Source organism: Dendrobates tinctorius, unplaced genomic scaffold (genome assembly GCF_039654945.1).
Source record: "Dendrobates tinctorius isolate UK_male_01 unplaced genomic scaffold, ASM3965494v1 ptg000164l, whole genome shotgun sequence".
Taxonomy (NCBI): Eukaryota; Metazoa; Chordata; class Amphibia; order Anura; family Dendrobatidae; genus Dendrobates; species Dendrobates tinctorius.
The window spans coordinates 12,180,316-12,324,494 of record NW_027361831.1 but is presented as its reverse complement, the minus strand read 5'-3'; the positions used below and the strand labels follow the sequence as shown (position 1 = coordinate 12,324,494).

The following is a 144,179-nucleotide window of genomic DNA, read 5'->3' as shown; positions in this document are numbered from 1 at the left end:
TCTGATGTCCACCTTTGGAATGTTCCAGTGTATGGTGGGCCCCATCTATCATTCTCCAGAGTATAGTGCTCCCCAAAAATTGCTGTCCCAACATTGAAAACAATGAAATCAGTCTCCTCACTATGGAATCCCTGTACTAGTCAGGACTCCTCGGCGTCCCCATCTTCCATCTCACTGCACTTGGCTGTTTAGGCAGAGGGCATACAGACGTGATGTCATTGCGCTCTCTGATCAGAATATCAGTGTCAGGAAACGCGGAAGACGTCATGGCGGTGGAGCAGGGAGAGGGAAGTATTTCAACCTTGCAAGTGCTGTGATCCTGAGCAAGCAGGGGGGGCCCACTCGTTGGCGACAGCACTGGCACAGGGCCCCTGATAGTACGGCGGTGTGTCTGACGGCAGGTGGGCCGCACCTGCACTTTCATCTGCAGTTTCCTCTTTGTCACCGTGTGAGATGGAACATTATATGGGAAGGGTAACCTGAGTTTCATCAGGGTCAGATTCAGGCTGTGTAGAGTGCGAGGGGAATGTAGTGGTCTGGGTCAATGTAACAGCAGAATCATCGAGCAGTGGCTGGGCATCAGTGCACTTGTGGCGCCCCCAGGAGTATGGTCGCCACAGTGGCATTACCTTCCTCCTAGGGAGTGTGATGTCATGCTTGGGAGCAACGAAGCATCTCTCTAGCAGGTTAACTGATTGGGCGGCGTTATTCCCACGACTCACGACCCTCCAAACAGCGTCCATGAAGGCAAAATTTTTGTCTGATGTGGGCAGTATGGTTGCAAAGCTGAACCTTAAAGGAATGTCCAGAAAGGCACCACCAGGAGTGGAGCCTGCGGCGTAATTGGACTCAACACGGGCAACCTCAACCATCCAGCAACCGAAAAGATGCACACATTGCAAGCTTAATTCCGTTAACGAACAAGACTCCGTCCTGCCCCCGCGGTCTGCGTCCAGCTTACTAGAGGGACACGCAAGGATCTGGCACGCGAGATTGGCCAATAACTGGTGTGTCAAGGCCTTACATGTCCGTGGCTGCATGCGCGCTACACCGAAAGGGCCAGGGTGTGTTGCTTACAGGTGCAGATAACCCGCTGAACACCGTTAGTGATGGGGATCTGGGATTACAATTATTACCCGCGAACGATGATTTCCCAGTAAGTGCAGGTCAACCGCTGTTCCGGAATTAGGCCTAACCTAACCTTCCTGAAAAAAGGAACAACTTATGTGTGCAAACCACAGGTGCTGTAGCTTGCATAACAGCTCGCCAGCCATTCTCAGGCCCAGTATGGATTACACGTGATTGCACAAAGGTGAGAAAGGGTACCGTATCACCGGATAACATGTATGGATAGCATAGTTTACACATTAAAAATATATGTCTATAGATCAGGAGGCAGGCTCAGACGGTATCAGGCCCAGTATGGATTTGACAGCCCAGACTACACAGTGGAGGAGCAGGGAGAGGTAAAGATTGCAAATGCTGGGGCCCTGGCCAAGCACGGGTGGCCCAGTCGTGGGCGTCGGTACTGGCACTGGGCCCCTCATAGTATGGCGATGTGTCTGACGGTGGGTGTGCACCACCACCATCAGAGACACTTGATTGCACTATGAGGGACCCTGTGCCAGTGCCCGCGCCCAAGAGTCGGCCTACCCACCTGTCCAGGGCAACGGCACTCGCACGGTTGCGTGCGCCAGCTGGTGAACCCGACCATGGGGGGGGGCAGCCCAGTTAGGGAGGTTTACAAAGTGGCATATGTTGATGTTGGACATTCAGCTGATGCAAAAGGCGAAATTGGTCAAGTCCCTGGAAGAGGAGGACCAAAGCAAGCCATTTTTCTGTCAACCTATGTGTCATCAGGGGAAGGTGGGACAAAATCCTTGGAAACCCATGCATGGTTCATTTTAATGAAGGTTAGATCATCCACATTTTGGGTCGACAGACGGGTCCTTTCTTCTGTCAGGATTGATCCAGCAGCACTGAAGACTCTTTCCGATAGCACACTTGCAGCTGGGCAAGCGAGCTCCTGTAACGCATATTGTGCCAATTCAGGCCAGGTGTCCAGTTTAGCGGCCCAATAGTCAAAGGGGAATGACCTGTGAGGGAGAACATCGACCTGGGAGGAAAAGTAGTTTGTAACCATAGTTGACAAGTGCTGTCTCCTGTCACTTTCCATCGATGCAGTATTACCAGTCGTTTGAGCGGGACTTGAAAAATCACTCCACAACATGGTCATGAAACCCCTTTCTCCAATGCCACTTCTGATGTGTGCACCACGAACACCTCTTCCAAGCTGCCCCCGGCCCCTATGGCTCGTGTGACAAACATCACCGCTGCTGTGTGCTGGGAATCCCTCAACCAACCTGTTTACCAGAGTTGCTTGTTTGTTAGCCAATATTAGGTCAAGGTTCTCCTGTGGTATGAGGTTTTGGAATTTGCCTTTATAGCGTGGATCCAGGATGCTGGCCAACCAGTAGTCATCATCGTTCATCATTTTGGCAATGCGGGGGTCCCTTTTTAGGATCTGCAAGGCATAATCTGACATGTGGGCCAATGTTCCCGGTGTCAATGATGCAGTGCAACTGCTGGGTGGAGGAGCACTTTCTGGCAAATCCACATCCCTCCAGTCACGCACAAACCCTGTACCAGCCCTTGCCACGCCATCATTTTCTCTGGACACACGAGAAGCATCCTCCTCCCCTAAATAATCATCCCCATCATCACCCTCCTCCTCCTCTTCCTCTTCTTCCTCCACCTCATCCAGGAGAGGTCCCGGAGCAGACAATGGCTGACTGTCAGCAAGGATTCCCTCCTCCTCTTCCTCCTCGTCAGCCTCGGCTGCAGACGCCTGCTCCTTAATGTGCGTCAAAGTTTGCATGAGCAGACGCATAAGTGGGATGCTCATGCTTATGATGGCGTTGTCTGCGCTTACCAGCCGTGTGCATTCCTCAAAACACTGAAGGACTTTACAGAGGTCTTTCAGCTTTGACCACTGCACACCTGTCAACTCCATGTCTGCCCTCAAAGTGCCTGTCCGGGTATCCTCCCACAAATGCATTACAGCCTGCCTCTGTTCGCACAGCCGCTCAACCATGTGCAGGGTGGAGTTCCACCTTGTTGTAACGTCGATAATTAGCCGGTGCTTTGGAAGGTGTAGCAGTCGCTGCAGCTTCTGCATACGACTGGAGTGTACGGGCGAACGGCGGATGTGCGAGCACAGTTTTCGAACATTCAGGAGCAGGCCGGTTAACTCTGGATAATTATAGAGGAAGCACTGCACCACCAGGTTCAAGGTGTGAGCCAAGCAAGGTATGTGTCTGAGTTTTGAAAGGGCTATGGCAGCCACAAAATTACGCCCGTTATCACTAACTACCTTGCCTGCCTCAAGATGTACACTGCCCAGCCATGACTCAGTTTGTTGCTGAAAGTAGTCGGCCAGTACCTCCGTGGTGTGTCTGTCGCTCAAACACATCATCTTCAACACAGCCTGCTGACGCTTTCCACTAGCTGATCTATAGGGGGACACCTCGTGTGCAACACTGGCAGCTGCGGATGGAGTGCTGCTGCGACTGCGCTCTGGGGACGAGCTTTCACTTCTGGAGGAGTAGGAGGAGGAGGGTCGAACGCCTACAGCCAACTGTTTCCTATTCCGTGGGCTAGGCAGCACTGTCCCACCACCGCTGTCCCCTGTGGACCCTGCATCCACCACATTAACCCAGTGCGCTGTGATGGACACGTAACGGCCCTGGCCATGCCTACTGGACCATGCATCAGTTGTGAGGTGCACCTTTCCACTCACTGATTGCTTGAGTGCATGGACAATGCAGTCCTTCACATGAAGGTGGAGGGCTGGGATGGCTTTGCGAGAAAAGAAGTGGCGACTGGGTAGTTCATAGCGTGGTACTGCGTAGGCCATGAGTTCGCGGAAAGCTGCGCTTTCCACCAACCGATAGGGCATCATCTCTAACGAGATTAGTTTGGCTATGTGGGCGTTCAAACCCAGTGTACGCGGATGAGAGGATGAGTACTTTCTTGTCCTACTCATAGTCTCTGGCAGGGTGAGCTGTACTTGAGAGCTGCCTATGGTGGAACTAGCGGTGGACAGGGTGGACTGAGAGAGGGTTGATGATGGTGATGGAGTTGGTGTTGTTTCTGATGGCCTAGATTCAGTCTTTCGTTGATATAACATTGTGATTCCCTGACAGCTTTGGCCTTGCAACGACACCTCAACATTTGCTGCTGTGCTAACCGGTGGTCTTACAGTGGGGGAAACAATGGAGCATTGCTGACTACCTTCTTTGGGAGCATTTTCACATGTGGTACTCGAGGTTTGGTGTTCCGTCCACGCGTGCAAGTGCATGGTGGTTAAATGTCTAAGCATGCAACTGGTATTCAAATCTTTAAGATTTTTCCCTTGGCTAAAGGTCTTTGCGCACTTCTTACAGATAACCTTGGCCTGATCATTAGGATTTTGTTCAAAAAACTGCCACACTGCACTCTTCCTACTATGGAAGACATTTGGCGTCCTTGCACGCTGTGCTATTTTGACCGTCTGGCCAATCAGTCCAGCAACTTTTTGTCTTTTTGTAACCCGGTTTTGGACTGCTCTGTGCCTGCCAGATAACAGCTGTTGCGATGTCGATGCCTGCTGCGGATGCTCCTCCTCCTCTTCTGAGCTATTGGCAGAGGCACCCTCTTCCCCCAATGGATGCCAAACTGGGTCAACAACTGGGTCATCCATCACCTCCTCTTCAATGTCATGTGCACCTTCCTCTGTGTCACCGTGTACGGTGGTATAGTATACGGGAAGGGGCACCTGAGTTTCATCAGGGTCAGAATCTGGCTCAGTACACTGCGAGGACAATGTCGTGCTCTGAGTGAATGTAGCAGCAGAATCATCTATCAGTGGCTGTGCATCAGTGCACTCCATGTCAGATTCATCTTGGCCTGGGTAATTCACCATTTCACTTGATAACCCAGGCATGGTTTGTGAAAACAGCTCCATGGAGTAATCTGTAGTGTGGCCTGCAGCATCCTTCAATTTGGGTTGGGGTGAAGGACACAAAGAAAGGTGTGGTTCATGACCCTGAGCCTCCAAAGACGACTCAGTGCTTGTATTTTTTAAAAGTTCAGAAGAGGAGGCGATAGAGCTGGAGGCCGAGTCAGCAATGTAGGCCAAAACTTTTTCCTGAAGCTCCGGCTTCAAAAGCGGTTTACCTACTCCCAGAAAAGGGAGCCTTCGAGGCCTTGTGGAGCCAGACAATGACGAAGGCTCAACACCTCCTGCATTAGGTGTTATTTGGCTTTTGCCACTACCAGCAGAGCCAACACCAACACCATCATTACCAGCTGGCAGCCGCCGCCCACTAACACGGCCTCTTACACCACACTTCCTCATTTTTTTTACAAATGTACCCACAATTCCACCAACGATATGGAACTGTAAAACAAGGTACAAGATGTATATAGGACAGGGTAGAATTTAATTCTCCAACCACTTCTGGACACTGATGTATTGTGTGAGGCCCAGTGTATATCACACCGCTGTATCATAGCCTGAATTTCGCTGTTGTGACAAATGTTAGATAGGACGGAAGAAATGGAATGTCCTTACACCCTTCTGGACACTGATGTATTGTGTGAGGCCCAGTCTATATCACACCGCTGTATCACAGCCTGAATTTCACTGTTGTGACAAATATTAGATAGGACGGAAGAAATGGAATGTCCTTACACCCTTCTGGACACTGATGTATTGTATGAGGCCCAGTCTATATCAGACCGCTGTATCACAGCCTGAATTTCGCTGTTGTGACAAATGTTAGATAGGACGGAAGAAATGGAATGTCCTTACACCATTCTGGACACTGATGTATTGTGTGAGGCCCAGTGTATATCACACCGCTGTATCACAGCCAGAATTTCGCTGGTGTGAAAAATGTTACGTAGGACAGGGCAGGATTGGAATCTCCCTAGAGTGTAGGTCTGTAAGAATGGACAAACTCCTCGGCTTTTCCTTACAGAGTGACACCCGTATATAGGTTCAATTTGGCCGTGATAACAGCCGTTACACGGTACTGAGAGAGGAGCGTGCACGTACACCGCGGTACGGTGTATGTAAAATTGTCAAGCTCTGTGTTTTTGGATACGGACTGATGCACGCTGTCTCTCTCTAGTTTTGAATGTAATCAAACAGCAAATCAACTATACTGTTTGAAAACCGGACAAAACTATAAGGTGTAGGTCTGTAAGAATGGACAAACTCCTCGGCTTTTCCTTACAGAGTGACACCCGTATATAGGTTCAATTTGGCCGTGATAACAGCCGTTACACGGTACTGAGAGAGGAGCGTGCACGTACACCGCGGTACGGTGTGTGTAAAATTGTCAAGCTCCGTGTTTTTGGATACGGACTGACGCATGCTGTCTCTCTAGTTTTGAATGTAATCAAACAGCAAATCAACTATACTGTTTGAAAACCAGACAAAACTATAAGGTGTAGGTCTGTAAGAATGGACAAACTCCTCGGCTTTTCCTTACAGAGTGACACCCGTATATAGGTTCAATTTGGCCGTGATAACAGCCGTTACACGGTACTGAGAGAGGAGCGTGCACGTACACTGTGGTACGGTGTATGTAAAATTGTCAAGCTCCGTGTTTTTGGATACGGACTGACGCACGCTGTCTCTCTCTAGTTTTGAATGTAATCAAACAGCAAATCAACTATACTGTTTGAAAACCGGACAAAACTATAAGGTGTAGGTCTGTAAGAATGGACAAACTCCTCGGCTTTTCCTTACAGAGTGACACCCGTATATAGGTTCAATTTGGCCGTGATAACAGCCGTTACACGGTACTGAGAGAGGAGCGTGCACGTACACCGCGGTTCGGTGTATGTAAAATTGTCAAGCTCCGTGTTTTTGGATACGGAATGACTCACGCTGTCTCTCTCTAGTTTTGAATGTAATCAAATGGCAAATCAACTATACTGTTTGAAAACCGGACAAAACTATAAGGTGTAGGTCTGTAAGAATGGACAAACTCCTCGGCTTTTCCTTACAGAGTGACATCCGTATATAGGTTCAATTTGGCCGTGATAACAGCCGTTACACGGTACTGTGTGAGGAGCGTACACCGCTGTACAGTGTGTGAAAAATGAACGCTCAGTAACTCACAAGGACAAAACAATAAAATCTGGATTGCTTTGAAAAAAGCAGTTTGCTCAGCAGTGTGCACACAGCAATGCAGCTACCAGGTAGCCTTAAAAGGCAGCCTAATAACCAACAGAGCTGATGCACCAAAATATAGCCTCCCCTTGCACTGCACAGTGACTGGTGTGTTGTACAGGCAAAATCGCTAGCAGCAGAACCGGTTTTCTGTATCTTCTGCCCTGCCTAACGCTCTCCCTACAGAATCAGCAGCAGCAGCTCTCCCTACTCTGAGATCAGCATGAGTAACATGGCGGTCGGCGTCCTTGCCCTTTTATACCCCCTGTGACGCCCCACAAAGCAAGCCAATCACTTGCATGCCCTTCTCCAAGCTGCCTATGTCATCACGTTGCCCACAGTGTCCGTTCTTCCTGATTTGCTGCAAAAAGGGCGCTCAAGCATCATGTGAAACGCGACTTTGGCGCTAAAGTCGCCAACCTCGTGGCTGACCTCACGCTTGGGTCGGGTTTCGTTTTATGAAACCCGGCTTTGGCGAAAGTCGGCGACTTTTGAATTTTTTTGACCGGTTTCGCTCAACTCTAGTGTTAATAATTACCGTCCTGTTTATGATAAAACTAATATGTCCAATTGATTTTGATCCCCTGAAATTAGGAGGCTTTGTAGAAGAATGGCTGCATTCCTAAATGTTTCACAGGAGATTTTTGTTAAACTCCTTTAACCCCTATACCCCTAAGGGTGGTTTGCATGTTAATGACCGGGCCATTCTTTACAATTCTGACCATTGTCCCTTTCTAAGGTAATAACTCTGGAATGCTTCCATGGATCCCTGTGATTCTGACATTGTTTTCTCTTGACTTATTGTACTTCATGATGATGGGCAGATATACCACATGTGCAGCCTGTGCGTCTGCACCGGGGCCCGGAGGTGGAGTGGGGCCCCTACAGGGTGGCTAATAATGAGAGCAATGTGGCCCCTGGCCAGATTGCCCTCATGTGCGGCAGGCAGGGAGAGATCCCTGCAGCTCCGCTGCCTACAAGAGAAAATAGCAGCGGAGCTGCAGTGATCTGTCCTGCTTCCTGCCCATGCTTCCTCTCATGCAGACAGCAGCACCGCTGGATGACATCATCATTCAGCGTCCGGCTGTGTCAGAGAGAGGAAGGCGATGGTGATGCTGCGGCAGAGCATGCGGAGAGGTGAGAGGTGCTGTGTGTGTGTACATGTGTTGTGTGTGTGCGTGCATGCTTGTGTAGCGCTGCGGTGGAATGTGCAGAGAGGTGAATGGTGCTGTGTTTGTGTAGGGGAGGAAAGAGCAATGATGGGCTGATGGGGAGAAGGCAATGATGGAGTGATGGAGAGGGCAGTGATGGGGATGGTGGGGGAGGAGGAAATGATGGAAGTGTTGGAATGGGCATGAATGGGGATGTGGGGGAGGAGGAAAGAATGGATGTGGTGGAAAGGGCAATGATGGAGGTGGAGGATGGAGGAAATGACAATGATGGCAGTGGAAAGGTCAATGATGGTGGTAGCAGGATAGGCAATGATGGAGGTGGGGGAGAAAGAAATGATGGAGGTGGTGGAATAGGCAATGATGGTGGTGGGGGGAGAATGCAATGATGGAGGTGGGGGAGAAGGTAATGATGGTAGTGGAAAAGACAATGATGGGAGTAGTGGGGAAGGAGCCAATGATGGGGTGGTGGAGGAGAAGGCTGTGACTGAGGTGGTAGAAATAGCAATGATGGGGTGGTGGGGGATAATGCAATGATGGTGGTGGAATGGGCAATAACGTGGGTGGTGGGGAGGAGGAAATGATGGAGGTGGTGGAAAGGGTAATGATGGGGTGTGGGGAAAAAGCAATGAAGGAGGTGGTGGGGGAGGAGGAATTAATGGTGGTGGTGGAAAAGGCAATAATGGGGGTCGTGGGTAGGAGGAAATGATGGAGGTGGTGGAATGGGCAACGATATAGGGTGGCAGGGGAGAAAGCAATGATAGTGGTGGAGAAGGCAATTATGGAGACTGTGAAAAGGGCAATAATGGGGTGGGGGAGAGGACAATAATGGGATGTGGGGGGAGGAGGACAATGAGGGGTGTGGGGGATTGGGATGGGAGGAAGGGGGACTTACAATAGACGTAGGAACAGGGGCACAGGGGAAATGGAGGAAGACATTATTATCACTTATTGTGTGTATCATAGTCCCTTAGAATAGAGTGTATGTACTTATTATGTATAACACAGTCCCTTAGCATATAGTGTACTCACTAATTCTGTAAAACACCATCCTTAGTTACATAGTTTGCTCTTTTATTATGTATAACATCGTCCCTTTTTACATACCATCCTCTCTAGTTATATATGGTGCCATCCTTATTATATAGGTTCCTCTGTTGTTATGTACAGTACTGTCTCTACCCTCTCCTACTGTATCCTCACCCATCCCTGTAGACTGTGAGCCCTCGCAGGCAGGGTCCCCTCTCCTTATGTACTTGTGTGTCCCTTGTCCTACACATGTTTATTATACTTGTCTATATTTTCCCCTTTTCACATGTAAAGCGCTATAGAATAAATGGCGCTATATAAATGCATAATAATAATAATAATAATAATAATAATAATAATAATAGTGTATTCTTGTTAATTTTGTTATTCACAGTGCCCTCTTTTATTACATAGTCCCCTCTCTTTATAAAATGACTGCTGATGGAGGATCCGGTGACCAGACGACCAGTCCATCAGCTCTTCTATTAGAAAAGAAGCTTTCCTATGCTCCATCAGCCATCATTGCATTATACAGCTAACAAGACAGAATGCTATGTAATAAAAAACAGGGCCCTATATAATTCAATATTTAAGGGACAGTACTGTACATAACAAGAGGGGGCACTGTATAATAAAACATGGTAATATACATAATAAAGGAGACTATGTAATATACTGTATATACATGTATGTCTGTGTGGCTATGGATATATACAGTATATATATATATACTGTATAAATAGCTTTGCTGCCATAAAAGGAGGGGGCCCAGACACATTTCTTCCACAGAGGCCCCAAACTGTCAGTGTCCCCACCTGTTCATGATAGTGGTAAAATTTCTTTGATACGACTTGCATTTATTTTTGAAACCAAAACAGAAATTTGGCAAACATTTTGAAGATTTCTCAATTTTCCGACTTTGAATTTTCATGCCCTTAAATCACAGAGATATTTCACACAAAATACTTAATAAGTAACATTTCCCACATGTCTACTTTACATCAGCACAATTTTGGAACCAAAATTTTTTTTCATTCAGAAGTTATAAGGGTTAAAAGTTGACCAGCAATTTCTCATTTTTACAACACCATTATTACTTAGGGACCACATCACATTTGAAGTCATTTTGAGGGGTCTATATCATAGAAAATACCCAAAAGTGACACCTTTCTAAAAACTGCACCCCTCAAGATGCTCAAAACCACATTCAAGAAGTTTATTAACCCTTCAGGTGCTTCACAGGAAATGTTGTAATGTTAAAAAAATGAACGTTTAACTTTTCTTCACAAAAAATTTACTTTAGATCCAATTTATTTTATAACAAGGGTAACAGGAGAAATTGGATCCCGAAAGTTGTTGTACAATTTGTCCTGAGTACGCTAATACCCCAGATATGCAGGTAAACCACTGTTTGGACGCATGGCAGAGCTCGGAAGGGAAGGAGTGCTGTTATGATTGGGTCACTGAGGAGGAAAATAAGACCAAGCTAAGCCACAGAAAACCAGAGAGGTTGGTAACTAAGCGGATGCAGACCCCTGAATGATTGAATGTTTTACTGTAAAGTATTTGATAATATGTTTTATAAGAGTATTAGTAATTGAGAAATGGCTTTTACAAAGAATTAGGAATGTTTTGATAGAGAATTAAGAATAAAGATTTGAACATGACAGGTGACGGACCAGGTACTTGCGGTCAGTGTCTTGCATCTAGAAAAGAGAAAAATGATAAAGAAACGTGTACTAGAGAAGGAAAGCTGAATTATACTGAATTGCACTTTTCTACTTGAAATTTCGATAGTTAAATAAGAATTGTTTGTAACGTTCAAGAATAAGAACCTCCTATACTAGGAAGCTTAGAATAAGAATTGTTTATGCAGCATTATAAAATTTTGTATGTTCCTGTACTGTCAACTTTGTTGTCTTGCAGCCCGCGGACGTGCTGTGTTTAACGGGGGTATGTGGCACCCCTGAGGCTCGGTCGCCACAGAAGTACTGCACCTTCTCCTAAGGTGTAGTGCCCCACCATCCAGGTAAGGTGGGAACTCCTTTCCACACTTCAACACTCGCACCCCACACAACAGGGTAGTTCTGCACAACCACATTGCGGCTCAGCGCTTAGAGAGTAGCATAGCACCTCTGGTGGTTCCCTGCTTGGAACACTGGATGTGCTGGGAGGTGGGTGGAGTTGAGATATATAAAAGAGTGGGAAAGTGTAGGATTAGGGGTTCAGTCTGACAGAGGGTCAGTGAGGAAGGAAGCCACTCATGAGGAGTGGGGATCCCTGGAAGGAGGGATGGAGGAAGGAGTGCTGCAGCTGCCTCAGTGATCTGAGCCAGCTGGCACGGGAAAGGTAAAGAAGGAGAAAGATGTAGAACTGCAACCTAAGCTTCCATATGAGAGAGAGGGATCGGTACGGAACAAAGGAGTAGGAGAACAGAGAGGAGACATGGGTTGGAAGAGGAACCCTGCCTATAGGTTCTCAGCGCAAGGCCGGGGCCCGGTCCCCGAGGTTGTATGGACACTTAAGGTTCTGCAGCAGACACCGGTGGAGGAGTTGGCTGTAAATGCACTACTCCCAACTAAGACTTGGGGCACAGCAGCAACACGGATAGAGAGCCGGGACTCGGGAGAAGGGAGTCCCCGAAGCAGGCTACAGCTGTCTGCCATACGAGTAGAGTTCTTGGGAACATCTGACAGGAGGAACTCCAGAGTACCACGGTACTGGAGATCTTCACACTTTAAGGTGCAATAGAGGAGTCGCTCAGGAAAGGTACATGTTGGCAGAGTGTTGGTGAGGAGCTTTCCATCTGGCCTGGAGGTTGGCTGAGTCTCTGACCCAGAGGACACGGCCCGGAGGCAGGCACCCTTGTGTACCGCAGACTGTGAGTAAAGCTTTGGAACTGCAAGCCTTGGTGTCCTCCATTCATTCTTGCGCCAACCCACTCAGCACCGCTACATCTGGGTAGCATCTTTTACACTGCCTGCCCCTTTCCACAACCATGACAACTACGCTGTCCTGGGACATCAGCCCTGCCTGTGGAGGGCTACACCATCACTGCTGCACCACACCATCTGTCCCAGAGGATCTGTCTGCAGTGTCGGCTTAAGAACTCCCTTGCCGAGCACCACAGGTGGCGTCATGAACTATTCCATTCCATTAAATACATTTCCCCCATTACTTGGGCGCCCAGGGCCACGGACCGGGTCACCGCTGCTGTGACACATTCCCCTGACACCGGCCCGGTACCGAGTACCCCACAGCCCTGGGAGGGTGACCCACACCATCATTCCATGTAGTAAGGATGGCCCACTTTCGGAATTTTTGACAGTATAACTCTGCAAAATCCTGACCCTGGTTCAATGCCAATCGGGTTTTCTCAGCTTGATCAATAGCATTAGGTTCATTATACAACAACCCCAAGGCTTGAAAAAATGCGTCCACATTAGTCAGAATAGGATTTTCAGGTGTCAGAGAAAAAGCCCAATCCTGGGGATCGCCGTGCAGCAGGGAGATAACAATTTTATCCTGCTGCACAGAGCTCCCCGATGAGTTAGGCTTCAAGGCAAGAAATAATTTACAATTATTCTTAAAATTCAAAAATTTAGACGGATCCCCAGAAAACACATCAGGAGTAGGGATTTTTGGTTCAACAGCATGTGATTGAGCGAGATAGGCGGAAATTCCCCGCACTTCAGCAGCGAGCTGCTCAACACGATCAGACAATTGCTTAATCTCCATTAAAGAAGAAATCCTCCCACGGCCCCAGAGAAAAAGAGGAAAGAACACATATATATAAAAAAAAATTCTGACACTTTTTTTTACAATTCTTTCCTGCTTTTGATTACCCTAGAATCTGCGGTTTTGGCTGGTGATTCTGTTATGATTGGGTCACCGAGGAGGAAAACAAGACCAAGCTAAGCAACAGAAAATCAGAGAGGTTGGTAACTAAGCGGATGCAGACCCCTGATCCTATCCACACAACTAGCAGTAGCCATGGAGCATACCTACGATGATTCTAGACGCCTCGACACAGCCGGAGGACTAAATAAGCCTAAAGCAAGAAAAGGGGAAATCTAAACTGCCCCAGAGCAGACCACAAAGGAATAGATAGCCCCCAAACATATATTGTCGGTGAGACAAGATGAAAACACAAACACAGGTAGGAAAATAGGCTGAGCAAATGATGGGGCACACACTTACTAGAAAGGACAGGAAAGGAATGATACTGTCTGCAATCACGCCAAAAAACCCTGCAAAAATGTCCAACACTTCTGATAGCAAAAAAACCCTGAAGTCACTAGACTTCACCCACTATATCAGCACTCTGGCACATTCTGAAAACAGAGCAAAAAGAGGCAAATCTAATAAGGGACAAAAAGCAAACTGGCACAAACAGTAACATAAGGATGGAAATTCAGCATAGCCCCAGCCGGGGCTGGCTGACAACACAAAACTGAATAGACAAAACCAAATCAAATGTCAACAATAGCAAGGAACACTTTTCTTGAGAATGCAGGGACTGAACTGGAACTGGAACTGGAAAATAAGACCTCAGGAGGCAGGAAAAATCATCAGCAGGGATAGAGGGAGTCGGCTGTCTTAAATCCAGTCAGAGACTCCAGATGTCCAATCGTCATCCTCATTATCAGGTGGCAGGTCTCTGCTAATTAGATCAGCTTCATTACCTCCTGCAACCACCAGAGGGAGCCCGGAAAGAGAACTCACGACTCCTCTGTCAATACAACCAGCTCCACCACCCTCACCAGCAACCAGAGATAGACCAGAAAGTAAATCCACAACAGAGTGCCATTTGACTTTTCAATGCAAAATTGGCTGCATTGAGATAGGACTCCATGTCGCATGTGGAGAGCCCCTGATGTGCCTAAACAGTGGAAACCCCCACAAGTAACACCATTTTGGAAAGTAGACCCCCTAAGGAACTTATCTAGATTTGTGGTGAGCACTTTGAATCCCCAAATGCTTCACAGACGTTTATAATGTAGAGCCATAAAAATAAAAAATCATATATTTTTTTTAAAAATGATCTTTTCGCCCCCAATTTTTTATTTTCCAGAAGGTTAACAGGAGAAATTAGACCACAAAATTTGTTCTGCAATTTGTCCTGAGTATGCTGATACCCCACATGTGGGGGTAAACCAGAGCTCGGAAGGGAAGTAGCACGGGATGACTTTTTCAATGCAGAATTGGCTGGAATTGAGATCAGAGGCCATGTCACGTTTGGAGAGCCCATGATGTGTCTAAACAGTGGAAACCCCCCAATTCTAACTCCAACCCTAACCCCAACACACCCCTAACTCTAATCCCAACCCAACCATAACCCTAACCACAAACCTAACCTTAACACACGCCTAACCCTAATCCCAACCATAAATCTAATCTCAACTTTAACCGTAAACCTAACTTTAGCCCCAACCCTAACACTAATGGGAAAATGGAAATAAATACATTTTTTTATTTTATTATTTTTCCCTAACTAAGGGAGTGATAAAGGGGGATTTGATATATCGGGTTTTTATAGCGGGTTTTTATGTTTGGCAGCTGTCATACACTGAAAGACGCTTTTTATTGCAGAAAATAGTTTTTGCATCACCACATTTGAGACCTATATTTTTTCCATATTTTGGCCCACAGAGTCGTGTGAGGTTTTGTTTTTTGTGGGACGATCTGAAGTTTTTATTAGTACCATTTTTGGGCACATGACATTTTTCAATCACTTTTTATTCCGATTTTTGGGAGGCAGAATGATCAATAACCAGCAAGTCATGAATTTCTTTTTGGGGAGTGGCGTTTATACCATTCCACGTGTGGCAAAATTGATAAAGCAGTTTTATTCTTTGGGTCAATACGATGACAACGATATGTAATTTATATCTTTTTTATTTTTTGGTGGTTTTATACAATTAAAACTGTTTTATATAAAATATAATTATTTTTGCATCGCTTTATTCTGAGAGCTATAACTTTTTTATTTTTCTGGTGATGGAGCTATATGGTAGCTTGTTTTTGTCGGACAAGATGACTTTTTCAGCGGTGCCACGTTTATTTATATTGGTCTTTTTGATCGCGTGTTGTTCCACTTTATGTTCGACAGTATGATGATAAAGCATTTTTTTATGCTTTGTTTTTTTTTAATGGTGTTCACTAAAGGGGTTAACTAGTGGGAAATTTTTATAGGTCAGGTTGTTACGGACGCGGTGATACTAATATGTGTACTGTTAGGCTAAGTGCACACGTAGCAGAAAATTTCTGCTCAAAAACCTGACTCCCTTCCCAAAAACCGCGCGTTTTTTGTCTGCGCGTTTTCATCGTGGTTTTTGCACGGTTCTTGCGCAGTTTTGATGCGTTTTTTTCTGGCGCGTTTTCAAAACGCATAGAACTAGCCAGAAACGCAGAAAAATCCGCAAAATTAATGAGCATGCTGCGTTTTTACCACAATGCGGTTTTTTCGCGGTAAAAAACATGAATATGCACGAAAAGTGCAAAATGCATAGAAATTAATGGGAAGCTTATTTTTAGCGGTTTTATTAGCAAAACCACTAAAAATACCGCTAAAAAAACGCTGTGTATGAACACAGCCTTATTGTTTAGATTTTTATTAAATCAAAAATTTATTTATTGATGGAATAAATATTGATTTTTTTTATTATTATTTTTTTAAAATGTATTTACAATTATTTAAAAACAAATTTTTATTTCTTTACTTTTACACTTTGTCCCACTATGGGACACTCATTTTGTGCAGGCTGATCACTTCTATAGCGTGCAGATCTGCATGCTATAGAAGCTGTCAGCGCTGCATGCATTTTACACCAACCGGAGAGACTTCCTGGTCATGACGACATCGGGTCTCCATGGCAGCGATCGGGACCCCGCGTCATGCCACGGGTCTTCAATCCAAAGGCAGAGGGGCTGTCAGCAGTGGTCGCAGTTAGAGATGAGCGACTTTGCCTTTTGTCGGGTCGAGTCGGGTTTCGTGTAACCCGACTTTCGCAAAAGTCGGGTCGAACGAAATTTGCCAATTATCGTGAAAAGTCGAAAGCGGACGGAAACACGAAACCCAATGCAAGTTAATGGGGGAGCAAAGTCAGCAGGGAGTGGAGGACAGGAAACACACCTACAGTGCACTTTTGAATGCCAAAAACATCAATTCTTATTACTGAAGTATTTCAACCTTAATTTAATTCATAATACTAGTTACGCACTGAAAAATGGGGGTTATTTGGCTAAATTTGTGGCGGGGTAGGGCTGGCTCCAGGTTTTCATGTGCCCTGGGCCAAAGAGCGCCCCTTTAATACATAGCACAACTCATGATGCTCCGATACGGCAGAGAAATAGCGGTATAGTACAATGAAAAATACTTCATTTTTTACATCTCATGACTGATATCCATTTTAAATTCTCCAATAGCTCCAAAAACGGACAGTATATTACTCCATACAGTATTATGGCCAACGCATAGTGCACTATACAGAGTAATGAGGCCCATATATTTCTCCATACAGAATCATTGGTCCCATATAATGTTTGAAACAGTATATGATGAGCTCCACATAATGCTACAGTATATGTTTGTCCCCATGGATGAAGCTGCGCTGTCTGATGGGCCCAAATAATGCTCCATATATAATGGGCCCCATTTCTAATGCTCTAGTGTATAATGGGCCCTGTAAATGCTGCTCCAGTGTCTGATGTCCACCTTTGGAATGCTCCAGTGTATGGTGGGCCCCATATATCATTCTCCAGAGTATAGTGCTCCCCAAAAATTGCTGTCCCAACATTGAAAACAATTAAATAAGTCTCCTCAAATAAGTCTCCTCGCTAGGGAATCCCTGTACTAGTCTGGGCGTACAGATGTGATGTCATTGCGCTCTCTGATCAGAATATCACTGTCAGGAAACACGGAAGGCGTCATGGCAGTGGAGCAGGGAGAGGTAAGTATTTCAATTTTGCAAGTGCTGTGATCCTGAGCAAGCAGGGGGGGCCCACTCGTTGGCGACGGCACTGGCACAGGGCCCCTCATAGTACGGCGGTGTGTCTGATGGCAGGTGGGCCGAACCTGCACTTTCATCTGCACCTTCCTTTTTGTCTCCGTGTAAGGTGGTACAGTATATGGGAAGGGTAACCTGAGTTTCATCAGGGTCATATTCTGGCTGTGTAGAGTGCGAGGGGAATGTAGTGGTCTGGGTCAATGTACCAGCAGAATCATCTAGCAGTGGCTGGGCATCAGCGCACTTGTGGCGCACCCAGGAGTACGGTCGCCACAGTGGCATTACCTTCCTCTTAGGGAGTGTGATGTCATGCTTGGAAGCAACGAAGGATGTCTCTAGCAGTTAAACCAACACACAACACATTTCCCACTCCAGGCCAGCAGGGAGACCTCTGAACCTGACTGCTCAGGAGCTGCTCTCTCTGGTTGGGAGGAGGTAAGTTAAGGCAGTCTGTGAAGGGAAGGGGAAGTGTGTGGACGTGAGAAGGGGAGCTGGAGGATGAGCAGAGTTAAGGCTCACTCCTAGCTGGAGCGCATGGTCCAGATTCCGGTCTCCGAATTTGTAGGGACACTGACGTTCCTGCAGCCGAAACCGGAGGAAGTAGCAGTTGTAAATGCTCTGTACACAACTAAGGCTCGGAGGCCCCAGCAGCAACGTGTGGGAGCCAGAAGGAAAAGGCTACGGCCGCCTGCCATACGAGAAAGATCCAAATGAGAGTCAACAGGGGGAACTTCATTGAATTCAGCACTGCGAGTACCTCAGATAAGCGCTAGAACGGAGGCCACACTACCTATCTGCAGAGAGAGAATTCCAAATTGGCTTCCAGGCTGACCAACTCCTCCATCTGTACTCTGGGTCCTGGACGGCACTTACCAAGTACAGGTAAAGGAACTGCACGACTGTGTCTGTCGTCTTTCTCCTGCGCCTGGCACACGGCTCTGCTACATCCTGCACTGCACACCATCTACCAACTCTTTCATATGCCCTGCGACTACGGCCCTACCTGTGCAGGGCTTCTACATCTTAGCTGCACCACATCTGTCCCAGAGAAGCGACACTGCAGCGCTGGTCAATCTAATCAGAAACCACAGGTGGCGTCACGTATCATTCACCTATAAACGTAATTCACCCCTTTGCATGGATGCCCAGGGCCACGGAACGGGTCACCACCACCGTGACACATCCCTGTGAGACACCAGCCCGGTACCGATTAACCTCACTGCCCTGGCTGGCCACGCACACTCCATGTCAGATTCATCTTGGACTGGGGAATTCACGATTTGACTTGATAACCCAGGCATAATATGATAGAAAGAGCTACATGGACTAATGTGAAGTGTGGCCTGCTGCATCATTGACTTTGGGTGGGGGTGCAGAACACAAGGAAAGGGGCTCTTCCTGACCAGGAGCCAGCACTTGATGACTCAGTGCTTGCATTTTTTGAAACTTCAGAAGAGGAGGGCATATTTGCTGGAGTCTGTTTCGGCAATGTAAGCCAAAACCAGTTCCTCATGCTCCGGCTTTAAAAGCGGTTAACCTACTCCCAGAAAAGGTAGCCTTCCAGGCGTTCCGGAGTCAGACCATGATGCAGGCTCAACACCTCCTGCCTTAGCTGCTATTGTGCTTTTGCCACTACCAGCAGATGCACCACCACCATCAGCACCAGCTGGCCCCACCACGCCCACGTCCGTGGCCTCTTCCACCAAACTTCAAAATTTAGCACAAAGTAGACACAAAATAATATCAGATATATGGCACTGTATCAGAAGCGTACATCTCTATTCAGTCAAAGGATAATTGTCAATCTCTATAAATATTCCAGCAGTCACACAGAGACGCTCACAGGCTCAGTATGGATTAGACAAGAATATAAAAAGTAGACAAAGTGTACAGTATCAGCAGATAGCAGGTATATATAGCATAGTTTAAACATTAACAATGTACGTCTATATATCAGGAGTAGAGTTGAGCGACTTTTGGTTTTTTAGGGTCGAGTTTCGTTTCGTGAAACCCGACTTTTCCAAAAGTCGGGTCGAGCAAGATCGGCCGATTATAGGGAAAAGTCGGGGTCGTCCCGAAACACGAAACCCAATGTAAGTCAAAGTCGGCAGTGAGAGGAGGACAGGAAACACCTACAGTGCCCATTTGAATGCCAAAAGCATCAATTCTTCTTACTTAAGCTTGTCAACCTTAATTAACTTCATAATACAAGTTACGCACTGAAAAATGGGGGTTATTTGGCTAAAGTTGTGGGGGGGGAGGGCTGGCTCCAGGTTTTCATGTGCCCTGGGCGAAAGAGTGCCCCTTTAACACATACCACAACTCATCATGCTCCGATACGGCAGAGAAATAGCGGTATAGTACAATGAAAAATACTTCACTTTTTACATCTCATGACAAGGCCCATCTATTTCTCCATACAGAATCATTGGTCCCATATAATGTTTGAAACAGTATATGATGAGCTCCACATAATGCTACAGTATATGTTGGTCCCCATGGATGAAGCTCCACTGTCTTATGGGCCCAAATAATGCTCCAAACATAATGGGCCCCATTTCTAATGCTCTAGTGTATAATGGGCCCTGTAAATGCTGCTCCAGTGTCTGATGTCCACCTTTGGAATGTTCCAGTGTATGGTGGGCCCCATCTATCATTCTCCAGAGTATAGTGCTCCCCAAAAATTGCTGTCCCAACATTGAAAACAATCAAATAAGTCTCCTCGCTAGGGAATCCCTGTACTAGTCTGGACTCCTCGTCGTCCCCATCTTCCATCTCACTGCACAGTATTTCAACCTTGCAAGTGCTGTGATCCTGAGCAAGCAGGGGGGGCCCACTCGTTGGCGACGGCACTGGCACAGGGCCCCTGATAGTACAGTGGTGTGTCTGATGGCGGGTGGGCCGAACCTGCACTTTCATCTGCAGCTTCCTCTTTGTCACCATATAAGATGGAACTGTATATGGGAAGGGTAACCTGAGTTTCATCAGGGTCAGATTCAGGCCGGGTAGCGTGCGAGGGGAATGTAGTGGTCTGGGTCAATGTACTAGCAGATTCATCGAGCAGTGGCTGGGCATCAGTGCACTTGTGTCGCCCCCAGGAGTACGGTCGCCTCTGTGGCAATACCTTCCTCCTAGGGAGTGTGATGTCATGCTTGGGAGCAACGAAGGATCTCTCTAGCAGGTTAACTGATTGGGCGGCGTTATTCCCACGAGTCATGACCCTCCAAACAGCGTTCATGAAGGCAAAGTGTTTGTTTTACGTGGGCAGTATGGTTGCAAAGCTGAACCTTAAAGGAATGTCCAGAAGGGCACCACCAGGAGTGGAGCCTACGGTTAAATTCGACTCCACCTGGGAAACCTCAACCATGCCAGCTACAGAAAAGATGCACACATTGCAAGCTTAATTCCGTTAACGAACGAGACTCCGTCATGCCCCACGGTCCGAGTCCGGCTTACTAGAGGGACACGTGAGGCTCTAGCACATGAGATTGGCCAATAACTGGTGTGTCATGCCCTTACATGTCCGTGGCTGCATGTGCGCTACACTGAAAAGGCCAGCGTTTGTCGCTTACAGGTGCAGATAACCCGCTGAACAACGTTAGTGATGGGGATCTGTGATTACAATTATTACCCGCGAGCAATGATTTCCCAGTAAGTGCAGGTCAACCGCAGTTCCGGAATTAGACCTAACCGTCATTCCTGAAAAAATGGAAAACTTACGTGTGCAAACCACAGGTGCTGTAGCTTGCTTAACAGCTCGCCAGCCGTTCTCACGCCCAGTATGGATTACACGTGATTGCACAAAGGTGAGAAAGGGTACCGTATCCCCAGATAACATGTATGGATAGCGTACACATTCAAAATATATGTCTATACATCAGGAGGCAGGCTCAGACGGTGTTAGGCCCAGTATGGCTTGCACGTGATTGTACAAAGGTGAGAAAGGGTACCGTATCCCCGGATAACATGTATGGATAGCGTACACATTCAAAATATATGTCTATACATCAGGAGGCAGGCTCAGACGGTGTTAGGCCCAGTATGGCTTGCACGTGATTGCACGAAGGTGAGAAAGGGTACCGTATCCCCAGATAACATGTATGGATAGCGTACACATTCAAAATATATGTCTATACATCAGGAGGCAGGCTCAGACGGTGTCAGGCACAGTATGGATTTGACGGCCCAGACTACACAGCGGAAGAGCAGGGAGAGGTAAAGATTGCAAAAGCTGGGGCCCTGCCCAAGCAAGGGGGGCCCACTCGTGGGCGTCGGTACTGGCACTGGGCCCCTCATAGTACGGCGGTGTGTCTGACGGCGGGTGTGCACCACCACCGTCAGAGACACTTGATTGCACTATGAGGGACCCTGTGCCAGTGCCCGCGCCCAAGAGTCGGCCTACCCACCTGTCCAGGGCAACGGCACTTGCACAGTGTCGTGCGCTAGGTGGTGACCACGGCCATGGGGGGGGAGGCAGCACAGTTAGGGAGTTTTTGAAAGTGGTATATGTTGATGTTGGACATTCAGCTGATGCAAAAGGCGAAATAGGTCAAGTCCCAGGAAGAGGTGGACCAAAGCAAGCCATTTTTTTGTCACCCTATGTGTCATCAGGGGAAGGTGGGACAAAATCCTTGGAAACCCATGCATGGTTCATTTTAATGAAGGTTAGATTATCCACATTTTGGGTTGACAGACGGGTCCTTTTTTCTGTCAGGATTGATCCAGCTGCACTGAAGACTCTTTCCGATAGCACACTTGCAGCTGGGCAAGCGAGCTCCTGTAAGGCATATTGTGCCAATTCAGGCCAGGTGTCCAGTTTAGTGGCCCAATAGTCAAAGGGGAATGACCTGTGTGGGAGAACATCGATATGGGAGGAAAAGTAGCTTGTAACCATAGTTGACAACTGCTGTCTCCTGTCACTTTCCATCGATGCAGTATTACCAGTTGTGTGAGCGGTACTTGAAAAATCAGTCCACAACATTGTCATGAAACCCCTGTCTCCAACGCCACTTCTGCTGTGTGCACCACGAACGCCTCTGCCAAGCTGCCCCCGGCCCGTATGGCTCGTGTGAGAACCATCACCGCTGCTGTGTGCTGGGAATGCCTCAAGCAACCGATTTACCAGAGTTGCTTGTTTATTAGCCAATATTAGGTCAAGGTTCTCATGTGGCATGATGTTTTGTAATTTGCCTTTATAGCGTGGATCCAGGATGCTGGCCAACCAGTAGTCGTCATCGTTCATCATTTTGGCAATGCGTGGGTCCCTTTTTAGGATCTGCAAGGCATAATCTGACATGTGGGCCAATGTTCCCGGTGTCAATGATGCACTGTGAGTGTTGGTTGGAGGAGCACTTTCTGGAAAATCCACATCCCTCCAGTCACGCACAAACCCTGTACCAGACCTTGCCACGCCAACATTTTCACTTGCCCCACGAGATGCATCCTCCTCCCCTAAGTAATCATCCCCATCATCCTCCTCCTCCTCCTCCTCCTCTTCTTCCTCCACCTCGTCCAGGAGAGGTCCCTGAGCAGACAATGGCTGAATGTCATCAAGGATTCCCTCCTCCTCTTCCTCCTCATCAACATTGGCTGCAGACGCCTGCTCCTTAAGGTGCGTCAAAGTTTGCATGAGCAGACGCATAAGTGGGATGCTCATGCTTAGGATGGCGTCATCTGCGCTTACCAGCCGTGTGCATTCCTCAAAACACTGAAGGACTTTACAGAGGTCTTTCAGCTTCGACCACTGCACACCTGTCAACTCCATGTCTGCTCTCAAAGTTCCTGGCCATGTATCCTCCCACAAATGCATTATGGCCTGCCTCTGCTCGCACAGCCGCTCAACCATGTGCAGGGTGGAGTTGCACCTTGTTGCAATGTCAATAATGAGGCGGTGGTTAGGAAGGTGGAGCAATCGCTGCAGCTTCTGCATACGAATGGAGTGTACAGGCGACCGGCGGATGTGCGCGCACAGTCTTCGCACCTTCTGGAGCAGGGCTGTTAACTCCGGATAATTATTGAGGAAGCACTGCACCACCAGGTTCAAGGTGTGAGCCAAGCAAGGTATGTGGCTGAGTTTTGAAAGGGCTATGGCTGCCACAAAATTACGGCCGTTATCACTAACTACCTTGCCTGCCTCAAGATGTACACTGCCCAGCCATGACTCAGTTTGTCGCTTCAAGTACTCAGCCAGCACCTCGGCGGTGTGTCTGTCGCCCAAACACATCATCTGCAACACAGCCTGTTGACGCTTTCCACTAGCTGCTCGATAGGGGGACACCTCGTGTGCAACAGTGGCAGCTGCAGATGGAGTGCTCGTACGACTGCGCTCTGTGGACGAGCTTTCGCTTCTGGAGGAGGAGGAGGGTCGAACGCCTACAGCCAACTGTTTCCTATACCGTGGGCTAGGCAGCACTGTCCCACCACCGCTGTCCCCTGTGGACCCTGCATCCACCACATTAACCCAGTGCGCAGTGATGGACAGGTAACGGCCCTGGCCATGCCGACTGGACCATGCATCAGTTGTGAGGTGCACCTTTCCACTCACTGACTGCTTGAGTGTATGGACAATGCAGTCTTTCACATGATGGTGGAGGGCTGGGATGGCTTTGCGAGAGAAGAAGTGGCGACTGGGTAGGTCATAGCGTGGTACTGCATAGGCCATGAGTTCGCGGAAAGCTGTGCTTTCCACCAACCGAAAGGGCATCATCTCAAACGAGATTAGTTTGGCAATGTGGGCGTTCAAACCCAGTGTACGCGGATGAGAGACTGAGTACTTTCTTGACCTACTCATAGTGTCTGGGAGGGTGAGCTGGACTTGAGAGCTGCATATGGTGGAAGTAGCGGTGGACAGGGCGGACTGAGAGAGGGCTGATGATGGTGATGGAGTTGTTGTTCTTTCTGATGGCCTAGAATCAGTCTTTCGTTGATATAACAGTGGGATTCCCTGACTGCTGTGGCCTTGCAACGACACCTCAACATTTGCTGCTGTGCTAACCGGTGGGCTTACAGTGGGGGAAACAATGTAGCGTTGCTGACTACCTTCATTGTGATCAGTTGCACATGTGGCACTTGAGGTTTGGTGTTGTGTCCACGCTTGCAAGTGCATGGTGGTTAAATGTCTAAGCATGCAACTGGTATTCAAATTTTTCAGATTTTTCCCTCGGCTAAAGGTCTTTGCGCACTTCTTACAGATAACCTTGGCCTGATCATGAGGATTTTGTTCAAAAAAGTGCCACACTGCACTCTTCCTACTTTGGCAGACATTTTGCGGCCTAGCACACTGTGATCTTTTGACCCTCTGGACAAGCTGTCCAGCAACTATTTTGATTTTTGGAACCTGTCTTTTGAGTGCTCCGGGCCTGCCAGATAACAGCTGTTGCGATGTCGATGTCTGCTGTAGATGCTCCTCATCTGAGCTATTGGAAGCAGCACCCTCTTCCCCCAATGGATGCCAATCTGGGTCAACAACTGGGTCATCCATCACCTCCTCTTCAATGTCATGTGCACCTTCCTCTGTGTCACCATGTATGGTGGTATAGTGTGCGGGAAGGGGCACCTGAGTCTCATCAGGGTCATAATCTGGCTCTGTACACTGCGAGGACAATGTAGTGCTCTGAGTGAATGTACCAGCAGAATCATCTATCAGCGGCTGTGCATCAGTGCACTCCATGTCAGATTCATCTTGGCCTGGGTAATTCACCATTTCACTTGATAATCCAGGCATGGTATGTGAAAACAGCTCCATGGAGTAATCAGTAGTATGGCCTGCGTCATCCTTCAATCTTGGTTGGGGTGAAGGACACAAGGAAAGGTGTGGTTCATGAACATGAGCCTCCAATGACGACTCAGTGCTTTTACTTTTTACAACTTCAGAAGAGGAGGCGATAGAGCTGGAGGCTGAGTCAGCAATGTAAGACAAAACTTTTTCCTGATGCTCTGGCTTTAAAAGTGGTTTGCCAACTCCTGGAAAACTAAGCCTTCGAAGCCTTATGGAGCCAGACGATGACGCAGGCTCAACACCTCCTGCATTCGGTCCTATTTTGCTCTTGCCACTACCATCAGATCCACCACCAACACCATCATTACCAGCTGCCAACCCCCGCACAATTCCACGGCCTCTTCCACCAGCCTTCCTCATTTTTTCGATGGCACAGGTGTGAAAAAAGTGACTAGAGGATAAGGGAGATTTTGAATTTCTGCACACACTTGTGGACACTGGACACTTTTGGATTGTGTGAGGACCACTGAATATCTGAGTGCTCTGTCACAGGCTCGATGGCACAGGTGTGAAAAAAGTGACTAGAGGATAAGGGAGATTTTGAATTTCTGCACACACTTGTGGACACTGGACACTTTTGGATTGTGTGAGGACCACTGAATATCTGAGCGCTATGTCACAGGCTCGATGGCACAGGTGTGAAAAAAGTGACTAGAGGATAAGGGAGATTTTGAATTTCTGCACACACTTGTGGACATTGGACACTTTTGGATTGTGTGAGGCCCACTGAATATCTGAGCGCTCTGTCACAGGCTCGATGGCACAGGTGTGAAAAAAGTGACTAGAGGATAAGGGAGATTTTGAATTTCTGCACACACTTGTGGACACTGGACACTTTTGGATTGTGTGAGGCCCACTGAATATCTGAGTGCTATGTCACAGGCTCGATGGCACAGGTGTGAAAAAAGTGACTAGAGGATAAGGGAGATTTTGAATTTCTGCACACACTTGTGGACACTGGACACTTTTGGATTGTGTGAGGCCCACTGAATATCTGAGCGCTATGTCACAGGCTCGATGGCACAGGTGTGAAAAAAGTGACTAGAGGATAAGGGAGATTTTGAATTTCTGCACACACTTGTGGACACTGGACACTTTTGGATTGTGTGAGGCCCACTGAATATCTGAGCGCTATGTCACAGGCTCGATGGCACAGGTCTGAAAAAAGTGACTAGAGGATAAGGGAGATTTTGAATTTCTGCACACACTTGTGGACACTGGACACTTTTGGATTGTGTGAGGCCCACTGAATATCTGAGCGCTATGTCACAAGCTCGATGGCACAGGTGAGAAAAAAGTGACTAGAGGATAAGGGAGATTTTGAATTTCTGCACACACTTGTGGACACTGGACACTTTTGTATTGTGTGAGGCCCACTGAATATCACAGCGCTATGTCACAGGCAGAAATTGGCAAGTGTATCACAACCTACAAGGTGTATGTAGAATTGGGCAGAAAAGGAATCTCCCTAGAGTGTAGGTCTGTAAGAACGGAACAAGTCCTCCACTTATCCTTCCACAGTAACACACAGATAGCTTCACTGTGGCCATGATAACAGCCGTTACATGGTACTGAGAGGAGCGTGCACGTACACGGCTGTCCGGTGTACGTTAAATTGTCAAGCTCCGTGTTTTTTAAGTATACGGACTGACACACGCTGTCTCTCTATAGTTTTGAATGCGATCAAACAGCAAATATATTTAACTGTTTGAAAGCTAGACAAAACTAGTAGGTGCACGTCTGTAAGAACGGAACATGTCCTCGACTTATTCTCACAGAGTGACACACAGATAGCTTCACTGTGGCCGTGATAACAGCCGTTACACGGTACTGAGAGGAGCGTGCACGTACACGGCTGTCCGGTGTACGTTAAATTGTCAAGCTCCGTGTTTTTTAAGTATACGGACTGACACACGCTGTCTCTCTATAGTTTTGAATGCGATCAAACAGCAAATATATTTAACCCCTTCATGACCCAGCCTATTTTGACCTTAATGACCTGGCCATTTTTTGCAATTCTGACCAGTGTCCCTTTATGAGGTAATAACTCTGGAACGCTTCAATGCATCCTAGCGATTCTGCGATTGTTTTTTCGTGACATATTGGGCTTCATGTTAGTGGTAAATTTAGATCAATAATTTTTGCGTTTATTTGTGAAAAAATCAGAAATTTGGCGAAAATTTTGAAAATTTCGCAATTTTCAAATTTTGAATTTTTATTCTGTTAAACTAGAGAGTTATGTGACACAAAATAGTTACTAAATAACATTTCCCACATGTCTACTTTACATCAGCACAATTTTGGAAGCAAAATATTTTTTTGTTAGGAAGTTATAAGGGTTAAAAGTTGACCAGTGATTTCTCATTTTTACAACAAAATTTACAAAACCATTTTTTTTAGGGACCACCTCACATTTGAAGTCACTTTGAGGGGTCTATATGGCAGAAAATACCCAAAAGTGACACCATTCTAAAAACTGCACCCCTCAAGCTACTCAAAACTACATTCAAGAAGATTATTAACCCTTTAGGTGTTTCACAGGAACTAAAGCAACATGGAAGGAAAAAAAGGACATTTTAATTTTTCCAACAAAAATTTTCTTTCAGCATCAATTTTTTTATTTTCACATGGGCAACAGGATAAAATGGATCCTAAAATTTGTTGGGCAATTTCCCCTGAGTACACCGATACCTCATATGTGGTCAAAAACCACTGTTTGGGCGCACGGCAGGGCTCAGAAGGGAAGGAGTGCCATTTGACTTTTTGAATAGAAAATATGCTGGAATATTTAGCGCTTGCCATGTCGCGTTTGGAGAGTCGCTGTGTGCCTAAACTCTGGAGCTCCCCCACAAGTGACCCCATTTTGGATACTAGACCCCCCAAGGAACTTATCTAGATGCATAGTGATCACTTTGAACCCCCAGGTGCTTCTCAAATTGATCCGTAAAAAAAAAAAAAGTACTTTTTTTCACAAAAATTATATTTTAGCCTCAGTTTTTTCATTTTCACATGGGCAACAGGATAAAATGGATCCTAAAATTTGTTGGGCAATTTCTCCTGAGTACACCGATACCTCATATGTGGTCATAAACCACTGTTTGGGTGCACGGCAGGGCCCGGAAGGGAAGGAGCGCCATTTGACTTTTTGAATGGAAAATTAGCTCCAATCGTTATCGGACACCATGTTGCGTTTGGAGATCCCCTGTGTGCCTAAACATTGGAGCTCCCCCACAAGTGACACCATTTTGGAAACTAGACCCCTTAAGGAACTTATCTAGATGTGTAGTGAGCACTTTGAACCCCCAGGTGCTTCACAAAAGTTTATAACATAGAGCAGTGAAAATAAAAAATCATTTTTTTTCCTCAAAAATGATTTTTTAGCACGCTATTTTTTATTTTCACAAGGGTAACAGGAGAAATTGGACCCCAAAAGTTGTTGTCCAGTTTGTCCTGAGTATACTGGTACCCCATATGTGGGGGGGCACTGTTTGGGTGCACGGCAGGGCGCAGAAGGGAATGAGCGCCATTTGACTTTTTGAAATGAAAATTAGCTCCAATCGTTAGCGGACACCATGTCGTGTTTGGAGAGCCCCTGTGTGCCTAAACTTTGGAGCTCCCCCACAAATGACCCCATTTTGGAAACTAGACCCCCTAAGGAACTTATCTAGATGCATAGTGAGCACTTTGAACCCCCAGGTGATTCACAGAAGTTTATAATGCAGAGCAGTGAAAATAAAAAATCTTTTTTTTTCCTAAAAAAAAATTTTTTAGTTGGCAATTTTTTATTTTCACAAGGGTACTAGGATAAATTGGACCCCAAAAGTTGTTGTCCAGTTTGTCCTGAGTATGCTGGTACCCCATATGTGGGGGGGAACCACTGTTTGGGCACACGTTGGGGCTCAGCAGGGAAGTAGTAACATTTTGAAATGCTGACTTTGATGGAATGGTCTGCGGGCATCATGTTACATTTGCTGAGCCCCTGTGTGCCTAAACAGTAGAAACCCCCCACAAGTGACCCCATTTTGGAAACTAGACCCCCCAAGGAACTTATCTAGATGTGTGGTGATCACCTTGAACCCCCAAGTGCTTCACAGAAGTTTATAATGCAGAGCCGTGAAAATAAAAAATCATTTTTTTCCCTCAAAAAAAATGAATTTTAGCACGCAATTTTTTTTTCACAAGGGTAACAGGAGAAATTGGACCCCAAAAGTTGTTGTGCAGTTTGTCCTGAGTACGCTGATACCCCATATGTGGGGGATGACCACTGTATGGGCACACGTCAGGGCTCGGAAGGGAAGTAGTGACGTTTTGGTATGCAGACTTTGATGGAATGGTCTGCGGGCATCATGTTACATTTGCAGAGCCCTTGATGTACCTAAACTGTGGAAACCCCCCACAAGTGACCCCATTTTGGAAACTAGACCCCCCAAGGAACTTATCTAGATGTGTGGTGAGCACCTTGAACCCCGAAGTGCTTCACAGAAGATTGTAACGCAGAGCCATGAAAATAAAAAATCTTTTTTTTCCTCAAAAAATGAATTTTTAGCTCACAATTTTTTATTTTCACAAGGGTAACAGGAGAAATTGGACCCCAAAAGTTGTTGTCCAGTTTGTCCTGAGTATGCTGATACCCCATATGTGGGGAGGGACCATTGTTTGGGCACACGTCGGGGCTCGGAAGGGAAGTAGTGACGTTTTGAAATACCGACTTGATCGAATGGTCTGCGGGCATCATGTTACGTTTGCAGAGCCTCTGATGTGCCTAAACAGTGGAAACCCCCCACAAGTGACCCCATTTTGGAAACTAGACCACCAAGGAACTTATCTAGATGTGTGGTGAGCAGCACTTTGAACCCCCAAGTGCTTCACAGAAGTTTATAACGCAGAACCGTGAAAATAAAAAATCTTTTTTTTCCTCAAAAAATGATTTTTTTAGCCCGCAATTTTTTATTTTCACAAGGGTAACAGGAGAAATTGGACCCCAAAAGTTGTTGTCCAGTTTGTCCTGAGTACGCTGGTACCCCATATGTGGGGGGGAACCATTGTTTGGGCACACGTCAAGGCTCGGAATGGAAGTAGTGACGTTTTGAAATACAGACTTTGATGGAATAGTCTGCGGTCGTCATTACGTTTGCAGAGCCCCTGATGTGCCTAAACGGTGGAAACCCCCCACAAGTGACCCCATTTTGGAAGCTAGACCTTCCAAGGAACGTATGTAAGATGTGTTGTGAGCACTTTGAACCCCCCAAGTGCTTCACAGAAGTTTATAATGCATAGACGTGAAAATGAAAAAATAATTTTTTTCCACAAAAATAATTTTTTAGCCCCCAATTTTTTATTTTCCCAAGGGTAACACGAGAAATTAGTCCCCAAAAGTTGTTGTGCAATTTTTCCTGAGTACGCTGATACCTCATATGTTGGGATAAACCACTGTTTGGGCACACATCAGGGCTTGGAAGGGAGGGAGCACCGTTTGACTTTTTGAACGCAAAATTGGCTGGAATCAATGGTTGCACCATGTCGCGTTTGGCGACCCCCTGATGTGCCTAAACAGTGGAAACCCCTCAATTCTAACTCCAACCCTAACCCCAACACACCCCTAACCACAGCCCTAACCCTAACACATCCCTAACCACAAGCCTAACCCTAATTCCAACGCTAACCCTAATTCCAACCCTAACCCTAATTCTAACCCTAATTCCAACCCTAACCCTAATTCCAACCCTAACCCTAATTCAACCCTAACCCTCTTTCCAATCCTAACCCTAACCCTCTTTCCAACCCTAACCCTAACCCTCTTTCCAACCCTAACCCTAACCCTCTTTCCAACCCTAACCCTCTTTCCAACCCTAACCCTAACCCTCTTTCCAACCCTAACCCTAACCCTTTTTTCAACCCTAACCCTAACCCTCTTTTCAACCCTAACCCTCTTTTCAACCCTAACCCTAACCCTCTTTTCAACCCTAACCCTAACCCTAATGGAAAAATAAAAATAAAAATATTTTCTTTATTTTATTAGTTCTGCCTACCTATGGGGGTGATAATCTGGGGGTTTATTTACTTTTTCTTTCATTTTGATCACTGGGAGAGTGATCAAAATGAAAGAATGGAATCTGCAGCCAGCAGATTCGGGCGGGCGCACTGCGCATGCGCCCGCCATTTTCTAAGATGGCGGCGCCCAAGAACCGGACCCGCCGGACACCGGGAGCGACAGGGGGACTTAGAAGGTGCCGGGGGAGGTGAGAGGGGGTGAGGGGGTTATCGGAATCTGGCGGGGAGCAGAGGGAATGGGAGGGGGGCAGATGATGACAGCGGCGGCAGATCGCCGCTGTCATTCAGTTGCGGGTGGGGCGATCGCCGGTGGGGGGGGTGGAATCAGTGTCTCCAGCCATGTCCGATGCTACAGCAGCATCGGCCATGGCTGGATTGTAATATTTCATCAATTTTCATTGATGAAATATTACTATCGCTCTGATTGGCTGTTTCACTTTTAACAGCCAATCAGAGCGATCGTAGCCACGTGGGGGCGAAGCCACACCCCCTGTGGCGAAGAACAAAGCCCCCTGTATCTGCGGGTCAGGTGACCTTTCAGTGACCTAGGTCACCCGACCCGCAGGGGGGCTTTAAAGTCATGACGCCACATAGGCGTCATGGGTCGTTCTGACACGACTTTTCATGACGCCTACGTGGCGTCAAAGGTCGTGAAGGGGTTAACTGTTTGAAAGCTAGACAAAACTAGTAGGTGCAGGTCTGTAAGAACGGAACATATCCTCGACTTATTCTCACAGAGTGACACACAGATAGCTTCACTGTGGCTGTGATAACAGCTGTTACACGGTACTGTGTGAGGAGCGTACACCGCTGTATGGTGTGAAAAAATGCACGCTCAGTACCTCAGTACCTGGATTGCTTTTAAAAAAGCAGTTTGCAGAGCAGTGGGTAAACAGCAATGCAGCTGTCAGGAAGCCTTAGAAGGCAGCCTAACAACCAGCACCACTGATACACCACAATATAGCCTCCCCTTGCACTGCACACACAGTGACTGGTGTGTTGTACAAGCAAAATCACTAGCAGCAGAAGCAGTTTTTTTTTCTTCTTCCCTGCCTAACGCTCTCCCTACAGAATCAGCAGCAACCTCTCCCTATGCTAAGATCGGCAGAAGTAAGATGGCGGTCGGCGTGCACGCCCTTTTATACCCCCTGTGACGCCCACCAAAGCAAGCCAATCACTTGCATGCCCTTCTGAAAGATGGTGGTGACCCGTGCCTATGTCATCACGTTGCCCACAGTGTCCGTGGATCCTGATTGGCTGAAAAAGAGCGCAAAACAAACTTTTGAAACGCGACTTTGGCGCGTAAGTCGCTGACCTCGTGGCCGACCTCATCCTAGGGTCGGGTTTCGTTTCATGAAACCCGACTTTGCCAAAAGTCGGTGACTTTTGAAATTTTTCAACCCGTTTCGCTCAACTCTAATCAGGAGTAGTGTTGAGCCACCCCGCTAGTGTTTTGGTTCGTCGCACAGGAGGCAAGTTCATCGAACCACATTGAAAACAATGCTAGCCAAACACAAACACATAGAAAACAATTGCAAAACACCTTAAAAGGTGTTCCAAAGCCGAAAAAATGCTCAGAAGACAAAAATTAACATATGGAAAAGGGCAACTACATTTAGAAAAGAGGTGGAGGAGTAAAAGGAGGAGGTGGAGGAGACACAGATATAGGCTTGTCATGCCTTTATGAAGTAAAGAAAGGCTGGAATAAAAATGTAAAATACAAACCAAAAAAAAAAATCTGAAATTGAACACGATCATATACCGTCAGACTTCCCGCCAATAAATTATGCCAACTGGCGATCGGGAGGCGATCGGGAGGCGTTATTCCCATGAACCTCCAAACAGCGTCCATAAAGGCAAAGTGTTTGCTTTCCGGGGGAAGTATGATTGCAAAGCTGAACCTTAAAGGAATGTCCAAAAGGGCACCACCAGGAGTGGAGCCTGCGGATTAATTGGACTCCACCCGGGAAACCACAATCATGCCACCTCAAGAAAAGATGCACACATTGAAAGTTTTGTCGATTCTGTGTGTGGGGTGGTATGCCCTTTTGTAGTTGTGCTAGCGATTTGTCAGCTTTATTCCGTTAACGAACGAGACTCCGGCATGCCCCCGCGGTACGCGTCAAGCTTACTAGAGGGATACGCGAGGCTCTGGCACGCGTGATCGAGCAATAACAGGTCTATCATGGCCTTACATGTCCGGGGCTGCATGCGTCAACCGCAATTCCTGAATTAGTATAACCAATACCAGATTCATCGTAACATTGACACCGGATGTACACACACCCTATAAGTGCACTTGACCACTCCACTGTAAAACATTAAAGAGCCGGAGAACAATGGGAGTTTATAGAATAAAACATGGTCTTTATTTCCATATACAAAAGGATAAAATTATATCACACATACATAGACAATGAATTAAGTGTATACACCAATATCGGAACATGTGATATCGCGCTCACCATAGATAACAACCCCAGTGGGTTAATCCCCATTTACCAATCCCCCATGCCCTGAACTCAAAACATAAAACCCCATATGAAACTCAATGGTGCCATGACTAAACCCAGCTATCCATATAGCCTCTGAGGTCCTGCTTCAAGTAAGCGGCCACCATGTGCAGATGAATGCTCAAAATGGGAAACAATGAAATGAACAGGACAGGGGGCGACAATGATACTCACATCCAGGAGCGCTACCACCATGACCCGGGAAACCCCGACGCACGTTTCGCCAACCAGCGTTTAGCTTTCTCGAGGGGAAGTACAATGGATACAGGTGCAGGACCTTTTAATGGCGTCATGATTAAGTCACCTGATCGTCAGCTGATCATCGGCTGTTTTACAAGCCGAGCGCCGTTGTGTAGGCGGCGCATGCGCAGATCCCCAGCATCCCACAGCTCTGAGCACCCGGCGGTGCCCAGCCGGAAAGCGAGCGGGGACGGGAAGTCCCCAGTCGCAGACAAACATAGGCTGTTCCGGATAGTCAGAGCCGGGGGAAAGCAGGGAAACCACGCAGGCGCACCACAACAGCGCCGGGTACAGGTACACATTGTCATAATAAATTCATGTAAAACAAGCACAACAATATGCAAAAAACAGACAAAAAGAGACAGTCGGATCCTTTCTCATCATGATCCGCTGGATATATCTTCATGGTAATTATCGCCAGCGATTTTCAATCATGAACTTCATTTATAGAGGGATCCGCTCTCTCAAGGGATGTAATAGACTGTCAAGCATCTATTGCAATATGGTTAACTAGGAAGAAAAAACCACACAATTAAAACCCACAAAAGAACCCCACATATTAAAATACAATGGTGGAGGAAATGTGCCAACATCTACAATTTATAAAAAAGGGCCAAAATTAAGGGAGTCATTAAGGCCAGCAGGTTTCATTGTTCCTAAAGTCACAATCCACTTTAATTCTCGTTGTGCAAGCAGTTTTTTTACATTGCCACCCCTAATTCCAGTATGGACTACATCAATTCCCCTTACCATAAAACTAGACGGATCACAGCCATGGACTGCCTTAAAGTGTCGGGGAATTGTTTTGAGGTCAGAAACATTCTCTACTTTTTTTGCTGCTTCAATATCTCGAACATGTTCCCGTATACGTACACGTAATTCCCTTGATGTTAAGCCCACATAGATGAGGGAACAGCCACAAGTGGCATAATAGATCACGTTAACACTATTGCACGAGATATACTCGTTAATCATATACTTTTTAAGGCCATCAGCAGTGGAAAAAGAATCTGTTCGAAGAACATTGTTGCATGCCATACAATGCCCACATATGAAACATCCCCTCATCTGCCTAGTATGTCCAAAAAGACTATCTTTTGGAGGTACATAATGACTTTTAGTAAGCAAGTCCTTTAAATTTCTGGACCTCCGAGGGGTCATTTGTGGACGGTCAGTCAGAAAGGGTCGCAGGGAGGGCTCCGTGCACAAAATAGGCCAATGTTTCTGAAGGATACCTCTCATACTATCCCATTCATGGTTGTAATCGGAAATAAAACGTACAATATCATTATCCTTTTTGGGCACCTTTTTTGAGTATAACAACTGATCACGTGTTGTAGCCTTGGCCCTACGGTACCCATATCTAATGTTTCTCCCACTATAGCCCCGTTGCCTGAATCTCTCCCTCATGTCCAACGCTTGTGTCTCAAATCTACTCTCCGTAGAGCAGATCCGCCTTATCCTTAAAAACTGTCCGACCGGGACGGCCCTCACCGTGGCTTGGCTGTGTGCAGATCCTGCATGCAACAAAGCGTTAACAGCTGTAGTTTTCCGAAAGACATCAGTCTGGACCAAGGATGCAGCATCCACCTCCAGACTGATGTCCAGGAAATCAATCTTAGTATAATCATATTTGTAAGTTAAACGAATATTGAAAGAATTATTATTCAACACAGCCATAAAATCCCCCGCCAAAATAACAAAACATCATCAATATAACGTAGCCAATGCAGCACATGGTCAGCGGTCTCCACACCCGCGTCCCCAAACACCAACCTCTCCCAAAATCCCAAGAAGAGGTTAGCGTACGCGGGAGCACAGGCCGCCCCCATGGCCGCGCCCCGTTTTTGCTGGTAAAACTGATCTTTAAAAACAAAAAAATTGTGCGTCAGTACAAAGTGCAGCAGTTCGAGGATAAGCTCACACAGAGGGCCATCCAGGTCGGAGGTCTCCAGAAAAAAGCGGACCGCTCGTAATCCGTCTTCATGTTTGATGCAGGTATATAGTGCCTCTACATCAGCAGTGACCATTATGGTACCAGCATCAAAATAGACCCCGTCAACCCTCGTCAGGACGTCCGTCGTGTCTTTAACAAAAGAGGGTAAGGTTTCCACCAATCCCTTCAAATAAAAATCTATAAATTTACAAATTGGGTCACATAACCCATCAATTCCTGACACGATCGGACGTCCCGGTGGGTTGACGGGGTCTTTGTGTATTTTTGGTAATAAGTAGAACGTTGGCATCTTAGGGAAAGAGACGGTCAACCCCTCTAACACCTTTTTTGTAATGATCCCCAAATCAAAGGCCCTAACCAGGATTTTCTGGAGGGCCGCCGAGAAGGAAGCCACCGGACTATGACTCAGCTTACTATACACCTCACTATCACGGAGTTGTCGAAATGCCTCACGTTCATATTTCACTACCGGCCAAATCACAATGTTTCCCCCTTTGTCCGCTGCCTTTATAACCACATCATCAAGCAGTTGCAGTTCCTGGAGTCCCTGTCTCTGCCTATGTGCAAGATTGTCAAACTGGCGGTATGCAGGCAACTGCTTGAAGTCATCCATTACCATTTTGGTAAATACTTCAACCGCCGGGCAGAGGGACAAAGGGGGAAACCTCGTTGACTTGGGGAGTATAGTTCTCGGCCACACACCTTGTTTTGTGGGATTTTGTTCCTCAAGCAACTCGTCCAGTATCCCAATGGCCTCCCTCTCGGCGGGCGTCCAGGCCTCCTGTGTCAGATCACCCCTGGAGTGCAATTTTTTTAAAATAAGTTTCTGTGAAAAAAGATGAAGATCTTTCAATGCTGTAAAATAATGAAATCCATTAGTGGGAGAAAATGACAGTCCTCTACTCAAAACCTTAAAACCTTAATCTGTGCCCATGATAACTTATGATGTGATAAATTGATTACCTGGAGCCCCCCTTGAGAAGCCCCATCTGGCTGCTTAGAATTTGCCGTCCTTTTGGTATTTTGTCTAGTATTCCTCTTTCCATTATTGGCTGAGGTATAGACCTTATCCCTTTCATCCCTCAGTCTTCCATCTACTGAAGCTGTAGATCTCACAGAAGTGGATCGTGACCGAGAATAAGACCCATTCCTATAGAAGGGCCGTGATCTTTCGTTACTGTTCCTCCATCTATACATTATATTTTGTTGCTTGTCATTCATGTCGCGTTGAAACTTCTTAGATTTCACTTGCTCATCAGCCCATTTCTGTGTTATTTCCTCTATTTCAGCATTAAATTTTTTTAGAGCTTCACTCGACATGTCCTTTTTAATCATACTTTGGAGGGTTTCAATCTCTCCTTCAATTGTCTTAATGGAGGCCGCATTCATCCCTTTCAAAATCTCCATAAAACCATGAGAGCAGGTATTGGCATGCCCCTCCCATTTTTCTTTTATCTCCTGATTATCAATGGGAAATGACGGAAAAACCTGCACCCTTAGACCCCTAGGTATCAGCCCTTTCTGCAGATATTTGTCAAGAAAGGCATGATTCCACCAAATTTTTGTTCTCTTTCTTAGTAGATCCTTTAAATTCAGGATCACTTCTTGTAAGCCTTTATCATTATCCTCCACATTTATATCATTGGTGTCCTTAAAAACATTGTCTAGCTGAGAGAGCCAAGCACCATCGCGAGCTCTAAAATCCATGAGCGTAATACTGGAATAAACTGTGAAAAACACAGAACAAACAATTAGTATAACCAATACCAGATTCATCGTAACATTGACACCGGATGTACACACACCCTATAAGTGCACTTGACCACTCCACTGTAAAACATTAAAGAGCCGGAGAACAATGGGAGTTTATAGAATAAAACATGGTCTTTATTTCCATATACAAAAGGATAAAATTATATCACACATACATAGACAATGAATTAAGTGTATACACCAATATCGGAACATGTGATATCGCGCTCACCATAGATAACAACCCCAGTGGGTTAATCCCTCTATAAATGAAGTTCATGATTGAAAATCGCTGGCGATAATTACCATGAAGATATATCCAGCGGATCATGATGAGAAAGGATCCGACTGTCTCTTTTTGTCTGTTTTTTGCATATTGTTGTGCTTGTTTTACATGAATTTATTATGACAATGTGTATCTGTACCCGGCGCTGTTGTGGTGCGCCTGCGTGGTTTCCCTGCTTTCCCCCGGCTCTGACTATCCGGAACAGCCTATGTTTGTCTGCGACTGGGGACTTCCCGTCCCCGCTCGCTTTCCGGCTGGGCACCGCCGGGTGCTCGGAGCTGTGGGATGCCGGGGATCTGCGCATGCGCCGCCTACACAACGGCGCTCGGCTTGTAAAACAGCCGATGATCAGCTGACGATCAGGTGACTTAATCATGATGCCATTAAAAGGTCCTGCACCTGTATCCATTGTACTTCCCCTCGAGAAAGCTAAACGCTGGTTGACGAAACGCGCGTCGGGGTTTCCCGGGTCATGGTGGTAGCGCTCCTGGATGTGAGTATCATTGTCGCCCCCTGTCCTGTTCATTTCATTGTTTCCCATTTTGAGCATTCATCTGCACATGGTGGCCGCTTACTTGAAGCAGGACCTCAGAGGCTATATGGATAGCTGGGTTTAGTCATGGCACCATTGAGTTTCATATGGGGTTTTATGTTTTGAGTTCAGGGCATGGGGGATTGGTAAATGGGGATTAACCCACTGGGGTTGTTATCTATGGTGAGCGCGATATCACATGTTCCGATATTGGTGTATACACTTAATTCATTGTCTATGTATGTGTGATATAATTTTATCCTTTTGTATATGGAAATAAAGACCATGTTTTATTCTATAAACTCCCATTGTTCTCCGGCTCTTTAATTCCTGAATTAGGCCTAACCGGCATTCCTGAAAAAATGCAAAAAATTAGGTGTCCAAACCACAGGTGCTGTAGCTTGCTTAACAGCTCGGCAGCCGTTCTCAGGCCCAGTATGGATTCGACAAGATTCTAGAAAGTTGATAAAGGGTACAGTTTCACCAGATAACACGTACAGTGGCATTTAAAAGTTTGGGCACCCCTGGTCAAAATTACTGTTATTGTGACCAGTTAAGCAAGTTGAAGATGGAATGATCTCTAAAAGGGCTAAAGTTAAAGATGACACATTTTCTCTGTATTTTAGGCCAAAAAAATTATATATTGTCATTTTTTACATTTTAAAAATTACAATAAGGAAAATAGGCCAATACAAAAGTTTGGGCACCCTGCATAGTTAGTACCTAGTAGCACTCCCTTTTAAAATATCACAGCTTGTAAACGCTTTTAGTAGCCAGCCAAGAGGCTTTCAATTCTTGTTTGATGGATTTTCATCCATTCTTCCTTGAAAAATTCTTCCATTTCTGTGAGATTCCTGGGTCGTCTTGCATGCACTGCTATTTTGAGGACTAGCCACAGATTTTCAATGATGATCGAATCAGGGGACTGTGAGGGCCATTGAAAAACCTCTAGCTATCGCCTTTTGAGGTAGTCTATTGTGGATTTTGATGTGTGTGATCATTATCCATTTGTAGAAGCCATCCTGTTTACAAATTCAGCTTTTTTACACATGGTGTTATGTTTGCATCAAGAATTTGTTGAAATTTAATTGGCTGCATTCTTCCCTCTACCTGTTAAATGTTCCCTGTGCCATTGTCTGCAGCACAACTCCAAAGCATGATTGATCCATCCCCATGCTTAATGGTTGGAGAGATGTTCTTTTCCTGATATTCTATGCAATTTTGTCTCTGCACATACCTTTGATCATTGCGACCAAAGAGTTTTATTTTAACTTCAACGATTCACAGGACTTGTTTCTAAAATGCATTGGGCTTGTTTAGATGTTCTTTTGCATACCTCTGATGCTAAATTTTATGGTGAGGGTGCAGGAGAGGTTTTCTTCTGATGACTCTTCCATGAAGGCCATATTTGATAAGGTGTCTCTGAACAGGAGAACAATTACCACAACTCCAGAATCTGCTAAATCTTTCTGAAGGTCTTTTGCAGTCAAGTGGGGGTTCTGATATGCCTTTACAAGCAGCTCTCTATGAAATTTTGCTTGGCCTTCCAGACCTTATCTTGACCTCCACTGTTCCTGTAAACTTCTATTTCTGAATTATATATTGAACTGAGGAAAGGACAACTTGAAAACGCTTTGCTATCTTCTTATAGTCTTCCACCATTTTCATTTTCAGAGTGCTAGGCAGCTGCTTAAAAGAACCCATGGTGGCTGTTTTTTCGCACAAGGTTAGAGGAGGCTATGTGTTTCTAAACCTGTGGAATCTGCATCAGCTGGCCTTTCCTAACATTGAGGGTGAACAAACCATATCCCTTACAGGCTAATTAAGATCTGAAACCTTGGTCAAAGTTATCTGAGCACACAAATCTCCAAAGGTGCCCAAACTTTAGCATCGGACCATTTTTCTTTTTGTAATTTTTAAAATGTGAAAAAATGACAATGTGTATTACTTTTTAGCCTAAAATACAAAACAAATGTGTCATCTTTAACTTTAGGCCTTTAAGAGATCATTTTATCTTCAACTTGCTTTACAGTTCACAATAACAGTAATTTTGACCAGGGGTGCCTAAACTTTTGCATGCCACTGTATATATGTAGCATAGTTTACACATTAAAAACCTATGTCTATATATAAGGAGGCAGGGTCAGACGGTCTCAGGCCCAGTATGGATTAGATGTGATTTGACAAAGGTGACAAAGGTTACCGTATCACTGGATAACAGGTATGTATAGCATAGTTTACACATTAAAAATATATGTCTATAGATCAGGAGGCAGACTCAGACATTCTCAGGTCCAGTATGGATTTGACCAGATTGTACAAAGTTGAGAAAGGGTACATAATCACTGAATAGCTGGTATATAAAGCACAGTTTAAACATTTAAAATCTCCGTGTTCTCAGTATGGATTAGACAACAATCTAAAAAGTCGAAAAAAGGAAATGTATTTAAAGCGTACACCAGTATACACTTTTCGTGGTATTTTTTAATCTTCATATATATTTCTGTCTCAGTAAGAAAGTCCAGACTCTCCGCAATAGGAAATGAGATGCATACAATTACTGACATAAAGTCTAGTGATTGCAGAAATGTAGGAATTACAATTCACGGGAAAAACTTCCATCACAATTCTCAGAGGTGATGCTGACCCTGAATTAATTAGTGTGTGGAGACAGCAAAAACCTTTCTTTGTGAAGAAAGTGTTGCTGTATCGCAGTACCGTTTATCCCATCTCTGTTACTCATATCCATCCAATTTTAATCACAGGGAGAGATGTAAACATGGTGCTCACTGCCTATCATCATCTGTCACGTAACTTTGGAGTGCAAAACACAGAAGCCACAGGCCGTAGGCGATTCAATTGGATTGGCATGAGAGGGCACATTTAAAAATGTGCGCTGGAATGTCCCACGTCTGTGGGTAGGAAAACTGTGAAAGCTGATGAGAAAACACCACTGCATCTCATTGTGAGTCGACGTCCATAAGAAATGGAAGCCATTGATCATCTGAAGCTAGAGCCCGGCCAGCGGGACAGGGCATAGCTACGTCTTAACCAACATCTTCTATCAATGCACCAAATTTGTAGTGGCAGTCCCAGTGAAGGATTTGACAGCCCAGACTACACAGCGGAGGAGCAGGGAGAGGTAAACATTTCAAATGCTGGGGCCCTGCCCAAGCAAGGGGGCCCACTCGTGGGCATCGGTACTGGCACTGGGCCCCTCATAGTACGGCGGTGTGTCTGATGGCGGGTGTGCACCCCCACCGTCAGAGACACTTGATTGCACTATGAGGGACCCTGTGCCAGTGCCCGTGCCCAAGAGTCGGCCCACCCACCTGTCCGGGGCAACGGCACTCGCACGGTTGCGTTTGCTAGGTGGTGACCCCGGCCATGGGGGAAGGAGGCAGCCCTGTTAGGGAGGTTTACAAAATGGCATATGTTGATGTAGAACATTCACCTGCTGCGAAAGGTGAAATTGGTCAAGTTCCAGGAAGAGGAGGACTAAAGAAAGCCATTTTTCTGGCAACCTATGTGTCATCAGGGTAAGGTGTGACAAAATCCTTGGAAACCCATGCATGGTTCATTTTAATGAAGGTTAGATCATCCACATTTTGGGTCGAGAGAAAGGTCTTTTTTTCTGTCAGGATTGATCCAGCAGCACTGAAGACTCTTTCCGATAGCACACTTGCTGCTGGGCAAGCGAGCTCCTGTAAGGCATATTGTGCCAATTCAGGCCAGGTGTCCAGTTTAGCGGCCCAATAGTCAAATGGGAATGACCTGTGAGGGAGAACATCGATATGGGACGAGAAGTAGTTTGGAACCATAGTTGACAAGTGCTGTCTCCTGTCACTTTCAATCGATGCAGTATTACCAGTCGTGTGAGCGGGTCTTGAAAAATCAGTCCACAAGATGGTCATGAAACCCCTGTCTCCAACGCCACTTCTGATATGTGCACCACCAACACCTCTTTCAAGCTGCCCCCGGCCCCTACGGCTCGTGTGAGAACCATCACCGCTGCTGTGTGCTGGGAATGCCTCAACCAACCGGTTTACCAGAGTTGCTTGTTTGTTAGCCAATATTAGGTCAAGGTTCTCCGTGTGGCATGATGTTTTGGAATTTGCCTTTATAGCGTGGATCCAGGATGCTGGCCAACCAGTAGTCGTCATCATTCATCAATTTGGCAATGTGGGGGTTCCTTTTTAGAATCTGCAAGGCATAATCTGACATGTGGGCCAATGTTCCCGGTGTCAATGATGCACTGCAAGTGCTGGGTGGAGGAGCACTTTCTGGCAAATCCACATCCCTCCAGTCACGCACAAACCCTGTACCAGACCTTGCCACGCCAACATTTTCTCTTGCCCCACGAGAAGCATCCTCCTCTCCTAAATAATCATCCCCATCATCGGGAGTTGGAAGTTTCACCCCCAGCAGTTCGCCCCCAGCAGAAATGTGCGGGGGCGAAACAACCTGGGGGCGAAATGCTGGGGGCAAAATATTCGGGGGCGAAGTGTACCTGGGGGCGAACTGCTGGGGGCGAACTGCTGGGGGCGAAATGCTGGGGGCGAACTGCTGGGGGCGAAACTTCCTAAAACCGGCCGGTACAGACCCCCACAGGGTGCACAGACCACCGGCAGGCCGGCACAGCCCCCCGGCAGGCCGGTACAGACCCCCACAGGGTGCACAGACCACCGGCAGGCCGGCACAGCCCCCGGCAGGCCGGTACAGACCCCGGGCAGTCCACACAGCCCCCCGGCAGGCCGGCAGAGACCCCCGGAAGGCCCGAAATGACGGCGCATCATGATGCGCACACACCGCGCATCATGATGACGTCAGGCTGTCAATCAACGTTGAACTTCCGATTCCGATGCCGACTTCCGATATTGAAAAAATATCGGAAGTCGGTATCGGAATTCCGATACAGCAAGTATCGGCCGATACCCGATACTTGCGGTATCGGAATGCTCAACACTACCAAGGACCTTACCAAGTACTCCTAACGACGCCTACTTCTGTTAAGTTGGAAGGACGACCAACCTGGATCCACGCATCGCACTGCAAACTAGCCACAGGAATTAACAAAGCATAAGAGTGCATAATGTTTTGGTTTGGTTTTGTTGCATTATCTGTAATAATGGTAGCTGCGTGGGATAGTCTAAATTCTCCAATGTCCTTGAATAATAAGTTTATACAACATCATGAAAAATTACTGAATGATTGGTCAAATGACACTCAGTCTCCAGCAGATTGCTGGATCTGCACACATTCACCAGTATCAGCCACTAGTATTCCGTTCCTTGTTATTCCTGTGCCACCCGAGGAATTATTTGCCTGGACCAGTTGTTCTGATACACTTGCTAATAATGCCACAAATAATGTGAAGTTATGGAACACAACGGTTGGAATACCTATTGTGGGAAGGGTAGGATACCCTTGGTGGCAGGGTAACCTTTCAGGAAGTAATACACACCTTCAATATCTGGCATATAAAGGGGGGGGCTTGGGTACCCAGGAAAAGGACTCGGTTAACCTACTTGGGGCAAGTTCCAACGTATGGTTTACAAGTTAGCTTTGATGTAACTTCTCATTCTACTGATGCCTTCAAACCAATGTTGCTAGAAAGAAAGTTACATAATATGTCATGGGAGTACTCCAATTTATTTCCCCAGGGCACTAACGAAACTTGTATTAATATTCCTGGTAATATGCCTTGTAACGAGTCCTCGGAATATAAGAAGGGAACCTCCCCTTGTGGAAACCCTGATGCAGGTTATTGTAGTCCTTTAGGACAATTTTCACCTTGGTGCATGCTCCAGAATGTATCTGCGTTCATAGATTTAGTTCATAGACTGGTACTACAACATTCAGCCCTATGGGACCTACCTAGTGACATGTACTGGGTATGTGGAGACAATGCATATAAATCGTTGCCAGTAGGGGTAAAAGGTGCTTGTACTCTGGGTCGTTTGACTCCAGCTACCTTTGTTATTCCGAATGACCAGTTGAATACTCAGAGTATACCTAAACACACGTTGTACAAAAGAGCTGCTGACAATACACCTCGCCTCTCTGGGAGACCACATATAGTGCAGATGAGTGTGGCTAATAAAATTGTCAGCTCTATTTTTATTTATCCTATGATTACTCAAATGTGGGATAAATTAGTCAGGGCTACAGATTACTTAGATGACCAAATATGGGATATATTGGATATATTGAACACCACTGTTGCTGTCCAAAATCAGCTTATCATAGTCACTAATCAGCATACCATAGTACTAGATTATTTAACTGCAGCGCAAGGAGGTATGTGTCAAGTCATCGGACCCGCTTGCTGTCATTATATAGATCCCAACAGTAGTTTAAAGTTAAGATCAAAAATAGAGGATGTTCAAAGACTTAGAGATCAGTACGATAAAGACAATAATCGTACTAAGGACAGTTGGTGGTCAGACACCTTCTCTTTTCTTAATCCAGCTAATTGGTTTAAGGGTATTGGAGGCTGGATAGCTGGGATTATACTAAGTTTATTACGTATTGTGGTTTGTCTCCTTGTAATATATGTGCTACTGAAACTTGTTTTTTGGTGTATCTCTATATGCAAGAAAAGATGCAGAAATAGATAAGGAAGTTTGACTGTAAACAACAAGAATTGAACTATTATTCCTTTAAGTCCTAGATTGACATCCCATTTCTGGCATGAAGGAGCGTACTCTTGCAATGATGGACGTGGCTTCAGTATCTGGGGGATGGAGAAGGTAGAAGACCTGTCTCCCTTGGGCAACCCGTCGGCCTGGGATAGTACCTGGTGAACGAGCCACTGTCCGCTGTTGTTGCAGGATCCAGTGTTCCAGATTGTGGAAAATGAAGATGTCAAAGGGGGGAATGATAAGAACTGAATGAGTTAAATGAATTCTGCTGAACTTTATCTTTTCTTCCAGGAGATGTCTCAGACATCTCCCTTGTGAACCAAGGTCAAATACTCCTGTTTTTTAGCCTATATGACTTTCTTTGTAGAAAACAAGTTGTGAAATCATTTTATACTGCGCATGTCTGTAAATGTCTAAATTCTTTGCTATAAAAGATGGAAGCCTAACTGATAAGCCAGAGGCGTCTTGGCAGGCATCCCGAGTTGTATTATACAGCTTGCGTCTGTTATTCTTCTCGACGGAGCAATCAATTAGAGACATATGGTGCCTTACACCCAAGAACATCGGTCTTTCAGATGAAAGAGATATCTGAGGGATCCCGACATGCTGTATAGACATATATTTTGAATGTGTACGCTATCCATACATGTTATCCGGGGATACGGTACCCTTTCTAACCTTTGTGCAATCACGTGCAATCCATACTGGGCCTGACACCGTCTGAGCCTGCCTCCTGATGTATAGACATATATTTTGAATGTGTACGCTATCCATACATGTTATCCGGGGAAACGGTACCCTTTCTAACCTTTGTACAATCACGTGCAATCCATACTGGGCCTAACACCGTCTGAGCCTGCCTCCTGAGACATATATTTTGAATGTGTACGCTATCCATACATGTTATCCAGTGATACGGTACCCTTTCTAACCTTTGTGCAATCACGTGCAATCCATACTGTGCCTGACACCATCTGAGCCTGCCTCCTGAGACATATATTTTGAATGTGTACGCTATCCATACATGTTATCCGGGGATACGGTACCCTTTCTAACCTTTGTGCAATCACGTGCAATCCATACTGGGCCTATCACCATCTGAGCCTGCCTCCTGATGTATAGACATATATTTTGAATGTGTACGCTATCCATACATGTTATCTGGGGATACGGTACCCTTTCTAACCTTTGTGCAATCACGTGCAATCCATACTGGGCCTAACACCGTCTCAGCCTGCCTCCTGAGACATATATTTTGAATGTGTACACTATCCATACATGTTATCCGGGGAAACGGTACCCTTTCTAACCTTTGTGCAATCCATACTGGGCCTAACACCGTCTGAGCCTGCCTCCTGCTGTATAGACATATACACTCACTGGCCACTTTATTAGGTACACCATGCTAGTAACGGGTTGGACCCCCTTTTGCCTTCAGAACTGCCTCAATTCTTCGTGGCAGAGATTCAACAAGGTGCTGGAAGCATTCCTCAGAGATTTTGGACCATATTGACATGATGGCATCACACAGTTGGCGCAGATTTGTCGGCTGCACATCCCTGATGCGAATCTCCCGTTCCACCACATCCCAAAGATGCTCTATTGGATTGAGATCTGGTGACTGAGGAGGCCATTTGAGTACAGTAAACTCATTGTCATGTTCAAGAAACCAATCTGAGATGATTCGAGCTTTATGACATGGCGCATTATCCTGCTGAAAGTAGCCATCAGATGTTGGGTACATTGTGGTCATAAAGGGATGGACATGGTCAGCAACAATACTCAGGTAGGCTGTGGCGTTGCAACGATGCTCAATTGGTACCAAGGGGCCCAAAGAGTGCCCAGAAAAAATTCCCCACACCATGACACCACCACCACCAGCCTGAACCGTTGATACAAGGCAGGATGGATCCATGCTTTCATGTTGTTTACGCCAAATTCTGACCCTACCATCCGAATGTCGCAGCAGAAATCGAGACTCATCAGACCAGGCAACGTTTTTCCAATCTTCTACTGTCCAATTTCGATGAGCTTGTGCAAATTGTAGCCTCAGTTTCCTGTTCTTAGCTGAGAGGAGTGGTACCCAGTGTGGTCTTCTGCTGCTGTAGCCCATCTGCCTCAAAGTTCGACGCACTGTGCGTTCAGAGATGCTCTTCTGCCTACCTTGGTTGTAACAGGTGGCAATTTGAGTTACTGTTGCCTTTCTATCAGCTCGAACCAGTCTGCCCATTCTCCTCTGACCTCTGGCATCAACATGGCATTTCCGGCCACAGAACTGCCGCTCACTGGATTTTTTTTCTTTTTCGGACCATTCTCTGTAAACCCTAGAGATGGTTGTGCGTGAAAATCCCAGTAGATCAGCAGTTTCTGAAATACTCAGACCAGCCCTTCTGGCACCAACAATCATGCCACGTTCAAAGGCACTCAAATCACCTTTCTTCCCCATACTGATGCTCGGTTTGAACTGCAGGAGATTGTCTTGACCATGTCTACATGCCTAAATGCACTGAGTTGCCGCCATGTGATTGGCTGATTAGAAATTAAGTCTTAACACACAGTTGGACAGGTGTACCTAATAAAGTGGCCAGTGAGTGTATTTTGAATGTGTACGCTATCCATACATGTTATCTGGGGATATGGTACCCTTTCTAACCTTTGTGCAATCACGTGCAATCCATACTAGGCCTAACACCGTCTGAGCCTGCCTCCTGATGTATAGACATATATTTTGAATGTGTACGCTATCCATACATGTTATCCGGGGATACGGTACCCTTTCTAACCTTTGTGCAATCACGTGCAATCCATACTGGGCCTAACACCGTCTGAGCCTGCCTCCTGATGTATAGACATATATTTTGAATGTGTACGCTATCCATACATGTTATCTGGGGATACGGTACCCTTTCTCACCTTTGTGCAATCACGTGTAATCCATACTGGGCGTGAGAACGGCTGGCGAGCTGTTAAGCAAGCTACAGCACCTGTGGTTTGCACACGTAAGTTTTTCATTTTTTCAGGAATGACGGTTAGGCCTAATTCCGGAACTGCGGTTGACCTGCACTTACTGGGAAATCATTGTTCGCGGGTAATAATTGTAATCAGTGATCCCCATCACTAACGTTGTTCAGCGGGTTATCTGCACCTGTAAGCGACAAACGCTGGCCTTTTCAGTGTAGCGCACATGCAGCCACGAACATGTAAGGGCATGACACACCAGTTATTGGCCAATCTCATGTGCCAGAGCCTCACGTGTCCCTCTAGTAAGCCGGACTCGGACCGCGGGGCATGACGGAGTCTCATTCGTTAACGGAATTAAGCTTGCAATGTGTGCATCTGTTCTGTAGCTGGCATGGTTGAGGTTTCCCAGGTGGAGTCGAATTTAACCGTAGGCTCCACTCCTGGTGGTGCCCTTCTGGACATTCCTTTAAGGTTCAGCTTTGCAACCATACTGCCCACGTAAAACAAACACTTTGCCTTCATGAATGCTGTTTGGAGGGTCATGACTCGTGGGAATAACGCCGCCCAATCAGTTAACCTGCTAGAGAGATCCTTTGTTGCTCCCAAGCATGACATCACACTCCCTAGGAAGAAGGTAATGCCACTGTGGCGACCGTACTCCTGGGGGCGACACAAGTGCACTGATGCCCAGCCACTGCTCGATGAATCTGCTGGTACATTGACCCAGACCACTACATTCCCCTCGCACGCTACCCGGCCTGAATCTGACCCTGATGAAACTCAGGTTACCCTTCCCATATACAGTTCCATCTTACACGGTGACAAAGAGGAAGCTGCAGATGAAAGTGCAGGTTCGGCCCACCCGCCATCAGACACACCACCGTACTATCAGGGGCCCTGTGCCAGTGCCGTCGCCAACGAGTGGGCCCCCCCTGCTTGCCCAGGATCATAGCACTTGCAAAGTTGAAATACTGTACAGTGAGATGGAAGATGGGGACGACGAGGAGTCTAGACTAGTACAGGGATTCCCTAGCGAGGAGACTTATTTGATTGTTTTCAATGTTGGGACAGCAATTTTTGGGGAGCACTATACTCTGGAGAATGATAGATGGGGCCCACCATACACTGGAACATTCCAAAGGTGGACATCAGACACTGGAGCAGCATTTACAGGGCCCATTATACACTAGAGCATTAGAAATGGGGCCCATTATGTTTGGAGCATTATTTGGGCCCATAAGACAGTGGAGCTTCATCCATGGGGACCAACATATACTGTAGCATTATGTGGAGCTCATCATATACTGTTTCTAACATTATATGGGACCAATGATTCTGTATGGAGAAATAGATGGGCCTCGTCATGAGATGTAAAAAGTGAGGTATTTTTCATTGTACTATACCGCTATTTCTCTGCCGTATCGGAGCATGATGAGTTGTGGTATGTGTTAAAGGGGCGCTCTTTCGCCCAGGGCACATGAAAACCTGCAGCCAGCCCTCCCCCCCCACAACTTTAGCCAAATAACCCCCATTTTTCAGTGCGTAACTTGTATTATGAAGTTAATTAAGGTTGACAAGCTTAAGTAAGAAGAATTGATGCTTTTGGCATTCAAATGGGCACTGTAGGTGTGTTTCCTGTCCTCCTCTCACTGCTGACTTTTATTCCCCATTGACTTACATTGGGTTTCGTGTTTCGGGACGACCCCGACTTTTCCCTATAATCGGCCGATCTTGCTCGACCCGACTTTTGGAAAAGTCGGGTTTCACGAAACGAAACTCGACCCTAAAAAACCAAAAGTCGCTCAACTCTATTGCAAACACAAATTCTTTGGTATTATTATCTTCATTTAATTTGTCTTAAATGAAAAAACATAAAAGAGAATGAAACAAAAAGCAAAACATTGATCATTTCACACAAAACTCCAAAAATGGGCCAGACAAAAGTATTGGCACCCTCAGCCTAATACTTGGTTGCTCAACCTTTAGCCAAAATAACTGCAACCAACCGCTTCCTGTAACCATCAATGAGTTTCTTACAATGCTCTGCTGGAATTTTAGACCATTCTTCTTTGGCAAATTGCTCCAGGTCCCTGATATTTGAAGGGTGCCTTCTCCAAACTGCCACTTTTATATCTCTCCACAGGTGTTCTATGGGATTCAGGTCTGGACTCATTGCTGGCCACCTTAGAAGTCTCTAGTGCTTTCTCTCAAACTGTTTTCTAGTGCTTTTTGAAGTGTGTTTTGGGTCATTGTCCTGCTGGAAGACCCATGACCTCTGAGGGAGACCCAGCTTTCTTAGATTGGGCCCTACATTATGCTGCAAAATTTGTTGGTAGTCTTCTGACTTCATAATGCCATGCACACGGTCAAGCAGTCCAGTGCCAGAGGCAGCAAAGCAACCCCAAAACATCAGGGAACCTCTGTCATGTTTGACTGTAGGGACCGTGTTCTTTTCTTTGAATGCCTCTTTTTTTCTCCTGTAAACTCTATGTTGATGCCTTTGCCCAAAAAGCTATACTTTTGTCTCATCTGACCAGAGAACATTCTTCCAAAATGTTTTAGGCTTTTTCAGGTTTTAGGCTTTTTCATTCAGACGCCGACGGATAGTACGGGTTGACACTGTTGTACCCTAGGACTGCAGGACAGCTTGAACTTGTTTGGATGTTAATCGAGGTTATTTATCCAACATCCGCACAATCTTGCATTGAAATCTCTTGTCAATTTTTCTTTTCCGTCCACATCTAGGGAGGTTAGCCACAGTGCCATGGGCTTTAAACTTCTTGATGACACTGCGCACGGTAGACACAGGAACATTCAGGTCTTTGGAGATGGACTTGTAGCCTTGAGATTGCTCATGCTTCCTCACAATTTGGTTTCTCAAGTCCTCAGACAGTTCTTTGGTCTTCTTTCTTTTCTCCATGCTCAATGTGGTACACACAAGGACACAGGACAGAGGTTGAGTCAACTTTAATCCATGTCAACTGGCTGCAAGTGTGATTTAGTTATTGCCAACACCTGTTAGGTGCCACAGGTAAGTTACAGGTGCTGTTAATTACACAAATTAGAGAAGCATCACATGATTTTTTGAACAATGCCAATACTTTTGTCCACCCTCTTTTTTATGTTTGGTGTGGAATTATATCCAATTTGGCTTTAGGACAATTCTTTTTGTGTTTTTTCATTGAAGACAAATTAAATGAAGATAATAATACCAAAGAATTTGTGTTTTCAATCATTTTCAGGAAGAAACAGAGTATTATCTGACAGAATTGCAGGGGTGTCAAAACTTTTGGCCACAACTGTAGCTAAACCCCCTGTCTTCTTTAAGAAAAAGAGGCTGTAAAGTTGTAACCTTCTTGTATTGATTATAGATGTGACAGGAAAGGGTGAAACTATAAGATGCAATAAAAGGAGCATTTCAGAATATACAGTGCCTTGCGAAAGTATTCGGCTCCCTGGAACTTTTCAACTTTTTCCCACATATCAGGCTTCAAACATAAAGATACCAGATGTAAATTTTTGGTGAAGAATCAACAGCAAGTGGGACACAATTGTGAAGTTGAATGAAGTTTATTGGCTATTTTAAATTTGTGTGGAAATTCAAATACTGAAAAGTGGGGCAGGCAATATTATTCATTCCCTTTAACTTAATACTTTGTTGCGCCACCTTTTACTGCGATTACAGCTGCAAGTCATTTGGGATATGTCTCTATCAGTTTTGTACATCGAGAGACTGAAATTCTTGCCCATTCTTCCTTGGCAAACAGCTCGAGCTCAGTGAGGTTGGATGGAGATCGTTTGTGAACAGCAGTTTTCAGCTCTTTCCACAGATTCTCGATTGGATTCAGGTCTGGACTTTGACTTGGCCATTCTAACACCTGTATATGTTCATTTGTGAACCATTCCATTGTAGATTTTGCTTTATGTTTGGGATCATTGTCTTGTTGGAAGACAAATCTCCGTCCCAGTCTCAGGTCTTTTGCAGACTCCAACAGGTTTTCTTCAAGAATGGTCCTGTATTTGGCTCCATCCATCTTCCCATCAATTTTAACCATCTTCCCTGTCCCTGCTTAAGAAAAGCAGGCCCAAACCATGATGCTGCCACCACCATGTTTGACAGTGGGGATGGTGTGTTCAGTAGAGTTGAGCAAAAAGGGTCGGTCAATTTCAAAAATCGCCGACTTTCGCTAAAGTCGGGTTTCATGAAACGAAACCCAACCATAGCGTGAGGTCGGCCATGATGTCGGAGACCCGAGCGCCAAAGTCGTGTTTAAAATGATGCTTCCAGTGCCTTTTTTCAGTCAATGATGGAGGACGCACACTGTGGGCAACGCGATGACATAGGCAGCAGCCACCACCATCTTAGAGAAGGGCACTGAATTGATTGGCTGGCTTTGTGTGGCGTCACAGTGGGTATAAAAGGCTGTGACCACCGACCGCCATCTTACTTCTGCCGATCTTAGCATAGGGAGAGGTGCTACTGCTGATTCAGAATAGGGAGAGCGTTAGGCAGGGAAGAAGAAAAAAAAACTGCTTCTGCTGATAGCGCTTTTCACTGTACAGTTAGTGTGCAGTGAAAGGGGAGGATTTTTGCTATTGTGCAGCAGCACTGCATTACTGTGTGCACACATGTGTTCAAGCTGCTTTTTTCAAAGCGCTCCAACTTTTATTATTTTGTCCTGGTGAGTTACTGAGCGTTCATTTTTTCACAGACCATATAGCGGTGTACGCTCCTCACACACCACCGTGTACCGGCTGGTATCACAGACAAATAGAAGCTGTGTGTTACTCTGGAAAAAAAAGCAAAGGAGTTTTTCCGTTTTTCCAGACCTACACGTTAGAGTGCTGTCCGCTTTTCAAACAGTTTCGTATATCTGCTGTTTGAGAACGGTCAAAACTAGACAGAGACAGCGTGTGTCAGTCCCTATAGAAATAGATGGAGATTGACAATTTTCCATACAGATACCGTAAAGAGCTGTCTGATTCTCAACAGTATTGTATATCTGCCGTTCGCATTACAGTCACATCTATACAGAGTCAACGTGTGTGTGTGTGTGACACTCCGTAAATACTTATACGGAGATTGTTAGTTACACAAAAAACATATACAGCTGTACACTTCTGATACTGTTCTGTATATCTGCTTGTTGGATTACGGTCCAATGCATACTGTGAGAGCGTCTGTGACTAACAAAATATATACGTAGATTAAATTTTTTCATACACCTTACACAGCTGGACGCTTCTCATACAGTGCCATCTCTCTGCTGGTATTTTTGGTACATTTTCCCAAACATGAGGAAGTATGGTGGAAGAGTCCGCAGACGTGGGCAGGGGGGCGCAGCTGGTACTGATGGTGGTGGTGCATTGGCTGGTTCTGGCAAAAGTACAATAGCAGCTAAGGCAGGAGGTGTTGAGCCTGCGTCATCATCTGGCCCAAGAAGGACTGTAAGGTTGCATTTTCTTGGAGTAGGAAAACCACTTTTGAAGCCGGAGCATCAGGAACAGGTTTTGGCGTACATTGCCGAAACAGCCACCAGCTCTATTGCCTCCTCTTCTGAACGTTGGAAACCAGCAAGCACGGAGTCGTCAGTGCAGGTTTCTGGTCAGGAAAAACACCTTTCCTTCTGTCCTTCTCCCCCCACCAAAAGTTAAGGATGCAGCAGCCCACACTTCAAATTACTCTATGGAGCTCTTTTCACATACCGTGCCTGGGTTATCCAGTCAATTCCAGAATTCCCCAGTCCAACATGAATCTGACATGGAGTGCACTGATGCACAGCCACTGCTAGATGATTCTGCTGGTACATTGACCCAGAGCACTACATTGCCCTCGCAGTCTATTGAGCCAGAATCTGACCCTGATGAAACTCAGGTGCCCCTTCCTGCATACTATACCACCTTACACAATGACACAGGGGAAGGTGCAGATGACTTTGAAGAGGAGGTGATGAATGACCCAGTTCTTGACCCGGATTGGCATCCATTGGGGGAGGAGGGTGGCGCTGGCAGTAGTACAGAAAAGGAGAAGGATCCGCAGCAGGCATTGACATCGCAGCAGCAGTTATCTGGCAGGTCCGTAGCAATCCAAAAACGTGGTCAAAAAACTAAAAGAGTTGCAGGACAGCTTGGCCAGACGGTCAACTTAGCACAGCGTGCACGGCCAGAAAATGTTTACCATAGTAGGAAGAGTGCAGTGTGGCACTTCTTTGTCCAAAATCCTACTGATGGGGCAAAGGTTACCTGTAAGAAGTGCGGAAGGACCTTTAGCAGAGTTAAGCAACTCGGAAATTTGAATACCAGTTGCATGCTTAGACATTTACTCAACATGCACTTGCAAGCGTGGACGGACTACAAAACCTCAGGTAGCACGTGTGTGGCGCCCCCAGGAGTATGGTCGCCACAGTGGCATTACCTTCCTCCAGGGAGGGTGATGTCATGCTTGGAAGCAATGAAGAGTGTTATGATTGAGTCACCGTAGGAGGCAAAAACAGAAAAGCTAGCTAAGTCCAGAAAACCAGAGAAGTTGGCAGCTATCGGATTGCAGACCCCTGAACCTATCAACACAACTAGCAGTAGCCGTAGGGGGTTCCTACGATGCCCTAGACCCCTCGATCACAGCCGGAGATATAAATAGGCCTAAAGAAAGAAAGGGGAAATCTAAACTGCCCCAGAGCAGACCCCAAAGCAATAGGCAGCCCCCCACAAATAATGACGGTGAAGCAAAATGAAAACACAAACACAGACAGAAAGACAGGCTGAGCAAAGACGGGGCCCAAACTAACTATATAGAAAAGGACAGAAAGGCTGCTGTCTGCAATCCGTGAAAAACCCTATGAAAATAAGAGCCAACAGACTGACAGTGAAAAATGCCCTGAAGACGCTAGGCTTCAAAAACCTATGTCAGTACTCAGGCATATACTGAAGACAGAGCTACAGGCAAAAGGAGATTCAGCTCACCCCAGCAGGGAAAGGCAGAATCCAGAAAAGAAAGGAAAACAAAAACTAAACAAATGCAACAGGCAAAGCAAAAAACTTAGCTTTAAGAGAGCAGGAATCAGACTGGTGTCCTAGGAGTCCACAGAGAAATCACCCGCAGGGCAGAATGGGCGAGGCAACCTTATATCCAGTCTGTGACTCCACTCAGCCAGTCATCATCATTAGTCTCAGGTGTCTGATTATCAGGCTCACTACCTTTCCTTACCAGAAGAGGGAGTTCCCCGGGCCTCAGTGATGAAGGGGAAAATGAACTCACAACAGTACCTCCCCCTTGAGGAGGGGTTACCGAACCCTCAACCACACCACTAGGGCGATCAGGGTGTGCCCGATGAAAGGCACGCACCAATCTTTTGGCATGAACATCAGAGGCAGAGACCCAGGAATTATCCTCCTGACCATAACCCTTCCACTTAACCAAATACTGGAGTCTCCGTCTAGCCAGACGAGAATCCAGTATTTTCTCTACCACATATTCCACGTTACCTTCAACCAATACAGGGTCTGGAGGCGCCACCCCCGGAACAACAGGTTCAACAAACCTCTTCAACAAAGACTTATGGAACACATTATGGATTTTAAATGTGACAGGAAGAGCCAAACGAAAAGAGACCGGATTAATAATCTCCAAAATCTTGTAAGGTCCAATAAATCTAGGCTTAAACTTAGGAGAAGCCACCTTCATAGCAATATTTTTTGATGATAACCACACCATATCACCAACCTTAAACTGGGGACCAATAGTCCTATGTCGGTTGGAAAACCGCTGGGCCTTTTCCTGGGAGAGAGATAACTTATCCACCATTTGGTCCCAGATCTGGTGCATTCTCTCCACCACAGTGTCAACCCCTGGGCAGGCAGACGGCTCCACCTGCCCTGAAGAAAATCGAGGATGAAACCCAAAGTTACAAAAAAAAGGTGACATCAAAGTGGCAGAACTAGCTCTATTATTTAAAGCAAATTCGGCCAAGGGCAAAAATGAAACCCAATCATCCTGATCAGCGGAAATAAAACATCTCAAATATGACTCCAAGGTCTGGTTTGTTCTCTCTGTCTGCCCATTGGTCTGAGGGTGAAAAGCAGAGGAGAAGGACAACTGAATTCCCAGCTTGGAACAGAAAGTTCTCCAAAATCTAGACACAAACTGAACTCCTCTGTCAGATACAATGTTCTCAGGAATCCCGTGCAAGCGAACCACCTGTTGCAAGAACAGGGGCACCAACTCAGAGGAAGACGGCAACTTAGGGAGTGGTACAAGATGAACCATCTTAGAGAACCTATCACAAATCACCCAAATAACAGTCATCCTTTGAGAGACAGGCATATCAGAGATGAAATCCATTGAAATATGGGTCCATGGCCTCTTGGGGACAGGCAAAGGCATCAACAACCCACTAGAGCGAGAACACGATTTAGACCGGGAGCACGTCCCACAGGACTGCACAAAATTCCTGACATCACGAGACAAGGAGGGCCACCAAAAAGACCGACTCACCAAATCTCTAGTACCAAAAATACCTGGATGACCAGCCAAAGCAGAGAAATGCACTTCAGACATCACTGTCTTCTTCCACTGGTCAGGAACATACAACTTTCCACTGGGACAACGCTCAGATTTGTCCTCCTGGAACTCTTCCAGAGCACGTCTCAAATCGGGCGAGATGGCAGAAAGAACTACCCCTTCGCCTAAGATGGTAGCAGGTTTGGTCACCACAGGAGAATCAGCAAAGAAGCTCCTAGAGAGGGCGTCTGCCTTGACATTCTTAGTTCCAGGAAGAAAAGAAACCACAAAATCAAAACGTGTAAAAAACAAGGCCCACCTAGCCTGTCTAGGATTCAAGCGCTTAGCCGACTCTAGATAAATCAAATTCTTGTGGTCGATGAGGACCTCGACTTGATGCTTAGCTCCCTCCAACCAATGTCTCCACTCCTCAAATGCCCATTTCATGGCCAACAGTTCCCGATTCCCCACATCATAGTTACGTTCAGATGGAGAGAACTTTCAGGAAAAGAAAGCACAGGGATTCATTTTAGATGTTACAGGATCCTTTTGGGACAAAACAGCTCCTGCACCAATCTCAGAAGCATCCACCTCTACCTGGAACGGAAGTGAGACATCAGGTTGCCGCAACACCGGGGCGGAGGTGAATCTTCGCTTCAGCTCCTGAAAGGAAGAAACAGCCTCTGGAGACCAATTCAACACATCAGCACCCTTCTTAGTCAAATCAGTTAATGGCTTGGCAATACTAGAAAATTTTGCTATAAATTTCAGATAAAAATTAGCAAAACCCAAAAACTTCTGGAGGGCCTTCAAAGAAGTGGGCTGAACCCAATCGTAAATGGCCTGTACCTTGGCCGGGTCCATTTCAATAGTTGACGGAGACAAAATAAATCCCAAAAAAGAAATCCTCTGTACTCCAAAAAGGCATTTAGATCCTTTGACATACAGGGCATTCCCCCTCAAGATCCGGAACACAGTCCGAATATGTTCCACATGAGAATCCAAATCCTTGGAGAAAATCAAAATATCATCCAGATAGATAATCAAAAATTTATCGACAAAATCTCGGAAAATATCGTTCATGAAGCACTGGAAGACAGAAGGGGCATTAGTGAGCCCAAAAGGCATCACCAGGTACTCAAAATGTCCCTCCGGAGTATTAAACGCCGTCTTCCATTCATCCCCATGCTTAATGCGAATAAGATTATACGCCCCCCTGAGGTCCAGCTTGGTAAACCAGCAAGCACCTTTAACTCTGGAGAATAGATCCGAAATCAGGGGTAACGGATACTGATATTTAACAGTAATTTTGTTGAGGACACGATAATCAATACAAGGTCTTAATGATCCATCCTTTTTGGCTACAAAAAAAAAAAAACGGCACCTAAGGGAGACGAGGATGGTCTAATGTGACCCTTCTCCAACGCCTCCTTAATATAGGATCGCATAGCCTCGTGCTCGGGTACAGATAAATTGAAGAGCCGACCCTTGGGGAATTTACACCCCGGGCTCAGTTCAATTGCACAGTCATAACTTCTATGAGGAGGCAGAGACGCAGACTCATTCTCACTGAATACATCATAAAAGTCTGCCAAATAATCAGGAACATCATGCGACTGGGGAGAGGTGGAAAACACCGGAGCCTCATTAAAGGCACACCAACAACCCCAACTCACCACAGACACAGATTTCCAATCCAAAACTGGATTATGAATTTGTAACCAGGGAAACCCCAGAACAATGGTATCATGCAGATTATGCAACACCAAAAACCTGCAATTTTCTTGATGGTTTGGGGCGACCTGCATTACCACCTGGGTCCAAAACTGAGGTTTATTTTTAGCCAAAGGAGTAGCATCAATCCCCCTCAAAGGGATGGGCGTCTGCAGAGGTGTCATAGGAAATCCACAACGTTTAGCAAAATCCAAATCCATTAGATTTAGGGCTGCCCCTGAATCCACAAAAGCCTTGGCGGAAAATGTGGACAGGGAGCAGATCAGAGTAATAGCAAAAAGAAACTTAGGTTGAACACCACCAACAGAAAACGTGTGTGCAAAGCGTTTCTCTCGTTTAGGACAGACAGAAATAATATGCGAGGCATCTCCACAGAAAAAACACAACTTATTACGTCTTCTGAACTCCTGACGCTGCTCTCTGGACACAACTCTATCACATTGCATAGGTTCAGACATTTGTTCAACAGTTGGCAACACCTCTCGTGCAGTTTTGCGTTCGCGCAAACGCCGATCAACCTGAATGGCTAATGACATAGAATCGTCCAGACCAGAGGGAACAGGAAATCCCACCATAGTATCTTTTACGGCTTCTGACAAACCCTTCCGAAAGAGAGCAGCCAAGGCATTATCATTCCAGGTAGTAAGTACCGCCCACTTTCGGAATTTTTGACAGTACAATTCTGCAGAATCTCGACCCTGGTTCAATGCCAGCAGGGTTTTTTCAGCCTGATCAATGGCATTAGGTTCGTCATACAACAACCCCAAGGCTTGAAAGAATGCGTTCACATTAGTCAGAATAGGATCATCTGGTTTCAAAGAAAACGCCCAATCCTGGGGATCGCCACGCAGCAAAGAGATGACAATTTTAACCTGCTGCGCGGAGCTCCCTGACGAGTTAGGCTTCAAGGCAAAAAATAGTTTACGATTATTTTTGAAATTCAAAAATTTAGATCGATCCCCAAAAAATACATCAGGTGTAGGAATCGTTGGTTCAGCAGCATGTGAATGAGCAAGGTAGGCGGAAATTCCCCGCACTTCCGCAGCGAGCTGCTCCACACGATCAGACAATTGCTTTAGCTCCATTGAGAGAAAAAGAGATATAGAGGAAAAAATATACACACCTTTTTTTTTTTTTTTTTTTTACAATTCTTTCCTGCTATTGAGTACCCTAGGATCTGCGGTTCGGCGGGTGATTCTGTTATGATTGAGTCACCGTAGGAGGCAAAAACAGAAAAGCTAGCTAAGTCCAGAAAACCAGAGAAGTTGGCAGCTATCGGATTGCAGACCCCTGAACCTATCAACACAACTAGCAGTAGCCGTGGGGGGTTCCTACGATGCCCTTGACCCCTCGATCACAGCCGGAGATATAAATAGGCCTAAAGAAAGAAAGGGGAAATCTAAACTGCCCCAGAGCAGACCCCAAAGCAATAGGCAGCCCCCCACAAATAATGACGGTGAAGCAAAATGAAAACACAAACACAGACAGAAAGATAGGCTGAGCAAAGACGGGGCCCAAACTAACTATATAGAAAAGGACAGAAAGGCTGCTGTCTGCAATCCGTGAAAAACCCTATGAAAATAAGAGCCAACAGACTGACAGTGAAAAATGCCCTGAAGACGCTAGGCTTCAAAAAGCTATGTCAGTACTCAGGCATATACTGAAGACAGAGCTACAGGCAAAAGGAGATTCAGCTCACCCCAGCAGGGAAAGGCAGAATCCAGAAAAGAAAGGAAAACAAAAACTAAACACAAATGCAACAGGCAAAGCAAAAAACTTAGCTTTAAGAGAGCAGGAATCAGACTGGTGTCCTAGGAGTCCACAGAGAAATCACCCGCAGGGCAGAATGGGCGAGGCAGCCTTATATCCAGTCTGTGACTCCACTCAGCCAGTCATCATCATTAGTCTCAGGTGTCTGATAATCAGGCTCACTACCTTTCCTTACCAGAAGAGGGAGTTCCCCGGGCCTCAGTGATGAAGGGGAAAATGAACTCACAACAGAAGAGTCTCTCTAGCAGTTAATCATTTTCATGCAACACAGTTCCCACTCCAGGCCAGCAGAGGGAGCTCTGAACCAGGATTGGGGGAGGAGCACGCTCTGAGGGCCAGGAGGGAAAATAGTCAGTTAGTGTGAGGAGGGCAACGAGTGTAGACATGTGGAGAGAAGCTGGAGGTTGAGCTGAGGAAAGAGAGCTCCCTCCAAGTGATAGTGCATGATCTGGAGCCTGGTCTCCACGGTTGTAAGGATACTGAAGGTCCTGCAACAGAAACCAGAGGAATAGGAAGCTGTAAATGCTCTATTCCCAACTAAGACTCGGAGGCACAATAGCGACGGGTGAGCCGAGAGAGACAGAGGGCTACAGCTGTCTACCATATGAGGTAGTTCTAAGAGACGATAAGCAGGAGGAACTTCAGTGTAACCCAGTACTGCATGTACCTCAAGCCAGCGCTAGGAAGGAGACTACACAACCCATCTGATAGAGAGATACCTGAGTTGCTTCCAGGCTAGCCTTCTCCTGTGCCATCTGTAATCAGGACCCTGGACTGCGTTTGCCAAGTAAAGGTAAAGAAACTGCACCCTGTTGTGTCCTTGCCTCCTTCCTGCAACATCCTCAGCACTGCTACATCTTTGTGCCAAACACTGCACCCTCTTCCTCAACACCTATCTACACTGCCCTGGGACCAACAGCCCTGCCTGTGGAGGGCTACAACATCTCTGCTGCACTACACCATCTGTCCCAGAGGATCTGTCTGCAGCATCGGCTTAACAGGTGGCGTCATGACTCACTTATAAATAGTGTTGAGCGATACCATCCGATATCGTGAAATATCGGATCGGATTGGATCAGATTGATACCAAAAAAGTATCGGGTATCGCCGATTCCGATACCGGAAATCAATGCAAGTCAATGGGACAGAAATATCGGAATTAAAAAAAACCCTTTCTTTCCTTGTAGGTTAATTCTACATGAAGAAAAACAATCTTAAAAAGGAGAAAATGGAGTAACGGATCCAAAATATATGCAAAAGTATAAATTTTATTAGTACTCACATCAAGTGCTGACAAGTATACAAGTTGACTAAAATAGGGGGGATAAGCCCCAATGATACAACAATCAGGACAGACAAGGACAATGCCCATGGGCTGACTGAACGTTGTGCCATGTAGATTTCGAGCACTGGTATCATTTTATTTACCCTGTCCTTGTCTGTCCTGATTGTTGTATCATTGGGGCTTATCCCCCCTATTTTAGTCAACTTGTATACTTGTCAGCACTTGATGTGAGTACTAATAAAATTTATACTTTTGCATATATTTTGGATCCGTTACTCCGTTTTCTCCTTTTTAAGATTAGCATATGGAGTGGTAATCCATGCACAAGGCGTTTTTGGACCATGGTCACCGCCTTGTCTCGTTCTCTGATACTGGGCATTATCATATATGAAGAAAAACAACTAATAATAATGTAGAATGTATTTGGGGGAGGTGGAGGAGACATTAAAGCCATAGAGGTTTAGCCCAATCAAATGGAATAGCAGGAATAAACTTTTTTTTTTAAAGACATTCGGAGTTACAAAGATATTGACAATGTTAACCTTTTTTATCTTTTGTCAGATATGTATGTTTCACTACTTCCATGCTCTTCACCTTCTTTTTTACTTCTCCCACACTTTCTCCTTCATGATCCTCAGCAGCAGCAGCAGCATCTTTTTCATCAACTTCTTCTTCACCTTCTTCCTATTATTCTTTTTTTTTTACATTCTTCATATTCTTCTTATTCAACTATTTTTCTTCTTCATATTCTACTTCTTCATCTTCTTCCTATTCTTCTTCTTCATCATTTTCTTATTTGTGACAGGCATTCCTGTAGTTGTTATCTATAAAAGTTTGAAAATTACACCTTCCGTTCAGCCTGTCACAAAAGATTTACAACAGGATTTGTCCGCGTTCAGTTTGGCCTGCAGCAGCAGGCATTTTCCAGGGGCACCACGAGGAGGAATGGACTCACCCCCATACACTGCTTAGTCTTCTTCTGCTTCTACTTTAGATATCTTTTGCTCTGATTTTTAGTCTTATGCTTAATGTTGTTCTGCTTTTTGTTCTGCAGCTTCTTGGTCTTCTGCTTCTTGGTCTTCTGTCTCTTGTTGTTCTGTATCTTGGTGGTTGTCTTCATGTTCTTTGTCTTCTTGGTCATCTTCTTCAGGGTCATCTTTTTGGTCTTCTTTGGGGTGGTGTTCCGGGTCGTCGTCTTCAGGGTAATCATTTTTGTGGTCGTCGTCTTCTTCGGGGTGGTCTTCAGGGTCATCTTCAGGGTCGTCGTCAGGGAGATCCAGAGTGATAATAAACAAAAACCATTTCCAAAAGCTTGAACTTGGAAATGTAGCAGAAGGTACAAGAAGGCTGAGGAACTGCCGAGAACCAGCTGACGGTGCTGGAACCCGGATGGGTAGCCGAAGCTGCAAGAGCCAATGGAACTAGCGAGGACCAGCTAACGGTGCTGAAACCCGGTTACTAAGCAGGAGGTACCTGTGCTAGAAAGCACTACCAAGGACCAGCAGACGGTGCTGGAACTCGGAAACTGAGAAGGAGGCACCTAAGCCAAAGGCACTGCCGAGAACCAGCTGACAGTGCTGGAACCCGGATGGGTAGCCAAAGCTGCAAGAGCCAATGGAACTAGCGAGGACCAGCCGACGGTGCTTGAACAAGAGCCAATGGCACTACAGAGGACCAGCTAACGGTGCTGGAACCCGGTTACTAAGCAGGAGGTACCTGTGCTAGAAAGCACTACCAAGGACCAGCAGACGGTGCTGGAACTCGGATACCGAGAAGGAGGCACCTAAGCCAAAGGCACTGCCGAGAACCAGCTGATGGTGCTGGAACCCGGATGGGTAGTAGAAGCTGCAAGAGCCAATGGCACTACCGAGGACCAGCTGACGGTGCTGGAACCCGGTTACTAAGCAGGAGGTACCTGTGCTAGAAAGCACTACCAAGGACCAGCAGACATTGCTGGAACTCGGATACCGAGAAGGAGGCACCTAAGCCAAAGGCACTGCTGAGAACCGGCTGACGGTGCTGGAACCCGGAAGGGTAGCAGAAGCTGCAAGAGCCAATGGCACCACCGAGGACCAGCTGACGTGCTGGAACCCGGTTACTAAGCAGGAGGTACCTGTGCTAGAAAGCACTACCAAGGACCAGCAGACATTGCTGGAACTCGGATACCGAGAAGGAGGCACCTAGGCCCAAGGCTCTGCCTGGAACCAGCTGACGGTGCTGGAACCTGGAGGGGTAGCAGAAGGTACCCATGAAAAACAAAGTTGCAAGGCCACGAGCCGGCAGCAGTTACCGAAACCCACAGTCCTACAGCGGGTGCTTGTCCTATTGGCACTACGGAACCAGCCTTTGTTGCCAGATCCCACAGCCCACATAGGAAGCCCATAAACTGCAGGCACCATAGACTCAGCTAACCCGACCGCAACACGACAGGACAACGTATTGGTGGCAAAGTGACGTTGACACTACCCGGAAACAGCAGGCGTGCTGGAACCAGGCTGGGCAGGAGGGAGTACCCGTGCCAAAGACACTGCCGAGAACCAGCTGACGGTGCTGGAACCCGGATGGGTAGCAGAAGCTGCAAGAGCCAATGGCACTACAGAGGACCAGCTGACGGTGCTGGAACCCGGTTACTAAGCAGGAGGTACCTGTGGTAGAAAGCACAACCAAGGACCAGCAGACGGTGCTGGAACACGGATACCGAGAAGGAGGCACCAAAGGCGCTGCCGAGAACCAGCTGACGGTGCTGGAACCCGGATGTGTAGCAGAAGCTGCAAGAGCCAATGGAACTAGCGAGGACCAGCTGACGGTGCTGGAACCTGGAGGGACAGCAGAAGGAACAAGAGCCAATGGCACTACCAAAGACCAGCTGACGGTGCTGGAACCCGGTTACTAAGCAGGAGGTACCTGTGCTAGAAAGCACTACCAAGGACCAGCAGACATTTGCTGGAACTTGGATACCGAGAAGGAGGCACCAAGGCCAAAGGCTCTACCTGGAACAAGCTGACGGTGCTGGAACCCGGAGGGGTAGCAGAAGGTACCCATGAAAAACAAAGTTGCAAGGCCACGAGCCGGCTGCAGTTACCGAAACCCACAGTCCTTACAGGGGGTGTTTGTCCTATTGGCACTACGGAACCAGCCTTTATTGCCAGAACCTGCAGCCCACATAGGAAGCACCTAAACTGCAGGCACCATAGAGTTGGCTAACCCGACCGCAACACGACAGGACAGCGTATTGGTGGCAAAGTGACGTTGACACTACCCGGAAACAGCAGGCGTGCTGGAACCAGGCTGGGCAGGAGGGAGTACCCATGCCAAAGACACTGCCGAGAACCAGCTGACGGTGCTGGAACCCGGAGGGGCAGCAGAAGGAACAAGAGCCAATGGCACTACCGAGGACCAGCTGACCGTGCTGGAACACGGTTACTAAGCAGGAGGTACCTGTGCTAGAAAGCACTACCAAGGGCCAGCAGACATTGCTGGAACTCGGATACTGAGAAGGAGGCACCTCAGCCAAAGGCACGGCGGAGAACCAGCTAACGGTGCTGGAAACCGGATGGGTAGCAGAAGGTAGCCATGAAAAACAAAGTTAAAAGGCCTCGAGCCGGCCGCAGTTACCGAAACCCACAGTCCTTACAGGGGGTGCTCGTCCTATTGGCACTACGGAACCAGCCTTTATTGCCAGAACCCGCAGCCCACATAGGAAGCACCTAAACTGCAGGTACCGTAAAGTCGGCTAACCCGACCGCAACACGACAGGATAACGTATTGGTGACAAAGTGACGTTGACACTTCCCAGAAACAGCTGACGTGCTGGAACCAGGCTGGGCAGGAGGGAGTATCTGTGCCAAAGACAATCCCGGGAAACAGCTGGCGGTGCTGAAATCCAGGCAAAATACTACAGAGTGGAGACAAAGGCCTAATTGTAGCAAGTTTAAAATCTGTGGTTGTGTGAGTGTGGACAGAGCAGGAGAAATTACCGGACACACAGCTGGGGATCAGATGACATTTCTGAACCCCAATAACACTGGAGCATATGTTGACTGTGCAGACAGCACTTCTGAGCAGCAACTGGTGATGTTGGAGCCCAGGGTCAATCAGGGTGTAGGCCTAAGCCTAATTGCAGCAAGTTTAATATCTGTTGTAGACTACTACTGATTTTAAATGTGCTCCAATTAGGCCTCTGGCTCCACTCTGTCTCTAGTATTTCCCCTGGCCTCCAACACCACCAGTTGCTGCTCAGAAGTGGCATCTGCACAATCAACACTTGTTCCTGTGTTACTGGGGTTCAGTAACGTCAGCTGATCCCCTGATGTGTGCCCGGCAATGTCTCCTGCTCTGTCCACATTCCCACTACAAGTAGGCACTTCTGAGCAATAACTGGCGATATTGGAGCCCAGGGGAAATACTAGAGACAAAGTGGAGCAAGTTTGAAATCAGTAGTAGTGTGAATGTGGAGGCAGCAGTAGACTTTGCCATCCACAAAGCAGGGGAGCAGCTGGCGTTACTGCACCCCACTAACACTGGAGCATGTGTTTTTCTCTGTGCAGACGGCACTTCTGAGCAACAACTGGTGATGTTGGAGCCCAGGATCAATCATGGTGTAGGCTGAGGCCTACTTGGAGCAAGTGTAAAATCTGAGGTAGTTTGAATGTGGAGGCAGCAGGAGATATTGCCGTCCACACAGCAGGGGAGCAGCTGGCGTTACTGAACCCCACTAACACTGGAGCATGTGTTTTTCTCTGTGCAGACGGCACTTCTGAGCAACAACTGGTGATGTTGGAGCCCAGGATCAATCATGGTGTAGGCTGAGGCCTACTTGGAGCAAGTGAAAAATCTGAGGTAGTTTGAATGTGGAGGCAGCAGGAGATATTGTCATCCACACAGCAGGGGAGCAGCTGGCGTTACTGAACCCCACTAAGACTGGAGCATGTGTTTTTCTCTGTGCAGATGGCACTTCTGAGCAACAACTGGTGATGTTGAAGCCCAGGTCCAATCATGGTGTAGGCTGAGGCTTACTTGGAGCAAGTTGAAAATCGGATGTAATTTGAATGTGGAGGCAGCAGGAGACATTGCTGTCCACACAGCAGGGGAGCAGCTAGCGTTACTGCACCCCACTAACACTGGTGCATGTGTTTTTCTCTGTGCAGATGGCACTTCTGAGCACCAACTGGCAGTGTTGGAGCCCAGGGTGAATCATGGAACAGGCTGAGGCCTAATTGCAGCAAGTTGAAAATCTGATGTAGTTTGAATGTGGAGGGAGCAGGAGACATTGCCGTCCACACAGCAGGGGAGCAGCTGGCATTACTGAACCCCACTAACACAGGAGCTAGTGTTTTTTTCTGTGCGGACGGCACTTCCGAGCAACAACTGGCGATGTTGGAGCCCAGGGTCAATCATGGAGTAGGCTGAGGCCTAATTGCAGCAAGTTTTATATCTGATGTTGTATGAATGTGGAGGCAGCAGGAGATATTGCCGTCCACACAGCAGGGGAGCAGCTGGCGTTACTGAACCCCACTAATACAGGAGCTAGTGTTTTTCTCTGTGCAGACGGCACTTCTGAGCATCAACTGGCAGTGTTGGAGCTCAGGGTGAATCATGGAGCAGGCAGAGGCCTAATTGCAACAAGTTTTATATCTGATGTTGTTTGAATGTGGAGGCAGCAGGAGATATTGCCGTCCACACAGCAGGGGAGCAGCTGGCGTTACTGCACCCCACTAACACTGGAGCATGTGTTTTTCTCTGTGCAGATGGCACTTCTGAGCAACAACTGGTGATGTTGGAGCCCAGGATCAATCATGGTGCAGGCTGAGGCCTACTTGGAGCAAGTTGAAAATCGGATGTAGTTTGAATGTGGAGGGAGCAGGAGACATTGCTGTCCACACAGCAGGGGAGCAGCTAGCGTTACTGCACCCCACTAACACTGGAGCATGTGTTTTTCTCTGTGCAGATGGCACTTCTGAGCACCAACTGGCAGTGTTGGAGCCCAGGGTGAATCATGGAACAGGCTGAGGCCTAATTGCAGCAAGTTGAAAATCTGATGTAGTTTGAATGTGGAGGGAGCAGGAGACTTTGCCGTCCACAGAGCAGGGGAGCAGCTGGCATTACTGAACCCCACTAACACAGGAGCTATTGTTTTTTTCTGTGCGGATGGCACTTCTGAGCAACAACTGGCGATGTTGGAGCCCAGGATCAATCATGGTGTAGGCTGAGGCCTACTTGGAGCAAGTTGAAAATCGGATGGAGTTTGAATGTGGAGGGAGCAGGAGACATTGCTGTCCACACAGCAGGGGAGCAGCTAGCGTTACTGCACCCCACTAACACTGGAGCATGTGTTTTTCTCTGTGCAGATGGCACTTCTGAGCATCAACTGGCAGTGTTGGAGCCCAGGGTGAATCATGGAGCAGGCAGAGGCCTAATTGCAGCAAGTTTTATATCTGATGTTGTTTGAATGTGGAGGCAGCAGGAGATATTGCCGTCCACACAGCAGGGGAGAAGCTGGCGTTACTGCACCCCACTAACACTGGAGCATGTGTTTTTCTCTGTGCAGATGGCACTTCTGAGCAACAACTGGCGATGTTGGAGCCCAGGAACAATTATGGTGTAGGCTGAGGCCTACTTGGAGCAAGTTGAAAATCTGATGTAGTTTGAATGTGGAGGGAGCAGGAGACATTGCCATTCACACAGCAGGGGAGCAGCTGGCATTACTGAACCCCACTAACACAGGAGCTAGTGTTTTTTTCTGTGCGGACGGCACTTCCGAGCAACAACTGGCGATGTTGGAGCCCAGGGTCAATCATGGAGTAGGCTGAGGCCTAATTGCAGCAAGTTTTATATCTGATGTTGTATGAATGTGGAGGCAGCAGGAGATACTGCCGTCCACACAGCAGGGGAGCAGCTGGCGTTACTGAACCCCACTAATACAGGAGCTAGTGTTTTTCTCTGTGCAGACGGCACTTCTGAGCATCAACTGGCAGTGTTGGAGCCCAGGGTGAATCATGGAGCAGGCAGAGGCCTAATTGCAGCAAGTTTTATATCTGATGTTGTTTGAATGTGGAGGCAGCAGGCGATATTGCCGTCCACACAGCAGGGGAGCAGCTGGCGTTACTGCACCCCACTAACACTGGAGCATGTGTTTTTCTCTGTGCAGATGGCACTTCTGAGCAACAACTGACGATGTTGGAGCCCAGGATCAATCATGGTGTAGGCTGAGGCCTACTTGGAGCAAGTTGAAAATCGGATGTAGTTTGAATGTGGAGGGAGCAGGAGACATTGCTGTCCACACAGCAGGGGAGCAGCTAGCGTTACTGCACCCCACTAACACTGAAGCATGTGTTTTTCTCTGTGCAGATGGCACTTCTGAGCACCAACTGGCGATGTTGGAGCCCAGGGTGAATCATGGAACAGGCTGAGGCCAAATTGCAGCAAGTTTTAAATCTGATGTTGTATGAATGTGGAGGCAGCAGGAGATATTGCCGTCCACACAGCAGGGGAGCAGCTGGCGTTACTGAACCCCACTAATACAGGAGCTAGTGTTTTTCTCTGTGCAGACGGCACTTCTGAGCAACAACTGGCGATGTTGGAGCCCAGGATCAATCATGGTGTAGGCTGAGGCCTACTTGGAGCAAGTTGAAAATCGGATGTAGTTTGAATGTGGAGGGAGCAGGAGACATTGCTGTCCACACAGCAGGGGAGCAGCTAGCCTTACTGCACCCCACTAACACTGGAGCATGTGTTTTTCTCTGTGCAGATGGCACTTCTGAGCACCAACTGGCAGTGTTGGAGCCCAGGGTGAATCATGAAACAGGCTGAGGCCTAATTGCAGCAAGTTGAAAATCTGATGTAGTTTGAATGTGGAGGGATCAGGAGACTTTGCCGTCCACAGAGCAGGGGAGCAGCTGGCATTACTGAACCCCACTAACACAGGAGCTATTGTTTATTTCTGTGCGGACGGCACTTCTGAGCAACAACTGGCGATGTTGGAGCCCAGGGTCAATCATGGTGTAGGCTGAGGCCTAATTGCAGCAAGCTTTATATCTGATGTTGTTTGAATGTGGAGGCAGCAGGAGATATTGCCGTACACAGCAGGGGAGCAGCTGGTGTTACTGAACCCCACTAATACAGGAGCTAGTGTTTTTCTCTGTGCAGACGGCAATTCTGAGCATCAACTGGCAGTGTTGGAGCCCAGGGTGAATCATGGAGCAGACAGAGGCCTAATTGCAGCAAGTTTTATATCTGATGTTGTTTGAATGTGGAGGCAGCAGGAGATAGTGCCGTCCACACAGCAGGGGAGCAGCTGGCGTTACTGCACCCCTCTAACACTGGAGCATGTGTTTTTCTCTGTGCAGATGGCACTTCTGAGCAACAACTGGCGATGTTGGAGCCCAGGATCAATCATGGTGTAGGCTGAGGCCTACTTGGAGCAAGTTGAAAATCGGATGGAGTTTGAATGTGGAGGGAGCAGGAGACATTGCTGTCCACACAGCAGGGGAGCAGCTAGCGTTACTGCACCCCACTAACACTGGAGCATGTGTTTTTCTCTGTGCAGATGGCACTTCTGAGCACCAACTGGCAGTGTTGGAGCCCAGGGTGAATCATGGAACAGGCTGAGGCCTAATTGCAGCAAGTTGAAAATCTGATGTAGTTTGAATGTGGAGGCAGCAGGCGATATTGCCGTCCACACAGCAGGGGAGCAGCTAGCGTTACTGCACCCCACTAACACTGGAGCATGTGTTTTTCTCTGTGCAGATGGCACTTCTGAGCAACAACTGGCGATGTTGGAGCCCAGGATCAATCATGGTGTAGGCTGAGGCCTACTTGGAGAAGTTGAAAATTGGATGTAGTTTGAATGTGGAGGGAGCAGGAGACATTGCTGTCCACACAGCAGGGGAGCAGCTAGCGTTACTGCACCCCACTAACACTGGAGCATGTGTTTTTCTCTGTGCAGATGGCACTTCTGAGCACCAACTGGCAGTGTTGGAGCCCAGGGTGAATCATGGAACAGGCTGAGGCCTAATTGCAGCAAGGTGAAAATCTGATGTAGTTTGAATGTGGAGGGAGCAGGAGACATTGCCGTCCACACAGCAGGGGAGCAGCTGGCATTACTGAACCCCACTAACACAGGAGCTAGTGTTTTTTTCTGTGCGGACGGCACTTCCGAGCAACAACTGGCGATGTTGGAGCCCAGGGTCAATCATGGAGTAGGCTGAGGCCTAATTGCAGCAAGTTTTATATCTGATGTTGTTTGAATGTGGAGGCAGCAGGAGATATTGCCGTCCACACAGCAGGGGAGCAGCTGGCGTTACTGAACCCCACTAATACAGGAGCTAGTGTTTTTCTCTGTGCAGACGGCACTTCTGAGCATCAACTGGCAGTGTTGGAGCCCAGGGTGAATCATGGAGCAGGCAGAGGCCTAATTGCAACAAGTTTTATATCTGATGTTGTTTGAATGTGGAGGCAGCAGGAGATATTGCCGTCCACACAGCAGGGGAGCAGCTGGCGTTACTGCACCCCACTAACACTGTAGCATGTGTTTTGCTCTGTGCAGATGGCACTTCTGAGCAACAACTGGCGATGTTGGAGCCCAGGATCAATCATGGTGTAGGCTGAGGCCTACTTGGAGCAAGTTGAAAATCGGATGTAGTTTGAATGTGGAGGGAGCAGGAGACATTGCTGTCCACACAGCAGGGGAGCAGCTAGCGTTACTGCACCCCACTAACACTGGAGCATGTGTTTTTCTCTGTGCAGATGGCACTTCTGAGCACCAACTGGCAGTGTTGGAGCCCAGGGTGAATCATGGAACAGGCTGAGGCCTAATTGCAGCAAGGTGAAAATCTGATGTAGTTTGAATGTGGAGGGAGCAGGAGACATTGCCGTCCACACAGCAGGGGAGCAGCTGGCGTTACTGAACCCCACTAACACAGGAGCTAGTGTTTTTTTCTGTGCGGACGGCACTTCCGAGCAACAACTGGCGATGTTGGAGCCCAGGGTCAATCATGGAGTAGGTTGAGGCCTAATTGCAGCAAGTTTTATATCTGATGTTGTTTGAATGTGGAGGAAGCAGGAGATATTGCCGTCCACACAGCAGGGGAGCAGCTGGCGTTACTGAACCCCACTAATACAGGAGCTAGTGTTTTTCTCTGTGCAGACGGCACTTCTGAGCATCAACTGGCAGTGTTGGAGCCCAGGGTGAATAATGGAGCAGGCAGAGGCCTAATTGCAGCAAGTTTTATATCTGATGTTGTTTGAATGTGGAGGCAGCAGGAGATATTGCCGTCCACAGAGCAGGGGAGCAGCTGGCGTTTCTGCACCCCACTAACACTGCAGCATGTGTTTTTCTCTGTGCAGATGGCACTTCTGAGCACCAACTGGCAGTGTTGGAGCCCAGGGTGAATCATGGAACAGGCTGAGGCCTAATTGCAGCAAGTTGAAAATCTGATGTAGTTTGAATGTGGAGCGAGCAGGAGACATTGCCGTCCACACAGCAGGGGAGCAGCTGGCATTACTGAACCCCACTAACACAGGAGCTAGTGTTTTTTTCTGTGCGGACGGCACTTCCGAGCAACAACTGGCGATGTTGGAGCCCAGGGTCAATCATGGAGTAGGCTGAGGCCTAATTGCAGCAAGTTTTATATCTGATGTTGTTTGAATGTGGAGGCAGCAGGAGATATTGCCGTCCACACAGCAGGGGAGCAGCTGGCGTTACTGAACCCCACTAATACAGGAGCTAGTGTTTTTCTCTGTGCAGACGGCACTTCTGAGCATCAACTGGCAGTGTTGGAGCCCAGGGTGAATCATGGAGCAGGCAGAGGCCTAATTGCAACAAGTTTTATATCTGATGTTGTTTGAATGTGGAGGCAGCAGGAGATATTGCCGTCCACACAGCAGGGGAGCAGCTGTTGTTACTGCACCCCACTAACACTGTAGCATGTGTTTTGCTCTGTGCAGATGGCACTTCTGAGCAACAACTGGCGATGTTGGAGTCCAGGATCAATCATGGTGTAGGCTGAGGCCTACTTGGAGCAAGTTGAAAATCGGATGTAGTTTGAATGTGGAGGGAGCAGGAGACATTGCTGTCCACACAGCAGGGGGAGCAGCTAGCGTTACTGCACCCCACTAACACTGGAGCATGTGTTTTTCTCTGTGCAGATGGCACTTCTGAGCACCAACTGGCAGTGTTGGAGCCCAGGGTGAATCATGGAACAGGCTGAGGCCTAATTGCAGCAAGGTGAAAATCTGATGTAGTTTGAATGTGGAGGGAGCAGGAGACATTGCCGTCCACACAGCAGGGGAGCAGCTGGCGCTACTGAACCCCACTAACACAGGAGCTAGTGTTTTTTTCTGTGCGGACGGCACTTCCGAGCAACAACTGGCGATGTTGGAGCCCAGGGTCAATCATGGAGTAGGTTGAGGCCTAATTGCAGCAAGTTTTATATCTGATGTTGTTTGAATGTGGAGGCAGCAGGAGATATTGCCGTCCACACAGCAAGGGAGCAGCTGGCGTTACTGAACCCCACTAATACAGGAGCTAGTGTTTTTCTCTGTGCAGACGGCACTTCTGAGCATCAACTGGCAGTGTTGGAGCCCAGGGTGAATAATGGAGCAGGCAGAGGCCTAATTGCAGCAAGTTTTATATCTGATGTTGTTTGAATGTGGAGGCAGCAGGAGATATTGCCGTCCACAGAGCAGGGGAGCAGCTGGCGTTTCTGCACCCCACTAACACTGCACCATGTGTTTTGCTCTGTGCAGATGGCACTTCTGAGCAACAACTGGCGATGTTGGAGCCCAGGATCAATCATGGTGTAGGCTGAGGCCTACTTGGAGCAAGTTGAAAATCGGATGTAGTTTGAATGTGGAGGGAGCAGGAGACATTGCTGTCCACACAGCAGGGGAGCAGCTAGCGTTACTGCACCCCACTAACACTGGAGCATGTGTTTTTCTCTGTGCAGATGGCACTTCTGAGCACCAACTGGCAGTGTTGGAGCCCAGGGTGAATCATGGAACAGGCTGAGGCCTAATTGCAGCAAGGTGAAAATCTGATGTAGTTTGAATGTGGAGGGAGCAGGAGACATTGCCGTCCACACAGCAGGGGAGCAGCTGGCATTACTGAACCCCACTAACACAGGAGCTAGTGTTTTTTTCTGTGCGGACGGCACTTCCGAGCAACAACTGGCGATGTTGGAGCCCAGGGTCAATCATGGAGTAGGCTGAGGCCTAATTGCAGCAAGTTTTATATCTGATGTTGTTTGAATGTGGAGGCAGCAGGAGATATTGCCGTCCACACAGCAGGGGAGCAGCTGGCGTTACTGAACCCCACTAATACAGGAGCTAGTGTTTTTCTCTGTGCAGACGGCACTTCTGAGCATCAACTGGCAGTGTTGGAGCCCAGGGTGAATAATGGAGCAGGCAGAGGCCTAATTGCAGCAAGTTTTATATCTGATGTTGTTTGAATGTGGAGGCAGCAGGAGATATTGCCGTCCACAGAGCAGGGGAGCAGCTGGCGTTACTGCACCCCACTAACACTGCAGCATGTGTTTTGCTCTGTGCAGATGGCACTTCTGAGCAACAACTGGCGATGTTGGAGCCCAGGATCAATCATGGTGTAGGCTGAGGCCTACTTGGAGCAAGTTGAAAATTGGATGTAGTTTGAATGTGGAGGGAGCAGGAGACATTGCTGTCCACACAGCAGGGGAGCAGCTAGCGTTACTGCACCCCACTAACACTGGAGCATGTGTTTTTCTCTGTGCAGATGGCACTTCTGAGCACCAACTGGCAGTGTTGGAGCCCAGGGTGAATCATGGAACAGGCTGAGGCCTAATTGCAGCAAGGTGAAAATCTGATGTAGTTTGAATGTGGAGGGAGCAGGAGACATTGCCGTCCACACAGCAGGGGAGCAGCTGGCATTACTGAACCCCACTAACACAGGAGCTAGTGTTTTTTTCTGTGCGGACGGCACTTCCGAGCAACAACTGGCGATGTTGGAGCCCAGGGTCAATCATGGAGTAGGCTGAGGCCTAATTGCAGCAAGTTTTATATCTGATGTTGTTTGAATGTGGAGGCAGCAGGAGATATTGCCGTCCACACAGCAGGGGAGCAGCTGGCGTTACTGAACCCCACTAATACAGGAGCTAGTGTTTTTCTCTGTGCAGACGGCACTTCTGAGCATCAACTGGCAGTGTTGGAGCCCAGGGTGAATCATGGAGCAGGCAGAGGCCTAATTGCAGCAAGTTTTATATCTGATGTTGTTTGAATGTGGAGGCAGCAGGAGATATTGCCGTCCACACAGCAGGGGAGCAGCTGGCATTTCTGCACCCCACTAACACTGGAGCATGTGTTTTTCTCTGTGCAGATGGCACTTCTGAGCAACAACTGGCGATGTTGGAGCCCAGGATCAATCATGGTGTAGGCTGAGGCCTACTTGGAGCAAGTTGAAAATTGGATGTAGTTTGAATGTGGAGGGAGCAGGAGACATTGCTGTCCACACAGCAGGGGAGCAGCTAGCGTTACTGCACCCCACTAACACTGGAGCATGTGTTTTTCTCTGTGCAGATGGCAATTCTGAGCACCAACTGGCAGTGTTGTAGCCCAGGGTGAATCATGGAACAGGCTGAGGCCTAATTGCAGCAAGTTGAAAATCTGATGTAGTTTGAATGTGGAGCGAGCAGGAGACATTGCCGTCCACACAGCAGGGGAGCAGCTGGCATTACTGAACCCCACTAACACAGGAGCTAGTGTTTTTTTCTGTGCGGACGGCACTTCCGAGCAACAACTGGCGATGTTGGAGCCCAGGGTCAATCATGGAGTAGGCTGAGGCCTAATTGCAGCAAGTTTTATATCTGATGTTGTATGAATGTGGAGGCAGCAGGAGATATTGCCGTCCACACAGCAGGGGAGCAGCTGGCGTTACTGCACCCCACTAACACTGGAGCATGTGTTTTTCTCTGTGCAGATGGCACTTCTGAGCAACAACTGGCGATGTTGGAGCCCAGGATCAATCATGGTGTAGGCTGAGGCCTACTTGGAGCAAGTTGAAAATCGGATGTAGTTTGAATGTGGAGGGAGCAGGAGACATTGCTGTCCACACAGCAGGGGAGCAGCTAGCGTTACTGCACCCCACTAACACTGGAGCATGTGTTTTTCTCTGTGCAGATGGCACTTCTGAGCACCAACTGGCAGTGTTGGAGCCCAGGGTGAATAATGGAACAGGCTGAGGCCTAATTGCAGCAAGTTTTATATCTGATGTTGTTTGAATGTGGAGGCAGCAGGAGATATTGCCGTCCACACAGCAGGGGAGCAGCTGGCGTTACTGAACCCCACTAACACAGGAGCTAGTGTCTTTTTCTGTGCGGGTGGCACTCCCGAGCAACAACTGGCGATGTTGGAGCCCAGGGTCAATCAGGGTGTAGGCTGAGGCCTAATTGCAGCAAGTTTAATATCTGTTGTAGACTGCTACTGATTTTAAATGTGCTCCAATTAGGCCTCTGGCTCCACTCTGTCTCTAGTATTTCCCCTGGCCTCCAACACCGCCAGTTGCTGCTCAGAAGTGGTGTCTGCACAGTCAATACTTGTTCCTGTGTTACTGGGGTTCAGTAACGTCAGCTGATCCCCTGATGTGTGTCTGGCAATGTCTCCTGCTCTGTCCACATTCCCACTACTAGTGGAAACGCTGTCCCCTGCTTGAGGCGTCATCTCTGCCTGCTCTGCATCAGGCCACCCTCGCTGTACATACTGACTACAGCATTGTGTACCTCCCTCCTCTGGAGAGATGTCTTCCTCCTCCATTGACTCTTCCTCATCCTCCTCACAAAGTGTCCCCTGCCTAGGACTTTGTGAGGAACCATGTAGCGCAGACTGTCCAGAAGCAGATGGCATTTGTGATTCCTCATCCTCCACCTCTATCAAAACCTCCTCCCTTAGTGCTTGCAGTGTTTTTTGAAGCAAGCAGATAAGGGGGACAGTCATGCTGACTAGTGCATCATCTGCACTCGCCATCCGCGTGGAATCATCGAACGCACGCAAAATGTGGCAGATGTCCTTCATAGAGGCCCACTCAGTGGTGCTGAAGTGTGACTGGCGCACAGTGCGACTTGTTTGCGCCTGATGCAGCTGGTACTCCGTTACTGCTGCCTGCTGCTCACACAACTGCTCCAACAAAAGTAACGTTGAATTCCACCTGGTGGATAGGTCACATATGATGCGATGTTCCGGAAGGCGTAATCGGCACTGCAGAGCTGCAATGCGCGATCTTGCCATGCTGGAACGCCGCAAGTGAGCGCACTCTATGCGGACCTTGTGCAGCAGTGCATCAAGATCTGGATAGTCCCTCAGAAAGCTCTGCACGACCAAGTTCAGCACATGTGCCAGACATGGGATGTGAGTGAGGTTGCCTAGGCCCAGAGCTGCCACCAGATTTCGGCCATTGTCACACACTACCAAGCCTGGCTGGAGATTCGCTGGCACAAACCACACGTTGCTCTCCTGCTTGATGGCATTCCAGAGCTCCTGCGCTGTGTGGCTTCGATTCCCCAAAGAAATTAATATCAGTACGGCCTGTTGATGTTTGGCCACGGCTGTGCTCATATTGGTCGTAATAGGCTCCTGCAGCGCTGATTCTGAGGAACTGGAGTATGAGGAGGAGTCAATGTGTACAGACTGGATTCCTGCAATCCTTGGAGTTGGCAGAACACGTACAGCGCCACTCTCAAGATCTGTACCCGGCTCCACAACATTGACCCAATGGGCAGTGAGGGAAAGGTATCGTCCCTGTCCATGGTTACTGGTCCACGCATCGGTGGTCAGGTGGACCTTGCTACTGACGGCGTTTACTAGCGCATGTTTAATTTTTCCCTTCACATGCTTTCACAGGGCAGGGACGGCTTGCCTGCTGCAATAAAAGTGGCTGGGCACGGTGTATTGTGGGACTGCCAATGCCATGAAATTCTGGAAGGGGTCAATCTCCACCAGCCTAAATGAGAGCATTTCAAGGGCCAGTAGTTTGGCAATGCCAGCATTCAGAGCCTGTGCTCGGGGATGGTTTGCCGAGTATGGCCGCCTTTTCTCCCATGCCTGTGCTGCCAATGGCTGTAGAGTGGCCTGGGAGTGTGAGGATGAACGGGAACATGGTGCTGTGGGTGGAATGTCACTGGGTCTCTGGACAACAGTGCCAGAGGTTCTTCCATGGCGATCCTGTGAGGAAGCCGAACCAGCTGTGTGTGAGCTGGTGGAAGAGGCTACAACATGAGCTGAAGAGGTGGTAGGTGGTGCTGTAGGTTGGCCTACGCCTTCAGTGTGTCTTTGTAACTCCACCACGTGCTTGGTCTGCACATGTTTCCACATATTTGTGCTATTGAGGTTGCTGACACTTTTCCCTCTTTTGACTTTCTGGTGACACAGCTTGCATTTGACAAAGCAAATGTCATCTGCAACTGTGTCAAAAAAGGACCACGCACTGCAAGTCTTGGGAGCGCCCGTTTTGGCTTTTGGAAGAGGAATGCTCCTAACGGGTGCCGAAGTGGAGGCTACAGGCAACCAAGTCTGCCCCCTCCCTCTCCCTCCTGTTTTGGCCGTTCGGGGAATCTCTTCCTCAGAGCTGCTGCCACCACCTTCCTGTTCCTCATGCCATGATGGGTCAAGGACTTCATCATCTACACTCCCCTCTTCAAACACCTGCTTCTCCTGGGTAGTCTCGCCAGCACCGTACGCACCAGAAAGTGGCACCTGAGTTTCATCATCTGATGCGTGCTGAGGTGTGCTGACCATAGGCACTGGCCCACCCGCCTCTTCAGATTCAGAGGGCCAAAGCAGTTGCGCATCACTGTATGCTCCCTCTTCTTCACATTCTTGAATGCTGATTGGCTGGCCCCCTCTTTCCAAGCCAACAGATTCAGAGAGCAGAAGTAGAGAATGAGATGGCTCCTGTACAGAGCTCTCTGACTGGGCAATTTGGCAGGTGGTGAAGAGACAGATGGTTGCTCTTCAGTGCTCTGGCCCTGAGAGGATGTGGAAGTCATTGAAGTCAATGCGTTAGTTGCCATCCATCCGACAATGGCTTCAATTTGTTCATCCCGCAGAAGTGGGGTATGGCATGGTCCTACAAAGCTGCGCATAAAGGACTGTTGCCTGGTAAAACTGGGGGATGCTGACTCACTGGTTCCCGCAGCAGGCACAGAATCCCCACGTCCTCTCCCTGCTCCAACTCCACGCCCACGTGCCTTAATCTCTGCCTTCTTCATCTTGGTAGACTGATAAAGATAGGCAGAAAAGTACAAAGGGGGGGCTTAGTGTGCTTATTCCTGAACAGCTGCTAACAGGTATAAGAAACACTAATTTTATAAAGTGTGTAGACTACACTTTAATATGAGCTAATGTGGCCTACACAACTGTCAAGTGGAGTGTTTGGTGAACTTTATTTTGTTTGTTTTTTTCAAAAAAACAAAAAGGATGTGACCAAAGATGTGAAAGCGATAGTATCACAAACTTTTTGAAGCTATTACAATGCAGGAAGGTAACCTACAATGCAATAGATGAGGCTCCAAAAAATAGGGTAATACTAATCTTGCTGCGGCTGCAGGGCACAAGTCAGAAAACAAGCTCCTCTATCTACTCCTATATAGTGTTTGCAACCAACCAATGTATATGGATATAGATGGATGCACACTAATAGGAGAATTAATGAAAAATGAGCAGCAAAAAAAGAAAAATATGTAGACTTTATTGTTAGTGTCACACGCTGAGCGGCCTACAACCAGACGTGGCTGCAGGACACACTACAGCGTGAGCTGAACTCACACAGACCTTGCAGACAGCTGTGAACACTGCTGCAAGGCAAAAGAAAGCTACACTGATTGATAATGTAGCCTGGGTAAAGCACAATATTATTTTCAAAATCGCTATCTCTAACTGTCCCTCAGAGTCTTGAACAGCAGCCTGTCCCTAACTGAATTCACAGCAGAGTGAACCCAAAATGGCGACGGCGGCTTTTATAGTGCATCATGACATCATTTCAGCAGCCAATCACAGCCATGCCATTAGTTAACATGCCTACATGCCTAACAGGATGTGCCCACACTAGAGTTGAGCGAAACGGGTCGAAAAAAATTCAAAAGTCGCCGACTTTCGCCAAAGTCGGGTTTCATGAAACGAAACCCGACCCCAGCGTGAGGTCGGCCACTTTAGCGCCAAAGTCGCGTTTCAAATTATGCTTGAGCGCCCTTTTTGCAGCCAATCAGGAAGAACGGACACTGTGGGCAACGTGATGACATAGGCAGCGGTCACCACCATCTTGGAGAAGGGCATGCAAGTGATTGGCTTGCTTTGTGGGGCGTCACAGGGGGTATAAAAGGGCGAGGACACCGACCGCCATGTTACTCATGCTGATCTCAAAATAGGGAGAGCTGCTGCTGCTGTTTATTCTGTAGGGAGAGCGTTAGGCAGGGCAGAAGAGACCAAAAACTGAATCTGCTGCTAGAGATTTTGCCTGTACAACACACCAGTCACTGTGCAGTGCAAGGGGAGGCTATATCTTGGTGTATCAGCTCTGTTGGTTATTAGGCTGCCTTTTAAGGCTACCTGGTAGCTGCATTGCTGTGTGCACACTGCTGAGCAAACTGCTTTTTTCAAAGCAATCCAGACTTTATTGTTTTGTTCTTGTGAGCTACTGAGCGTTGATTTTTCACACACTGTACAGCGGTGCACCCTCCTCACACAGTACCGTGTAACGGCTGTTATCACGGCCAAATTGAACCTATATCCGGGTGTCACTCTGTAAGGAAAAGCCGAGGAGTTTGTCCATTCTTACAGACCTACACCTTATAGTTTTGTCTGGTTTTCAAACAGTATAGTTGATTTGCTGTTTGATTACATTCAAAACTAGAGAGAGACAGCATGCGTCAGTCCGTATCCAAAAACACGGAGCTTGACAATTTTACATACACCATACCGCGGTGTACGTGCACGCTCCTCTCTCAGTACCGTGTAACGGCTGTTATCACGGCCAAATTGAACCTATATACGGGTGTCACTCTAAGGAAAAGCCGAGGAGTTTGCCATTCTTACAGACCTACACCTTATAGTTTTGTCTGGTTTTCAAACAGAATAGTTGATTTGCTGTTTGATTACATTCAAAACTAGAGAGAGACAGCATGCGTCAGTCCGTATCCAAAAACACGGAGCTTGACAATTTTACATACACCGTACCGCGGTGTACGTGCACGCTCCTCTCTGAGTACCGTGTAACGGCTGTTATCACGGCCAAATTGAACCTATATACGGGTGTCACTTTAAGGAAAAGCCGAGGAGTTTGTCCATTCTTACAGACCTACACCTTATAGTTTTGTCTGGTTTTCAAACAGTATAGTTGATTTGCTGTTTGATTACATTCAAAACTAGAGAGAGACAGCATGCGTCAGTCCGTATCCAAAAACACGGAGCTTGACAATTTTACATACACCGTACCGCGGTGTACGTGCACGCTCCTCTCTCAGTACCGTGTAACGGCTGTTATCACGGCCAAATTGAACCTATATACGGGTGTCACTTTAAGGAAAAGCCGAGGAGTTTGTCCATTCTTACAGACCTATACTCTAGGGAGATTCCAATCCTGCCCTGTCCTATGTAACATTTTTCACACCAGTGAAATTCTGGCTGTGATACAGCGGTGTGATATACACTGGGCCTCACACAATACATCAGTGTCCAGAAGGGTGTAAGGACATTCCATTTCTTCCGTCCTATCTAACATTTGTCGCAACAGCGAAATTCAGGCTGTTATACAGCTGTGTGATATAGACTGGGCCTCACACAATACATCAGTGTCCAGAAGGGTGTAAGGACATTCCATTTCTTCCATCCTATCTAACCTTTGTTGCAACAGCTAAATTAAGGCTGTTTTACAGCGGTGTGATATACGCTGGGCCTCACACAATACATCAGTGTCCAGAAGTGGTAGGAGAATTAAATTCTACCCTGTCCTACAGTATATACACCTTGTACCTTGTTTTACAGTTCCATATCATTGGTGGAATTGTGGATACATTTTTTTTAAAAAATGAGGAAGTGTGGTGTAAGAGGCCGTGTTAGTGGGCGGCGGTTGCCAGCTGGTAATGATGGTGTTGGTGTTGGCTCTGCTGGTAGTGGCAAAAGCCAAATAACACCTAATGCAGGAGGTGTTAAGCCTGCGTCATCATCTGGCTCCACAAGGCCTCGAAGGCTCCCTTTTCTGGGAGTAGGTAAACCGCTTTTGAAGCCGGAGCTTCAGGAAAAAGTTTTGGCCTACATTGCTGACTCGGCCTCCAGCTCTATCGCCTCCTCTTCTGAACTTTTAAAAAATACAAGCACTGAGTAGTCTTTGGAGGCTCATGGTCATGAACCACACCTTTCTTTGGGTCCTTCACCCCAACCCAAATTGAAGGATGCGGCAGGCCACACTACAGATTACTCCATGGAGCTGTTTTCACATACCATGCCTGGGTTATCAAGTGAAATGGTGAATTACCCAGGCCAAGATGAATCTGACATGGAGTGCACTGATGCACAGCCACTGATAGATGATTCTGCTGCTACATTCACTCAGAGCTCGACATTGTCCTCTCAGAGTACTGAGCCAGATTCTGACCCTGATGAAACTCAGGTGCCCCTTCCCGCATACTATACCACCGTACACGGTGACACAGAGGAAGGTGCACATGACATTGAAGAGGAGGTGATGGATGACCCAGCTGTTGACCCAGATTGGCATCCATTGGGGGAAGAGGGTGCCGCTGCCAATAGCTCAGAAGAGGAGGAGGAGGAGCATCCGCAGCAGGCATCGACATCGCAACAACTGTTATCTGGCAGGCACGGAGCAGTCCGAAACCGGGTTACAAAAAGACAAAAAGTTGCTGGACTGATTGGCCAGATGGTCAAAATAGCACAGCATGCAAGGACGCCAAATGTCTTCCATAGTAGGAAGAGTGCAGTGTGGCACTTTTTTGAACAAAATCCTAATGATCAGGCCAAAGTTAGTAAGAAGTGCGCAAAGACCTTTAGCCGAGGGAAAAATCTGAAAAATTTGAATACCAGTTGCATGCTTAGACATTTAACCACCATGCACTTGCACGCGTGGACGGAACACCAAACCTCGAGTACCACATGTGAAAATGCTCCCAAAGAAGGTAGTCAGCAACGCTCCATTGTTTCCCCCACTGTAACCCCACCGGTTAGCACAGCAGCAAATGTTGATGTGTCATTGCAAGGCCAAAGCTGTCAGGGAATCACAATGTTATATCAACGAAAGACTGATTCTAGGCCATCAGAAAGAACACCAACTCCATCACCATTATCAACCCTCTCTCAGTCCGCCCTGTCCACCGCTAGTCCCACCATAGGCAGCTCTCAAGTCCAGCTCACCCTGCCAGAGACTATGAGTAGGACAAGAAAGTACTCATCCTCTCATCCGCGTACACTGGGTTTGAACGCCCACATAGCCAAACTAATCTCGTTAGAGATGATGCCCTATCGGTTGGTGGAAAGCACAGCTTTCCGCGAACTCATGGCCTACGCAGTACCACGCTATGAACTACCCAGTCGCCACTTCTTTTCTCGCAAAGCCATCCCAGCCCTCCACCTTCATGTGAAGGACCGCATTGTCCATGCACTCAAGCAATCAGTGAGTGGAAAGGTGCACCTCACAACTGATGCATGGTCCAGTAGGCATGGCCAGGGCCGTTACGTGTCCATCACTGCACACTGGGTTAATGTGGTGGATGCAGGGTCCACAGGGGACAGCGGTGGTGGGACAGTGCTGCCTAGCCCACGGAATAGGAAACAGTTGGCTGTAGGCGTTCGACCCTCCTCCTCCTACTCCTCAAGAAGCGAAAGCTCGTCCCCAGAGCGCAGTCGCAGCAGCACTCCATCCGCAGCTGCCAGTGTTGCACACGAGGTGTCCCCCTATCGATCAGCTAGTGGAAAGCGTCAGCAGGCTGTGTTGAAGATGATGTGTTTGGGCGACAGACACACTGCGGAGGTACTGGCCGACTACTTTCAACAACAAACTGAGTCATGGCTGGGCAGTGTACATCTTGAGGCAGGCAAGGTAGTTAGTGATAACGGGCGTAATTTTGTGGCTGCCATAGCCCTTTCAAAACTCAGACACATACCTTGCTTGGCTCACACCTTGAACCTCGTGGTGCAGTGCTTCCTCAATAATTATCCAGTTAGCAGGCCTGCTCCTGAAGGTTCGAAAACTGTGCGCGCACATCCGCCGTTCGCCCGTACACTCCAGTCGTATGCAGAAGCTGCAGCAATTGCTACACCTTCCAAAGCACCGGCTAATTATTGACGTTACATCAAGTTGGAACTCCACCCTGCACATGGTTGAGCGGCTGTGCGAACAGAGGCAGGCTGTAATGCATTTGTGGGAGGATACCCGGACAGGCACTTTAAGGGCAGACATGCGGAGTTGACCGGTGTGCAGTGGTCAAAGCTGGAAGACCTCTGTAAAGTCCTTCAGTGTTTTGAGGAATGCACACGGCTGGTAAGCGCAGACGACGCCATCATAAGCATGAGCATCCCACTTATGCGTCTGCTCATGCAAACTTTGACGCACATTAAGGAGCAGGCGTCTGCAGCCGAGGTTGACGAGGAGAAAGAGGAGGAGGGAATCCTTGCTGACATTCAGCCATTGTCTGCTCAGGGACCTCTCCTGGATGAGGTGGAGGAAGAAGAGGAAGAGGAGGAGGAGGGTGATGATGGGGATGATTATTTAGGGGAGGAGGATGCTTCTCGTGTGTCCAGAGAAAATGTTGGCGTGGCAAGGGCTGGTACAGGGTTTGTGTGACTGGAGGGATGTGGATTTGCCAGAAAGTGCTCCTCCACCCAGCAGTCGCACTGCATCATTGACACCGGGAACATTGGCCCACATGTCAGATTATGCCTTGCAGATCCTAAAAAGGGACCCCCGCATTGCCAAAATGATGAACGATGATGATGACTACTGGTTGGCCAGCATCCTGGATCCACGCTATAAAGGCAAATTCCAAAACATCATGCCACAGGAGAACCTTGACCTAATATTGGCTAACAAACAAGCAACTCTGGTAAACAGGTTGGTTGAGGCATTCCCAGCACACAGCAGCGGTGATGTTTGTCACGCGAGCCGTAGGGGCCGGGGGCAGCTTGGAAGAGGTGTTCGTGGTGCACACATCAGAAGTGGCGTTGGAGAAAGGGGTTTCATGACCATGTTGTGGAGTGATTTTTCAAGTCCCGCTCAAACGACTGGTAATACTGCATCGATGGAAAGTGACAGGAGACAGCACTTGTCAACTATGGATACAAACTACTTTTCCTCCCAGGTCGATGTTCTCCCTCACAGGTCATTCCCCTTTGACTATTGGGCCGCTAAACTGGACACCTGGCCTGAATTGGCACAATATGCTTTACAGGAGCTCGCTTGCCCAGCTGCAAGTGTGCTATCGGAAAGAGTCTTCAGTGCTGCTGGATCAATCCTGACAGAAAAAAGGACCTGTCTGTCGACCCAAAATGTGGATGATCTAACCTTCATTAAAATGAACCATGCATGGGTTTCCAAGGATTTTGTCCCACCTTCCCCTGATGACACATAGGTTGACAGAAAAATGGCTTGCTTTGGTCCTCCTCTTCCTGGGACTTGAACAATTTCGCCTTTTGCATCAGCTGCATGTCCAACATCAACATATGCCACTTTGTAAACCTCCCTAACTGGGCTGCCCCTCCCCCCCCATGGTCGGGTTCACCAGCTAGCGCACGCAACCGTGCGAGTGCCGTTGCCCTGGACAGGTGGGTAGGCCGACTCTTGGGCGTGGGCACTGGCACAGGGTCCCTCATAGTGCAATCAAGTGTCTTTGACGGTGGTGGTGCACACCCACCGTCAGACACACCGCCGTACTATGAGGGGCCCAGTGCCAGTACCGACGCCCACGAGTGGGCCACCCGTGCTTGGCCAGGGCCCCAGCATTTGCAATCTTTACCTCTCCCTGCTCCTCCGCTGTGTAGTCTGGGCTGTCAAATCCATACTGGGCCTGACACCGTCTAAGCCTGCCTCGTGATGTATAGACATATATTTTTAATGTGTAAACTATGCTATCCATACATGTTATCCGGTGATACGGTACCCTTTCTCACCTTTGTGCAATCACGTGTAATCCATACTGGGCCTGAGAACGGCTGGCGAGCTGTTATGCAAGCTACAGCACCTGTGGTTTGCACACATAAGTTTTTCCTTTTTTCAGGAATGACAGTTAGGCCTCATTCCGGAACAGCGGTTGACCTGCACTTACTGGGAAATCATCGTTTGCGGGTAATAATTGTAATCCCAGATCCCCATCACTAATGGTGTTCAGCGGGTTATCTGCACCTGTAAGCGACACACGCTGGCCCTTTCGGTGTAGCGCGCATGCAGCCACGGACATGTAAGGCCTTGACACACCAGTTATTGTCCAATCTCGCGTGCCAGAGCCTCGTGTGTCGCTCTAGTAAGCTGGCCGCAGACCGCGGGGGCAGGACGGAGTCTCGTTCGTTAACGGAATTAAGCTTGCAATGTGTGCATCTTTTCGGTTGCTGGATGGTTGAGGTTGCCCGTGTTGAGTCCAATTACGCCGCAGGATCCACTCCTGGTGGTGCCCTTCTGGACATTCCTTTAAGGTTCAGCTTTGCAACCATACTGCCCACGTCAGACAAAAATTTTGCCTTCATGGACGCTGTTTGGAGGGTCGTGAGTCGTGGGAATAACGCCGCCCAATCAGTTAACCTGCTAGAGAGAAACTTCGTTGCTCCCAAGCATGACATCACACTCCCTAGGAGGAAGGTAATGCCACTGTGGCGACCATACTCCTGGGGGCGCCACAAGTGCACTGATGCCCAGCCACTGCTCGATGATTCTGCTGGTACATTGACCCAGACCACTACATTCCCCTTGCATTCTACACAGCCTGAATCGGACCCTGATGAAACTCAGATTACCCTTCCCATATAATGTTCCATCTTACACGGTGACAAAGAGGAAACTGCAGATGAAAGTGCAGGTTCGGCCCACCTGCCGTCAGACACACCGCTGTACTATCAGGGGCCCTGTGCCAGTGCTGTCGCCAACGAGTGGGCCCCCCCTGCTTGCTCAGGATCACAGCACTTGCAAGGTTGAAATACTTCCCTCTCCCTGCTCCACCGCCATGACGTCTTCCGCGTTTCCTGACACTGATATTCTGATCAGAGAGCGCAATGACATCACGTCTGTACGCCCTCTGCCTAAACAGCCAAGTGCAGTGAGATGGAAGATGGGGACGACGAGGAGTCCTGACTAGTACAGGGATTCCATAGCGAGGAGACTGAGTTCATTGTTTTCAATGTTGGGACAGCAATTTTTGGGGAGCACTATACTCTGGAGAATGATAGATGGGGCCCACCATACACTGGAACATTCCAAAGGTGGACATCAGACACTGGAGCAGCATGTACAGGGCCCATTATACACTAGAGCATTTGAAATAGGGCCCATTATGTATGGAGCATTATTTGGGCCCATAAGACAGTGGAGCTTCATCCATGGGGACCAACATATACTGTTGAATTATGTGAAGCTCATCATATACTGTTTCTAACATTATATGGGACCAATGATTCTGTAGGGAGAAATAGATGGGCCTCATTACTCTGTATAGCGCACTATGCGGTGGCCATAATACTGTATGGAGTAATATGCTGTCCGTTTTTGGAGCTATTGGAGAATTTTAAATGGATATCAGTCATGAGATGTAAAAAGTGAAGTATTTTTCATAGTACTATACCACTATTTCTCTGCCGTATCAGAGCATCATGAGTTGTGGTATGTGTTAAAGGGGCGCTCTTTGGCCCAGGGCACATGAAAACCTGGAGCCAGCCCTACCCCCCCGCAACTTTAGCCAAATAACCCCCATTTTTCAATGCGTAACTTGTATTATGAAGTAAATAAAGGGTGACAAGCTTCAGGAATAAGAATTTATGGTTTTGGCATTCAAATGGCCACTGTAAGTGTGTTTCCTGTCCTCTTCTCACTCCCGACTTTTCTTCTCCATTGACTTACATTGGGTTTCGTGTTTCGGTCTGAACGAAACACGACTTTTCCCTTTAGTCAGCCGATTTCACTCGACCCGACTTTTGAGAAAGTCGGGTTTCGCGAAACCCGACTCGACCCGAAAAAAGGCAAAGTCGCTCATCTCTAGCCCACACTTCTGAGGATTGTCATTGGCTGAATCAAATCAAACTGGCTCACAGCATTATGGGAACTTCCGATTCCGGTATTCGATATGCAAAAAGTATCAGAACTCAGTATCAGAATTCCGATACCGCGAATATCGGCCGATACCCGATATTTGCGGTATCGGAATGCTCAACACTAGTCAGAATTGCTCCTGACTTGGGTTACCTGTTATGAAAAGAAAGAATTAATTACCGTATATACTCGTGTCTAAGCCGACCCGAGTATAAGCCGACCCCCTAATTTTGCCACAAAAACTGGGAATAAAAGGGTTAACGGTGGTCCAAAACGATGCTCCATAGATAAATACCCCCATAAAATGCTGCAAAAGGGTTAATGGTGGCCCAACAAGATGCTCCAAGGATAAATAACCCCATATATTGCTGCACAAGGGTTAATGGGTGGCCCAAGTATATGCTCCATGGCCCAAGTATATGCTCCATACATAAATACCCCCATTGCTGCACAAGGGTTAATGGTGTCCCAAGTAGAAGCTTCATACATAAATACCCCCATATGCTGTACAAGGGTTAATGGTGCCCCAAGTAGATGTTCCATACATAAATACCCCCCATATGCTGCACAAGGGTTAATGGTGCCCCACGTAGATGCTCCATACATAAATACCCCCATATGCTGCACAAGGGTTATTGGTGGCCCAAGTAGAAGCTCCATACATAAATACCCCCCATATGCTGCACAAGGGTTAATGGTGTCCCAAGTAAATGCTCCATACATAAATACCCCCATATGCTGCACAAGGGTTAATGGTGGCCCAAGTAGAAGCTCCATACATAAATACCCCCCATATGCTGCACAAGGGTTAATGGTGGCCCAAGTAGAAGCTCCATACATAAATACCCCCCCATATATTGCTGCATAAGGGTTAATGGTGTCCCAAGTAAATGCTCCAAGCATAAATACCCCCATATGCTGCACAAGGGTTAATGGTGGCCCAAGTAGATGCTCCATACATAAATACCCCCCATATATTGCTGCATAAGGGTTAATGGTGTCCCAAGTAAATGCTCCATGCATAAATACCCCCATATGCTGCACAAGGGTTAATGGTGGCCCATGTAGAAGCTCCATACATAAATACCCCCATATATTGCTGTATAAGGGTTAATGGTGTCCCAAGTAAATGCTCCATGCATAAATACCCCCCACATGCTGCACAAGGGTTAATGGTGGCCCAAGTAGATGCTCCATATATAAATACCCCCCATATGCTGCACAAGGGTTAATGGTGGCCCAAGTAGATGCTCCATACATAAATACCCCCCATATATTGCTGCATAAGGGTTAATGGTGTCCCAAGTAAATGCTCCATGCATAAATACCCCCATATGCTGCACATGGGTTAATGGTGTCCCAAGTAGAAGCTCCATACATAAATACCCCCCATATATTGCTGCATAAGGGTTAATGGTGTCCCAAGTAAATGCTCCATACATAAATACTCCCATATGCTGCACATGGGTTAATGGTGTCCCAAGTAGAAGCTCCATACATAAATACCCCCCATATATTGCTGCATAAGGGTTAATGGTGTCCCAAGTAAATGCTCCATGCATAAATACCCCCCATATGCTGCACAAGGGTTAATGGTGGCCCAAGTAGAAGCTCCATACATAAATACCCCCAATATGCTGCACAAGGGTTAATGGTGGCCCAAGTAGAAGCGCCATACATAAATACCCCCATATGCTGCACAAGGGTTAATGGTGGCCCAAGTAGAAGCTCCATACATAAATACCCCCAATATGCTGCACAAGGGTTAATGGTGGCCCAAGTAGAAGCGCCATACATAAATACCCCCACATGCTGCACAAGGGTTAATGGTGGCCCAAGTAGAAGCTCCAGGCATAAATACCCCCATATGCTGCACAAGGGTTAATAGTGGCCCAAGTAGAAGCTCCATACATAAATACCCCCCATATGCTGCACAAGGGTTAATGGTGGCCCAAGTAGAAGCTCCATACATAAATACCCCCATATGCTGCACAAGGGTTAATGGTGGCCCAAGTAGAAGCTCCATACATAAATACCCCCATATGCTGCACAAGGGTTAATAGTGGCCCAAGTAGAAGCTCCATACATAAATACCCCCCATATATTGCTGCATAAGGGTTAATGGTGTCCCAAGTAAATGCTCCATGCATAAATACCCCCATATGCTGCACAAGGGTTAATGGTGGCCCAAGTAGAAGCTCCATACATAAATACCCCCTGTTATGATTGAGTGACCGTAGGAGGCAGACACAAAAATAGAAGCTATGTCCAGAAAACCAGAGGAGCTGGCAACTATCCGATTGCAGACCCCTGAACCTATCAACACAACTAGCAGTAGCCGTGGGGGGTTCCTACGGTGCCCTAGACCCCTCGAACACAGCCGGAAAATTACATAGCCTAAAGATAGAAAGGGAAATCTAAACTGCCCCAGAGCAGACCCCAAAGCAAAAGGCATCCCCCAACATATAATGACGGTGAAGTAAGATGAAAAAACACTGACACAGATAGAAAGATAGGCTGAGCAAACGTTGGGGCCCAATCTAATCTAAACAGGAAAGGAAAGGAAAGCTGCTATCTGCAATCAGCAAAAAACCCAATCAAAAACATAGGCCAGCAAGCTGAAATGGAAAAAGACCCTGAAGCAACTAAGCTTCAAAACTAAATCAGCACTCTGGTATTTTCAGGAGACAGAGCTAAGGAGTTCAGCTCACCCCAGCAGGGGTGTAAGGACTGGTACAGGGTTTGTGTGACTGGAGGGATGTGGATTTGCCAGAAAGTGCTCCTCCACCCAGCAGTCGCACTGCATCATTGACACCGGGAACATTGGCCCACATGTCAGATTATGCCTTGCAGATCCTAAAAAGGGACCCCCGCATTGCCAAAATGATGAACGATGATGATGACTACTGGTTGGCCAGCATCCTGGATCCACGCTATAAAGGCAAATTCCAAAACATCATGCCACAGGAGAACCTTGACCTAATATTGGCTAACAAACAAGCAACTCTGGTAAACAGGTTGGTTGAGGCATTCCCAGCACACAGCAGCGGTGATGTTTGTCACGCGAGCCGTAGGGGCCGGGGGCAGCTTGGAAGAGGTGTTCGTGGTGCACACATCAGAAGTGGCGTTGGAGAAAGGGGTTTCATGACCATGTTGTGGAGTGATTTTTCAAGTCCCGCTCAGACGACTGGTAATACTGCATCGATGGAAAGTGACAGGAGACAGCACTTGTCAACTATGGATACAAACTACTTTTCCTCCCAGGTCGATGTTCTCCCTCACAGGTCATTCCCCTTTGACTATTGGGCCGCTAAACTGGACACCTGGCCTGAATTGGCACAATATGCTTTACAGGAGCTCGCTTGCCCAGCTGCAAGTGTGCTATCGGAAAGAGTCTTCAGTGCTGCTGGATCAACCCTGACAGAAAAAAGGACCTGTCTGTCGACCCAAAATGTGGATGATCTAACCTTCATTAAAATGAACCATGCATGGGTTTCCAAGGATTTTGTCCCACCTTCCCCTGATGACACATAGGTTGACAGAAAAATGGCTTGCTTTGGTCCTCCTCTTCCTGGGACTTGAACAATTTCGCCTTTTGCATCAGCTGCATGTCCAACATCAACATATGCCACTTTGTAAACCTCCCTAACTGGGCTGCCCCTCCCCCCCCATGGTCGGGTTCACCAGCTAGCGCACGCAACCGTGCGAGTGCCGTTGCCCTGGACAGGTGGGTAGGCCGACTCTTGGGCGTGGGCACTGGCACAGGGTCCCTCATAGTGCAATCAAGTGTCTCTGACGGTGGTGGTGCACACCCACCGTCAGACACACCGCCGTACTATGAGGGGCCCAGTGCCAGTACAGACGCCCACGAGTGGGCCACCCGTGCTTGGCCAGGGCCCCAGCATTTGCAATCTTTACCTCTCCCTGCTCCTCCGCTGTGTAGTCTGGGCTGTCAAATCCATACTGGGCCTGACACCGTCTAAGCCTGCCTCGTGATGTATAGACATATATTTTTAATGTGTAAACTATGCTATCCATACATGTTATCCGGTGATACGGTACCCTTTCTCACCTTTGTGCAATCACGTGAAATCCATACTGGGCCTGAGAACGGCTGGCGAGCTGTTATGCAAGCTACAGCACCTGTGGTTTGCACACATAAGTTTTTCCTTTTTTCAGGAATGACAGTTAGGCCTCATTCCGGAACAGCGGTTGACCTGCACTTACTGGGAAATCATCGTTTGCGGGTAATAATTGTAATCCCAGATCCCCATCACTAACGGTGTTCAGCGGGTTATCTGCACCTGTAAGCGACACACGCTGGCCCTTTTGGTGTAGCGCGCATGCAGCCACGGACATGTAAGGCCTTGACACACCAGTTATTGTCCAATCTCGCGTGCCAGAGCCTCGTGTGTCCCTCTAGTAAGCTGGCCACAGACCGCGGGAGCAGGACGGAGTCTCGTTCATTAACGGAATTAAGCTTGCAATGTGTGCATCTTTTCGGTTGCTGGATGGTTGAGGTTGCCCGTGTTGAGTCCAATTACGCCGCAGGATCCACTCCTGGTGGTGCCCTTCTGGACATTCCTTTAAGGTTCAGCTTTGCAACCATACTGCCCACGTCAGACAAAAATTTTGCCTTCATGGACGCTGTTTGGAGGGTCGTGAGTCGTGGGAATAACGCCGCCCAATCAGTTAACCTGCTAGAGAGAAGCTTCGTTGCTCCAAAGCATGACATCACACTCCCTAGGAGGAAGGTAATGCCACTGTGGCGACCATACTCCTGGGGGCGCCACAAGTGCACTGATGCCCAGCCACTGCTCGATGATTCTGCTGGTACATTGACCCAGACCACTACATTCCCCTTGCATTCTACACAGCCTGAATCGGACCCTGATGAAACTCAGATTACCCTTCCCATATAATGTTCCATCTTACACGGTGACAAAGAGGAAACTGCAGATGAAAGTGCAGGTTCGGCCCACCTGCCGTCAGACACACCGCTGTACTATCAGGGGCCCTGTGCCAGTGCTGTCGCCAACGAGTGGGCCCCCCCTGCTTGCTCAGGATCACAGCACTTGCAAGGTTGAAATACTTCCCTCTCCCTGCTCCACCGCCATGACGTCTTCCGCGTTTCCTGACACTGATATTCTGATCAGAGAGCGCAATGACATCACGTCTGTACGCCCTCTGCCTAAACAGCCAAGTGCAGTGAGATGGAAGATGGGGACGACGAGGAGTCCTGACTAGTACAGGGATTCCATAGCGAGGAGACTGATTTCATTGTTTTCAATGTTGGGACAGCAATTTTTGGGGAGCACTATACTCTGGAGAATGATAGATGGGGCCCACCATACACTGGAACATTCCAAAGGTGGACATCAGACACTGGAGCAGCATGTACAGGGCCCATTATACACTAGAGCATTTGAAATAGGGCCCATTATGTATGGAGCATTATTTGGGCCCATAAGACAGTGGAGCTTCATCCATGGGGACCAACATATACTGTTGAAATATGTGAAGCTCATCATATACTGTTTCTAACATTATATGGGACCAATGATTCTGTAGGGAGAAATAGATGGGCCTCATTACTCTGTATAGCGCACTATGCGGTGGCCATAATACTGTATGGAGTAATATGCTGTCCGTTTTTGGAGCTATTGGAGAATTTTAAATGGATATCAGTCATGAGATGTAAAAAGTGAAGTATTTTTCATAGTACTATACCACTATTTCTCTGCCGTATCAGAGCATCATGAGTTGTGGTATGTGTTAAAGGGGCGCTCTTTGGCCCAGGGCACATGAAAACCTGGAGCCAGCCCTACCCCCCCGCAACTTTAGCCAAATAACCCCCATTTTTCAATGCGTAACTTGTATTATGAAGTAAATAAAGGGTGACAAGCTTCAGGAATAAGAATTTATGGTTTTGGCATTCAAATGGCCACTGTAAGTGTGTTTCCTGTCCTCTTCTCACTCCCGACTTTTCTTCTCCATTGACTTACATTGGGTTTCGTGTTTCGGTCTGAACGAAACACGACTTTTCCCTTTAGTCAGCCGATTTCACTCGACCCGACTTTTGAGAAAGTCGGGTTTCGCGAAACCCGACTCGACCCGAAAAAAGGCAAAGTCGCTCATCTCTAGCCCACACTTCTGAGGATTGTCATTGGCTGAATCAAATCAAACTGGCTCACAGCATTATGGGAACTTCCGATTCCGGTATTCGATATGCAAAAAGTATCAGAACTCAGTATCAGAATTCCGATACCGCGAATATCGGCCGATACCCGATATTTGCGGTATCGGAATGCTCAACACTAGTCAGAATTGCTCCTGACTTGGGTTACCTGTTATGAAAAGAAAGAATTAATTACCGTATATACTCGTGTCTAAGCCGACCTGAGTATAAGCCGACCCCCTAATTTTGCCACAAAAACTGGGAATAAAAGGGTTAACGGTGGTCCAAAACGATGCTCCATAGATAAATACCCCCATAAAATGCTGCAAAAGGGTTAATGGTGGCCCAACAAGATGCTCCAAGGATAAATACCCCCATATATTGCTGCACAAGGGTTAATGGGTGGCCCAAGTATATGCTCCATGGCCCAAGTATATGCTCCATACATAAATACCCCCATTGCTGCACAAGGGTTAATGGTGTCCCAAGTAGAAGCTTCATACATAAATACCCCCATATATTGCTGTATAAGTGTTAATGGTGTCCCAAGTAAATGCTCCATGCATAAATACCCCCCATATGCTGCACAAGGGTTAATGGTGGCCCAAGTAGATGCTCCATACATAAATATCCCCATATGCTGCACAAGGGTTAATGGTGGCCCAAGTAGAAGCTCCATACATAAATACCCCCCATATGCTGCACAAGGGTTAATGGTGTCCCAAGTAAATGCTCCTTACATAAATATCCCCATATGCTGCACAAGTGTTAATGGTGGCCCAAGTAGAAGCTCCATATATAAATACCCCCCATATGCTGCACAAGGGTTAAAGGTGTCCCAAGTAAATGCTCCATACATAAATACTCCCATATGCTGCACATGGGTTAATGGTGTCCCAAGTAGAAGCTCCATACATAAATACCCCCCATATATTGCTGCATAAGGGTTAATGGTGTCCCAAGTAAATGCTCCATGCATAAATACCCCCCATATGCTGCACAAGGGTTAATGGTGGCCCAAGTAGAAGCTCCATACATAAATACCCCCAATATGCTGCACAAGGGTTAATGGTGGCCCAAGTAGAAGCGCCATACATAAATACCCCCATATGCTGCACAAGGGTTAATAGTGGCCCAAGTAGAAGCTCCATACATAAATACCCCCCATATGCTGCACAAGGGATAATGGTGGCCCAAGTAGATGCTCCATACATAAATATCCCCCACATGCTGCACAAGGGTTAATGGTGGCCCAAGTAGAAGCTCCAGGCATAAATACCCCCATATGCTGCACAAGGGTTAATAGTGGCCCAAGTAGAAGCTCCATACATAAATACCCCCCATATGCTGCACAAGGGTTAATGGTGGCCCAAGTAGAAGCTCCATACATAAATACCCCCATATGCTGCACAAGGGTTAATGGTGGCCCAAGTAGAAGCTCCATACATAAATACCCCCATATGCTGCACAAGGGTTAATAGTGGCCCAAGTAGAAGCTCCATACATAAATACCCCCCATATACTGCTGCATAAGGGTTAATGGTGTCCCAAGTAAATGCTCCATGCATAAATACCCCCATATGCTGCACAAGGGTTAATGGTGGCCCAAGTAGAAGCTCCATACATAAATACCCCCTGTTATGATTGAGTGACCGTAGGAGGCAGACACAAAAATAGAAGCTATGTCCAGAAAACCAGAGGAGCTGGCAACTATCCGATTGCAGACCCCTGAACCTATCAACACAACTAGCAGTAGCCGTGGGGGGTTCCTACGGTGCCCTAGACCCCTCGAACACAGCCGGAAAATTACATAGCCTAAAGATAGAAAGAGAAATCTAAACTGCCCCAGAGCAGACCCCAAAGCAAAAGGCAGCCCCCAACATATGACGGTGAAGCAAGATGAAAAAACACTGACACAGATAGAAAGATAGGCTGAGCAAACGTTGGGGCCCAATCTAATCTAAACAGGAAAGGAAAGGAAAGCTGCTATCTGCAATCAGCAAAAAACCTAATCAAAAACATAGGCCAGCAAGCTGAAATAGAAAAAGACCCTGAAGCAACTAAGCTTCAAAACTAAATCAGCACTCTGGTATTTTCAGGAGACAGAGCTAAGGAGTTCAGCTCACCCCAGCAGGGGATGGCTGAAATCCAGAAAAAACAAAGCAAGGCACAAATGAAAGAAGCAAGGAAGAAAAACTTAGCTTTAGCAGAGCAGGAATTCAGACTGGACTCCAAGGATACCACAGAGAAATCACCCGCAGGGAGAATGGGCGTATGCAGCCTTATATCCAGTCTGTGACTCCACTCAGCCAGTCATCATCATTAATCTCAGGTGTCTGATAATCAGACTCACTACCTCTCCTTGCAAGAAGAGGGAGTTCCTCGGGCCTCAGTGATGCAGGGGAAAATGAACTCACAACAGTACCTCCCCCTTGAGGAGGGGTCACCGAACCCTCAACCACGCCACCAGGGCGATCAGGGTGTGCCTGATGAAAGGCACGCACCAGTCTTTTAGCATGAACATCAGAGGCAGAGACCCAGGAATTATCCTCCTGACCATAACCCTTCCACTTAACCAAATACTGGAGTCTCCGTCTAGCCAGACGAGAATCCAGTACTTTCTCTACCTCATATTCAATGTTACCTTCAACCAATACAGGGTCTGGAGGTGCCACTCCCGAAACAACAGGTTCAACAAATCTCTTCAACAAGGACTTATGAAACACATTATGGATTTTAAATGTGACAGGAAGAGCCAAACGAAAAGAGACCGGATTAATAATCTCCAAAATCTTGTAAGGTCCAATAAATCTAGGCTTAAATTTAGGAGAAGCCACCTTCATAGCAATATTTTTTGATGATAACCACACCAAATCACCAACCTTAAACTGGGGACCAATGGTCCTATGTCGGTTGGAAAACCGCTGGGCCTTTTCCTGGGAGAGAGATAACTTATCCACCACTTGGTCCCAAATCTGATGCATTCTCTCCACCACAGTGTCAACCCCTGGGCAGGCAGACGGCTCCACCTGCCCTGAAGAAAATCGAGGATGAAACCCAAAGTTACAAAAAAAGGTGACATCAAAGTGGCAGAACTAGCTCTGTTATTTAAAGCAAATTCGGCCAAGGGTAAAAATGAAACCCAATCATCCTGATCAGCGGAAATAAAACATCTCAAATATGACTCCAAGGTCTGGTTTGTTCTCTCTGCCTGTCCATTGGTCTGAGGGTGAAAGGCAGAGGAGAAGGACAACTGAATTCCCAGCTTGGAACAGAAAGTTCTCCAAAATCTAGACACAAACTGAACTCCTCTGTCAGACACAATGTTCTCAGGAATCCCGTGCAAGTGAACTACCTGTTGCAAAAACAGGGGCACCAACTCAGAGGAAGACGGCAACTTAGGGAGTGGTACAAGATGAACCATCTTAGAGAACCTATCACAAATCACCCAAATAACAGTCATCCTTTGAGAGACAGGCATATCGGAGATGAAATCCATTGAAATATGGGTCCATGGCCTCTTGGGGACAGGCAAAGGCATCAACAACCCACTAGAGCGGGAGCATGATTTAGACCGGGAGCACGTCCCACATGACTGCACAAAATTCCTGACATCACGAGACAAGGAGGGCCACCAAAAAGACCGACTCACAAGATCTCTAGTACCAAAAATACCTGGATGACCAGCCAAAGCAGAGCAATGAACTTCAGACATCACTCTCTTCTTCCACTGGTCAGGAACATACAACTTTCCACTGGGACAATGCTCAGGCTTGTCTCTCTGGAATTCTTCCAGAGCACGTCTCAAATCGGGCGAGATGGCAGAAAGAACTACCCCTTCGCCTAAGATGGTAGCAGGTTTGGTCACCACAGGAGAATCAGCAAAGAAACTCCTAGAGAGAGCGTCTGCCTTGACATTCTTAGTTCCAGGAAGAAAAGAAACCACAAAATCAAAACGTGTAAAAAACAAGGCCCACCTAGCCTGTCTAGGGTTCAAGCACTTAGCCGACTCTAGATAAATCAAATTCTTGTGGTCGATGAGGACCACGACTTGATGCTTAGCTCCCTCCAACCAATGTCTCCACTCCTCAAATGCCCATTTCATGGCCAACAGTTCCCGATTCCCCACGTCGTAGTTACGTTCAGATGGAGAGAACTTTCGGGAAAAGAAAGCGCAGGGATTCATTTTAGATGTTACAGGATCCTTTTGGGACAAAACAGCTCCTGCACCAATCTCAGAAGCATCCACCTCTACCTGGAACGGGAGTGAGACATCAGGTTGCCGCAAAACCGGGGCGGAGGTGAATCTTCGCTTCAACTCCTTAAAGGAAGAAACAGCCTCCGGAGACCAATTTAACACATCAGCACCCTTCTTAGTCAAATCAGTCAATGGCTTGGCAATACTAGAAAATTTTGCTATAAATTTCCGATAAAAATTAGCAAAACCCAAAAACTTCTGGAGGGCCTTCAAAGAAGTGGGCTGAACCCAATCATAAATGGCCTGTACCTTGACTGGATCCATTTCAATAGTTGACGGAGACAAAATAAATCCCAAAAATGAAATCCTCTGTACCCCAAAAGGCATTTAGATCCCTTGACATACAGGGAATTCTCCCTCAAGATCCGGAACACAGTCCGAACATGTTCCACATGAGAATCCCAATCCTTGGAGAAGATCAAAATATCATCCAGATAGATAATCAAAAATTTATCGACAAAATCTCGGAAAATATCGTTCATGAAGCACTGGAAGACAGAAGGGGCATTAGTGAGCCCAAAAGGCATCACCAGGTACTCAAAATGTCCCTCCGGAGTATTAAACGCTGTCTTCCATTCATCCCCATGCTTAATGCGAATAAGATTATACGCCCCCCTGAGGTCAAGCTTGGTAAACCAGCAAGCACCTTTAACTCTAGAGAATAGATCCGAAATCAGGGGTAAAGGATACTGATATTTGACAGTAATCTTGTTGAGGGCACGATAATCAATACAAGGTCTTAATGATCCATCCTTTTTGGCTACAAAAAAAAAACCAGCACCTAAGGGTGAAGAGGATGGTCTAATATGACTAGTGTTGAGCATTCCGATACCGCAAGTATCGGGTATCGGCCGATACTTGCTGTATCGGAATTCCGATACCGACTTCCGATATTTTTTCAATATCGGAATTCGGCATCGGAATCGGAAGTTCAAAGTTGATTGACAGACTGCCGTCATCATGATGCGCGGTGTGTGCGCATCATGATGCGCCGTCATTTCGGGCCTTCCGGGGGTCTCTGCCGGCCTGCCGGGGGGCTGTGCCGGCCTGCCGGGGGGCTGTGTGGACTGCCCGGGGTCTGTACCGGCCTGCCGGGGGGCTGTGCCGGCCTGCCGGTGGTCTGTGCACCCTGTGGGGGTCTGTACCGGCCTGCCGGGGGGCTGTGCCGGCCTGCCGGTGGTCTGTGCACCCTGTGGGGGTCTGTACCGGCCTGCCGGGGGGCTGTGCCGGCCTGCCGGTGGTCTGTGCACCCTGTGAGGGTCTGTACCGGCCTGCCGGGGGGCTGTGCCGGCCTGCCGGGGGGCTGTGCTGATGTCCAGGGGTCTGTGCAAGCATCGTCCGATGGGACTACAAGTCCCATCGGGCGATGCCTGCTACCATGACAGTGATTGACACATTAGCCAATGATGGGACAGTAGTAGTCCCATCATCCGGCTAATGTGTTAAATGTTAAAAAAAAAAAATACTACATACATACTACATACATGCTACATACATGCTACATACATACTGCATGCTACATACATACATACTACATACATACTACATGCATGCTACATACATACTACATGCATGCTACATACATACTACATGCATGCTACATGCATACTACATGCTACATACATACCACATACATACTACATACATACTACATATATACTACATGCATGCTACATACATACTACATGCTACATACATACCACATACATACTACATACATGCTACATACTACATACATACTACATACATACTACATGCATGCTACATACATACTACATGCATGCTACATACATACTACATGCATGCCACATACATACTACATACATACTACATGCTACATACATACCACATATATACTACATACATACAATACATTCATACAATACATACATAGACATACAGTACATATAACATAGAGTAACATACTTACCAATACTTGTCACATTGTTCCCCGAAGCCATTGTCTTTTCCGGAATAAATATTAACATAACAAACCACAAAAATACTCACCCACGATCCGAAGCAGTCCACGAGTGTGTCCCACGACGATCTTGGGTAGAGAACTGCAGCATCAGATGATGCTGCCGTTCTCTACGGGCTGCAGGAATCCAATGACGGAAGGTAGGTATCCTTCCGCACTGTATTCCTCCGCCACTTAAAAAAAAAAAAGTCCCTAGTCTCACTTTATGCCATTGCTGCGTGGGAAATTCCCACACAGTAATGGCATAAAGTGAGACTAGGGACTTTTTTTTTTTTTAAGTGGCGGAGGAATACAGTGCGGAAGGATACCTACCTTCCGTCATTGGATTCCTGCAGCCCGTAGAGAACGGCAGCATCAGCTGATGCTGCAGTTCTCTACCCAAGATCGTCGTGGGACACACTCGTGGACTGCTTCGGATCGTGGGTGAGTATTTTTGTGGTTTGTTATGTTAATATTTATTCCGGAAAAGACAATGGCTTCGGGGAACAATGTGACAAGTATTGGTAAGTATGTTACTCTATGTTATATGTACTGTATGTCTATGTATGTATTGTATGAATGTATTGTATGTAGTATGTACGTAGTATATATGTGGTATGTATGTAGCATGTAGTATGTATGTAGTATGTATGTAGCATGCAGTATGTATGTAGCATGCATGTAGTATATATGTAGTATGTATGTAGCATGTAGTATGTATGTAGCATGCATGTAGTATATATGTAGTATGTATGTAGCATGTAGTATGTATGTAGCATTCAGTATATATGTAGTATGTAGCATGTAGTATGTATGTAGCATGCATGTAGTATATATGTAGTATGTAGCATGTATGTAGCATGCATGTAGTATGTATGTAGCATGCATGTAGTATGTATGTGGTATGTAGTATGTATGTAGCATGCATGTAGTATATATGTGTTATGTATGTAGCATGTAGCATGCATGTAGCATGTATGTAGTATATATGTGGTATGTATGTAGCATGTAGTATGTATGTAGCATGCAGTATGTATGTAGCATGTAGTATATATGTAGCATGCAGTATGTATGTAGCATGCATGTAGTATATATGTAGTATGTATGTAGTATATATGTAGTATGTATGTTGCATGTAGTATTTATGTAGTATGAATGTAGCATGTATGTAGTATGTAGTATGAATGTAGTATGCATGTTGTATGTATGTAGCATGTATGTAGCATGTAAATTTTTTTTTTTTTACATTCAACACATTAGCCAGATGATGGGACTACTACTGTCCCATCATTGGCTAATGTGTCAATCACTGTCATGGTAGCAGGCATCGCCCGATGGGACTTGCAGTCCCATCGGACGATGCCTGCACAGACCCCCGAAGCCTGCACAGACCACCGGCAGGCCGGCACAGCCCCCCGGCAGGCCGGCACAGCCCCCCGGAGCCTGCACAGACCACCGGCAGGCCGGCACAGCCCCCCGGAGCCTGCACAGCCCCCCGGCAGGCCGGCACAGCCCCCCGGCAGGCCGGCACAGCCCACCGGCAGGCCGGCACAGCCCACCGGAGCCGGCACAGACCCCCTGGCAGGCCGGCACAGCCCCCCGAAAGGCCCGTACAGACCCCAGAGAGGCTGTACAAGGGCAGGAAAGGGTTTTTCTTATTCCGATACCGGAAGTCCCATAGACTTGAATGGGACTTCCGGTATCGGAATCGGCGATACCGATACTTTTTTTAAAGATCGGCCGATACCATCCGATACGATACTTTGAAGTATCGGACTGTATCGCTCAACTCTAAATATGACCCTTCTCCAATGCCTCCTTAATATAGGATCGCATAGCCTCGTGCTCAGGTACAGATAAATTGAAAAGCCGACCCTTGGGGAATTTACACCCCGGGTTCAGCTCAATAGCACAGTCATAACTCCTATGAGGAGGCAAAGACGCAGACTCATTCTCACTAAATACATCATAAAAGTCAGCCAAATAGTCAGGAACATCATGTGACTGGGGAGAGGTGGAGAAAACAGGAGCATCACTAAGGGCACACCGACAACCCCAACTCACCACAGACAAAGATTTCCAATCCAGAACTGGATTATGGATTTGTAACCAGGGAAACCCCAGAACAATGGTATCATGCAGATTATGCAACACCAAAAATCTGCAATTTTCCTGATGGTCTGGGGCGACCCGCATCACCACCTGGGTCCAAAACTGAGGTTTATCTTTAGCCAAAGGAGTAGCATCAATCCCCCTCAAAGGGATAGGCATCCGCAGAGGTGTCATAGGAAATCCACAACGTTTAGCAAAATCCAAGTCCATTAGGTTTAGAGCTGCTCCCGAATCCACAAATGCCTTGGCGGCAAATGTGGACAGGGAGCAGATCAGAGTAATAGCCAGAAGAAACTTACGTTGAACACCACCAACAGAAAACGTGTGTGCAAAGCGTTTCTCTCATTTAGGACAGACAGAAATAATATGCGAGGCATCTCCACAGAAAAAGCACAACTTATTACGCCTTCTGAACTCCTGACGCTGCTCTCTGGAGAAAACTCTATCACATTGCATAGGTTCAGTCATTTGTTCAACAGGTGGCAACACCTCTCGTGCAGTTTTGCGTTCCCGCAAACGCCGATCAACCTGAATGGCTAATGACATAAAATCGTCAAGACCAGAGGGAACAGGAAATCCCACCATAGTATCTTTTACGGCTTCTGACAAACCCTTCCGAAAGAGAGCAGCCAAGGCATTATCATTCCAAGTAGTAAGTACCGCCCACTTTCGGAATTTTTGACAGTACAATTCTGCAGAATCTCGACCCTGATTCAATGCCAGCAGGGTCTTTTCAGCCTGATCAATGGCATTAGGTTCGTCATACAACAAGCTCAAGGCTTGAAAAAATGCATTCACATTAGTCAGAATAGGATCATCTGGTTTCAAAGAAAACGCCCATTCCTGGGGATCGCCACGCAGCAAAGAGATGACAATTTTAACCTGCTGCGCGGAGCTCCCTGACGAGTTAGGCTTCAAGGCAAAAAATAATTTACAATTATTTTTGAAATTCAAAAATTTAGACCGATCACCACAAAATACATCAGGTGTAGGAATCTTTGGTTCAGCAGCATGTGAATGAGCAAGGTAGGCGGAAATTCCCCGCACTTCCGCAGCGAGCTGCTCCACACGATCAGACAATTGCTTTATCTCCATGGAGAGAAAAAAAAAATTCCCCCTACGGCCTCAGAGATATAGGGGAAAAAATATACACACTTTTTTTTTGCAATTCTTTCCTGCTATTGAGTACCCTAGGATCTGCGGTCAGGCGGGTGATTCTGTTATGATTGAGTTACCGTAGGAGGTAGACACAAAAATAGAAGCTACATCCAGAAAACCAGAGGAGCTGGCAACTATCCGATTGCAGACCCCTGAACCTATCAACACAACTAGCAGTAGTCGTGGGGGGTACCTACGGTGCCCTAGACCCCTCGAACACAGCCGGAGGACTATATAGCCTAAAGATAGAAAGGGAAATCTAAACTGCCCCAGAGCAGCCCCCAACATATAATGACGGTGAAGCAAGATGAAAAAACACTGACACAAATAGAAAGATAGGCTGAGCAAACGTTGGGGCCCAATCTAATCTAAACAGAAAAGGAAAGGAAAGCTGCTGTCTGCAATCGGCAAAAAACCCTATCAAAAACATAGGCCAGCAAGCTGAAATGGAAAAAGACCCTGAAGCAACTAAGCTTCAAAACTAAATCAGCACTCTGGTATTTTCAGAAGACAGAGCTAAGGAGTTCAGCTCACCCCAGCATGGAATGGCTGAAATCCAGAAAAAACAAAACAAGGCACAAATGCAAAAAGCCAGGAGGAAAAACTTAGCTTTAGCAGAGCAGGAATTCAGACTGGACTCCAAGGATACCACAGAGAAATCACCCGCAGGGAGGAATGGGCGTATGCAGCCTTATATCCAGTCTGTGACTCCACTCAGCCAGTCATCATCATTAATCTCAGGTGTCTGATAATCAGACTCACTACCTCTCCTTACCAGAAGAGGGAATTCCTCGGGCCACAGTGATGAAGGGGAAAATGAACTCACAACACCCTGTTTAAAATATATGCCCTGTAGGTAACTATTTTTTTTTAGAAAACTGGTGTCAATAACTTGTATAAGATACTCCAGCAAAATTTTACAGTAGCCCAGAAATGGCAGAATCTTCTGTGCACTCAGATGTGATCTCTGTGACGGCCAAACCCCTGTTTAACCCCTTAACCCCCAAGGGTGGTTTGCACGTACAATTCTGACCACTGTCCCTTTATGAGGTAATAACTCTGAAACGCTTCCCGGTGATCCTGACACTATTTTCTATTGACATATTGTACTTCATGCTAGTGGTAAAATTTAATTCATATAACTTGCGTTTATTTGAGGAAAAAAACGGAAATTTGGTGAAAATTTTGAAAATTTTGCAATTTTCCAACTTTGAATTTTTATGCCTTTAAATCACAGAGATACGGCACACAAAAAACTTAATAAGTAACATTTCCCACATGTTTACTTTACATCAGCACAATTTTGGAACCAAAACTTTTTTTTGTTACTAAGTTATAAGGGTTAAAAGTTGACCAGCGATTTCTCATTTTTGCAACACCATTTTATTTTTACGGACCACATCACATTTGAAGCCACTTTGAGGGTTCTATATGATAGAAAATACAAAAAAGTGACACCATTCTAAAAACTGCACCCCTTAAGGTGCTCAAAACCACATTCAAGAAGTTTATTAACCCTTCAGGTGTGTCACAGAAATTTTTTGAATATTTAAAAAAAATGAACATTTAACTTTTCTTCACAAAAAAAATACTTCAGGTTCAATTTTTTTTATTTTACCAAGGGTAACAGGAGAAATTGGACTGCAAAAGTTATTGTGCAGTTTGTCCTGAGTACGCTGATACCTGATATGTGGGGGGAACCACTGTTTCGGCGCATGGCAGAGCTCAGAAGGGAAGGAGCGCCGTTTGACTTTTTCAATGCAAAATTGGCTGGAATTCAGATTGGACGCCATGTCACGTTTGGAGAGCCCCTGATGTACCTAAACAGTGGAAACCTCCCACAAGTGACCCCATTTTGGAAACTAGATCCCCCCAAGGAACTTATCTAGATATGTGGTGAGAACTTTGAACCCACAAGGGCTTCACAGAAGTTTATAACGTACAGCCGTACAATTAAAAAATCATATTTTTTCCAAAAAATGATCTTTTCACCCTCAATTCTTATTTTTCCAAGGGTAACAGGACCATAAAAGTTATTGTGCAATTTGTCCTGAGTAAGCTGATACCCCACATGTTGGGGTAAACCACTATTTGGGCGCATGGCAGAGCTCGGAAGGGAAGCAGCGCCATTTGACATTTTTGGCTGGAATTGAGATCGGACACCATGTCGCGTTTGGAAAGCCCCTGATGTGCCAAAACAGTGAACACCCCCCACAAATGACAGCATTTTGGAAACTAGACCCCCAAGGAACTTATCTAGATGTGTGGTGAGCACTTTAAACCCCCCAGTGCTTCACAGAAGTTTTTAACGCCCGGGCGTGAAAATAAAAAAATTGTATTTTTTCCACAAACATGATCTTTTAGTCAATTTTTTTATTTTCCCAAGGGGTACCAGGAGAAATTGGACTGCAAAAGTTGTTGTACAATTTGTCCTGAGTACGCTGATACCCCATATGTGGGAGAAAACTACTGTATGGGCACACATCGGGGCTCAGAAGGGAAGTAGTGACGTTTTGGAATGCAGACTTTGATGGAATGGTCTGCGGGTGTCATGTTGCTTTTGGAGAGCCCCTGATGTACCTAAACAGTGGAAACCCCGCACAAGTGACCCCATTTTGAAAAAAAGACCCCCTAAGGAACTTATTTATATGTGTGGTGACTCGTGAGCACTTTGAACCCCCCAGTGCTTCACAGAAGTTTATAACGACCGGGCATAAAAATAAAAAAATCGTATTTTTTCAACAAACATGATCTTTTAGTCCCCATTTTTTTATTTTCCCAAGGGTAACAGGAGAAATTGGACCCCAACAGTTGTTGTCCAATTTATCTTGAGTATGCTGATACCTCATATGTGGGAGAAAACTACTGTATGGGCACACATCGGGGCTGGGAAGGGAAGTAGTAACGTTTTGGAATGCAGACTTTGATGGAATGGTCTGCGGGTGTCATGTGCATTTGGAGAGCCCCTGATGCACCTAAACTATTGAAACTCCCCACAAGTGACCAGATTTTGGAAATTAGACCCCCACGGAACTTATCTAGATGTGTGGTGACCACTTTGAACCCCCAAGTGCTTCACAGAAGTTTATAACGCCCGGGCGTGAAAATAAAAAAATATTTTTTTTCCACAAACATGATATTTTTGCCCCCAATTTTTTATTTTCCTAATGGTAACAGGAGAAATTGGACCTCAAAAGTTGTTTTGCAATTTGTCCTGAGTAGGCTGATACCTATATGTGGGGGTAAAACAGTTTGGGCGCATGGCAGAGCTTGGAAGGGAAGGAGCACCATTTGACTTTTTCAACGCAAAATTGGCTGGAATTGAGATCAGACGCCATGTTGCATTTGGAGAGCACCTGATGTGCCCAAACAGTGGAAACCCCCCAATTATAACTCCAACCCTAACCCCAACACACCCCTAGCCCTAGCCCTAACCCTAATGGGAAAATGGAAATAAATAAATTTTCTTTTAATTTTATTATTTTTTCCTAACTAAGGGGGTGATAACGGGGAATTTGATTTACTATTTATAGCGGGTTTTTATTTTTGGCAGCTGTCGCACGCTAAAAGACGCTTTTCATTGTAAAAATAGTTTTTGCATCACCACATATTGAGAGCTATAATTTTTCCATATTTTGACGCACAGAGTCATGTGAGGTCTTATTTTTGGCAGGACGAGTTGGCATTTTTATTAATATCATTTTCGGGCATGTGACATCTTTTGATCGCTTTTTATTCCAATTTTTGGGACGCAGAATGAACAAAAACCAACGTTTCATGAATTTCTTTTGGGGGTTGCGCTTACACCGTTCCGCGTGCGGTAAAATTGATAAAGCGCTTTTATTCTACGGGTCAGTACGGTTACAGTGATACTTTATTTAGGTCGTTTTTTTATGTTTTGGCGCTTTTATGCAATGAAAACAATTTTATATAAAAAATAATTATTTTTGCATCGCTTTATTCTGTGAGCTATAACTTTTTTATTTTTTTGCTAATGATGCTGTGTAGCAGCTCGTTTTTTGCGGGACCAGATGCCGTTTTCAGCGGTACCATGAATATTTATATGCGTCTTTTTGATCGCGCGTTATTGCACTTTTTGTTCGGCGGTATGATAATAAATCATTATTTTTCGCTTTGTTTTTTATTTTTTAAGGGGTTTGCTAAAGGGGTTAACTAATGGGACAGCTTTATAGGGTGGGTCGTTATGGACTCGGCAATACCAAATATGTGTACTTTTATTGTTTTATTTTTATTTCCAAAAAATGAATTTATTAGGGAATATTTATTTTTTTAATTTATTTAGCGATTTTTTAAAAATTATTTTTACACTTTTTTCTTTTTTTTTTTACTTTATTACATTGTCCCAGGGGGGACATCACTGTCATGTGACAGATCTCTGATCTGTCACATCACAGATCACTGTGATAGATCAGCGATCTGCCACAGGCACTGCACAAGGCTTCCTCCTTTCCTGCGCTTTGCAGGCATGAGGAAGCCAGCTCCCTGCAGGCCCCCGAAGGTCCCCGTCGCCATCTTGGATTCGGGGACCTGCAGGGATGGAGCCCCCCGCAGCAGCGCTGCACATTGCGCTGCTGTGGGGGGCTCAGGGAAGCAAGGAGGGAGCCCCTCCCTGCCGATGCTTCCCTTTAACCCCCGGTACACCGCGATCGTGTTTGATCGCAGTGTGCAAGGGGTTAACGTGTCGGGGGCGGTCCATGACCACCCCTGACACATTATCACAGCTGACACCTGGCACAATCAGCTGACACCCGGCCGCGATCAGCGGCGCTCACCACGTGGGCGCCGCTGATCACTGTGACGTACTATCCCATCCATGGGAATGAAGTCCCAGGGCACATGGACGGGATAGTACGTCACTTGACAGAAAGGGATTAAAATAGCTGGATTTTCATGTTGTAATATGGAAAGGATCTGACTGTATTCTGCAATGCCAACAAGCAAATGGAGCAAAAAAAGTGTGCTTTGGATTGCATTTGTAGAAAATAATCAGGATTAAGGTGCAAAAAAAAATTTCCTGGCCACTGATACCTGGAGCTACAGTGGGGAAAAAAAGTATTTAGTCAGTCAGCAATAGTGCAAGTTCCACCACTTAAAAAGATGAGAGGCGTCTGTAATTTACATCATAGGTAGACCTCAACTATGGGAGACAAACTGAGAAAAAAAAATCCAGAAAATCACATTGTCTGTTTTTTTTTCCATTTTATTTGCATATTATGGTGGAAAATAAGTATTTGGTCAGAAACAAAATTTCATCTCAATACTTTGTGATATATCCTTTGTTGGCAATGACAGAGGTCAAACGTTTTCTGTAAGTCTTCACAAGGTTGCCACACACTGTTGTTGGTATGTTGGCCCATTCCTCCATGCAGATCTCCTCTAGAGCAGTGATGTTTTTGGCTTTTCGCTTGGCAACACGGACTTTCAACTCCCTCCAAAGGTTTTCTATAGGGTTGAGATCTGGAGACTGGCTAGGCCACTCCAGGACCTTGAAATGCTTCTTACGAAGCCACTCCTTTGTTGCCCTGGCGGTGTGCTTTGGATCATTGTCATGTTGAAAGACCCAGCCACGTTTCATCTTCAATGCCCTTGCTGATGGAAGGAGGTTTGCACTCAAAATCTCACGATACATGGCCCCATTCATTCTTTCATGTACCCGGATCAGTCGTCCTGGCCCCTTTTGCAGAGAAACAGCCCCAAAGCATGATGTTTCCACCACCATGCTTTACAGTAGGTATGGTGTTTGATGGATGCAACTCAGTATTCTTTTTCATCCAAACACGACAAGTTGTGTTTCTACCAAACAGTTCCAGTTTGGTTTCATCAGACCATAGGACATTCTCCCAAAACTCCTCTGGATCATCCAAACTTCAGACGGGCCCGGACATGTACAGGCTTAAACAGTGGGACACGTCTGGCACTGTAGGATCTGAGTCCATGGTGGCGTAGTGTGTTACTTATGGTTGGCCTTGTTACATTGGTCCTAGCTCTCTGCAGTTCATTCACTAGGTCCCCCCGCGTGGTTCTGGGATTTTTGCTCACCGTCCTTGTGATCATTCTGACCCCACGGGGTGGGATTTTGCGTGGAGCACCAGATCGAGGGAGATTATCAGTGGTCTTGTATGTCTTCCATTTTCTAATTATTGCTCCCACAGTTTATTTCTTCACTCCAAGCTGGTTGGCTATTGCAGATTCAGTCTTCCCAGCCTGGTGCAGGGCTACAATTTTGTTTCTGGTGTCCTTTGACAGCTCTTTGGTCTTCACCATAGTGGAGTTTGGAGTCAGTGTCATGATCACATGTGTCAGGACGCAGATGTTTCCGCAAGGCGGACCCATAACATACGTGACCCTGGATACACCGCCTCCAGTGGGGCGCATTTAAATAATAATACGTGCAGGTGGATACGCCGCCTCCACCTGGCGAATTTAGGTATTACACGTTAATAAACATTCTGGAAACCCCGCCTCCAGTATGGCGAATTTAAATAATAAGAGGGACCTGGGAAACATTAACAATGGTGGGCCCTGCAATAGGGAAAAGGGAATTGGAGACCTCCTGAGCTCCCCTGAGCCAGTGTCCCTGCACTCTTAACGTTCCCTATGCCGGTTTCGCACCGGGCGCCGCACGCGTACCTCAACGCCCTAGCTCGCCCTGACCCTAAACCCTCACTAGGGAATAGGTCGGTGCGGAAACTAATCCCACCACTGCACTAATAACACACATGAGGAAAGAGACAATACAGGGGAAACACCACTTAGCTTTGCTCTGTTGCGTGCGCTCCTAGCAACAGAGCCCTCCACCTGAGTGCATCTTCTCCTCCACCTGGATCCATCACCATAACAGGATCCTTCACCTTAGTGCAGCCTCAGAGCAGAGTCCAACACCAGTTGCAGCTGCTTAGAACCAGAGTCCCAAGGACGAGTTCAGCTGCTGACACGAAGTCGAGCATGCTTGAGTCCAGCTCAGCGGCCAAGTCCCACATGGTGAGTGCCACTCTCCATAGTCGCCACTCCACCAGCCCATGCAGACACTTCCCGCTGACACCATCACTGCGACCCCACCACGCCATGCCAGCCCTTCGTCCAGACACCATAGCTGCAACACGTCCCCCCTGGCTAAGCTGCGCAGGACTCCTCACCAGCTCCATCCTTCATCCAGGCTCTCCAAAAACAGAGTGGGCACAAACTCACAATATCACAGGCAGCGAGTGAACCCCCTGAGCACACCTTTATAGGGTGTCACACCTGATCCATAATTAAGTGCAAAAAACCCTAAAGTGCAATACCACTCACCACCACCGGGGACAGTCAAGACACCTTGGAACTTTCCAAAGTAAAAAAAGTTCACTTTGCATTTAATACCGCCAGATCCAACACAGGATCATGACAGTCAGACTGTTTGAGGGTGTGCACAGGTGTCTTTTTATACTGATAACAAGTTTAAACAGGTGCCATTACTACAGGTAATGAGTGGAGGAAAGAGGAGACTCTTAAAGAAGAAGTTACAGGTCTGTGAGAGCCAGAAATCTTGATTGCTTGTTTCTGACCAAATACTTATTTTCCACCATAATATGCAAATAAAATGAAAAAAAAAACAGACAATGTGATTTTCTGGATTTTTTTTTCTCAGTTTGTCTCCCATAGTTGAGGTCTACCTATGATGTAAATTACAGACGCCTCTCATCTTTTTAAGTGGTGGAACTTGCACTATTGCTGACTGACTAAATACTTTTTTTCCCACTGTATATATTCCATAATTATCTGTAATAGGCAACATCAGCAGACAGTAATGGAATGGACCCTCTTGTTGTATGCAAAGAAGTATGCCACATACACTGCCTTCCTACCTAGCACTCATATCTATCTACACGGTAATTAGTCCTCAGAAAGACTGATGGTTTAGATGGATTTGTGTATTCAATATGGTATACCTACACTAAAGGGGGTTTTACACTAAGCAATATCGCTAGCAATATCGCTAAAACGTCACTGGTTTTGCTAGTGATATCGCTATGTGTGATACTTACCAACGACCGGCTCCCCCGCTGTCCATCGCTGATCGCGCGAGAATGTCCGGCTCCATTTCTCGTCGGGCGCTTCCTGCTGAGACTTCCTGCTGTGACGTCCAGCGACGCGTGGAGGCGGGCGGGAGGACGCCAGGATCGCTGTGTGTGAATGGTAAGTATCGTGCGCTGCGTCGCTGCTGCATCGCTGTGAGATCTTTCTGTATGAAAGCTCACTAGCGATCATTTAGCGATGCACCAGCGATCCTGACCGGGTCGGATCGCTGGTTGGATCGCTGGTGCATCGCTAAATGTAAAAGGGCCTTAACTTATACACCACCAAATCTGTCCCTATCTCTGCAGAAGCTCTCCCTACACTGCCTGAGTCCAGAGCAGACTGATGAGCAGGGCGGCGCCCGGTCTGCTATAGACCTGATGACGTTGTGCGGCCAGTCAATCACTGTAATGCCACAACCAACATGGCTGCGGCATTACAGTGCGTGGCAGACAATCCCTGCACGTTGATTGGCTCTGTAAGCAGTGAGATGCTCGGGCGAGCACCGAGCACTTCCCAGCATGCTCGCTCATCACTAAAAAGCTCCAGTTTACAAAATGTAGCATGATACCATTTTTTTATTTTGATTGATGGTTTCATGGCAATGATCGGCAACAGTGATCGCGATTGCAGGGCCAGAATATGTTAAAGGGTTTTTTAACCCTTTAACCACTTAAATGCTGCTTTCTCGATAGATGGCTCTATTTAATGGGTTACTCAGACCTGATCGGTTACGAAACTGGTCGAGGTCGATATTGCTGGGTCTCCACTGTCACATATAGCTGGTACTTGCAGGAATTTCGGCTGCTGGGGAGTGGGCTTTTTAATTATTCCCATTTTAAAAAGGCAATGAGGCTGCCATTTTAACACGTTTTGGGGGCATTAAGGGGTTAAAAACACCAACAAATAAAGATTTGTTGTTGTCCTTTTCTCATAATGCACTCAAAGCGCAGATACTTGTATGAGTCAAGAAAAAGCATTAAAGTTATATGAATAAAATATGTATAAACTAATATTTCCGGATGTTTCAATAACAACTAAATTAATGATATTAAGATCAATTCTGTACTTGATAATTGCACTTAGCAGAAGTGTCTGATAAATTGGGACACAGAAGCGTATATATACGTATACAGTCATATGTAAAAGTTTGGGCACCCCTATTAATGTTAACCTTTTTTCTTTATAACAATTTTGGTTTTTGCAACAGCTATTTCAGTTTCATATATCTAATAACTGATGGACTCAGTTATATTTCTGGATTCAAATGAGGTTTATTGTACTAACAGAAAATGTGCACTCTGCATTTTAATAAAATTTGACCGGTGCAAAAGTATGGGCACCTCAACATAAAAGTGACATTAATATTTCGTAGATCCTCCTTTTGCAAAAATAACAGCCTCTAGTCGCTTCCTGTAGCTATTAATGAGTTCCTGGATCCTGGATCCTGGATGAAGGTATTTGTGACCATTCCTGTTTACAAAACAATTCCAGTTCAGTTAAGTTTGATGGTCGCCGAGCATGGACAGCCCGCTTCAAATCAACCCACAGATGTTCAATGATATTCAGGTCTGGGGACTGGGATGGCCATTCCAGAACATTGTAATTGTTCCTCTGCATGAATGCCTGAGTAGATTTAGAGCGGTGTTTTGGATCATTGTCTTGCTGAAATATCCATCCCCTGCGTAACTTCAACTTCGTCACTGATTCTTGCACATTATTGTCAAGAATCTGCTGATACTGAGTTGAATCCATGCGACTCTCAACTTTAACAAGATTCCCGGTGCCAACATTGGCCACACAGCCCCAAAGCATGATGGAACCTCCACCAAATTTTACTGTGGGTAGCAAGTGTTTTTCTTGGAATGCTGTGTTTTTTAGCCTCCATGCATAACGCCTTTTTGTATGACCAAACAACTCAATCTTTGTTTCATCAGTCCACAGGACCTTCTTCCAAAATGTAACTGGCTTGTCCACATGTGCTTTTGCATACCTCAGGTGACTCGGTTTGTGGCGTGCTTGCAGAAACGGCTTCTTTCGCATCACTCTCCCATACTGCTTCTCCTTGTGCAAAGTGCGCTGTATTGTTGACCGATGCACAGTGACACAATCTGCAGCCAGATGATGCTGCAGGTCTTTGGAGGTGGTCTGTGGATTGTCCTTGACTGTTCTCACCATTCTTCTTCTCTCCCTTTCTGATATTTTTCTTGGCCTGCCACTTCTGGGCTTAACAAGAACTGTACCTGTGTTCTTCCATTTCCTTACTATGTTCCTCACAGTGGAAACTGACAGGTTAAATCTCTGAGACAACTTTTTGTATCCTTCCCCTGAAAAGCTATGTTGATTAATCTTTGTTTTCAGATCATTTGAGAGTTGTTTTGAGGAGCCCATGATGCCACTCTTCATAGGAGAATCAAGTAGGAGAACTACTTGCAAGTGGCCACCTTAAATACCTTTTCTCATGATTTGATACACCTGGCTATGAAGTTCAAAGCTCAATGAGGTTACAAAACCAATTTAGTGCTTCAGGAAGTCAGTAAAAAGTAGTTAGGAGTGTTCAAATCAAGAAAATGATAAGGGTGCCCATACTTTTGCACCGGTCAAATTTCATTTAAATGCAGATTGCACATTTTCTGTTAGTACAATAAACCTCATTTGAATCCAGAAATATAACTGAGTCCATCAGTTATTAGATATATGAAACTGAAATAGCTGTTGCAAAAACCAAAATTGTTATAAAGAAAAAAGGTTAACATTAATAGGGGTGCCCAAACTTTTACATATGACTGTATATTTATATGTATCAGGGTGCCCCTTATATGATGCAAAATTTTATTGTTAAGGATTCTGATAAGCATACCCTATAAATGTTTCCATTTAGTCCTAAAAAATTTATGAAATATTATCTCCATAGGAAAACGTTAACATGTGACAACATGATGACAAAGTTACTACATGGAAACTTCTGTAGTATTAAGTCACTAAGCTATGATTTCACATTTCATGCAGTAAAGGAAAAAAGCGAGAAATTATTGGAATCGTCCGTTATTTATTATTTTACAGAAAATAAAGCATTAAATACTTATAAAAAATCATATCTTAATACGCTCCTAATATGTAATTAGGATACTTCCTTTATAAAGTTTCTTTCTTGCAGTCCTGGTACAACTTTCTGTGTTCTTGTACACAATATAACAAGAATAGTTTTGGTTCCTCCTCTGCAGTAATTAGACCCTGGAAGTCTTACAGCAACTTTACAGCCCTCTCAGATGCATCGCTCACTGCTATAAGGGATAATACACGATTTTTGGCCTCCGGAAGTGAGGAATTAGTCTTCCATGAAGACGGATCCTCTGGAGAAAACTATCATTGATCTTGAGACGAGAAAACAAATCTTTGCTCTTGTTTGATATAAAATCATCAATGTTTTTCTCAGAAATAAAAGAAAAAATGGTTAGCAAAAAAGTAGTAATGGAATAAAGAAACTTACCATACAGTGAGCAGCAAAGTTCTTCCTTCGATGGCATGCATCGTTTCCCATGGGCCGACATATATTCCTTCTTTTGTCACCTGTGGTGTAGTGACCACTGTGTCCACTAGGGGGCGCTGTATGGATGTCCCAGGAGAGTGGATGAATGGCAAGATACTGAATGACTGTTATGTATCTCAAAGTGGGTGGCATTGAGATGGAGATTTATGTGTGTGTTAATCAGCAGGGATACTGCTGAGGTGCTGGTTCAATGTGTCAGGGACTAGGTACCTACAAACCCACCCAGGGGGTGTGTTTAATAACGCTATTGTAAAGTGTATATGTGTGTGTGAAGGACCTGTGATGAGGTCAGAGTCATGTGACCTGGTGGGCATGGCTATGAAACTTATAATGTGGCCAGGGTGAGTCACATGGGGTGAATGCTGGGACCCGGTTGGTCCAGTGTGGAAGGTCCTGCTGAGATGGGGATTCCTGGCTAACAGCCTGTGGAGTGGCTGTGTGTAATGGCTGCCAGCACCTGTTAGTTCCCTGGAGGGAATGAATGTCTGCCGCATGATAAAGGAACCATGAGGCTACCCGGACGTGGGTGAGATAACTTAGGGCTAGGAAGCCTGCACATTGAACACTGCATAGCTTATATGACTATAGGACATTGCTAACAGAGGGAAACTCTGTAATGGACGCTATGCTGATTATTTGCTGCTAAGTGAACTTTCTGTTGCTGTGATGGTTTATGATGATGAATAAACTGAAGGGACTGTTATGAGTTTATGGAATACCCGTGCCGGATGTGATTTTGTGGCTGCTGAGCGAGTATCCCCTAAATAACAGCGCTACCTCACACACCATTTTTGCTTTTGTTTCTCGGTCACCTTCATTGTCAGTGACAAGACAGCTGCTTTGTCGGTGTAATACCATAACTGCTGGCAAAACGTCTGTAAAGCTGCTTTCGAGATGTTTCATTCACATTTTCATAAAACTTCATCATCTTCTTTTTCCTGCAGAAACACATTGACGCCATGGCTGAACATAGCATGTGACAATAATGAAGCTCACATCTAGCACTGCTGCCTTGTTTTTCTGGGTTAGTCCGGACTGAGAGCTGAGTAGCGATATCTTCAGAGAGTAAGGTGCACTCAACATCCAACCAGATGTAAAAAAATAAAAATACAGGCCACATGCTTTACAGTAAGATAACCCGTCTGTACCACTAATCTCCACAACAAGAGGAAGCGGACAGCATGAACACAAAATCTCAGAATTGTCACAAATATAAATTCACATTTATTAACAAAATACATCGGTTACAAATCCATAGTAACCTCACAGCCTGAGGGACACTTCATGCTACTAACTCCTTTAACCCTGCTGTTCTGTTCCCATGTACTATACACTTGTATTGCTCCTGGGTCACTATGACCCGGTTTATTAAATCTTGATTTTAGATACTCTAACGCAATTATTTGTATACCTTTTGCTTACTAGACTCTATGGGAACATGTTTGGAAATAAAAAAAAAAGAAAAATGAAATTTAAATCTTTTTTTTTTCTTACTCAGAAAAAACTTAGTAATAAGCAAAACCGAAAAATAGCAAACTACACATATGTGGTAAAAAACCAAACCAAAACAAGCAAATCAAACATTTTGTGAAAAAAAAATTAAAGATAATAAACACTTCAATTTGAACATATTTGCATGGTAATATTACTTTATGTATTCTTGCATGAAGAACAATAAACATGTTCTTTGCATAAGAATTTTTTGCATCCAGAACATGTAGTACTTGTTTTATTATCACAAGAATAATGGCAATAGCTGTACCTTTTTCTTTTTATTCTTGAAGCATCATTTTGAAATTATACAGTCAAAATTTGCACGGGGTAGACAGCACTGGACTAAGAAAATCCTCTATAAGTAAACAATAGTAATAAAATCTGAGAAAAAAACAACCAGCTTCAAAAACAATAAGAGCGTCTATACTACATCAAAACATACCAGTGCTCAATGTCCAGCCATCTAACATGCTAATCATTCAGTCAGAGCAGTGAGAATACTACACCACTTGTAAAAACATTGAGTCTTTCAAAAGTAAATAACCCCCTGCTTCAACAAAGAAGGAGCCAAGGAAAAAAAAACAGCTCTTAGCTGAAAAAAGTTTGTCCGCTTTGCAGAGAGTATGCAGTGACCTATAGTTTACAGAATCACACAGTAATAACACTAAGTACATGTAAAAAAATAAGATAAAAAGTATTCCTTTACAATATACAATCTACCAACAGAATTGAATAAGAAAAGCATAACAAGCTAGATACCTGTAAAAAGCCAAGATACAGCCTGGAACAGAGATGTGTACAGAGCTGCTGTCCAAAGAAACTGAAAGGTCAAATGGCTTGGTGTGCTAGCATATGTGTACTGATAAGATCAGAGAAGATAAGAACCCATCTGAAAACAAGGAGATAAGCCAGGAAGGCAGACTAAAGGCCCCATCACACATAGCAATCTCGCTAGCGAGATCGCTGCTGAGTCACAAATTTTGTGACACAACAGCGATCTCACCAGCGAGATTGCTGTGTGTGACAGCGATCAGCGAGCGGCCCCCCTGCCGGTATCGCTGATCGCTGCAAGAAACTTCTGGACATTTCTTTCGTCGCTGATCTCCCGCTGGCCAGCACACATCGCTGCGTGTGACAGGCTGGAGACCAGCGATCAGCTGTAAAATAATAAAAAAATAAAAAATATTGTTATTCTCACTTCCGACGTCCCGTGCAGCATTCCCGCCTCTCTCCACGCTCTGGTCCCAGTAATCCTTTGCAAGAATGACCGCGAGACTTCGCGATCCCCCGAGAACGGACGTCATCGTGGTAATTCTCGCAAAGGATTACTGGGACCGGAGCGTGGAGAGAGGCGGGATGGCTGCGCGGGATGTCAGAAGGTGAGAATAACAATATTTTTTATTTTAATTCTATTTTTGACATGAATATGGCATCAGCGCTAACGAACACAGGGATGCTGCGCGCGCGGCGTCGCTGTGCTAATAGCTGGTGAAGCTGTCTGTTTGACAGCTCACCAGCGATCACATAGCGACTTTCCAGCGATCCTGACACGTTGATATTCCTATGTGTGACTCCAGCTTTACTTAGCAAAAAAAAAATCATTTGGAGGCCTTTAGAGCTCAGCTTTACAAAATAAGGCCCTCTTACACAGCGCGTTCTGCGCAGTCCATTCTGCGCAGAATATACACGTGTAGTGCACACCTAGTGATCTCTCTGGATGCGCTCTACATTTTAGTATAGACTGCGCACCAACAATAATCAATATAAAGCCATTTTTATGGTGCGCAGATCTCAATGCATACACCCGGCAGAGCGCGTGTACGACCCCATTGAAATAATTTAGGAAATAAATTGATATACAATAGTAGATGCAATAAATAGACCCAACCTCACGTTTTAGAAACTTATAGAAAAATATCCACAGGGCCACACAAATTCTGTACGGGTCACTATGACCCGAACGGAACAGCACTTATTGATATCAACAGCACTTTAATAATTTAGGAATAAAATATGAATTAGTATATATAGTTAATCAATATATGAGTTTTGGGTAGGGTTGAGCGATACCGTTCGATACCCCAAAATATCGTATCGGATGGTATCGCCCGATACGAAAAAAATATCGGGTATCGCCGATTCCGATACCGGAAGTCCCATTCAAGTCTATGTAGCATGTATGTAGTATGTATGTAGCATGTATGTAGTATGTATGTAGTATGTATGTAGTATGTAGCATGTACGTAGTATGTAGTATGTATGTAGTATGTATGTAGTATGTATGTAGCATGTATGTAGTATGTATTATGTATGTAGTATGTAATTTTTTTTTTTTTTTTTACATTCAACACATTAGCCGGATGATGGGACTACTACTGTCCCATCATTGGCAAATGTGTCAATCACCGTCATGGTAGCAGGCATCGCCCGATGGGACTTGTAGTCCCATCGGACGATGCCTGCACAGACCCCCAGAGCCTGCACAGACCCCCGGCAGGCCGGCAGAGCCCCCCGGCAGGCCGGTACCGACCCCCAGAGCCTGCACAGACCCCCGGGGAGTCAGCACAGCCCCCCAGCAGGCCGGCACAGCCCCCCGGCAGGCCGGCACCGACCCCTGGAGCCTGCACAGACCACCGGGGAGTCGGCACAGCCCCCCGGCAGGCCGGTACCAACCCCCGGAGCCTGCACAGACCCCCGGGGAGTCGGCACAGCCCCCCAGCAGGCCGGCACAGCCCCCCGGCAGGCCGGCACCGACCCCTGGAGCCTGCACAGACCCCCGGGGAGTCGGCACAGACCCCCGGCAGGCCGGTACAGACCACCCGGAAGGCCTGAAGTGACGACGCATCATGATGCGCACAAACCGCGCATCATGATGACGTCATTTCGGCAGCCAATCAATTTGGGACTTCCGATTCCGGTATCCGATATTTAAAAAATATCGGTACTCGGTATCGGAATTCCGATACGGCAAATATCGGCCGATACCCGATACTTGCGGTATCGGAATGCTCAACACTAGTTTTGGGTATAATGAGTTATTAATAGAATATTTTTCACAATTATGATATTTAATGTACAGTAATATTTAATGTATATATAGAAATTTTATAAAATTATCACAGTATGGATTATGTATAAAAATATGAATTTATGTTTTGTACAATGCACTTAGTGACTTTAATAAGTTAATTATCCAAAAATATATGATTATCCTATAATAATTTAATAAATTAGGCAAATGATATATATATGCGGTATCACTGCATAGCTGTGGATGGAGCGCACTGATTTTTTCTCCACCCCCCAGGCCTTTCAACATCCGGCATATCAGAACAGACTGGCACGCATAATGGCCGTTGCTGTGGCCATCTGTGTCTTGCGCTCCAAAGACCGGATGTGACGGGTCATTTCCGGGAGGGAGGAGGAAGAATCATGGGCGTCGCTTTACCATAGCGGCTGCAGCGCTACACATGACAGTTTCCCTTGGAGCTCATTGGCCAGTGGTAGCTTAAAATGTCCAGTCTCTCTCTTCCCCAACACGCCCCCTGAAGAAGTCTGGATGAAACGCGCATTGGGGTGAAGGGACACCGCACTATATCCACATGCCATGTAAGCTATTATGCTTTGATCTCAATATAATATCTAGAGTTAGTGTCGCATAAGTGGTGGAATGAATTTAAGTACTTAGTCTCAGTAATCGTGAGCTATAGTGTGGTTTCCCCCTTAATTTATGCAGCATGCAATTTAATGAGATCTATATATGGGCTTTAAAAAATGGCAATAATTGCTTATAAATGGTATGTTTAAAGGAGTTAGTAGCATGAAGTGTCCCTCAGTAGGTGAGATTACTATGGATTTGTAACTGATGTATTTTGTTAATGTGAATTTATATTTGTGATAATTCTGAGATTTTGTGTTCATTCTGTCCACTTCCTCTTGTTGTGGAGATTAGTGGTACAGATGGGTTTTCTTATCATTGAGATAAACATAAACTACTTTTGGGATATTAATATCACATATTTTACAGTGTAGTATCTCCATCAGACGCCTCATCTATCTGTGGGCTACAAATTGTGGCATTTCAGGCATCTATTAAACTGTTTTTGCTGTGTCTTACCCTATTTATATACAATATTTTGCGGTAAAAAAAACCCAAAAATACAGGCCACATAATTAACAGTGTGGTATCTCCCTCAGATGCCTCATCTATCTGTTGTCTAAAAATTGTGGCATTTCAGGCCTCCATTCCAATGTTTTTGCTGTGTGTTACCCTAGTTCTATATACTATTTTGCATAAAAAAAACAAAAATACAGGCAACATACTGAACAGTGTGGTATCTCGGTCACACGCCTCATCTATCTGTGGGATAAAATATGGCGCATTTCAGGCCTCCATTCAACTGTTTTTGCTATGTCTTACCCTAGAGTTAAACACTATTTTGCAGTTAAAAAAATAAAAATGCAGGCCACATATTGAACAGTGTGGTATCTCCCTCAGACACCTCATGTATCTGTGGGCTACAAATTGGGGCATTTCAGGCCTCCATTCAACTGTTTTTGCTGTGTCTTACTCTAGTGCTTTACACTATTTTGCTGTAAAAAAATGAAAATACAGGCCACATATCTTACAATGTAGAATCTCAGTCAGACGCCTCATCTATGTGTGGGGTAAAATTGGGGCATTTCAGGCCTCCATTCAAAAGTTTTTGCTGTGTCTTACCCTATTTATATCCAATATTTAGCAGTAAAAAAAATAAAATACAGGCCACATATTTATCAGTGTAGTATCTCCGTAAGACGCAGGCTCGGACTGGCCCACCGAGGTACCGTTGGATCCCTCGGTGGGCCCCGCCCCCGAATGTCACTGTCACTCACTGGTGGTCGCTCGTACCACCTGTGTTGCAGGGGCGGGCTGGGCCGGGTGGCAGGGAGGCATATTCCCCCCGGGCCGCTCCCCCAGGCGCACACGTGGGCCGGCAGCTTTCTCTGCGCTGTGCATAGCTGTCTTACCTTGACAGCTGCGCAGCTCCGACTCTCTCCCTCTGCCCTCCCTGGACTTCTGGTCATGTGACATGGCTGTAGCTAGAATGTAGGGGCTCCTTGCAGGTCCTGACTACAGCCCATACATTCTAGCTGATTCACTGCTGAAAGTGATACAATGTATGGCGGGCTCCTTCCAGGTACAGCGTCTGCCATGACAAGAGGAGCTGCAGCTGTGCCTGCTGGGGATCACTGGTGAGGTAAGTATGAAAAACGTTTTCTTTTTCTTTATCAAATGAACTAAATGGGTGAGGGGGCTGCCAATGATGAAAGGGGGGCTGCAAATGATGGAGGGGGCTGGAAATGATGAAAAGGAGGGATGCAAATGATGGAGGGGGTGCTGCAAATGATGGAGGGGGTGCTGCAAATGATGGAGGGGGTGCTGCAAATGATGGAGGGGGTGCTGGAAATGATGGAGGGGATGCTGAAAATGATGGAGGGGTGCTGGAAATGATGGAGGGGGTGCTGCAAATGGAGGGGGGCTGCAAATGATGGAGGGGGGCTGGAAATGATGGAGGGGGTGCTGCAAATGATGGAGTGGGTGCTGGAAATGATGGATTGGGGTGCTGGAAATGATGGAGGGGGTGCTGCAAATGATGGAGGGGGTGCTGCAAATGATGGAGGGGGTGCTGCAAATGATGGAGGGGGGCTGCAAATGATGGAGGGGGGCTGCAAATGATGGTGGGGTGCTGGAAATGATGGAGTGGGGTGCTGGAAATGATGGAGTGGGGTGCTGGAAATGATGGAGTGGTGTGCTGGAAATGATGGAGTGGGTGCTGGAAATGATGGAGTGGGTGCTGGAAATGATGGAGTGGGTGCTGGAAATGATGGAGTGGGTGCTGGAAATGATGGAGGGGTGCTGGAAATGATGGAGTGGGTGCTGGAAATGATGGAGTGGGTGCTGGAAATGATGGAGTGGATGCTGGAAATGATGGAGTGGGGTGCTGGAAATGATGGAGTGGGTGCTGGAAATGATGGAGTGGGTGCTGGAAATGATGGAGGGGGTGCTTCAAATGATGGAGTGGGTGCTGGAAATGATGGAGTGGGTGCTGGAAATGATGGAGTGGGTGCTGGAAATGATGGAGTGGGTGCTGGAAATGATGGAGTGGGTGCTGGAAATGATGGAGGGGGTGCTGGAAATGATGGAGGGGGTGCTTCAAATGATGGAGTGGGTGCTGGAAATGGAGTGGGGTGCTGGAAATCATGGAGGGGTGTGCTGGAAATGATGGAGCAGGCCAGCAAATGATGGAGGGGGTGCTGCCAATGATGAAGGGGGCTATAAATGATGGAGGGGGTGCTGAAAATGATGAAAAGGTGGATGCAAATGATGGAGGGGGTGCTGGAAATGATGGAGGGGGTGCTGGAAATGACGGAGGGGGTGCTGGAAATGACGGAGGGGGTGCTGAAAATGACGGAGGGGGTGCTGAAAATGACGGAGGGGGTGCTGGAAATGATGGAGTGGGTGCTGGAAATGATGGAGTGGGTGCTGGAAATGATGGAGTGGGTGCTGGAAATGATGGAGGAGGTGCTGGAAATGATGGAGTGGGGTGCTGGAAATGATGGAGGGGTGTGCTGGAAATGATGGAGCAGGCCAGCAAATGATGGAGGGGGTGCTGCCAATGATGAAGGGGGCTATAAATGATGGAGGGGGTGCTGAAAATGATGAAAGGGTGGATGCAAATGATGGAGGGGGTGCTGGAAATGATGGAGGGGGCTGCAAATGATGGAGGGGGTGCTGGAAATGATGGAGGGGTGCTGGAAATGATGAAAGGGTGGATGCAAATGATGGAGGGGGTGCTGGAAATGATGGAGGGGGATGCAAATGATGGAGGGGGTGCTGGAAATGATGGAGGGGGTGCTGGAAATGATGGAGGGGGTGCTGGAAATGATGGAGGGGGTGCTGGAAATGATGGAGGGGGTGCTGAAAATGATGGAGGGGGTGCTGGAAATGATGGAGTGAGGTGCTGGAAATGATGAAGGGGTGTGCTGGAAATGATGGAGTGGGGTGCTGCAAATGATGGAGGGGGTGCTGCAAATGATGGAGGGGGTGCTGCAAATGATGGAGGGGGTGCTGGAAATGATGGAGGGGGTGCTGGAAATGATGGAGGGGGTGCTGGAAATGATGGAGGGGGTGCTGCAAATGATGGAGGGGGGGCTGCAAATGATGGAGGGGGGCTACAAATGATGGAGGGGGGCTACAAATGATGGAGTGGGGTGCTGGAAATGATGGAGTGGGGTGCTGGAAATGATGGAGTGGGGTGCTGGAAATGATGGAGTGGGGTGCTGGAAATGATGGAGGGGTGTGCTGGAAATGATGGAGCAGGCCAGCAAATGATGGAGGGGGTGCTGCCAATGATGAAGGGGGCTACAAATGATGGAAGGGGTGCTGAAAATGATGAAAGGGGGGTGCTGGAAATGATGGAGGGGGTGCTGGAAATGATGGAGGGGGTGCTGAAAATGATGGAGGGGGTGCTGAAAATGATGGAGGGGGGTGCTGGAAATGATGGAGTGGGTGCTGGAAATGATGGAGTGGGTGCTGGAAATGATGGAGTGGGTGCTGGAAATGATGGAGGGGGTGCTGGAAATGATGGAGTGGGTGCTGGAAATGATGGAGGGGGTGCTGGAAATGATGGAGGGGGTGCTGGAAATGATGGAGGGGGTGCTGGAAATGATGGAGGGGGCTGCTGGAAATGATGGAGGGGGCTGCTGGAAATGATGGAGTGGGTGCTGGAAATGATGGAGGGGGCTGCTGGAAATGATGGAGTGGGTGCTGGAAATGATGGAGGGGGCTGCTGGAAATGATGGAGTGGGTGCTGGAAATGATGGAGGGGGTGCTGGAAATGATGGAGTGGGGTGCTGGAAATGATGGAGTGGGGTGCTGGAAATGATGGAGGGGTGTGCTGGAAATGATGGAGCAGGCCAGCAAATGATGGAGGGGGCTGCTGGAAATGATGGAGTGGGTGCTGGAAATGATGGAGGGGGCTGCTGGAAATGATGGAGTGGGTGCTGGAAATGATGGAGGGGGCTGCTGGAAATGATGGAGTGGGTGCTGGAAATGATGGAGGGGGTGCTGGAAATGATGGAGTGGGGTGCTGGAAATGATGGAGTGGGGTGCTGGAAATGATGGAGGGGTGTGCTGGAAATGATGGAGCAGGCCAGCAAATGATGGAGGGGGTGCTGCCAATGATGAAGGGGGCTACAAATGATGGAGGGGGTGCTGAAAATGATGGAGGGGTGCTGGAAATGATGGAGGGGGTGCTGCAAATGGAGGGGGGCTGCAAATGATGGAGGGGGGCTGCAAATGATGGAGGGGGTGCTGGAAATGATGGAGTGGGGGGCTGCAAATGATGGAGGGGGTGCTGGAAATGATGGAGGAGGCTGCAAATGATGGAGGGGGTGCTGCAAATGATGGAGGGGGTGCGCAAATTATGGAGGGGGTGCTGCAAATGATGGAGGGGGTGCTGCAAATGATGGAGGGGGGCTGCAAATGATGGAGGGGGGCTGCAAATGATGGAGGGGGGCTACAAATGATGGAGGGGGAGCTGGAAATGATGGAGTGGGGTGCTGGAAATGATGGAGTGGTGTGCTGGAAATGATGGAGCAGGCCAGCAAATGATGGAGAGGGTGCTGCCAATGATGAAGGGGGGTACAAATGATGGAAGGGGTGCTGAAAATGATGAAAGGGTGGATGCAAATGATGGAGGGGGTGCTGGAAATGATGGAGGGGGTGCTGAAAATGATGTAGGGGGTGCTGGAAAAGATGGAGGGGGTGCTGGAAAAGATGGAGGGGGCTGCTGGAAATGATGGAGTAGGTGCTGGAAATGATGGAGTGGGTGCTGGAAATGATGGAGTGGGTGCTGGAAATGATGGAGTGGGTGCTGGAAATGATGGAGGGGGTGCTGCAAATGATGGAGGGGGTGCTGCAAATGATGGAGGGGGTGCTGCAAATGATGGAGGGGGTGCTGCAAATGATGGAGGGGGTGCTGGAAATGATGGAGTGGGTGCTGGAAATGATGGAGTGGGTGCTGGAAATGATGGAGTGGGTGCTGAAAATGATGGAGTGGGTGCTGGAAATGATGGAGTGGGTGCTGGAAATGATGGAGTGGGTGCTGGAAATGATGGAGGGGGTGCTTCAAATGATGGAGTGGGTGCTGGAAATGATGGAGTGGGTGCTGGAAATGATGGAGTGGGTGCTGGAAATGATGGAGTGGGTGCTGGAAATGATGGAGTGGGTGCTGGAAATGATGGAGTGGGTGCTGGAAATGATGGAGTGGGTGCTGGAAATGATGGAGTGGGTGCTTCAATTGATGGAGTGGGGTGCTGGAAATCATGGAGGGGTGTGCTGGAAATGATGGAGCAGGCCAGCAAATGATGGAGGGGGTGCTGCCAATGATGAAGGGGGCTATAAATGATGGAGGGGGTGCTGAAAATGATGAAAAGGTGGATGCAAATGATGGAGGGGGTGCTGGAAATGATGGAGGGGGTGCTGGAAATGATGGAGGGGGTGCTGGAAATGACGGAGGGGGTGCTGGAAATGACGGAGGGGGTGCTGGAAATGACGGAGGGGGTGCTGGAAATGATGGAGTGGGTGCTGGAAATGATGGAGGGGGTGCTGGAAATGATGGAGTGGGGTGCTGAAAATGATGGAGTGGGGTGCTGAAAATGATGGAGTGGGGTGCTGGAAATGATGGAGTGGGGTGCTGGAAATGATGGAGTGGGGTGCTGGAAATGATGGAGGGGTGTGCTGGAAATGATGGAGCAGGCCAGCAAATGATGGAGGGGGTGCTGCCAATGATGGAGGGGGCTATAAATGATGGAGGGGGTGCTGAAAATGATGAAAGGGTGGATGCAAATGATGGAGGGGGTGCTGGAAATGATGGAGGGGGTGCTGGAAATGATGGAGGGGGCTGCAAATGATGGAGGGGGTGCTGGAAATGATGGAGGGGTGCTGGAAATGATGAAAGGGTGGATGCAAATGATGGAGGGGGTGCTGGAAATGATGGAGGGGGTGCTGGAAATGATGGAGGGGGATGCAAATGATGGAGGGGGTGCTGGAAATGATGGAGGGGGTGCTGGAAATGATGGAGGGGGCTGCAAATGATGGAGGGGGTGCTGGAAATGATGGAGGGGGTGCTGGAAATGATGGAGGGGGTGCTGGAAATGATGGAGTGGGGTGCTGCAAATGATGGAGGGGGTGCTGCAAATGATGGAGGGGGTGCTGCAAATGATGGAGGGGGTGCTGGAAATGATGGAGGGGGTGCTGCAAATGATGGAGGGGTGCTGCAAATGATGGAGGGGGTGCTGCAAATGATGGAGGGGGGGCTGCAAATGATGGAGGGGGGGCTGCAAATGATGGAGGGGGGCTGCAAATGATGGAGGGGGGCTGCAAATGATGGAGGGGGTGCTGGAAATGATGGAGTGGGGTGCTGGAAATGATGGAGTGGGGTGCTGGAAATGATGGAGGGGTGTGCTGGAAATGATGGAGCAGGCCAGCAAATGATGGAGGGGGTGCTGCCAATGATGAAGGGGGCTACAAATGATGGAGGGGGTGCTGGAAATGATGGAGGGGGTGCTGGAAATGATGGAGGGGGTGCTGAAAATGATGGAGGGGGTGCTGGAAAAGATGGAGGGGGTGCTGGAAAAGATGGAGTGGGTGCTGGAAATGATGGAGTGGGTGCTGGAAATGATGGAGTGGGTGCTGGAAATGATGGAGTGGGTGCTGGAAATGATGGAGTGGGTGCTGGAAATGATGGAGTGGGTGCTGGAAATGATGGAGGGGGTGCTGGAAATGGAGTGGGTGCTGGAAATGATGGAGTGGGTGCTGGAAATGATGGAGTGGGTGCTGGAAATGATGGAGTGGGTGCTGGAAATGATGGAGGGGTGCTGGAAATGATGGAGGGGGTGCTGGAAATGATGGAGGGGTGCTGGAAATGATGGAGGGGTGCTGGAAATGATGGAGTGGGGTGCTGGAAATGATGGAGTGGGGTGCTGGAAATGATGGAGTGGGGTGCTGGAAATGATGGAGTGGGGTGCTGGAAATGATGGAGCAGGCCAGCAAATGATGGAGGGGGTGCTGCCAATGATGAAGGGGGCTACAAATGATGGAGGGGGTGCTGAAAATGATGAAAGGGTGGATGCAAATGATGGAGGGGGTGCTGGAAATGATGAAGGGGGTGCTGGAAATGATGAAGGGGGTGCTGGAAATGATGAAAGGGTGGATGCAAATGATGGAGGGGTGCTGGAAATGATGGAGTGGGGTGCTGGAAATGATGGAGGGGTGTGCTGGAAATGATGGAGCAGGCCAGCAAATGATGGAGGGGGTGCTGCCAATGATGAAGGGGGCTACAAATGATGGAGGGGGTGCTGAAAATGATGAAAGGGTGGATGCAAATGATGGAGGGGGTGCTGGAAATGATGGAGGGGGTGCTGGAAATGATGGAGGGGGTGCTGCAAATGATGGAGGGAGTGCTGGAAATGATGGAGGGAGTGCTGGAAATGATGGAGGGGTGCTGGAAATGATGGAGTGGGGTGCTGGAAATGATGGAGGGGTGTGCTGGAAATGATAGTGGGGCTGCAAATGATGTAGGGGGCTGCAGTGCAAATGATGGAGGGGGTGCTGCCAATGATGAAGGGGGGCTACAAATGATGGAGGGGGTGCTGAAAATGATGGAGGGGGTGCTGCCAATGATGAAGGGGGGCTACAAATGATGGAGGGGGTGCTGAAAATGATGAAAGGGTGGATGCAAATGATGGAGGGGGGTGCTGCAATTTGCAAATAATGGAATGGGGCCTGCAAATGTTGGAAGAGGCTGCAAATGACGGAGGGGGGCTGCATATGATGATGTGAGTGAGGGGGATAGAGGACTGCACATGAACGAAAGGGGACTGCACATGAAATGGGAGAATGGGGGACTGCACATGAAATGGGGGGAGAATGGGGGACTGTCTGCAAATGATGAAGAGAGGGGGGAAGGGGGACAGCGAATGATGAAGTGAGGGGGACTGCAAATGATGAAATGAGGGACGGGGACAGCAATTGAATTGAAGGTGGGGCATGGGGAGAACAAATGAGGACCTGGGGGGGAACAAATAATGATGAATTTTCAGGGTGATGGGAGTAAATGATGTATTGAATGTGGGGTAGAGCAGTTGATAATGAATAGAGGGTGGGAGAGAAAGACATGACAATGAATTGGGGCGGAAGGGGCATATAAATATAACGAATTGGGGGAGCGGGAGGCACATATTGGGGGACATTGAGGATGCAGTGACTGGTAATGAATTGGTGGAAGAGTACGGGGCTAATTAATCTATATATTAGGTGGGGAAATTGCTATTTATTGTTGGTGGGGGCGCAGTGTTGAATTATAATTTATATTTGGAATGGTGGATTATTATATATTAATGGTGGGTGCACGTCTGTATTTAGATGTGTAGTGTAGAAGAAAGGGGAAAAATGGGGAATGTGCTGTGGAAGCCGTGCTCAAGGTAACTTTGTGTTATTTTACGCAGAGACGAGTCCTGGCTGAAAGAAATGATGGCGGTCTGCCCTGCATAAAAAAGAAAAGCAAAGATGAGGGACTTCAGCTGGAGACGTCACTGGTGAGTCAGTGTGCTCCCTGTACACTGACACTATACACTATAACCTGTTCACTGTGCACTATATACAGAGCTTCTGTGTATAATGTCATAGGTAATCACTGTATTACCTGGACACTGACACTGTATACAGAGCTCCTGTGTATAATGTCACTGATGAGCTCTGTATTACCTGTACACTATATACAAAGCTCCTGTGTATAATGGCATTAGTGTTGTGTAATTTTTTATTAATGATCTGTATTGTAGTCTTCGGTCACTATATGGTGGTAGTATGTGATCTGGTTATGGTATGGCGGTATTTCTCCCTGTATGTGGTATTATTTGGCACTATGTGATGGTAATATGTGGTCTGGTCATGGTATGGAGGTATTTGTTCCTTATATATGGTATTATTCGGTCGCTATGTGGTGGTAATATATGGTCTGGTCATGGTGTGACAGTTTTTGTCCCTTGTATGTGGTATTAATGGTCATTCTAAAAAATATATGCCACTCATTCCCTTAAAGAAAAAGAAATAGAAATAAACCTAAAAAGAGTATTGGATATTTTAGGAAATGTTTAATAAGTAAGACTAGAATATGGCCCGGCCAAAAGAGTCTACCTTGTTGTGGTGGTGGCTTAAAAATTATTTTGGCCAAAACAAAAGCTGCTGGTTATGTATGTGATCTGGTGTTTGCTGGGAACTGTTAATAGATTGGTGAGGACGTGGTGTAGAAGATGAGTTTTCCCAAGAGCGGGCGGTGGGACTGTGGCAGGCTTATCTCTCTAGTAAGCTCGGTTCTGCTCCAATATCTCTGGAGTAAGCTCGGTTCTGCGTTCATATCTCTGGAGTAAGCTCCGTTTTGCTTCTATATCTCTGGAGTAAGCTCGGTTCTGCTCCCATATCTCTGTAGTAAGCTCAGTTCTGCTTCCATATCTCTGGAGTAAGCTTGGTTCTGCTCCCATATCTCTGTAGTAAGCTCGATTCTGCTCCCTTATCTCTGTTGTAAACTCGGTCCTGCTCCCTTATCTCTGTTGTAAACTCGGTTCTGCTCCCATATCTCTGTAGTAAGCTCTGTTCTGCTCCCATATCTCTGTAGTAAGCTCCAGTCAGTTTCCTTGTCTACGTAGCATTCTTGGTTCCGGTCTCGTGTCTATGTAGTCAGCTTGCTTCTGTTACAGTATCTATGTAGGCAGTAAACTTGGTTCTGCTCCAATATATATGCAGCTAGCTCCATTCTGTTCCCATATCTATGTACCAGCCTGTTGTCGCTGCTGCTTTAATGCAGCGGCAAGAGACAAGCAGGGCAAAAGCACCGCAACTGGAGGCCACTGGCTTGTGATTGCCCCCCAGGCTGAAAAGTGCCAGCCAGCCCCTGCTGTGTTGTGATGAATCAGATCATCCATCCATTAGAAACTGCAGTCAGAGCAGCCAGTACTGCAGCGCCGGCGCTGCCCCGATCACGTCTGCCCGGCCCCTGGCCCGCCCGTACAGTGCGGCACCCGCCTCCGCCATTCGACTCAGCCACACAGCACACAGGGCAGGAAAGCAGTGCCGACTCCACCCCTGGAGTCCCTCCTCACGTGACCGCGTTGTCTCTGTGTGTGTGCAGCCCGGGACAACGCGTCACTGCCTCTGCAGAACCACCTCGGCTGCCTGTGACTGCATCCAGCGTTGCTGCCTGCTGCTGCTTCTGCATTAATGTAAGTAAAAGTGCAGTGCCACCCACACTGCCACCAATGTACAGGACTCAGGAGGAATGCATTGGCATCTAGCACTGCGCTGGGCCTTGTAATGGGCCCCCCTCTGCCTGGTCTGTGTGGTGGCACTGGTGGGCCCCCCTCTGCCTAGTTTGTGTGATGGGCGGCCCCTCTCTGCCTGGTCTGTGTGGTGGGCAGCTCTCTGCCTGGTCTGTGTGATGGGCCCCCTCTGCCTGGTCTGTGTGGTGGGCCGCTCTCTGCCTGGTCTGTGTAGTGGGCCGGGCCCCCTCCACCGGGCCATGTAGTGGGCCCCCCTCTGCCAGGGCCTTGTAGTGTGCCCCCCCTACTTGGGCTGTGTAGTGGCCCCCCTCTGCCTGGGCTGTGTAGTGTGCCCCCCTCTGCTTGGGTCATGTATTGGCCCCCCTCTACTGGGCCATGTAGTGGGCCCCCCTCTGCCAGGGCCTTGTAGTGGTCCCTCTCTGCCTGGGCTGTGTAGTGGCCCCCTCTGGTATCATGTCTATGTTGTAAGCTCCATTCAAAATCAATGAATTATTCGCTCACAATTTGTTTCTGTCAAATCAACTCCAAAGAAATCAAATGTACCTCAGGGAATTCACACAGGGAAGAAGCCACAGTTATGTTCAGAAAGTGTGATATGTACATTTTTATTTCAGCATCAAATTTACAGGGGAGAAGCCATAGTTACATTCTGCGTGTAAGTAGTAAGTATCGTATCTATGTAGTAACCTCCGTTCTGGTTTCATGTCGATGTAGTAAGCTCCGTTCTGGTATCATGTCGATGTAGTAAGCTCCGTTCTGGTATCATGTCGATGTAGTAAGCTCCGTTCTGGTATCATGTCGATGTAGTAAGCTCCGTTCTGGTATCATCATGTCGATGTAGTAAGCTCCGTTCTGGTATCATGTCGATGTAGTAACCTCCGTTCTGGTATCATGTCGATGTAGTAACCTCCGTTCTGGTATCATGTCGATGTAGTAAGCTCCGTTCTGGTATCATGTCGATGTAGTAACCTCCGTTCTGGTATCATGTCGATGTAGTAAGCTCCGTTCTGGTATCATGTCGATGTAGTAAGCTCCGTTCTGGTATCATGTCGATGTAGTAAGCTCCGTTCTGGTATCATGTCGATGTAGTAAGCTCCGTTCTGGTATCATGTCGATGTAGTAAGCTCCGTTCTGGTATCATGTCGATGTAGTAAGCTCTGTTCTGGTATCATGTCGATGTAGTAAGCTCCGTTCTGGTATCATGTCGATGTAGTAAGCTCCGTTCTGGTATCATGTCGATGTAGTAACCTCCGTTCTGGTATCATGTCGATGTAGTAACCTCCGTTCTGGTATCATGTCGATGTAGTAACCTCCGTTCTGGTATCATGTCGATGTAGTAACCTCCGTTCTGGTATCATGTCGATGTAGTAACCTCCGTTCTGGTATCATGTCGATGTAGTAACCTCCGTTCTGGTATCATGTCGATGTAGTAAGCTCCGTTCTGGTATCATGTCGATGTAGTAACCTCCGTTCTGGTATCATGTCGATGTAGTAACCTCCGTTCTGGTATCATGTCGATGTAGTAACCTCCGTTCTGGTATCATGTCGATGTAGTAACCTCCGTTCTGGTATCATGTCGATGTAGTAACCTCCGTTCTGGTATCATGTCGATGTAGTAACCTCCGTTCTGGTATCATGTCGATGTAGTTAGCTCCGTTCTGGTATCATGTCGATGTAGTAAGCTCCGTTCTGGTATCATGTCGATGTAGTAAGCTCCGTTCCGGTATCATGTCGATGTAGTAAGCTCCGTTCTGGTATCATGTCGATGTAGTAAGCTCCGTTCTGGTATCATGTCGATGTAGTAAGCTCCGTTCTGGTATCATGTCGATGTAGTAAGCTCCGTTCTGGTATCATGTCGATGTAGTAAGCTCCGTTCTGGTATCATGTCGATGTAGTAAGCTCCGTTCTGGTATCATGTCGATGTAGTAAGCTCCGTTCTGGTATCATGTCGATGTAGTAAGCTGCGTTCTGGTATCATGTCGATGTAGTAAGCTCCGTTCTGGTATCATGTCGATGTAGTAAGCTCCGTTCTGGTATCATGTCGATGTAGTAAGCTCCGTTCTGGTATCATGTCGATGTAGTAAGCTCCGTTCTGGTATCATGTCGATGTAGTAAGCTCCGTTCTGGTATCATGTCGATGTAGTAAGCTCCGTTCTGGTATCATGTCGATGTAGTAAGCTCCGTTCTGGTATCATGTCGATGTAGTAAGCTCCGTTCTGGTATCATGTCGATGTAGTAAGCTCCGTTCTGGTATCATGTCGATGTAGTAAGCTCCGTTCTGGTATCATGTCGATGTAGTAAGCTCCGTTCTGGTATCATGTCGATGTAGTAAGCTCCGTTCAAAATATATATAAAATATAATGATTATTAGACAATGTAACCAGTGGGATGATTTCCCGCTGGTTATATTACACAGTGGGGATTGGCATTTTTAAAAATGCCGATATTTCTCCCCATAGACTTCTATTGATATCGGAAATCGGAATTCCGATTTCCGATATTTTACTTTAGACCCTCAAATACCAGTTAAAAAAGACCAGCCGATTATTTCCCATTATTCTCATAATTGGAAATAATCGCTCATCACTAGTCAGCAGTTAAAATGTAATATATTATTTTATTTATAGAGCAATGTCTTCTAAACAACCAAATGTTTCTGAAGAAAAATCAGAAGAAGCAGTCCCTAAAAATACCCATGGTGTAATTCCGCGGTCTCAAAGCCTAAATGTTGAGTTGTACATAATTTTAGGGGCCCACCTACAGTAAATTCCCTTGGTGGGCCCTAGACACCCCAGTCCGACCCTGGTAAGACGCCTCATCTATCTGTGGGCTAAAAATTGGGGCATTTCACGGTTCCAGTTAACTGTTTTGGCTGTGTCTTACCCTATTTCTATACAATATTTTGCGGTAAAAAACAAAAATACAGGCCACATATTGAACAGTGTGGTATCTCGGTAAAAATACTTCTGTTTCAATTTCTTATGTATGCTTAATGACTGTGTTTTAAATGCAACAACTACTACCACCATCATTATCTAGAGGCAGTTACTGCGCATATAAAAAGTATGAGAAGCCGAGGGTGAACGCTTGGGTGGTTGTGAACTCTATCAGTGGATTACAAGCGCAGCTGCATAATGAATGGTAGGGAGGAGAGCACCAGTCGTGACCCCCTATATAGAACAGCACCAACTCCATAGGACATGGAAAATCAAGAGGAAACAGAGTACCAGGTGATGAATAGGTAAAAATCAATATAAATTTTATTAAGTATCAAAAAGTGAGGATAAAAGTAGTGCAACGCAATCACATAGACTTCAAGACATACAGATAGATGGTGATCACCCTTTAGTAGTCAAGGAATCAAGTATCCATTAAATGCCATTACAGAGCCATAGTTAAACAAAAGCTTCAAAGGGAGTCATCCCAGATAGATACTAGAAATAAATTACAAAATGTAGTATACATGCTTAGCCAGGGAGAGTCTTACCAAATGGATGTAAGGCAGTATACTGGTGACCAAAGCAGGATGAGGAACCCTGACACACGTTTCGCTTGCTTAGACGCCGCTTTCTCAAGGGGATAGTACTGGTGTATCACGAGGACCTTAAAATAGCCCTGGTGACCATCACATGGTCATAACATAGCATGTATATACAGGACTAAGACCGCCCAAAACAGGAAGCAAAGGTAAACTTTTAAACTGTGGTGCCCCTGAGGGTTCAGTCGCCACAGAGGTACTGCACCTCCTCCTGAGGTGTAGTATCCCACTACCCAGGAAAGATGGTAACACCTGACCAGACTCCAGCACCTACATCCAGCACAGACACCTTAGAAGAGCAGAGCACCCTTTATGGCAGCTGCTTTGGTTCATGAAGGGTGCTGGGTGGTGGATGGAGCTTAGAAACACTAGAGGGGAAATCTGACAGGAAGTTAGTTAGTTCCCCTCCGGGGGAGGGAGGAGATAGGATGTGTTTGCAGCAGCTCCCTGTGAGCTGGAGCTGATAGCAAGGAAAGAGGAAGAAAGAAGGATAAGTTGTTCAGAAGGAAGATATATAAGAACGGAACGTGAGAAGGAGAGAGACTGGGGATCAGGGCAAGTGCAGAGCCCTTTCCTAAGTTTAATGCGCCAAGGCCGGGCGCCGGTATCCAAGGCTGTGTGTGATACTAATGATCCTACAGCAGAAACCGGAGGAATAGAAGTTGTGACCACTTTATTCCCACCAAAGACTCGAAGACACAGTAGCACCATGTGTGATCCAGGACATGATCGTACAGAGTCCCCGAAGCAGGCTACAGCTACCTGTCATTCGAGTGGAGTAAAATAAAGAAGGAGGAACTTAAGTGTAATTCAGAACTACAAGTACTTCAGATTAGCACTAGAAAGGAGACATTCAGGAAAGGCACACGAAAGGGAGTGCTGGAAGGGTTAATTCCATCTGCCTGGGAGTTGGCTGAGCCCCTAACCTGGAGGCTGCAGCACTGAAGCGGGCACCTGTCTGTGCCAAAAACGTGAGTAAAAGAATTGGAACTGCACTCAGCTGAGTCATTGCCTTCTTCCTGCGCCACATTGCCTTCTTCTACTGCTACATCTCTGTGCCTAACACTACACCATCTACCTCAACCCCTATCACTACTGTCCTGGGACTACAGCTCTGCCTGTGGAGAACTATTCCATCTTTGCTGCCTTATACCATCTGTCCCAGAGGATCTTCACCACAGCGTCGACTTAACACCTTCATTGCTGAGTACCACAGGTGGCGTCACGAACTATCTACTTATAAACTTTATTCAGCTTCATTCTGTTAGGCGTCGGGTTCCTGCCGCTGCACAGCAGGAATCTCGAGCATTGCATTCGGCGGTCTCCCATTCTCCTACGGCTGCAGAGGAGCCTGCTCAGCAGACTCGTTGATACCAGCGCTCTGCTCAGACCAGCTCTCTGGGCTTGGTTTCTGCTGCCACCTCTGGCCCAGCTATAACAATGCATGTTGGTCCACAGCGAGCCACTTCAGGGACTAAGTCCTCGTTTCGGTCCACTGAGCATGCCGTGGGATGATCTCTCATTGGAGATCGGAGGTCACATGCTCAGGTCAGATTGGACCTGGATTGGAGCTTTCAGATTGGACCATCTGAAAGCTCAGGAAGGTCCCGGAAGGACGCGGCTATAAAAGGTTCGCATGGCCACTCGGCCATGAGCTAGCATAGACTTTTGTGGAGACTTGTGTGAGTGATGATGGATGCATGGAACTGATGACTGACTTATTAAATAACCCCTTCCTTTGATACGTATGTGTTAGGGTTAGTTTAGCTAGAGTCAGCGCCTCATGGTGGCAAAGCATGTGCCACAGTGCTCCAGTCATAGCACAAAGGTTAGCACCATAATGCCGCCATATCTCCGGTACCTCTGAGCTGTACAAGTCTATCCGCTGCACCCTGTGAAAGCTAACAGGGCACAGCACTCTCCTAGCGTCACTCTCTAGTGCCGCTTCAGTGGCTCCTTGCGCAAGAGTGTCTAGAAGGACTCTGACTCCGTGCCTCTGGGCAGGGTGCTGTGACCACATCGCTTGCGCTCTTATCTTATTAGTGCGACCCTGTGAAGTAACAGGGTTCACCTCATACAATCCGGGTGAGGTAACCAAGTGTGCTATTATCTGCCATTACCTAGCAGCAGGTTAAAGCCCTGCACGGTGGACCCCGGCTGCGAACGCACCTCTTACCTTCATAATTATTTGGTGCGTTCCGCTAGCTCTTAACGCATTCCACCTATTTTACATTGGACACCCAGGGCCACGGACCGGGTCGCGGCCACCGCGACACATTCCCTTTGAGACTCCGGCCCGGTACCCAGTAAGTGAGCAACCCCACACTAGCCCTGGGGGTAATAACATTTTGGCGTCACAAGCAGGATTACGAAGCCTGGTGCCACCGGGTCCTGTGTGCCGAAGATTTGACTGTTTTGAGAAATGCTAAACCTAAAATGTGCAAAGGAATCGATTTATTGAACTGTGATTTTGACTGTAAAGATGGCCGCCATGGCGGTGAAGTAAGGTGTGCCTTTGTGGGCGGCACCCAAGAAAGAGCGTGAAACGACATGAACCTCTCCTGCCTGTATTTTTATGCTTCTGCGTCATGGCCGACCCAGAGAGAGGTCCGGAACTTAGCCTGGTATGGCGGCAAAGGCAAAAGGCGCCGCCCCTCAAGGGTGGAGAGAAGTCCCACGGCAGGAAACAGAGCGGAAGAGAAGACACAGTACCAGGAGGCCATGATGGAGAGCAGCAGGAGGCCTGTGGAGCATAGCGGAGAAATGTCAGCGTCTCCCGACTCCGGGGAATCAGGCTCTGGTCACTCAACATGGCTCAACCTGTCGCAGCTGGAGGAAGAAGTAGCGGAGCTGCACAGAAAGTTACAGGAGAAACAGGCTCTGCTGGAGCGACAATGCCAGGCTGCCCAGGAGGAGTCCGCCATCTTGGTACCCTCACCACCAGTACCCACAGTCATCCCACAGTTACCCTCACCATCGGTACCCGCCTGCATCTCCCAGGTACCACCGTCATCAGTAACCGCTGCCCCACCAGTCTCCCCGTTATCGGAGGCTGATGAAGACAGCTGTGGCCCAGGAGGAGCAGGTACGTCCCCCACCTCTGGGACATGGAAGACCCCGCTAGGCCCCATTGGAATGCCACCAACCCCGAAACTCAGTCATGCCATACTCGATGTAGCCTGGGACCGGAAGATGGCACCCAAGGGGGGTGTGCTGGAGCCCGCTTGCATCTTGCAGCCCCATACCACCGTAGGCAGCAAGCCAGAGGTCTGCAAGAGGGAAGTACAGGGAGCTGAGGCCCGAGTGTTCCCCCTATCTACGGAGGAGTTCTGCCGGCAGCAGAACCTCAAGTTTGAACAAGAGGAGAGGGAGCGTCAGCGGCAGGAGCAGTCCCTGGCGGAGCAGGACCTCTTCCATAAGAAACAGGTCAGGAGGGAGCAGCTCCAACACCGCAACCCAATGGGGCGGGGACTGGTCTTCCGGTTTCATAATAACCAGGGGTTTGGATTGATTCAGGACTCCAGGAGGGGTCCTGATTTGTTTGTAAACCGGCAGGACGTGGAATCCCATCTAGTGCACGGACACCCGGAGCATGACCTGTTTGAGGGGAGTACGTTTCCTTCACCCGCCATCTTGGTGACAGGGGATGGTATGCCCTCAGTGTCCGCAGGATTCCCGCCGAGTTAATTGCCCAGCAGGGGGCACAAGGAATGCAAGAACCATCACCGGCAATGACAAAATCACCAATCTCATCTTCCCACCAGGGGGCACCAAAGCAAAGCCTGGAACAATCATGTAACAACTCATCCAAGCAGCAGGGGGCAACAGCAGCAACCCCAGTAAAGGCTGCAACTTCACCACAAATTGATTCTGTGAAACCAAGGTCGGCAACTTTCACCACAGATCAATTGTCTGAAGCTCTCCAGCAGCTCTTAGCCGACAACATCAGTTTGTTTTACCCAGCGAAAAAGGCTATGCAAGTAATGCCATGGAAGCGACCAAAACCTGATGCTTCTGATTGACAGTGAAGCAATGCTAATCAGGAGAACTGAATTGACTTCTCCAGCAAGTCTTTGTATACAAGTTACCCAGGAGGGTTTAACAAGTTTCTCGTTAAAGTGAACAGTACACTTTCAAAATTTTCTCTTGTAAATAGTTACCCCTAGGTGGGTTTTGCCAATTAGAATAAGAAAACAGACTGTGGAGATCATGGACGCTGAGTGATCCAGACACTCTATTTGTAAATAAGTTTGGCGCCTCTTAAGGTGCTTCTTCTTGGTTTTACTTGAACCTTCGTTTTAGGAACATTAAGATATTGCCAGATTTTCATCAATTCATCATTACAACAGACCTGAAGAAAAACCCGTTGGGTGTGGCCGAAGACAGGGTCTAAGCGGCAAGACCAGCATGTCCTGCAGCCCACCCAGGACCACCATTGGAGGTTTGGAGCGGGTCCTCCACAAAGACATGGACACTTGAAGATACCCCGGCTGGGAGAATATCTGTCATTTTTCATTTGATCATTGCAGTAGTTGTATACAATAAAAGTGTTATTATAATTGTAATATGTACGCTAAGAATAGAATGTTTTGTAAGTGTAAGATTTTGATAAATTTTCCATAAAGAAAAATACCTTTTATTGTAGGATAAAGGAAACATAAGCATTTTTTGATAGATATATAAATGGTTAAATAGGAACTAAGAATGTTTACAGCAGTGGCGAACCTCAGTTTGGCGGTTCTCACTAAAGAATTTAGAGCATGGCACTTTATTCATAGTGAGTTAAAGGTCAAATAGGCTGTTATAAGGTACAGTTGTGGCCAAAAGTATTGACACCCCTGCAATACTGTCAGATAATACTCAGTTTCTTCCTGAAAATGATTGCAAACACAAATTCTTTGGTATTATTATCTTCATTTAATTTGTCTTAAATGAAAAAACACAAAAAGAATTGTCCTAAAGCCAAATTGGATATAATTCCACACCAAACATAAAAAGGAGGGTGGACAAAAGTATTGGCACTGTTCGAAAAATCATGTGATGCTTCTCTAATTTGTGTAATTAACAGCACCTGTAACTTACCTGTGGCACCTAACAGGTGTTGGCAATAACTAAATCACACTTGCAGCCTGTTGACATCGATTAAAGTTGACTCAACCTCTGTCCTGTGTCCTTGTGTGTACCACATTGAGCATGGAGAAAAGAAAGAAGACCAAAGAACTGTCTGAGGACTTGAGAAACCAAATTGTGAGGAAGCATGAGCAATCTCAAGGCTACAAGTCCATCTCCAAAGACCTGAATGTTCCTGTGTCTACCATGCGCAGTGTCATCAAGAAGTTTAAAGCCCATGGCACTGTGGCTAACCTCCCTAGATGTGGACGGAAAAGAAAAATTGACAAGAGATTTCAACGCAAGATTGTGCGGATGTTGGATAAAGAACCTCGACTAACATCCGAACAAGTTCAAGCTGCCCTGCAGTCCGAGGGTACAACAGTGTCAACCCGTACTATCCGTTGGCGTCTGAATGAAAAGGGACTTTTTGGTAGGAGACCCAGGAAGACCCCACTTCTTACCCCGAAACATAAAAAAGCTAGGCTGGAGTTTGCCAAAACTTACCTGAAAAAGCCTAAAACGTTTTGGAAAATGTTCTCTGGTCAGATGAGACAAAAGTAGAGCTTTTTGGGCAAAGGCATCAACATAGAGTTTACAGGAGAATAAAAGAGGCATTCAAAGAAAAGAACATGGTCCCTACAGTCAAACATGGTGGAGGTTCCCTGATGTTTTGGGGTTGTTTTGCTGCCTCTGGCACTAGACTGCTTGACCGTGTGCATGGCATTATGAAGTCTGAAGACTACCAACAAATTTTGTAGCATAATGTAGGGCCCAGTGTGAGAAAGCTGGGTCTCCCTCAGAGGTCATGGGTCTTCCAGCAGGACAATGACCAAAAACACACTTCAAAAAGCACTAGAAAATGGTTCGAGAGAAAGCACTGGAGACTTCTAAGGTGGCCAGCAATGAGTACAGACTTGAATCCCATAGAACACCTGTGGAGAGATCTAAAAATGGCAGTTTGGAGAAGGCACCCTTCAAATATCAGGGACCTGGAGCAGTTTGCCAAAGAAGAATGGTCTAAAATTTCAGCAGAGCATTGTAAGAAACTCATTGATGGTTACCGGAAGCGGTTGGTTGCAGATATTTTGGCTAAAGGTTGTGCAACCAAGTATTAGGCTGAGGGTGCCAATACTTTTGTCCGGCCCATTTTTGGAGTTTTGTGTGAAATGATCAATGTTTTGCTTTTTGCTTCATTCTCTTTTGTGTTTTTTCATTTAACCCCTTACCTACAAATGACGTAATATTCCGTCCATGTGACCATGGACCTAATTACCATGGACGGAATATTACGTCATCGCGATCAGCGGCGCCCACGTGGTGAGCGCCGCTGATCGCGGCCGAGTGTCAGCTAATTATCATAGCTGACACCCGGCACAATGTGTCAGGGGCGGTCCCCGACACGTTAACCCCTTGCACACCGCCATCAAACACGATCGCGGTGTACCGGGGGTTAAAGGGAAGCATCGGCAGGGAGGGGGCTCCCTCCGTGCTTCCCTGAGCCCCCCACGGCAGCGCAATGTGCAGCGCTGCTGCGGGGGGCTCCTTTCCTGCAGGTCCCCGGATCCAAGATGGCGACGGGGACCTCCGGGGGGCCTGCAGGAAGCTGGCTTCCTCAGTGCCTGCAAAGCGCAGGCATGAGGAAGCCTGTGCAGTGCCTGTGACAGATCGCTGATCTGTCACAGTGATCTGTGATGTGACAGATCAGCGATCTGTCACAGGACAGTGATGTCCCCCCTGGGACATTGTAATAAAGTAAAAAAAAATAAAAAAAAAGTGTAAAAATAATTTAAAAAAAATCGCCAAATAAATAAAAAAAAAAAAAAATATTCCCCAATAAATTCATTTTTTGGAAATAAAAAAAAAAAAAAACAATAAAAGTACACATATTTGGTATCGCCGCGTCCGTAACAACCCACCCTATAAAACTGTCCCAATAGTTAACCCCTTAAGCGAACCCCTTAAAAAATAAAAATAAAAAACGAAGCAAAAAATAATGATTTATTATCATACCGCAGAACAAAAAGTGCAATAACGCGCGATCAAAAAGACGCATATAAATATCCATGGTACCGCTGAAAACGTCATCTTGTCCCGCAAAAAACGAGCCACCATACAGCATCATCAGCGAAAAAATAAAAAAGTTATAGCTCGCAGAATAAAGTGATGCAAAAATAATTATTTTTTATATAAAATTGTTTTCATTGCATAAAAGCGCCAAAACATAAAAAACGACCTAAATGAGGTATCGCTGTAACCGTACTGACCCGAAGAATATAACCGCCTTATAAATTTTACCACACCCGGAACGGCGTAAACGCACCACCCAAAAGAAATTCATGAAACGCTGGTTTTTGTAAATTCTGCGTCCCAAAAAACGAAATAAAAAGCGATCAAAAAATGTCACATGCCCGAACATGATACCAGTAAAAGCGTCAACTCGTCCCGCAAAAAATAAGACCTCACATGACTCGGTGGGTCAAAATATGGAAAAATTATAGCTCTCAATATGTGGTGATGCAAAAACTATTTTTACAATAAAAAGCGTCTCTTAGCGTGCGACAGCTGTCAAACATAAAAACCGCCATAAATAGTAAATCAAACCCCCCGTTATCACCCCCTTAGTTAGGGAAAAATAATAAAATTAAAAAAATGTATTTATTTCCATTTTCCCGCTAGGGTTAGGGCTAGGGTTAGGGTTAGGGCTAGGGTTAGGGTTAGGGCTCGGGTTAGGGTTAGAATTGGGGGTTTCCACTATTTGCGCACATCAGGTGCTCTCCAAACGCAACATGGCATCTGATCTCAATTCCAGCCAATTCTGCGTTGAAAAAGTCAAATGGTGCTCCTTCCCTTCCAAGCTCTGCCATGCACCCAAACAGTGTTTTACCCCCTCATATGGGGTATCAGCCTACTCAGGACAATTTGCAAAACAACTTTTGGGGTCCTATTTCTCCTGTTGCCCTTAGGAAAATAAAAATTTTGGGGCAAAAATATCATTTTTGTGGAAAAAAAAATGTTTGTTATTTTCACGCCTGGGCGTTATAAACTTCTGTGAAGCACTTGGGGGTTCAAAGTTCTCACCACACATCTAGATAAGTTCCTTGGGGGGATCTAGTTTCCAAAATGGGGTCACTTGTGGGAGGTTTCCACTGTTTAGGTACATCAGGGGCTCTCCAAACGTGACATGGCGTCCAATCTGAATTCCAGCCAATTTTGCATTGAAAAAGTCAAACGGCGCTCCTTCCCTTCTGAGCTCTGCCATGCGCCGAAACAGTGGTTCCCCCCCACATATCAGGTATCAGCGTGCTCAGGACAAATTGCACAATAATTTTTGCAGTCCAATTTCTCCTGTTACACTTGGTTAAATATTCAAAAAATTCCTGTGACGCACCTGAAGGGTTAATAAACTCCTTGAATGTGGTTTTAAGCACCTTAAGGGGTGCAGTTTTTAGAATGGTGTCACTTTTGGGTATTTTCTATCATATAGACCCCTCAAAGTGGCTTCAAATGTGATGTGGTCCGTAAAAATAAAATGGTGTTGCAAAAATGAGAGATCGCTGGTCAACTTTTAACCCTTAAATCTTACTAACAAATAAACATTTTGGTTCCAAAATTGTGCTGATGTAAAGTAAACATATGGGAAATGTTACTTATTAACATTTTTGTGTGCCATATCTCTGTGATTTAAGGGCATAAAAATTCAAAGTTGGAAAATTTTCAAAATTTTCGCCAAATTTCCATTTTTCTCATAAATAAACGCAAGTTATATGAATTAAATTTTACCACTAACATGAAGTACAATATGTCACGAGAAAACAATGTCAGAATCACCGGGATCCATGGAAGCGTTTCAGAGTTATTACCTCATAAAGGGACAGTTGTCAGAATTGTAAAAATTGGCCCGGTAGTTAACGTGCAAACCACCCTTGGTAGTGAAGGGGTTAAGACAAATTAAATGAAGATAATAATACCAAAGAATTTGTGATTGCAATCATTTTCAGGAAGATACTGAGTATTATCTGACAGAATTGCAGGGGTGTCAATACTTTTGGCCACAACTGTATATAATATTATAAGATAGAATTATAGTATAGATATAACTTTATGTATAATCGTATAGAATGCTTGAAATGCCTTTTTGTAGGAAGCAACAAAGAAGGGCATTGTTGCAGGGACTAAGGATGTCCAGATCTGGTGGCGAACCTGATAGGTGAAAGCGGTTGCCCCAGTAGCACTTTAAGAATGACAAGAATTAGGTAGCAGTCTTGCATTTTAAGCAGTCTTGCCAACAACCTTAGCTGGTCATGTGGTGTGTGACACATCTTGTTTCATTTATGAAGGAGGGACTCTTAAAGGCACAAAGCCTATTTTTATAGGAGCATCAGGCGGCATTAATATTCTTAAAGGGCCATTATTAAAAAATAGGTCTCCTATACTGTTATTGCCTATGCAGCGAGTGGCTGGGGGGCCACAAATTAGGACTCACCCTAATACGTCTTTCACGAGACATACAGGAGGGAATCTTGAAATTTTTTTCCCCATTATTAGAAAGTAGGTCTCCCATAGTGTTTCCCTATGCATTGAATGCAAGGCCTGCCTTACACCAAAGATACGCGCACCCCAATAACCCTTGGAAAAGACGTCCTCAATGGCCTCATGAAACCAAAATTCCCATTATT

The 144,179-nt window shown here is 46.8% G+C and overlaps 1 long non-coding RNA gene across 1 annotated transcript; it reads right to left on the bottom strand.

Annotated features, from left to right (window-relative positions):
* Positions 1-33,628: 33,628 nt before the first annotated feature.
* On the bottom strand, positions 33,629-115,282 carry LOC141052969 (uncharacterized). Its single transcript, XR_012220942.1, has 3 exons — positions 114,918-115,282; positions 36,673-36,796; positions 33,629-34,523 (listed from the first exon to the last, which is right to left on the bottom strand). It is a non-coding gene; the product is annotated as an uncharacterized lncRNA (long non-coding RNA).
* Positions 115,283-144,179: the final 28,897 nt, after the last annotated feature.